This window comes from Natator depressus, chromosome 4 (assembly GCF_965152275.1).
Source record: "Natator depressus isolate rNatDep1 chromosome 4, rNatDep2.hap1, whole genome shotgun sequence".
NCBI classification, from domain to species: Eukaryota; Metazoa; Chordata; order Testudines; family Cheloniidae; genus Natator; species Natator depressus.
In genome coordinates, this window is record NC_134237.1 from 105,993,495 (window position 1) to 106,137,673 (window position 144,179).

At 44.0% G+C, this 144,179-nt stretch overlaps 2 protein-coding genes across 3 annotated transcripts; one reads left to right on the top strand and one right to left on the bottom strand.

The window, feature by feature from the left end:
• The first annotated feature begins 6,840 nt into the window (after positions 1–6,840).
• CCDC149 (coiled-coil domain containing 149) lies at positions 6,841–70,388 on the top strand. 2 transcript variants are annotated; one of them, XM_074951598.1, is made up of 13 exons: positions 6,841–7,052; positions 16,805–16,966; positions 18,189–18,227; positions 29,381–29,488; positions 38,754–38,870; positions 40,648–40,820; positions 43,399–43,471; positions 44,828–44,912; positions 46,190–46,334; positions 57,699–57,775; positions 59,731–59,763; positions 64,107–64,223; positions 66,348–70,388. In XM_074951598.1, the coding sequence occupies exons 1-13, from the start codon at positions 7,005–7,007 to the stop codon at positions 67,058–67,060; spliced, it is 1,890 nt and encodes a 629-aa protein (XP_074807699.1). In that variant the 5' UTR covers positions 6,841–7,004; the 3' UTR covers positions 67,061–70,388. The 2 variants fall into 2 exon arrangements, with proteins under 2 accessions (XP_074807699.1, XP_074807700.1); XM_074951599.1 differs by lacking the exon at positions 59,731–59,763 and having other exon boundaries at positions 6,842–7,052.
• Positions 70,389–71,577: 1,189 nt separating this feature from the next.
• SOD3 (superoxide dismutase 3) lies at positions 71,578–73,152 on the bottom strand. Its single transcript, XM_074950133.1, has 2 exons — positions 72,997–73,152; positions 71,578–72,522 (listed from the first exon to the last, which is right to left on the bottom strand). The coding sequence occupies exon 2, from the start codon at positions 72,504–72,506 to the stop codon at positions 71,769–71,771; it is 738 nt and encodes a 245-aa protein (XP_074806234.1). The 5' UTR covers positions 72,507–72,522; positions 72,997–73,152; the 3' UTR covers positions 71,578–71,768.
• Between the last annotated feature and the right edge of the window lie 71,027 nt (positions 73,153–144,179).

The following is a 144,179-nucleotide window of genomic DNA, read 5'->3' on the forward strand; positions in this document are numbered from 1 at the left end:
CCAGTAATACATGTTAACGTTTTTTAGAAGGTCTCTCTCTATAAGTCTATATATCATATAACTAAATGTAAGCAGAGTCAGGATGAGCTCCACCCTGACATCTGGTGGTGAGGTGTGGCAAGTAGTGGAAAAGAACTTCAGGGGCTGATCTCAATTTGCACAGGCACACCCACCCCGCCTAGAATGAGGCCATAACTGCCCAAATGGTCACTTTGGCTGTTGTGGGATCCCCAGTGTCTTTGTTATTGGGGCGGGAAGAGTAAATTGTTATTACCCTGATTATGGGAACTGTGCTTGGAACTGTACTTGGCCTTTTGTTATGATGGAGGGACTCACCATCAACTGAGTAGCACTCGCTAGGCAAGGGACATGGGTTCCAAAACTCTGTGAAGGGAGAGAGACTTGAGACAGGTATTAGTACCTGGTGGTGTGGGCCCCTTTGTGAGGGCCTGAAGCACCAATTGCACCTCTGTCTCTCTCCACTGTGGAATGTCAGAGCTAATTTTGGGTCTATTAAGAGTCTTGCTACAGGTACTGTGCTGCATTCACTTTGGCCTTATGGTGCACCAGCACTAAGGCCCCCACTACTATGAGCTGAAATCACTAAGAGCTGAAATCACTGAGCACTGTGTCAAGTAGTGGGGAGCCGGAAGATCTAGAGTGCAGTGGTGCTGTTCGTGAGACGGCGAGCTGTGCAGAGCGGAGCCGTTCGCGAGACGGCGAGCTGAGCAGAGCTGTTCGTGGGATGGCGAGCTGTGCAGAGTGGAGCCGGTCGTGGTGGAGCGGAGCCGTTCGTGAGACAGTGGCGTGTTCGTGAGACGGCGAGCTGAGCAGAGCTGTTCGTGGGACGGCGAGCTGTGCAGAGTGGAGCCATTCGTGGTGGAGCGGAGCCGTTCGTGAGACGGCGAGCTGTGCAGAGTGGAGCCATTCGTGGTGGAGCGGAGCCGTTCGTGAGACAGCGGTGTGTTCGTGAGACGGCGAGCTGAGCCAAGCTGTTCGTGAGACAGCGAGCTGTGCCGAGCGGAGCCGGTCGTGGTGGAGCGGAGCCGTTCGTGAGACGGCGAGCTGAGCAGAGCTGTTCGTGAGACGGCGAGCTGTGCAGAGCGGAGCCGGTCGTGGTGGAGCGGAGCCGTTCGTGAGACAGCGTAGCAGAGCAGAGCCCTGTGGGGCAGTCAGCTTCAGGACACGTAAGGTACCCCTTACCTCTTTCCCCCACACACAGGCACATTTTAGCCAGACTGGGGAGTAACACTCTGCAGATGAACTTTTGAACTCTGGGGCTGGACTTTTTGGATTTTGGGTGATTTGAGGATTGCTGGACTCAAGAGACGTTTGGGTTCTGGGACTCAAGAACCCGAGGGAAAGGATGTGGCCCAATTTTCTGGGGTGGGTCTTTGCTCATGGTTTGGTTAATGAACACTAGTTGTGGTGTTTTCCCAATTTAATGCTGATGTCGTTTACCTCATGTTATTAAAGATTCTCTACTACACCGAGACTCTGTGCTTGCGAGAGGGGAAGTATTGCCTCTTTGAGGCGCCCAGGGGGTGTGTAAGATTTTCCCAGGTCACTGGGTGGGGGCTCGAGCCAGTTTTGTATTTGCTTTGACGAGAGGGAACCCCTGTGTACTGAACCCGGCCCTTGCTGCTATCAACTTGGCCTGGCAGAAGGGTTACATAAACTATTGTCGTATGTAAAGTAAACAAGGTTTTCAAAATGTTTAAGAAGCTTCATTTAAAATTAAATTAAAATGCTGATCTTACGCCGCTGGCCCGCTCAGCCCGCTGCCAGCCCGGGGATCCATTCACCTAGGCCAGCAGCAGGTTGAGCAGGGCCTGCAGCCGGGACCCCACGCTGACAGCGGGCTGAGAGGGGCTGGCAGCCGGGGCCCCAGACCAGCAGTGGGCTGAACGGCTCAGCCCACTGCCACTCAGCCTGCTGCCAGTCTGGGGTTCCATCTGCCGACTCCTGCCAGCCAGGTTGCCAGCTGCCGGCCCCGCTCAGCCCACTGCTGGTCTAGGATCTCGGCCCTGGCGACATAGAGTAGGTACCTACCTTCTCCCTGGTTCTAGCCCATTCTCTTCCTCTCTCTCTGCACTGAGCTGAGGGTGGGAGTGCACTGAGCACAGGGCTGGGGGTGAAGGAGCAGGCTGGGGGTTGGGGTGTAGGGTCTGGCCAGGAGCTAGAATGAGGGAGGGGGCTCAGGGTTGGGGCAGGAGGTTTGGGTGTGGAACCCCAAAGATCGCTTACCTGGGCAGCTCCCATTTGGTGCGAGGGTGCAGGTGGGAATGTGTGTGGGTGGGGGGGGGGGGTGCAGGAGCTCCCGTTTGGTGCTCAGGGTGGGGGTGGGAATGTGGGGGTGCAAGAGCCAGGGCATGGGGGGCTGGGTATATGTGGGGTTGCAGGGGTCAGGGCAGGAGGCTGGGGTGTGTGGGGGGTGCAGGGGTCAGGGCAGAGGGCTGGGGGTGTGGAGGTGCTCCCAGCCCCCTGCCCAGAGCAGCTCACGGCAGGAGGCTGCAGGGGATATGCCCTGATTCCACCCCACCTTCCCCAAGGCCCCGTCCCCACCTCTTCTCTGCCTCCTCCCGGAGCAGCGAGCGCCCTGCGGCTCCACTTCTCCCCCTCCCTCGCAAGGGCCATCAGCTGATCGGCGACAGGGAGGGAGAGGGGGAGGGGCAGGAACCCAGCACGCTGGGGGGAGAGGCGGGGGAGGGAAGAGCTTGCCTGCCCTGCAGCAGCAGCCGGCAGGACCAAGCTTCTTCACCCTGCCCCCGCGGGGGGGGGGGGGGGCAGAGAAGAGCAGGCCGGGGCGGGCAGGATTTTTAATGGCATGCTGCTGCCTGCCGGGGTCCCTGACGCTGGCCCCGCTCAGCCCTCTGCCGGTGTGGGTTCAGCAGCAGGCTGAGCGGGGCCGGCGGCTGGGACCTGGCAGGCAGCAGCGTGCCATTAAAAATCAGCTCACGTGCCATCTTTGGCACACGTGCCATAAGTTGCCGACCCCTGGTCTAGCCTAAAGAAAACCCTTGAGTCATCAGTTTACCAATAAACAAATCTAGTGTTCTCCCTTGAACCATTGTATTTTCTCTACAAAAATCCTTACTCACCCTCCAGTTAATGTTCTGATGCTTAGATCCAAACTATGCATCAGTTCCACTGGGAATCCATCTTCTCCTGACTGATCCTGCTGGGGACTCTGCCTGTCTCCAGCACTCAGCACCCTGAGCTACCACCATCACCTGGGAACCCCGACCCATTCAAGCCTCATGGAGTGGGTGAGATCCCCCTCTTTCTCTCTCTGTTTTCCTTTCTACCTTAGGTATTAACCTTTAATGTATGTTATGTTGGTTTAGCCCTCTTTGTGTAGTTATCACTATTATTCAATAAATAACTTTTATGGTTAAGCTGGTTGCTTCTCTCTCTCTCTTTCTGAACTTTACTCTTTTGTGTTTTTAGCTTCCCCCATTTACTCTGCAGCAACACTTCTTTTACCTAAGCTAAAGAGCCCTGTAGTGCCCAAAAATACTGTGGGGTTTGCTCATCAAGTGAGTTACTGCCAGTACAGTTGTGACATGAAAGTGGGATAGAGATGTGTTAAACCTGGGGCACATAAGGGGAGGGGCAGCTGAAAGTGCTGCTCAGCCCAGCCTATTGAGACCAGGGGCACAAAAGGGTGACAACTTGAAGGTGCTGCTTAACCCAGCCCAATGAGTACAGGGACATATGAGGGTATCAGCTTGAGAGTGCTGACTGACCTGGTCCACTCAGACTTGCTCTGTTAGAGAGAGAGAGAGAGAGAGAGAGAGAGTGTGTGTGTGTGTGTGTTTGTGTTTGTTTGTTTGTTTTCATCTAGTTCTAGGGCTGGAGAAACCCAGTCCTGGGGAACCTAGGTACTGCAGGATAGCTCCTTGGGAGGTGACTTGCAGAAGGAAGGAGTAGAGCTCCATATGAACACAGAAGTGACACAAGCAGTATATTAATAGAATTACAGAACCCCTCCTCCCCCAGAGGAGTAACCCTAATAAATGAGCATACCCCAAGGTAACAGGCACATCTGGTAACATCATGGTAACATGCAGAGAGGTGAGAAAAAACCCCAGAAGCAGACAAGATTGTCTGGAAAGAGTATGAAAGAAGAGACTGAGCACAGAAACCTGAAGGACATCAATAGAGAGCGGAGACAAGGAGTCTAGAGACAAGAAGACCGGATTGAAGTTGGAGAGGGAGGTAGGGCTATGAATTTTTTTTTCCAGATTACGAGTTACAAGAGTAGGTTATTGGTGAAGTGATGGTGAAGGCACAGTAACTGAGGTAGGAGAACCAGGAGAGCTCACCTGTTAGAGAACAGGAAGGCTGGTTTTGTGGCTAAAGAAGTGGGCTGGGACTCAGGAGATCAGCATTTAATTCCCAGGATCCAGGGGAGAGTGGTTAAAGCTAAAGAGGAAAGGGATGAGAAAAAGTGAGAGAAGGCAAGAAGGAGGAGGAAGCAGGAGGAGATGAGGTTCAAGAGTTAGAAGAAGATTGCAGGAGGATATTAAAGAGTGAGAGGAGGTTGGAGAGGGGGTAGGAGGGATATCTTCATCTCTGTGACTGTCAAGATGACTCCTATCCCCATCATTAAAAGGCGCTACAAAAAGGAAGTGAATATACACAGTGCTGGGCTATTTGTTTATTTCATTCTCTCTCAGGGAGCTTACACGGGTTCGTATTCGAGTAACTAAATATTTCATGGTTGCAAAACAACAACAACCCCCTTGCCCCAACTATTTTTCACGATACCTTTCCGATTGCCAAGGCCACAACTTTGGGCCACAGTGTGTAACAAAGACTTAAAATGAGTGACACAAAAAAAAATCATTCAGGAAACTTAAAATACTGTGGGATTCACTACTGCCAATCGCAAGCGATCAAAAATCATGAGTCAGGCCCTAAAAATAACAAGTGACTTTAAATCTTAGGTTTTAAAAAGTAAACTTTGTGGCCTTGTTATTTGCCTTTTTGTTTCTGAGCCTTTACAGTGCACTCATGTCACATTTCAGGCTCTCTCTCTGCAACCATGAGGATTAGAAACTCACTTATTTTTTCAAATGAAAGTTGAGATTCTGACATAATCACATATCTCCAGAAGATGGGTCTTTAAAAAACATACCATAGATACAAGATTTGTGATAAAATCACAAGAGCTGGCAATATAGTCCCCAAGGCTGATTCTGCGTCACCTTGCTTACCCGTCCCTGCCAGTTGCTCTCTGTGTGATTGAACTTCATGGCTTCAGTAGCCAGGATGCAGGATGCTGATGGTTACAACTTGAAACCTGCTGCTGGAGTAAAAGGAGGCAGAGAAGCAGAGTCCAGCAGGTTCATATCCAAGATCATTATTACTATGTATTCATCTGTATAACTTTAAACAGACAAATAACACGAGTCCATGCCCTACGGAGCTTACAATTTAAGAGCCAGATTCTGAGAGATTGGAGTCTGTTCTCTAGTCTTCCTGCCCCCGTATGTTGCTCCTCCAGCATACATGGGAGGGGAAAACTCACTGCACTATGGGTTCTCTGAGTGACATAAAGCAGCCAAAATTACCTAATGGCGCTGCCTCGTATACCCTGGTGTAGGAGATCGACAGGCAGTGGCTGGACCACTCTGCACTGTGACTAGTCATAGCTGCGAGGAGTCTGTTGCTCTAATTTACAATGGCAGTTGAATTGGCCCGTCCAGTCTGAGGGGTCAGGCAAAGGTTGTACACCAGTTTAAGCTAAGGTGTGAATTTAAAATAGTATATTGTTATTACTTCCATGTGGACACATTTAAGCCAATATAAGAAAGTGCCTTTTCCCCACCTTATATGAGAAGTATGGGCTGGTGGTTATGGCTTTTGCTTAAACTGCGGGAGACACAAGTATCAAGGGGTAGCCGTGTTAGTCTTTATCCACAAAAACAACAAGGAGTCTGGTGGCACCTTAAAGACTAAAAGATTTATTTGGGTAAAACACCACTTCTTCAGATGCCTGGCATGCATCTGAGGAAGTGGGTGTTTTACCCACGAAAGCTTATGCCCAAATAAATCTGTTAAGTCTTTAAGGTGCCACCAGACTCCTTGCTGTTTTTGGGGGAGACACAGGTTCAATTCCCTGCTCTGCTACAAAATTCCTGCATAACCTTGGGCAAGTCACTTAGCCTCTGTGTGCCTCAGCTCCCTGTCTGGAAAATGGTTTCAGAGTAACAGCCCTGTTAGTCTGTATTCGCAAAAAGAAAAGGAGTACTTGTGGCACCCTCTAAGGTGGGAAATGGGACTAATACTTCCTTACAGCGGGGCACTGCGAGGCTAAATACCTTAAAGATCTTGGAGAGGTGGAGAGCTACTGCTGAGAAGAAGTTGTTTGCTGCAGTTTAGCTTATGTCGCTCTGCTCCGGGTTTCAGCTAAACGGGAACAGCCCAAGGCTCTTCTGGCGGGGCAAGAGCGTGCCGGTGCGGGGCCAGCCGCAGGGCTGCGGCGGGTAACACTCGCCCCTGCTGGGGGCGCTGCCGTTGGAGTCCGCGCCCCCTGGTGCCTGCCGGCCTGGCTGGCAAGGGCGGGGCTCCTGGGCCGGGGGCAGAGAGCAGGGGCCCGCTGGCGGGACACGTCCTTTGTTGCACTGGGCTCCAACGCCCGCTCGGGCCGGGCCGCAGCGGGGGCAGCGCCACCCACCCCGGCCTGGGCAGGAGGGGCGGGGCCGGGCGTTGGTAGGGGGCGGGGCAGGCTGGGCCGGAGGGGCGAGGCTAGTCAGGCGGCGCCCGGGGGCGGAGCGGGGCAGACCACGCCGGAGGGGGCGGGGCTGGGCAGGGCAGGCTCGTACCGGGATGCAGGGGGCGGGGCAGCCTCGGACCAGGATGCCGGAGGCGACACCGCCCCGGCAGGTGGTGGTGGGGGCTCTGCCCCCTGCGCAGGCGGCTCCGCTGAGCCCACGTAGCCCTGGCGCTGCCCGGCCCTGGAGGCGGTGCCGGGGCGCTCCACTTGCCGCGCAGCCATGAGCTTCAATCGCACGGAGAGCGACTGGCAGGGGCTGGTGGGCGAGGTGAGGCGGCCTCGGCGGGCCGGGGGAGCGGCCGAGGCTCTAGCGGGGCGGCGTGGCCTGGGGGCCCAGAGGGGGCGGCTGCCGGCGCCTGGCCTCAGCGCTGTGCTCTGCGGGTGCGGGGTCCTGACCAGCGCTGGGGCAGGCCGGGGAGCCCGCCGGGAGCGCTACAGGGGGCAGAGCCCGGAGCTCGGAGTAGGCCTGGACGTGGGCCGGCGATGCTGGCTCCCGCCCCCGGTGAGCCGAAGGGTTCCGGCTGCCCCCTTTGCTGGGCTGTTCCCGCGCCGAGCCGGTTGCTCGTGAACAGCCTGGAGCGCCGCAGGCGGAGGCAGCGCCGCAGGTGCTGCAGTAACAGCGGGTGGAGCGGAGCCTGGGTGTTCCTGCTCCTAATGGAGGGCTGTGACAGCCCGCCAGCCAGCCAGCCCGCCCCTAGACCGCTGATCCTTGGCCCTTGGTTTGCACCTTCCTTCCCAAAGCACTTCAGAGCTAGAAACACAGTCCGGTGCGGACCCAAAACACTGCAGTGACCTTGTGTGAGCTGTCGGGCTTGGAGCCCCTCCTGGAGAATAAGAAATGTGTGCCTTTCAATGATACGTCTTTTAAAAGTTTGTGACGACTTGGTCTGTGATGACTTCTCAAGGTGGGCGCTCTACAGGCACGGGAAGGAAAGCTCCATAATGCTTAAGTCCTTTGGCTGGCTTGTGGATGTTCCTTGCCCCCTCACTCTTCATGTATAATTGTTAGGCATCCTTCAGAAATTTTATACAATGTGAAACTTCATGGTGCACTGCTATCTGGTGTGTGTCACATCTGATGCTGTAGAAATTAAATATTGGCACCAGATAGCACAGTTGTAAATGACATTGTCACAAGTTGCTTTGGGCCCAAACTTTAAATTTGTTTTTGCTTGCATGAACCAACTTCCTGATTACTAGCAGAAGGCAGTTCTTACTTAGGTACTGATCCTGCAATTGCCAGTGCAAGAGTCACAGGGGGTTCACCTGTGCACAGATCGAATTGCAGCATTGCGGCCCTAGGCCTTAAATTGTTTTAAGCTTTTAGATAGTGTCAACAGAAAACAAAGGTTGAGAGCGGACTGCACTTGAACATAAGTATGCTGTGGTAGCCAGTAGTATGTATACACAGCTTTATTCATGTTTGAGACAAAATAGACTTCAGCTTTTGTTCTAATCTTATTGCAAATGCAAGGCTTTAGACATCTACTTTAGAAGAATTGGGCACTTAAGCTATGCAAAACAATATGGTAGACAAAGATTTGGGCCTGTAACCTCAATAGGTAGAAGTAACAATTCAATATTAAATTGGAAATATTATTTCTGTTTTACATGCCTTATACAAACCTCTGAACTATCTACACTTAAAAAATATATATAGTAACAGACTGTTAACAATTGGTAATACATGCACAAACCCAAAGTAGCAGGCAACCACGTAAAGAGACATCAACTTGAAATTTATTTAGTTTCCAGCAAGTGAGTTAAAATTAGTATCTGGTAGCATACAGCCACTGTACCATGCCCACAACCTTTGCTGTTTTACAAGTACATTTTCCTGTTTACAAAAACAAAAAACGCTTCTCTCTCCTGCTGTTGTTTGAAAGTTCCCAAACTTACAATATGATTCATGTGGGTGAACCCACTGATTTCACTGGGGCTGTGCATGCATAACAATTGGTAACACATTGCAAGATTGTGGCATAGGGCCCTAATCTTGCAAACAATACTCCAACACAGAGCCATGAAACTGTGACAACTTCCAGTGACATCAGTGGGAATTTGTGAGAGCATGGGGATCTCTGCTAATTCAGCTACTTCCAGGATTGGGGTCTAACTGTCAACACACACAATGCTGTATCAAATACACAATAAGCTGGAAGACTGAAATATGCATTTTCTCTATTCTTCTGGTTTTTACACAATATGAAATGTCAGGACAGAATTTTTCTCATCAGTCTTGAGGGAACATGGGGGATGGGGAAAGAAAAGGGTTTTTTAAATTATGGTGGAGGGAAATGTCCCCGGACTTCTTAAAAACACTCATGACTTTATTTTGTTCATCAGACTTCCAAAATATTTTAGCCTACAGACTCCAAGTCTGGGCTCTGATCCTGAAATTAAACCCATGTGGATGAGCCCTTGTGCCCCTGCAGAGCCTCGTTGATCATACCAAGTTTAGGTTATGGTTAGGGCCCTAACAAATTCACTGCTGTGAAAAATGCATCATGGACCATGATATCTGGTCTTTTGTATATTTTTAACCTATACTATTCAGATTTCATAGGAGAAGCCAGTGTTTCTCAAACTCAGGGTTTGAGACTCCCAAAAGGGAGTCATGCTGGGGGGAGGCAGGCACAAGGTGATTGTAGAGGGGTCATGGTACTGCCACCCTTACTTCTGCACTGCCTTCAGAGCTGGGCACCTGGAGAGTGGCAGCTGCTGGCAAGGGCCCAGCTCTGCAGGCAACAGCACAAAGTAAGGGTGGCACTGCCATGCCATGCCATCCTTACTTTTGCATTGCTGCTGGCAGTGGCGCTGCCTTCAGACTTGGAAGATCAAGATTCAGTTTGCAGTTCTATCACAGATTTCCTGTGAACTTAGGCAAGTCGCCTTGTGTTCACAAAAGTTGCTCTGGTTTAACTAAAACGAGTTTTAAAAATCAGTTTAGTTAAATCAGTGCAAAACCATGTGTGTACTGTCGTAAATTGATGTAAACTTGGCTTATATTAGGTCAAATTGCAAAGGATGAATATAAACAAATAACCAGTATGTAGGGACAAAATTAGAAAAGCCAAGGCACAAAATGAGAATAAAATAGCTAGAGACATAAAGGGTAACAAGGAAACCTACAAATACATTAGAAACAAGAGGAAGACCAAGCACAGGGTAGGGCCACTACTCAATGGGGGGGAACAATAACAGAAAATGTGAAAACGGCAGAAGTGTTAAATTGTTTTTTGTTTGTTTGTTTCAGTTTTCACCAAAAAGGTTAGTGGGTTAGTAGCAATAGGAAGGCTAACATAGTGAATGCCACTGAAAATGAGGTAGGATCAGAGGCTAAAATAGGGAAAGAACAAATTTAAAAATTACTTAGACAAGTTAGATGTCTTCAGGTCACCAGGTTCTGATGAAATATTCAAGGAGCTGACTGACGAGATATCTAAGCCATTAGCAATTATCTTTGAAAAGTAATGGAAGAGATTCCAGAGGACTGGAAAAGGGCAAATATAGTTCCAATAAAAAGGGGAATAAGGACAACCCAGGGAATTATGGACGAGTCAACTCGGAAAGATAATGGAGCAAATAATTAATCAATCAGTTTGCGAACACCTAGAAGATAATAAAGTGATAAGTAACAGTCAGCTTTCTTTGACAGGGTAGCAAGTCTGGTGGATGGTGGGAAAGCAATATACAGTGTGTAGTATATCTTGACTTTAGTAAGGCTTTTGATACTGTCTTGCATGACCACTCATAAATAAACTACAGAAATACAATCTAGATGGAACTACTATAAGGAGGGTGCATAACTGGTTCAAAAACTGTTCCCAGAGAGTAGTTATCAGTGGTTCACAGTCAAGCTGCAAGGGCATAATGAGTGGGGTCCCACAAGGATCAGTTCTGGGTCCAGTTCTGTTCAATTTCTTCATGAATTATTTAAATAATGGCATAGAGAATAGACTTATAAAGTTTGCGGATACCACCAAGCTGGGCGGGGTTTCAAGTTCTTTGCAGGATAGGATTAAAATTCAAAATGATCTGGAGAAATGCTCTGAAGTAAATAGGATGAAATTCAATGAGGACAAGTGCAAAGTACTCCACTTGGGAAGAACAATCAGTTGCATACATACAAAATGGAAAATGACTGCCTAGGAAGGAGTACTGCAGAAAGGAGTCTGGGGGTCATTGTGGATCACAAGCTAAATATGAGTGAACTATGTAGCACAAAAAAAGCAAACATCATTCTCGGATGTATTAGCAGGAGTGTTGTAAGCAAAATACGAGAAGTAATTCTTCTGCTCTACTCTGCGCTGATTAGACCTAACTGGAGTATTGTGTCCATTTCTAAGTGCCACATTTCAGGAAAGATGTGGACAAATTGGAGAAAGTCCAGAGAAGAGCAGCAAAAATTATTAAAGGTCTAGAAAACATGGCTTATAAGGGAAGATTGAAGAAATTGTGTTTCTTTAGTCTGGAGAAGAGAAGACTGAGAGGGGACATAAGTTTTCAAGTACATAAAATGTTACGAGGAGAAGGGAGAAAAATTATTTTCCTTAACCTCTGAGGATGGGACAAGAAGCAATGGGCTTAGATTGCACCAAGGGTGGTTTAGGTTGGACGTTAGGAAAAACTTCCTTACTGTCAGGTTGGTTATCGTACTGGCTCCCACGTTTCTTGGGCAGTACAGACAGATGGATACTGGGGAAGCAAGAGGGGTGAAAGAGCTGAATACTGTATCTCTGCCCACTGTGGTCAAGAACGGGAAAAAGGTATCCAATGGGTACCACAAGAAATGTTGAAGGCTGAACACGGGTAATAAGATCTGACACACAGACCGTAAATCCCTTAAGGGCTTGTCTACATTACAGAATATGCTCTTTGAACATGACTTTGAAAAATGAAATCAAATTACATGATGCTGACCTCTACTTAAGTCAGTGTAGACCAGGACAAATAGTGTTCAGCGATTCAAGTAACTGTGACTAAACTCTGATCCACGGTGAGCCTGTTGTCTATAGGATCTCTGCCTCATGTACTTTATCAGCTGGGAATTGCATAGTGAAGCAAGCAGGGACTGCAGGAAGAAGAAGTATTGTCTAATGGGTACAGCAATTGACTGAAACCCAGAAGAACTGTTTTTTATCTTTGGCTTTGTCACAGACTTCGGATGTGATGCTGGGAAAGTCATTTAAACCAGAATTGTAACAGGTGGCAACTAATTGTGTTCCTCATTTCCTCAGACCTAACTAGACACCTAAAGCCTAATTTTCAGGTGTGCTGAGCACTCAACATTGCAACTGAAGTCAGTGGGAGAAGCCAGTGCTGACCTGTGGAAAGTCAGCCCCATGGCAACTTGAAGGTTACTCCATCATTAAGACACCCAAAGTCAATGGATATTTTTGGAAATTTTGGCATTAATCTTTCAGTCCCTCAGTTCCCCATTTCTGCAATACCTCATAGGGGCGAGGGCGTTGTCAAGATAAAGGCTTTAATATTTGAGGGCGTGAAACATTAGTGATTCGGACTTCTTGTCCAAAAGATTTGAGTGTATAGTTTCAGCTCTCAAGAACGGAAATAGCAATGGAAGAAGATAAGTTTCAACATCTTTGTATAGTACCATTGAGTTCCTACCAAAATTTAGGAGTTGCACTGATTCCAGAATGTTGAGAATACATAGAATGCAGTCCACAGTGATTCATAAGCAGAGGTTAGAGATGTTTTCATTACTCTTGCTCTCAGCCAGTTGGTGATTTGATGTGGAAATAATGGCAAGAAGGGAAATACGAAGCTATAAGCCAGTCATTTATACAAGTGTAATATAGACAAATTTCTAAACTATTTTGTGATATGAACTTGTCATGCATTATTGTAAATTCTAAGACCTTGACAGTGTCCCAGCTTCATTGGATTATTAGACCATGTCTGCATAGTAGCTGATGAGATTTAACCAGATTTGTCACTAAAAATAGCTGTGGACAAATAGTAAGTGTTTGGGGTAGAGAGGGTCACCTTGGCACAATTCCACTCTCCTGTAATATCAGTCTCTTACTCGGTTTCACTAAAGAAGTTACCAGGTTGTAAAGCATTTCAGGCAATAAATAGTTTGTCATATATATATTCCTTTTAATTATTATGGTCTGCCCGGTAGCAATTATCATTTGCTTTATTGCAGATAACAGTTAATTGGTAGATAAGAGTCACTAGGCAAATAAGGAAAGCTGTACACTTCAGCTTTTTAGATTGAAGGGACACAAGCAGGTTCATGGGTAACTTCTTGTTTTGTTTTTAAGCTGACATTGAACAGGAAGCTTTCTTGGATTTTAAAATTTAATATAACCATGCAGAAGAGATTTTTATTTTTTTTATTTTTTGGTGTGGTATAAATACTTCGCTGTACCTAGAATACATTACAGAATTCATTTTGTTCATATCTCACTGATTGTGTGGCCTACTGTACGTAACCTTTTTTTCTTCCACTTGAGAAAAGGAAACCTCTGGCATTCATGTAAACAGAAGCAGCTATTGGATATTTTTTCTAAAGACCTACGCTTAAAAATCTCTTTGCTTTTTCCATTTCTTGCTTTGTTCAAACCAGAATATTCAAGTCTGTGTTGTTTTTCTGTTTTAATCGGCACCATACTGGTTCTGCTGGTCTCATTTGTTCAGATATGCAGTTTTCAACAGGGCCCCGTTATTTCCTTAAATACCTTCCTCTCTTGTTATTCAGTTGGTCTCATTCACTTTATGGCCATTATTCCTTTTTTAATTGGTAAAAAGCATATGCATTGCATAGTGTCTCGCTTGCCTACTTTGAATTGTCTTGATATAATTTATTACGTGAAAAACAAATAGATTAGAATTGGGAACATAGTTCTGGAGAATCATAGTTTTGGAGAATCATCAAGCTTAGGAGAATAGGCTATTACTGTAGATTTTTTTTTTTTCTTTTGACATAAGTCCACAGAAGCAAACTCCATATTTTTTTTTTAAATCCATTTAGAAGGTAAAAATGCCTACATAGAAATATCAAGCCACCTTCTTATGTATGGCTCTTCATCAGTATATAATTCACTAAGTCAGAGCACAATTGACTCAATGTGCGGAGGACGTTGTGATCCCTTTTCATTTGGACCCTGAACACAGTTGTCACCATCTGTTCATGGTTCAGTCACTGTCAGCCTAATTGATAAGGGAAAATTACCTTCTCCCCATAAAAGGTGACATGTTCTTTCATGCTCTGAATGTACTTCTAATGGAGGCCTGACATGGATGGCAGGATCTATTTTTGTTTAGCATTTGATCTATATTTACTGGTTGAAAGCCTGCATTTGTACTGCAGTATAGTTACAGGCTACCATGTAGCTCTTGTAACTAACAAATCTTCATTCGTAATTCCATTTTATGGTCTGAAGGCCTGAATCTTAAGACTGGCTCTACCCAGCCAGTAATAGTGGTGCTTGGAGGTAGTTGCTCATTGTGAACATCTTCTGATATGAGGTGCTCAATTGCTGCTCCCCTCTCATTATACACATTGCCTAATAAGTTCTATGATCCACATCAGGCTGACTGCATGTGCCAGTCCCCTTGTTCCTGGTCAATAAATGAGTATGGGGACTTTTTTTTACAAGGAATTTTGTGTTTACTTTCACTTTTATATGTATTAATTAACCTGTCCAATTGCCATTTCTGGTAGCGAGTAATTATTTGGGGAAGGAATTTGTGGGGCTTACGTATATGAGAACAACTGAATAAAGGAAAGGGAGCTCTTCAAAGAAGAATCCTTCATAAAGGAAAAAGTTTGAAATTCAAGTGATTTATCAGCAAAACTGTTGGAGGCAGACTTTTATAGATATCTATAAAGGGCCTGTCAAAGTTAATTCTCAGGTCTCATAGTTAGTATTGTTTTAATCCCTTCTATTTATCTTTTTCCTTTATTAGGAATATGTTAGAAATGTTTTCATACATATGGTATATTAGGATAGTTTTCTGTTCCAACAGCTTTATTCACCTGAAGTCATAACTCTTGGCTTGTGATTTTACTTCCAAGTAGCAATTCATAATCTTGTACAGAAATCCCTTACTTTTGGTTGGTCTTAAAGTGGGGAGAGAAAGAAACTAGAAATGGATGAACAGAATTGTTCATTGAAGTTTAGAATTGTTTACGCTGTCATTAGAGTAACTGACAGCATTACATTTTAGATTCTGGATGGCTTTTTTGGTTTTTACCATGGATTTGCCACTTTCAGGGTGTCAGGACACAAGTACAGAGGTATAGTTGCCTTCGTGAGGCATATGCCAAGGCATCATAATCCAGAACATTTATGGTAGTGTTTCAATTTCTTTGCTGCCAGGAATAAAATTAATCCAAGGTGGAAGTGTCCTCTCCAGGAGCTCAAATCCTTCTTGGAATTGCTTTTCATTTCCCTTTTGGTTTTGCAACTAAGCATTTGCCATTTTTGGAAGACATTAGCTGTACTAATGTATCAAACACTCCCCCAACCTTTTCCTTACTCATTTTAAATTGAAGTTAAGTAAGTCAATTCCAGGCAAGTAGTATATATGAGTAATGATTTTTGTCCTGAAGAACTACACTGACTTGAACAGTATGGAAGTGCTGATGCTGTTGCTTTATATAAGAGCCCATAATGACAAAATATTCTTGTCAGAGTATATAATGAAACTATAAATTGTTTTCATGAATGCTATGATGTTTGGTCTCTTACAGGGCAAATTCAAAATGTATTTAGTACCACATCTCATATATGTGAATAACATCAAGTTGTACAGTATGTACAGTAGAAATATAGCACTTCACAGACACTGTCTCATGTGCGGTGAGAGAGTCTGACTGCACATTGTAAAAACTGAAGCAAGTTGTATAAACACTTTTTTGAGAATTAAAATTCACATATGGCAGAAAAGCATGATATATGCATATATAATACATACATAAATTCTCCCACTTTCTCTCTCAAAATCAAGGGTTCAAGGGAAAGTGGCGGCGTGGGGTAGACTAGTAGATAACTTTAATGGCCTGTACACCAGTGCTAGGAGCTTGGGTAGTAACAAACAAGAGGAATTGGAATTGCTCATTTATGAACATAAATTTGATCTAGCTAGTGTTACAGAAACCTGGTTTGATGAGTCCCATGATAGGAATATTAAAATCAATTGCTAAAATCTATTTAGGAAGGATCGAGTGGGGGATAGGGGAGGGGGAGTGGCACTCTGCCAAAAATGGCATTACCTGTTTCTAAGTCCCTGATAACTCAAAAGAAAATGATCCTGCATGCTTACAGATGCAAACAGATAAAGCATAAGATGGGGTATTACTTGGTGTCTGCTACAGATGTCCAAATCACATTAGGGAACAGAATGACCAGCTCCTTATGCATGTATCTATTGTGTGTAGGGGGGGAAAAGGCTGTGTGATTATGGAGGACTTCAATTTAGGTGATACATGCTTGAGGTCTCATAGTGCCGGTACTAAAACATGCTTGGAATTTCTAAATATTATGGATGACAATTTCCTAACTCAAAAAGTGTTGCAACCGATGCCAGGGAATTCTATATTAGACCTCGACTTGACAGATAGAGGAACTGATTACAGAACTAAAAATTAATGGTAATTTAGGTAATTATGATTGGGAATTGTTTAGGAACATTTTACTAGATGCTCAAAAAGCCACAATCAAGGTTAAGCTGTGGAATTCTCTGGCTGCTTCTATGGATGGTGTCTAGGGGGAAAATGGCCAGGAAACTCTGTGACTTGAAACTGTTGGAATAATTTGGCCCTAAGAGTTGATTTTAGGATTCTCTTGTCCAGCAAATACTTTCCCAGTGATTCTAGTATATTAAAGTCTTCAGTTTTAACCTAGAAAGATACAAACGTACACCTCTAAACCCTTACAGATAAATTGCTTTTAAAATATTTTCTTAATGCAAACTTAGTCTTCTCAGTTCAGCACAGTCTTGTGAATTAATGCTTTGTCCAATTACTTTCCCTTTTCTCTCTTGCAGTATCTGGTATGTAAAAGAAAGCTAGAAAGTAAAAAGGAAGCATTGCTGATACTTTCCAAGGAACTGGACACATGTCAACAGGAAAGAGACCAGTACAAGCTTATGGCCAATCAGCTGCGGGAACGACACCAGTCACTGAAAAAGAAATACCGGGAGCTGATTGTATGTTACCTTATGAACATTGTAGTGATTTGGGCAAGAATGAACCTGAATTTAAAAAGTGTTTTCCTTTTATGAGTGCAGTGTGTGCTGTAAAAATTAATTGTTTGCTATACTACTTCCAGATGGTATGATCCCGATTCCACCATTATTTATTTGTTAAGCGCTGATGTAGTTGGCGCTATAAAAGTGTGCTTGGCAGGGTTCGATTTAAATCGACAGATGTTTGTAAATGTTTCAGCTGCCACCCTGAATCCGATTAAGGTAACAGTCGCTGTAAGTTCAGCCTCCCCTCTGCACCTTGTGCCTGCAGAGATTGGTGTCGCTGGCCCTGTGGCAGCACAGAGCCCTCTGCAGCCCTGCTGTCAAAGGAGTGGGTGGAGCTGTGACAATGGGCCGATAACACTGGACCTCTGCAGATGCAAGGTGCGAGGAAGACACTGGTCCTGGCCAGTGGAGCAGGGACCTCTGGCCAGACCTGTAAGGAGAAGGACAAGCCTCTGGCCCTGGGAGAAGCCACCTCACTGCTGAATGGCTCTTGCCCAGGGACAGAGCCATTCAGCGTGGGGTGCTCTCCCTCCTCCTCCACATTGAGTGGTGAGTTGACCTCCTGGCAACCCTGGCCGGGGATCTGTGCTCTGCCAAGCCAGGACTGCAGCCTCCTCCGCACCTTGCACCTGCTGTCTTGGGCCCCTCGACAGCATAGAGCGCATCCTGCAGCTTTGCAGTCAGTACATTAACCCCCCTGCAGCTTTGCTGTCAGTGCTGCCCTAACCTGCGCCCCTTAATTTTCTTCAATTAACTATTTTTATTTTTACAGTTGCAGGAAATTAATTAATGGAAAAAAATAAAAATTCAATTCTGCCAAGACTGTGTATAAGGCACAAACAAAGACCGTTCCAATCCCAAGGAGGTTAATCTAAAAGTCAGGCTACCATTTAAAAACTGACTGCAGTGTTATGCCACGGTAACGTCATGCACTATTATGGAGAACAATGCAACACAAATGTATGATATGCTGTTCTTAGCAATGTAAATAAATCTTAACTCTCCAGTTCCAAGAATCTTCTGAAGTTAACATGAAGTGTCTTTAATCAAACTGCAACTTTTTGAAAACTATTGGTTCAGATACATTCTGGTGTTTTAAAGTCTTAGAGCCGCAAAGCTTATATGGTTACCAATTTTAGAAATAAGCTGCCAATAAAATGTATCTCTTTATTTTTAGGATGGGGATCCCTGTCTTCCTCCTGAAAAAAGGAAACAGGTAGGCTTTTTCTGTTTTTAGTTGGCATCATACTAAACTATTTTGTGAGAATTCAAACTCTTAAAACTATATTGATGTCAATAAAAAAAATCTGATATTCAAGTGGACATTCCAATTCACATTGGAAGACCATGAAGTCTTCAGTGACTCGTGCTTTCTTTTAAACATGCTAACTCCTGAAATATCTGAGCTATCATTAATAGAGCAAATGGTTATGCCTATCATTTTACCTAAACTGAAATCAACAAGGGTAATGAGAGTTGAGATTGACCTCTTCACTTGTATTTCTTGTATCCTAAAGCAAGTGAACAATTAGGGGCATCATGGTGTCAAAGGGGGCTTAGAAATCTGTTGCATGTATACCAGTTACTTACACCGTGTTTAGGTGCTCTTTCCAATTGCATGGTCTCCTGGTTTGGGGGGGGTTTCAGTGTTTCAGTGGCTGTCTGTAGGCATGCAAGGATAGGTTCCTGGGTTAGTGGTTCTGTTGTGTGGTATGTGGTTGTTGGTGAGTATTCGCTTCAGGTTGGGGGGCTGTCTGTAGGCATGCAAGGTAGCCTATCTCACACTGAAACCCCCCCCCAAACCAGGGGGGGTTTCAGTGTGAGATAGGCTACCTTGCATGCCTACAGACAGCCCCCCAACCTGAAGCGAATACTCACCAACAACCACATACCACACAACAGAACCACTAACCCAGGAACCTATCCTTGCAACAAAGCCCGTTGCCAACTGTGCCCACATATCTATTCAGGGAACACCATCACAGGGCCTAACAACATCAGCCACACTATCAGAGGCTCGTTCACCTGCACATCCACCAATGTGATATATGCCATCATGTGCCAGCAATGCCCCTCTGCCATGTACATTGGTCAAACTGGACAGTCTCTATGTAAAAGAATAAATGGACACAAATCAGATGTTAAGAATTATAACATTCATAAACCAGTTGGAGAACACTTCAGTCTCTCTGGTCACGCAATCACAGACATGAGGGTCGCTATCTTACAGCAAAAAAACTTCAAATCCAGACTCCAGCGAGAAACTGCTGAATTGGCATTCATTTGCAAATTGGATACTATTAATTTGGGCTTGAATAGAGACTGGGAGTGGCTAAGTCATTATGCAAGGTAGCCTATCTCCCCTTGTTTTTTTCCTACAAACCCCCCCCCCCCCCCAAGACGTTCTGGTTAAACTTGGATTATTGCTGTGCACATTGTAAGATGAGCTATTGCCAGCAGGAGAGTGAGTTTGTGTGTGTGGTTTTTGGAGGGGGGGTGTGGGGGGGGGGTGAGAAAACCTGGATTAGTGCTGGAAATGACCCACCTTGATTATCATGCGCATTATAAAGAGAGGTTTCAAAGAGGGATGGGCTATTACCAGCAGGAGAGTGAGTTTGTATGTGTGTCTGTGTGTGTGTGTGGGGGGGGGGGGAAGAGTGAGAAAACCTTGATTTGTGCTGGAAATGGCCTTCCTTGATGATCACTTGATGATCACTTTAGATAAGCTGTTAGCAGCAGGACAGTGGGGTGGGAGGAAGTTTTGTTTCATGGTCTCTGTGTGTATATAATGTCTTCTGCGGTTTCCACGATATGCTATGCATCTGATGAAGTGAGCTGTAGCTCACGAAAGCTCATGCTCAAATAAACTGGTTAGTCTCTAAGGTGCCACAAGTACTCCTTTTCTTTTTTCTTTTTACGAATACAGACTAACACGGCTGTTACTCTGAAACCTGTCATTCCTCTTAAGTAACTCAATCTCTCATTTATCTCGTCTTTATTGAAATTCAGTCACTTTTTGCAACATTTGCATCAGAGCATTGCAAGTCAATTGATTCTAGAAGAACTTCAGCCTCAGCTACTTTGGTTTAGATGAAAAAGTCCTGAAAACGACCTGAAATATTTTTAATGCCCCTTAGACAGTAATCTCTGAACCACTGACAGAATGCATCTTGAAGCTGCTTGATCCATTCAGTATATTGATGACTCATTTGTTAGCATGCAGAAAAAAATCATTCTACTGAAGAAGACCTTGAAAAAGAGTTGTGTTGGCTGAAAGGTTGCTGTCTGAAAACTAAGATCAGAAACTAGTTAATTCTTGCCCTAAAGTTGGATAGTTATGTTGTTTAGGAAATATGTAACCTCTGAAACAGACAGATCTGAGCCATTCCCAGTTTTCAGCCATATCAGCAGCTAAAAATAGGGCTGTAGATTAATCGCAGTTAACTTACGTGATTAACTCAAAAAAATGAATTGCGATTAATCGCAGTTTTCATCACACTTAAACAATAGAATACCGATTGAAATGTATTAAATATTTTTGGATGTTTTTCTACATTTTCAAATATATTCATTTCAATTACAACACAGAATACAAAGTGTACACTCTTCACTTTATATTATTTTTTATTACAAATATTTGCACTGTAAAAATTATAAAAGAAATAGTATTTTTGAATTCACTTCATACAAGTACTGTAGTATAATCTCTTTATTGTGAAAGTGCAGTTTACAAATGTAGGGTTTTTTGTTACATAACTGCACTCAAAAACAAAACAATGTAAATAGAGCCAACAAGTCCTCTCAGTCTTACTTCTTGTTCAGCCAATTGCTAAGACAAACAAGTTTGTTTACATTTACGAGAGATAATGCTGCCCTCTCTTCTTATTTACAATGTCATCTGAAAGCGAGAACAGGTGTTCACATAGCACTTTTGTAGCCAGCATTGCAAAGTATTTATTTGCCAGATATACTAAACATTCGTATGTCCCTTCGTGCTTCTGCTACCATTCCAGAGGACCTGCTTCCATGTTGATGATACTTGTTAACAAAATAACGTGTGTGTTAAATTTATGACTGAACTCCTTGGGGGAGAATTGCATGTCTCCTGCTCTGTTTTACTTGCATTCTGCCATATATTTCATGTTTTAGCAATCTTGGATGATGACCCAGCACATGTTGTTCGTTTCAAGAACACTTTCATTGCAGATCTGACAAAACGCAAAGAATGTGGCGGTTCAATGACAAGACAGAACACAGCTTTTAGCAAGCAAGCAGGCTGGTCTCTGCTAACAGGCTTTTTCTGTCAGCTTTCCACCTTCCCCTTTATTCTCTCTCTCTCCCCGCTCATTACATTCTCCAACAGATAAAAGGAATACACTGGCTTTGTTTAACATTCTTATTTACCAATTTCTATCTACCGCATTCCTTGCTCTCGGGCCTTGAGCCCAGTCCTGAGAGGCTTCCCACGATTCATGTCATCTTGGCGAGATTCCAAGATTGATGCCCTTGGATGGAGCAGTGTGTGCACTACTCCTACACAACACTCCGGGTGTGCCCTGAATGTTGCCAAGCGCATAAACCTTTATGAATCCTATATCCCCTCCTTTTTTGTTTATTTGTGCTCGGCCATCTCATGGTAGCCATCAATTTGCATTTGCAAGCCAATTAACTCCTGGACAGACAAGGTCATAACTCGTGGAGCCTGCCAGGGCGGGTCTCGACAAAGCGTTAACAAAGAGGGAATACATTGTACACAGCAGCAGCAAAAAATAAGCTTAAGAAGGTAAAGTGTAATTGGCCGGGCCCCAATTAGCCATGCTAGAGTACTGGGAAGAGAGGGTCGAGTACGCAGCGAGCATCATCTCATTCCCAATTTCCTCAGGGTAATGACATACTGAAATAAGGCACGTACCTAACAATTCTTCAGCTGCTACAAAATCAAATAAAAGTGGGTAACATTTGCTATTGAAGCCAATCTTTCCCATAGGTTATGTGTCATTCGGGCCCATAACGGAGGAAGCGCTCCCGAGTCAACCCCTCCAGGAAATAGCAGGCACAAAAGGCATACAATCAGTACAGAATTAGCAGTAATTTGGGCGAGAATTGCCACAAAGTCTCAGGAGTCTCTGGCTGTTGGTTTGCTGCCAGTCTTCGTTGAGCCGCGGCGACCAATGCTTTTACTGCTCCCCATGTCACGGGCTGGCTTGGGACGCTACGCCTCTTCCGTTTCCGTCCCGCCGTTGTTGACCTGGGAGGCACCGCGGTCTCCTCCAAGGTCAGCTGAAAATCCGGTATGGGGTTCGACAGCCCCTGGTGCCATGCCATGCTGTTTCAGTGCCGGTCGCACACACCGGGCTGGAACCCACAACGGTCCTGCAGGAAGAAACACAGCAGCATATCCCCGACCCCAAGTAATTAAAGGCACTGGGCCCAACCATTGCGGATCGGGCAGCTGATGGTAATAGACACGCGGTCTTTCCATTTGTGAAAATGCCGATCCGCGGGGGTCTGCTGATCTGCGTTCAGCATTAAATTATTTAAAGTAAACAAAAGGATATGCAGTTGTTGCTGAATGTCTCCTAAGATTCGGAGACGCAGCTCCCCTTGTTTTAATTGTTTGTCAAGCAAGGCTTTTAGCGTGCAATTTGCACGTTCAACAATAGCTTGGCCTGTGGAATTGTAAGGGATCCCGTGTTTGAGACGGACGTCCCATTGGGCACAAAAGATGAAAAGTGCTATGGAGCAATAGGCTGGGGCATTATCCATTTTTATCTGGCTCGGGTGACCCATAACAGCAAAACAGGCTAGCAAATGGTGAATAACTTTGGGAGTGGCTTCCCCACGCTATGGGGTCGCCCAAAGAAATCCCAAATAGGTATCAGTGAAAACATGTAAAAACGAATAGGGGCAAAATTGTGGCACGTGAGTGACATCCATTTGCCACAGCTGATTCACTGCGGTACCTCTAGGGTTAACGGCATAAGAAAAGGTAGGGGCAGCAGCGGCGCAGTGGGGGCAGGAACAAACGATAGAATGTGCATGATCAGCAGGAATATGAAACTGTCGGGCCAAAATAGAGGCAGACTGATGAAAAAAGGAATGGCTTTCAGTGGGGTCAGAAGAAAGGGAATTTACCTGACCACGTAACGCGCGATCAGCGTGCGCATTGCCTTCAATGAGTAGCCCAGGCAGAGGGGTATGACTGCAAATATGAGCAACAAAATAAGGGAAATTATGAGTGGTGATGAGATACTGTAAGGACAGAAACAGGCGAAGGAGGTCCGCATCGACCTGAGGGGTAATGAGGGCAAGGGGTAAATTATCAATTACCTGATAAACATAATGCGTGTCCACAATCAAATTAAAGGGACAATCAGCAAAAAGTTGAAAGGCCAAAATAACAGCAGCTAATTCCAAGGACTAGTAAAGCTCTCCAAGCGCTGTGCATGCAAATATTGTTGTACAAGTGAATGAAGCGCTTTCAGCTTTTCTAGAGGGAGCGGCCACTGGTCAATCCATACGGGCTCTAAGGATTGCCATACCAATGGTAATGCGGATGGCAAGGTGGGTGAGGGAAGATTTTGGGCCATTATATATTAATATCGAGGGTGGTGTCCAGCTTTGTAAGTAAATCACGGCCCCAAATATTGAGGTGGACAGGGAGTACAAAAGGGCGGATTGTAGCAAGGGCACAGCCTCCTGGTTTAGAGACCGTGACCCAAGACAAACTTTGGCGCCCGGGTTTGCTACCCCCAATCCCCCACAACTCTTTAGAAGGAACTGTTGGCCAACCGACCGGCCACTCCGGATCACGAATCACCGTAACGTCAGCTCCAGTGTCCACCAGCCCTGTAAAAGGAACATTATTTAAGAGAAGTGTTAACTGAGGTTTCGAGGGGCGGACTGACATTGTCAGAGCAACAAGTGGAGAGGACGTATTGTGAGACGGCGACTGAGACAGCGTCGATCCAAAGCCGTTCCCGCCCCGGGCTCGATCCTCTGCGGCTGGCACCTGATAGGGGACTAAAATCAATTGTGCAATTGACCGTCCACGCGGGAGCAACTGTGGAAGATGGGTCCATACCTGAACCTTAATAACGCCGGTGTAATCGGCGTCAATGACTCCTGGGATGACAAAAAAAAACCTGTTTCCCAGCGTGTGAGCGAGGGAGAACCAAACCCACAAATCCAGCAGGGAGAGGTCCCGTCACCTGTGTAGGTATGGCGCAAACCTCCCCCGGCAACTGAAAATCAGCGTCCTCCTGCATAATCAAATCAAGCCCTGCACTTCCAGCAGTCGCCGCCCTCATGGAGTCTATGGTTTGTGAGGCAGAGGAACAGTTGTCTGAGTGGGAAACACCCCCATTTGGCCCTGGGTTCAGGGGGGACCCGTCGTGCGGTTTCCCGACCCGCTACAACACTGATTAGCCCAGTGATAGCCCTTCCGACACTTAGGGCACTTCTCTGAGGGGCGGGCGGGCGCCGTCGATGAGCGGCACTCCCGCTGAAAGTGACCCTCCTTACCACAGCGGTAACAACGCTTCCCCTCCTTCCCGCTTTTCCGCAGGGCAGCGGCCAGAACTCCAGCTTTATGTGCTTGGGTTCCGATGTTTTGGCACGCCCACAGCATGTCCGACAGCTCTAGAATTCCAGAGGCTTGTGCAGCCTGGAGAGCACGGCGGCAATCCTCGTTCGCATTTTCAGCTGCCATTTTTAACAGGATCTCCTGAGCTGCCACAGGGTTATCCACCTGTCGGAGGATAGCCTCCTGCAATCTGTTGGTAAAATCCATAAAGGACTCTGATGCACCCTGACGGATACTGGCAAAGCTTTTGGTAGGCTTGCCTGAATCCGGGACCTTCCGGAAAGCATGCTGGGCGCAGGTGGAAATAATGGGGAAGACGGCCTGAGGGAGTTGAGACTGCAGCTGAACAGTAGCAAACTGGCCCTCCCCTGCCAACTGCTCATAAATGACACCTTGCTCTCTATATACCTGGGCTTGGCGTTCCGCCATCTGCCGATACTCACTAAGCCAAATAACATACTGACTGGGTGTCAGCATCATGCGCAACAGCGCCTTCCAATCTTCAGGGATCAGGGAGTACCCACTACCTAGCCCTTCAATGAGACCACGCACATACGTGCTAGTCAGGCCGAACTTGCGAATCGCTTTCTTTACCTCTCTGATCACCGAGTAAGGCAAACTGACCCAGTTTGCAATCTGGTTGCCCTGGCCATCATCCTGCCAGGTCACCGGACAAACTGAGACCAGATCAGCCAGCTCCTTTGCTGTAATATCTGAGCGAGTCTTTGCTGCGTGCACCATTTGTTGCACCAGCGAAAGCCCCTGAGCAGATGCAGACGACCCCCCGGGGGGCCCCGGAGCATGGGGCCCCACGGGCGGAGGGTGATCACAACACCGGCTCCGGTGGGGAAGGCCAGGGAGGCGGTGGTAATAGAGGCACTGGGGGCGAAGCAGGGGGAGGGATGGCTGCAGGAGAGGACGGGGGTGGCGGGATCGGCAGCCCCTCTGTTGGCGCGGGAGAGGGTCTTTCTGAGGCGACACACTGTGTTGCATCGGTAGGAGGGGGGTGGCCGCAGGAGCGGACGGGCGTGGCGAGATTACCAGCCTCGCGAGGGAGGGCCTGTCCGAGGCGACATGCTGTATCACGTCGCGGCAGAGGTGCCAGGCATGTAAAGCCTGCACGGACGCCCGAGGCTCTTTGTGCAATGTCTGGCCCAACCGCTCCCAGTCCGCTAGCTTAAGGGTTCCGGCTTCAGGGTACCACGGGCATTGGGCACTCACCTCCTGTAGCAGGAGAGTGAGTTCTCGAGTGGGGCAGTCATGCTGAGCCTTACGCAGCAAATACTGTAGCTCATTGCGGTGTTGCACTTGCAAAGCAGAGAGGGAGCTTCCCATACTTACCACAATGAAAAATACTCACCGGGATCCACGAAGCGGATGAGTGACGCGTCTGAAACCCTTGCCGGGCGAGGTGAGTGCTGAGGGCCCCACGTTTGGGTGCCAGTTGTGGCGGTTCAATGACAAGACAGAACACAGCTTTTAGCAAGCAAGCAGGCTGGTCTCTGCTAACAGGCTTTTTCTGTCAGCTTTCCACCTTCCCCTTTATTCTCTCTCTCTCCCCGCGCATTACATTTTCCAACAGATAAAAGGAATACACTGGCTTTGTTTAACATTCTCATTTACCAATTTCTATCTACCGCATTCCTTGCTCTCGGGCCTTGAGCCCAGTCCTGAGAGGCTTCCCACGATTCATGTCATCTTGGCGAGATTCCAAGGTTGATGCCCTTGGATGGAGCAGTGTGTGCACTACTCCTACACAACACTCCGGGTGTGCCCTGAATGTTGCCAAGCGCATAAACCTTTATGAATCCTACACAAAGAAGGTACCAATGTGACATTTTTAAAGGTAGTTACAGCACTCGACCCAAGGTTTAAGAATCTGAAGTGCCTTCCAAAATGTGAGAGGGAGCATGCTTTCAGAAGTCTTAAAAAAGCAACACTCAAATGTGGAAACTTCAGAACCCAAACCAACAACAAAGAAAATCAACCTTCTGCTGGTGGCATCTGACTCAAATGATGAAAATGAACATGTGTAGGTTTGTACTGCTTTGGATCGTGATCGAGCAGAACCTGTCATTAGTATGGACACGTCCTCTGGAATGGTGGTTGAAGCATGAAGGGACATATGAATCTTTAGCACAGTCTGGCACGTAAATATCTTGCGATGCCAGCTACAACAGTGCCATGCGAATGCCTGTTCTCATTTTCAGGTGACATTGTAAATAAGAAGCGGGCAACATTATCTCCCATAAATGTAAACAAACTTGTTTGTCTGAGCAATTGGCTGAACAAGAAACAGGAGTGAGTAGACTTGTAGGCTCTAAAGTTTTACATTGTTTTATTTTTGAATGCAGGTTTTTTTGTACATAATTCTACATTTGTAAATTCAATTTTCACGATAAAGAGATTACCCTACAGTACTTGTATTAGGAGAATTGAAAAATACTATTCCTTTTTTTACAGTGCAAATATTTGTAATAAAAAATAAATATAAAATGAGCACTGTACACTTCGTATTTTGTGTTGTAATTGAAATATATTTGAAAATGTAGAAAACATCCAAAAGTATTTAAATAAATGGTATTCTGTTATTGCTTAACAGTGTAGTTAACCACAATTAATTTTTTTAATCGACAGCCCTAGTTAAAAATGCTTTGATCTTTTCCAAAAACGCAAGGAACTTTACTGTGATCTTCTGAGCCTCTAACCTCAAAAGTAGAAACCACATGAATTGTCATAGTGGATCTCACCAATGGTCTGTCTAGTACAGAGGACCAATGTATTTGGCTTCTTGTTTCTCCTTGAAAGTTTGAAGTTGGCCGTGATATAGGCCACCTGATCTAGCAAACTTGACTGTTGTAACAACAATCACAAATGAGTTTTTCTTATTCTATTTCTATTACATTGGGATTTTTGGACGCTAATCAGGTCAGGTCAGGTCCATTGCACTGGATACTGCATATACGTAGGTCCTGATCTTGCAATCAGATCTATGTACGCAAACCATTATGCCTATATGGACTGGGTTTGCCAGACTAAGGCCAGATAGCATGAGACTACGACTAAAATTTCAAAAGTACCTAAGTGAAAATTGGATTTAGGTTCCAAAGTCACATAGGATAAAGTTTTCAAAAGCACCTGTACCTTTCCAAATTGCTTGTAATCTAATAGCCTAATCCTGTAAACACTGAAGTAACTTTATTTAGGTGAGTAGATCTGTTGAAATAGAGAAGACAAAGGGTGTGGGAAAGGGATGCAACATACAAGCAGAGTAGTCGCAGTGATAGTTGTCAAACATTGTGTTAGTTCCGTGGTGTGTGCGTGTGCGCATGTTGAGCTTTTGCATTTTTTATTTAAAAAGAAAAAAGTATTAAGTAGCTGAGGGGAGGATTAAGGGAAAGAGAAAGGAAGGATGAGGAATGCTGAGGAGGAAGGAAAAGGGGACATCCTGGAAAGCAGTGAGAGTGAGGGAGGGGGTGGATGGAGGTCGGAGCAAATACCAATCAGCGGATAGCCTCAAATTCTAGACATTACTTTCTAAGCTCTTTCCACATGGATTCAAACAGTGCTTCATTGGGTCATACTCAAGTTGTCTTCTGAGAAATAAATAGGATTGCCAGCTTTAATTGCTGAATACCAAACATCCTTGCCCCGCCCACTCACCGAGGCCCCACCCCTCACTCACTCCTTCCCCCTCCATCTGTTCGCTTTCCACTCCCCTCACTCACTCTTCCCTCTCCTGGGACTTGCCTGCAGAGCCAGGCTGGGAGGAACTGATGTGGAGCCTGCCCAGTCAGGGCACAGCAGGGCGTGGGGTGGATTGGTCCCTGGAACGAGGGGCTGGAGCAATTGAGACATGGTAGGGGTTGGTCCCTGTAGCAAGGGGTCAGGGCTGGGCCAATCGGGGCACAGTAGAGGTCTGTCCCTGGAGCAAGGGGCTGGGGAGGGGAGGGGCCAGTCCCCGTAGCGAGGGGCAGTTGGGGCACAGCAGGGGCCGGTCCCTGGAGAGAGGGGCCGGGGCAGAACAGAGAGGCAGACAGGAATGAGGGGGGGAAAAGAGCAGCTAACTCTACAAAATATTTAGGATGTCAGTAATGATAACTTCTGAGACACACACCATTTGTTTTTTTCAGGAGTGTACATCTTTAGGATGTTAGTGGAAGAATATTATTTTTCAGTTAATCTGATATTTTTCAGTAAACGTGCAATAACAAATAATGTTAGATCATGCTCAACATCTTCTAAATGTTGCACCACTTTGACATACAAGACATTTCCAGAGTAGCTATGAATGGGAGTAGGGACTTGTTGGGGGAGATGTGGAGAAATTTTCTGAAGTTCATTTGCGTAATAGCACGTAGAATTTAAGCAGAGAGAACACCCCTCCCGCTTCATAAGCTCTCTTTCTCAGTTATTCCTTTTGCCTAATTATACCCATGTTTAAAACAGTTAGTTTAGCTATCTCATATCAGATTTTGTCTATCAAGCTTTTTTTATTTTCAGAGGTATCTGAGATAGTGTGGGTATTCCCACCTTTTTTTTTATTGTTATGTAATGTTCTGGAGCTTTGTAATACACATACTTTATTAATTATTTTGCAGTAATTTAGGTGCTAGAATCCTGATGCTGTTTCTAGTGAAACGTTGGGGCTAGATAACAACATTGACAAAACTAGACACAGTTGAAAGGTAGTGCATAAAGCCCTGGTTCCTTCTCAACCACCACCTACGCTCATTACTCACAAAAGCACACTTTTGTCTAATATAACTTTGTAACTTTCCTAGGCTAATCTTGCCCAACTATTGAGTGAGTCTCGGGATCGAAATAAGCATCTGGGAGAAGAAATTAAAGAACTGCAGCAAAGACTGGGAGAAGTACAAGGAGACAACAAGGTACTGCAAACTTTTTTCTTTACTAGGAAGACTACATGTAATGTGTAAACTGGACTAGAGACAAGCTCCTCAGAAAAACTGAATGAAGAAATATTTTGTTGTTTTATTCATAAGTTTCTAGAATATTGAGGTTACAAAAATACTCAGAACAGGGAAACAAAAACAGCCTACACAGGATGCTAGTAACCTAGGTCCCTTGGATATGATATTTTTTGTGCATGCTACATTTGTTCTGTTTTCTTTGAATATTTATTGCGGATCCTGTTTCGGGTTAATCACCATTAGCTTCTGCTCTTTTATATGCTGTTCCTGGTGTTTCCATTTGTAAATATATTTGGACAAGCTTTTAATCTTTTCTTGGTTATGTGATATTTTAAAGTATTTTGACAGGGTCAGGCCAGATGGCTACAGGAGAGTGTTAGAAGGAAGATATATTAATCCCAGATTAAGCAGGTCCATTTTCCCTGGGTAAGGTAACAGGGGCAGTTCCAGAACAAGAGGGAACTTGCTGGAACAAATTCAGGCAGGCAGGCTAATTAGGACACCTGGAGCCAATTAAGAAGCTGCTAGAATCAATTAGGGCAGGCTGGCTAATCAGGGCACCTGAGTTTAAAAAGAACCTCACTTCAGTTTGTGGCATGTGTGCAAGGAGCTGGGAGCAAGAGGTAGTAGGAGCTGAGAGTGAGAAGGCGTACTATTGGAGGATTGAGGAGTACAAGCTTTATCAGACACCAGGACAAGGAGCCTACGGTGAGGATAAAGAAGGTGTTGGGAGGAGGCCATGGGGAAGTAGCCCAGGGAGTTGTAGCTGTCGCACAGCTGTTCCAGGAGGCACTCTAGACAGCTGCAGTCCACAGTGCCCTGGGCTGGAACCCAGAGTAGAGAGGGCAGGCCTGGGTTCCCCCCCAAACCTCTCAACTCCTGATCAGACACAGGGGGAGTTTACCTGGACTGTGGGTTCCACCAGAGAGGAAGGTCTCTGAGCTGTTCCCCAACCCACATGGTGGATCAGCAGAGACTGCGGGGATTGTTCTTTCCTTTTTCTCAGGCTGGCCAGTGATGAGGTTAGCTGAGTGAACGGCAGGTTTGAGCCACTAGCAGAAGTGGCCAGACTGAGGGCTGCTGTGAATCTCTGAGGCAAGCAAATCCGCCAATAAGCGCAGGACCCACAAAGGCAGAGGAGGAACTTTGTCATGGTATCTAATGCAATAATGTAGAATTTCAGTATATGATTAAAAAAGGTGTTGTTTTATATTTTTCTCTCAAAAAAACATAGACCCAAGTGGTCTTGAAGTACATATTTTGTTATGAATTTTAAGTAATCATTCTGCTAATTATCTTTACATAACCAATTTATTTTATTACCAAGTTTAGCAATGTATATGGAACATTGCTCGAAAACTGCTGTTCAGTATTAATCAAACTCCTGTTGTCTGTTAATTGAAATATATAAGCTCAAGCTAAATGTGTGTACCACTCACAGCTGGAGCTGTATACAAAAGTGTGCACACAAATCAAACTAGTAAAAGGTAGGACTTTTAACAGGTGGTGGGGAGACTAGGTAAGGACTAAAAACTAGCAAGGCTTATAGGGAGCAGAATAAAAATTACACAAGGCCTCAATCCCGTACTGGCGTATCTCTATGATTAGTGGAGCACCACTCGAGTAGCTTGCAGGACTGGGGCCTAAGAGCTGGCTTAAACACACTTTTTATACAATTATAACTGTATCTGTTTAGAAATTGATAAAATGGTAAAACTCTTATTTGGACGCAGTTGTATTGATATAAGGTGCTTATAACAGCTGCTGTAGCTTATTCCAATAAATCTATGTAAATGTTTTTGCTTAGTTTCCTTTCACTCTTGTGCTCCATCCCTTGTCTCCATTTTCTTTGCTTCCTTTTGTGTTCTGTTTTCTTTCATGATTTCTCCCCATATATCGTAGGAAACTTACTTTTATTTTGTAAGAGCATCCTGTCTCCAGCTCTCTCCTTTGCAGAGGAAGGATGGTCCAGTGGTTAGGGCACAAGCCTAGGACATGGGAAACCCAGGTTCAATTCCTTCCTTCAACATAGATTTCCTTTGTGACTTCAGGCAAATCACTTAGCTGCTCTGTGCCTCAGTTCCTCTTCTGTAAAATGGGGATATTACTGCTGTACCTCACACTGGTGTTGGTTTATAGATAGAGCTACTCTGATACTACGGTGACAGTGTCTATATAAGTACCTTAGATTGTCAGACTTGCCTTTTATCTGTGTGTTCCTCTCTCCCCGCCTCTTTTTTAATGTTCCCCTGCACCCCATTCCCATCTTTGTCAAAGGTGCTGTTCAGAAAATGCCTACAGGGTGTACTAATGCAAATTCTGAGTCCAGTCAAGGAACAGTAAGATGTCAACTAAAAATACATATGTTGGCTCACATGGCTTTTCAAAGATCGTGCCTCAGGACAAAAAGTTTAACAAAGTCTCTCCACTTTATTCCACTCCTTCTGTTTATAGCATGAAGATACAAAAAATCAAAACCCAGAGTTCTTGCCAGAAATGGCTCATGATCTGACTGCCCCACCAAGGGCTACATTGTGGCATTCAAGGTGATTTGTAGAGGAGGAAAATAATTATGAATAATGCCTATTTCTTATATAGAGCTTTTTATCAGTAGATCTCAAAGAACATCACAATCTTTGATATACACCTCTACCCCGATATAATGTGGTCCGTGGGAGCCAAAAAATCTTACCGCATTATTTCGAACTTGCTTTGGCCCCCTGCTCTTTGGCCCCTGACCGCCCCCTCCAGAGACCCCCCCCCATCCCTAATCACCCCCAGGACCCTGTCTCCTGACTGCCCCAACCCCTATCCACACCCCCTGACAGGCAGTCACTGGCAGCGGCGGGAAGCGGAGCCATGTGGCCACAGCCCACTTCACTCCGCCAACTCCCAGCGGCGGCGCTCCGTTTCCCAACGCCGGTGAGTGCGGGGAGGTTGGGGAAGGGACGTTCCCCACATTCACCAGTGGTGGGAAGCGGAGCGCCACGGCTGGGAGCCGGCGGAGTGGAGTGGGCTAGTGCTGGGCAGCTCCGCTGCCACCAGTGAGTGGGGGGTGGGGGTCCCTTCCCCCAAGCCCCCTCCCCCAAGTAACATGGCTAGGGTTGGGGCGAGGGAAGCGAAGTGGGCTGCTCCCAGCCCCCTGCTAATCACCCGGACCATAGCTCCTGCCTCCCAGACCCGGGGGTGTGGCCGGGGGGCTGCTTTACTGCTTTGGCAGCCCCCCTGAAATGTGCTCGCAGCCTCCAAGGGGGCCTCAGACCCCTGATTGAGAACCGCTGCTTGTTGCCATATTTTACTCTCTCCTAGCTTTGGTAGCAAAAGTTCTGGGATGGTTCTTCTGAGCTGGCAGAAGAGTTAACTCAGCATTGCAGTACTGATAAAATACAGTATATACAAAAACAACGAATTACAATAATTTCTTACGTTTTTATACTGCCATTTTTCTCTCTCCATTTTTTCCGAAGCAAAGGAGGGCCCCGGGTCGACGTCAACTTTATTTCTGGCAAGAGATGAGCAAGCAGCTGCTTTTGCAGCCAGTGAAGCTGCTGCTGGATGAACAATTCTGCCTGTGCTTGAACATGCATGACTCATAAAGCCTGTCCCTCAATGACACGAGTTTTGTAGAATTAAAAAAAAACCCTCAACAGAGCCGTTGTGTGATATTTAAGGAGAAGTGTGTTGATGGCCTGATTTTTTTTCCTTCAAATTGCATTAATGTTCACCAGTAGTGAGATACAACGGTTAATTGGGTTAGCAATGGGATTTTAACTGATGACCTTTGTACTTGTTATGGGAATTGTGGATTCTAGATATTAAGTACATAATCAGTTAGACAAGAGCAAATTGCTTGTATTTGACTTTTTTAACTGGACTAATTTTCCCATTTATTCAGCTAGAACTCAAATAGCACAAATAGTAAAACATTTCCAAAAAGTCTCTTGAAAGATTTGTTGCTGCAACTAAAGAAATACAGCTACAGTTACACTGTAGCACTCAAGCAACTGAGTTCTAAGAGTATTTACTCTTATGGTTGATCACAATCTCTTATCAACTCTGACACATGAAAACTACTGTGTTTACCGGGTACTTGATTTTTAAACCCCTTTTCTGCCCAGCGTTGGGACAGTGATACTTGGAGAATAAACCCTTAAATTTAGAGGGCCTGAAGAGATCACGCTCGTGCCTTAAATGGAGACATAGAAGTTGATTGGGGGGGAGGCTAGACGCTTCTAGGAGATGAGGTGACTCTCATCTCCACTTTAATTCCCACTCACACAAGTCACTGACAGAGAAATGATTTGCCGAGCTGCTAAGGGTATAGTTCAGTGATAGGACAACATGATGTGTCCAAAATAATGGCTACAGTATTACTGCCCATACACGAGACACAGTCATTGTCAAACTAAGTCTGTCATGTGAAAACACACTGTGTCAGAGGTCCCATCCCTGGGCCAAGCAGCCTGCTGTGGCTTGGAAGTCCTATACATGAGCTTACCAATTACCAGAATTCCCTTACCGAAACTACTTGCTCAGTATGAGACCTTTACCACAATTCAAGCCTGTGCAGAATTGGTCCTCATTTCCAGCCTAGGTCACAGGCTATCTGGCAGTAGCAGTGTTATGAACTCTGGTGTAGAGTGCTGGTGGCTGCCTGCAGTGTTATCTAGAGTTGTTTTCATCAGGGTTAGGTGGTGGTACTGGAGAAAAATGCCAGCAGCAGCTTATCTGCATCAGCTGGTGCAGCTGCCCTAGTGCTGGCAATGGTGTGAAGTTTGAATTAAAAAAAGGAGAGACACATCTCGGACAATTAGGGGATTGAAGGGTCTGTTCATAAAGCAGCATAGATATTGTTTTGATGCCCTTTTCAGGGATGAGTTCTTCAACTTGCAATCAGTCATTGACTGTTTAGACTTGGTGGTGACTTGATATATCTCCGACCGTGACTGTGAGCCACAAGCTATTCAGTTACTGCTGTGGAGTATAGTGGTAAGCCAGTCGGTCTGGCAACTTTGCCTAACCAGCTGAACCAGAAGCATGACAGCTAAAGCCTGCTAGGTGGGGATGGACACCTGTAGCATGTATCAAATGTGTGAATCGAATTGCTGTAGAAACTAGCTATGTGATAAGTGTAATTATTACACTAAGAAATCGTGTTATTATTTGGCACTAACAGTGCACTTGGTCCTCTATAAGCAACATAGGCACTCAAGGTTCCTGTCTCAAGTTGTTTTATGATTATGCAAAGTACACAAAAGTGCACTGGGATACCCAGAAGCGCCAGTGTAACATTTCATTAACATAATGGGCTGGAGACAGCATTTCACTGCTATGGCTTAAGGTTGGTGCTCTTCATGGAGAAAGTGAGTTGAAAAGAATTACTGTACCTTCATATTGTATATATGTGTGTGGCCATGAGTAATCTAGTTATATATTTAACCTTCTGGTTAGTATTTTGAGATAAATTCTGTATGATCAGATAAAACGATAGTGCAGTACAGTATCCCTGTATTCAGTTTACAACTTCAGCCTACCTTTGGAACCTAAAAGAGTGTTTAAGTTAACAAAATTTAATAAGTCACTAGTGTCTCCCATCCCTAATGAACCAAAAGAGGATCCAAAATAATGCTCCCAAAATACATATGTACATGCTGTGAAAGCAGTATCACTGTACTCTTCATTTTCCATGGCAATTGCTCCCTGTGCACATTGTGCTCCTAGCAGGAACTATGAATCTGGGCGGGGAAGGGAGAGGGCGAAGGGAATAGTTTTAGCCAGGGTGCAGTACATTTAGTAAATAAAATACCACAGAGGTAACAGATTCAAAGTTGAAACTTATTTAGGGGTGACAATGGCATTGCTGTGGCTCCGACCCTGCAAATATTTACATAAAATGCTTAATATTACACTTTTTTATTTTGTCCCATTGGTGGCTAATGAGTCTACTCCATGTGTCAGCCAGATTGATGGGATTACTCACAGTGCATAAAGTTAAGCACATGCATATGTCTCTTGCAGTAGGTCCAGATCCCCTCTAAAGACTCACTTATGCCATGATTAAGGCTATGATTTAGTCACAGGTATTTTTAGTAAAAGGTACGGAGAGGTCACAGGCAATAACCAAAAAGTCGTGGGCAGTGACCTCTCCGTGACTTTTACAAAATATACCCCTAACTAAATCTTAGGTACTGCAGGGATAGGGGGTGCTCCAGCAGCCGCTGCTGCTCCTGGAGTGGCGGGGTGGGCCGGCCCGGGGTCCTGCCACTCCTCCGCCCCAGGGGGCTGCTCTTGGCCCCACTGCTGCTCCTGGGGTGGGGGGGGCCTGGCCTGGGGCCCCGCCACCACTGCTCCGGGGCAGTTTCCAAGACCAGTGCCTGTGGCCTCTGGAGCAGGCCGGCCCCAGGGCCACCCCAGCTGCTTGGGCAGCCCTGGGGTCAGCTGCTGCAGCTGAAGAAGTCACGGAGGTCCTAGAAAGTCACGGAATCTGTGACCTCCGTGAAAGACTCACAGCCTTAGTCACGATGCCTAGAAGGCTCTGCCAGATTAACATGCTTGTGTTAAATGCGACTACTGCCTGCTGTGCAGAACTGGCTTTTCCCCTCGTGTCTGTTCAGCACCTCGAACAGCGAGGTCCGATGGAGGTATCTCGCTCTGTTTATTTTAACCAAAATTGTTGGGTTAAAATAAATTTTGATTTTATCATTTTTGCTGGCGCCTAGCACAGTAGAGAGTGATGCTAAATAATGGCATGCTGCACCCTGCTTTGTTTGGTGAAAGCCTGTTTGTTTAGTGTATGCTGAGCCTCTCAGGAACCACTGCCTCTGTTTGAAGTGCACTTCACTTCAAAATCTACTGTGCTGGAAATATTTTTGGAGTCCTTGAGGGGTCCTCTATTTGTATTAACCTATTCTGAGGAATAGAGCAACAAAATGAATGAGTGGTTCTATCCTGGATGAATTCTGAATGATAGTTCAATAAAAATACAGTGCCCAGAGGGACGGAGTACAAACTTTATAATAAAAGGCTAAAATATAGAATAAATCCTTCTTTCTCCCCCCCGCTCCTTTGCTTTCCCCCTAGCATAACATGAAAATGCTGACATTCCAAGAGTTACAAAGAGAAAAATCTTTACAGCAGGTGGTGCCACATCAGCAGATGTGCAGGGTGCAGACCTGGAGGGCTAGACCTGCTCAGCCGCACCTGCTGTCTGAGTCGCTGAATGTCTGAAGTGATCTGTCATTTAGGAATAAGATGTTGGATTTGTGTTTAGGATTCTCCCCACCCCCACACACTTCATCAGTAAATAAAGAACTGTGATTTGACTGGAACAAACTTTGGGCCTTGCAACCCTTATTCCTGCAAGTAGTATTTACTCAAGGCTGTAATCAAGGGTGCTGGAACTAGGGGTGCTGGGGATGTGACAGTACCCCCTGGTTTGAAGTGGTTGCCATCATATACAGCGTTTACAGTTTGCTTCAATGGCTCTCAGAACCCCCACTGTACAAATTGTCCCAGCACCACAGGCTGTTACATATTATACCCCAGCCCCTTCTTGGGGTGTGGAATGAGCATGGTTGAATGGCATTAACCAAGGTCTCCCTATCTAGTGCTGTGTGTGCTTTGGAGAGATCCTAAGCTGTTACTTGCATTGAGGGGGGAGAAGTTCCCTGCTCCCATTTTCTGAGCCTTCTGATCCTTATTTCAATTTACTTTTCTAACCAGTCGCAAAGTGAGATGCTATAATACAGTTTGGCTATTAGCACTATGTGTTTCTCCCCTTTCACGTCTGCATGATCAGACGAAAGCTCTGGCCCCATTCCTAAACCTGCTTGGTTTAAAAATATATTTTTTTTTAAATTAGCCACTGGTATATTTTCCAGGAACAATTCAGTGTGTGCTCCTTACAATATAATCCACACTCTTTCTGTGGGAAGGGGGAAATGCAGTTTGTCAAAAATAAGGCAGCCTGTGGACCATTACTTCACTCAGGAGCTGTAAGTCACCCTTTAGAGCTTATCAGGAGAAGCTATAGTAGCAGCACTTGTGTGGACTAAACGGGCTGAAGTGGAGAAGAAGAACCTGTTTTTGATGGTCTGCTTTGCATCAGTAGGATTTTAACTAGCACATAGGAACTGTGGTGACTGGCATCCTCTAAATACCTAAAATAAATGGAATATACAGTCTTCTGTTTCAGAAGATTGATTTGCTAACTCTGAAATATAATGGTGCACATTAATTCCTTTGTGCCACTGAAAAATGGGAGGGAAGTCATGGGAATTCTCACTGCAGATTTCTCAAGCCTCTATGGAAATCCCACAAATTGGGCTACTGGGATGTAGGACTTTTTCCGAACTGTGCAAAGTATAAACAATTCTAAATGATGCATGTTCTTTAGCCTATGCACTCTGTAGGCTGTTTATTTTACCCCTTTTAATCCTTGAAATCTAATCCTCAGAGTAGCCTCTGTTTAACAGTAGTATTGAAAATGGTTGGATGTTAATTCAGGTCAGGCTTTGTTTAAAAAATGTTTACTAGCAATGAAAGATGCTGAAGATTTTGTTTTGCATTTTAACTAAACATTTTTAACATCTTCCACTATCATTATATGTTAATAGATATTTCAGAAACGTTTGTTTTCATGTTCATGTAAAAATAGCCCCGTTCTTTTAATCTTCGTGCTAATTCTGCACAAAGGTTGCAACTGGATTTAGTTTAGGAGGTGCATGTGTGGTGCTGGGCAAGTCACTTGACTTCTCTGTGCCATGTTTCCTAATCTGTAAAATTAGGATAATAGTTATTGTCCTTTGCAAACAGCTTTCAGATATAGGGGTGAAAAGCCTGATATAAAAGCAAGATATTATTTCTGGTAGTAAATAATTTTTAAAATTCAAAACCTTGTCTTTTCTGGAGAATGAGGATGGATCATATGTCCATGCTCACTTTAAACATATGCCCATATGTAAAATTCTTAAGTTACTGCTAGAGGGCCTAATCTGGCTCTTTGAAGTCACTGGCCAAACACCCATCAATTTGAATGAGAATGGGATAGGGCTCATAGGCACAAAAGTGATCTCTCATAAAATATGTCTGGTTCAGATTTGTGAGAGTCTGGAAAGGCTCTCTGATAACATTCCATATCTAGTGATACAATATACTCTGATAATATTCTTTCAAGTGTTCAATCTGTGTTCTGTGGTTTATGAAGTCTTGGCATTTCTTGCAGCTCCTTAGAATGACAATAGCAAAACAAAGACTTGGAGATGAAGAAGTTGGGGCACGCCACTTTGCAGCACACGAGCGTGAAGACCTTGTTCAGCAGCTGGAGAAAGCACGAGAACAAGTAATAACTAATGGGCATTCAGTGAGAGATTGTTTTCACTGCTGGCAAAAGAATAAGTAAATTACAATGCCTCTGCTGTGCTGTAATTGTTGTTACCTGGTTTGCAATGCAGATAGTGGTGTTGGTGGCAAGGAAGTTTATACTCTGGTAGTATTTATTGAACGTGTGTGTAAAGGGCATGCAGAGCACTTTATGCATCTACAAGGTATGCACCAGTGGAGATGAAGTTGCTTCATCTCAGAAATTCATCCACCTCAAGAGGTGGAATGTGACAGCTGTTGAGTAGCACATAGAAGCAGTTTAGGATTGTCAGTGAAGAATCCCATATTTAACCAGAAATGTCAGAGGCACATACGTTGACATGATACGAGATGCGCAAACTGAAATTTAGCCAGGGGACAGATTAACATGTTAAAGTGCGTTCTTTAATTTCCACAATTGGGTAAGACTTCTGATTGATGTCTTTTCCAAAATCCCTTGTGCCTTTCATCAGGAAAGTGCTCTTTAACACTGCACTTAGTACTCACTGTGTACTGAATCACCAAGACTTCATGGTGTCTTCACCTAGATGTCCACTGGCAGTTGGTATCTCTCATCCCAGTACTCATCTGGTTTACTCCTGCTTCGTGTACTGAAGACAGAACTTCAAAGCCCTGAACACATTTCAGTTGAAACAACTGAATTTTAAGGACAGGTGTTTGAACAGTTTTTCTACCCTATGTAGACAGGTTGTTTTCTTATAATTAGAAATGGGTCAAAACTTGAACCTTGAATATGAAACCCTTTTAATTGTGAAGGCTGCTGGGTTTTAAATTCTAATCCCAGGAGCTAAACCTGTCATTACAATCTTGGATCCAGTCCAATCCAAAACCGCCAAGCCCCGACACCCCCCCTTCAGACGGAGCTGTAATTTCTAAGAACAACTGATCTCACAAGAGAGCCTTATCTAGATTTTTGCCTCACACCCTACGCTAGCCCAGACCTACTCTATACCCAAATGCTAGCTCTTTAGTCCCTTGATACCAAGTTATAACCGTGCTAGGAACCACTTGTTGCTAACCTAATTCTGACCTTAGTGTGAATAATGTCTTCCTTTGCTTTTGTATTCCAAATGGTTTCTAAATATTTTGCAAGCTAGTTCAGTTTTAATTGCTGAACTTTGTTTTAACATTAGTTTTAATGAAATAGAGAAAAATAGAGTAAACGATACTTTTAAAACAAAATTATGTATGCATGGTCAAAAGAGAACAACAAATGCAATCTTTATTTCCTTTTTTTGGCTTTCATTTTAAAAGGGAGGAAATAGCAGTGCAGAAAAAACTGTAGCTATATGAATTTTAGAGTCAGAAGCTAAAGAAATTTTGCAGAAAGGTTATGCATCTCAACTTTTCTTACAGTGGTGTCTTCAGTGATATTACTGACAACAATTATAGGGAGCATCATAAATTAAAATATTTCTTGGTCAGGGTTTAATCTAATTTCTTTCCCAATATATTCAGGTAGCTTGAGTAGAGATGTAGTGATCAACAAAGATTGAAACTAAACTTCTCCAAAGTTTTAAGGATGTTTGAATCTGGGGGTTTGATTCAGTCTTCGTATGCTGCCTTTTAGTATGCTTATGGCTACTTTTTGTTTTATGGATTATCAAAAATCTACTAATTGGCCTTCTAAATCTGACCCTCTTCAGAAGCGAAGTACTTGCTATTGTTCTGTGTCTGGATATGATGTACTCTTCAGTAAATTCTGCAGAATAACAATAGCTTTGATTTCTTCTCAGATTGAGACTCTGGAACATGATCTTCAAGCCACATTGGATGAGCTACAGGATGTAAAGGAAGAACGCTGCTCTTATCAAGATAAAGCAGACCGACTCAACCAAGAGCTTAATCACATTCTGGGAGGACATGAAAATCGCATCATTGATGTAGATGCCCTGTGTATGGAAAACAGGTGAGTGTATAGGAAGTCTGCAGTGCTTCTTCAGTATGTACAGTGTGATGGTTCACGTGGTTCAAGGACTGAGTCACCTTGTTACCCCCTGCCTCTAGCGTGAGGTAGCTTTGTCTGAGGTAGTTGGGTGTTAGTGCCTTAGCACCCCCAGCCTGTCAGCCACTCAAGCACTCTCCTTGAGCTGTGCCAGTCGTGGCTTTGCCTTGCAGGTTAACAAGAGGGGCACCCCAGACCCCTTGAAGCATTCCCTTGTGATATCCAGTCCCGACACTGGCTACTCACAGAAATCCGAGATCATCCATTCCCCAGCGAGTAGTGTACTCAGTTTCAGTTTTTTCTTAAGTTGCTGCTCATGTGTAACACACAGCACTTGTGAGCACTTATAGTAAAACAAAAGGTTTATTTAAGAAAGAACAGAGATTTCACTAGAAACAAGAGTGATGGAAGCAAATGGTCTCAATACAAAACAAAATCATAAAACGTGAGCTTGGGAGCCTATGCTTATTAATAGTTACCTTTCCTATCTAATAAAGTAGGTTTCCCCCCTCCCCCCAGAGTTCTGTTGTAAAGCTGGCTGGTTTCCTAGGAACCAGGATCCAATCTTACATGAAATACCCCCGCTCCACAGGCTGTCGGCTCAGTGAATGGATGCAGAGTGTCTTTCTCCACCATGTGATATATGGAATCACTGTATCACATGCTACACTTCATGAATAAATACCATGCAAGTGGTGTGTTAGGTGTAGTGAGTTTCTCAGGTTGGAGAAAGGAGTTGCTTGTAAAGAAAAATGAACCCTTTGCCCATTAGCACCAATTAGCCTCTGTGTCACAGGCAGCAAATTACTGAAATTGGTGCTTGCATTAGGAGCTCAGCCACGTTACATTCTTTGAAATATTTTCTTTAAAGCTGTGAACTGAAGGATTTGGACTCTTAAGTGTTGTGCTTTGTACTTGTTCAGTTTCACATTTGTTTTCATTCCATCTAAATCATGAACGAGCAGTCAGAATTCACAATGGCAGGCAGCTTATTTGGATTTTGCTCAGCTGAAATGGAGGGAGTGATGCTTTGCAGTGTGTGGGGATGAGGAAGGAGGGAATGGTTCATATTCTTTCAATCGGTTTATGGCACAGAATCAAAGACAACTTCAGAAATAGCCATATTTTTACACTTCAGACATCCTGCACTGAATACTGAGACCAAACAGAGTCTTGAGCTTGTAAATGAGGCGCCTGAGCACATGGATACATGGTTCTGAATCCAGCTTTGACCACAGAAAGGGCTTGTCTTTTTATGGGAAAATTTGCCAATATAGTTATGCTGGTAAATTTGCCCTTGTAGGCAAGTCCATTAATTCTCTGTCACTGCTTTGGAAAGGGGAAGTGCAGTTACAATATGATTTGGGCTCTCTGCTAGGACACTAGAAGAGAGGGCTCTGAGGAGGCTTTGCAGTATGTCCATAACATTTAATTACCTAGAATTCAGAGTTACAAACACTGTTGTTTGAGTTGTTCTGAAATGTTCATAATTCTGAACAAAATGTTAGGTTGTTCTTTCAAAAGTTTACAACTGAACATTGACTTAATACGGCTTTGACACTTTACTATGCAGAACAAAAATGCTGCTTTCTCTTTATTTTTTAGTAGGTTACGTTTAACACAGTACTGCACTATATTTGATTTTTTTTCCTTTTTCTCTGCTGCTGCCTGATTGCATACTTCCGGTTCAAATGAGGTGTGTGGTTGACTTGTCAGTTCATAACTCTGGTGTCCGTAACTCTGAGGTTTTACAGTATACACATCCAGACTTAAGGGGCCAAAGGTGGGGAAATGACTTCTGAAGTCAAATATGTCTTCCCTGAAGAATTAACTCAGGCTTTAGCCCAGATGTTGCCCCAATCTCTAATCTGTGATTGAGGGTGCTTTAAACCCAGGCTAGTAGACACAGTTGAGGGTATAATCTTGAACTTTGGTGTTGCTTCAGCCTGGGCAGGCAACCTGTCTACTTTGCAGTGAGAATGCAGGGTAATCCAGTCTGGCTGCTGTTAGTCTTCTGATGCTGTTCCACGATTGCGCCTAGGCTGTACTTTGTTTGATCTTTCCTTCTGCATTGGAAGTCACCTACACTGTCTCAGCATTTTAACTCCATATTTGCCTGCTCCATGTCTGCTTCACTTGCACAGCATTTCAACAAATGTCTCCACTTGGAAGTTCAGAACATAAAAGTATTGTTCTCATGGCACTGCCACAGATGACAACTTCATGCCAAGTGAGAGAGTGTGAGCATCCTGTGAATGAATTTGTAGAGCAGACCAGTATAATGTACCACAAAGAACCAGCACATGGGCTAATACAGCATCATATGTGAATGCCTGGGTAGGGCTTTACATTGGGGATGCTTCACCAGTGCTAGGTGAATTCTCCAGTGAAGACATAACTGTAGAAGCCCCCTCTTGTGAAACATCCTGCCAGTGGCTCCGTTTGTGCCTTGTGCTATGCAATGACTAATACATTGCCAGTGTTTAATACAAAACAAACACAATATACAGGAGTCTAATGATATATATTATGTATTTTCCAGATACCTTCAAGAGAGATTAAAGCAACTTCAAGAGGAGGTCAACCTTCTTAAATCTAATATTGCTAAGTACAAGGTAGAGTTCTCCCAGCATATCGTTATGCTGCGCTCCTCTATTTATAGAGTTTACTTTTTTTCATTTGTTTATACACATTTTAAAAAGCGTAAAATTGTTTGGGTCTGTAGCACCTTAGGAGTTAAAATTCCAGGTGCAATTACCACTTCCTCTTACTTGTAGTTTAAGACAACTAGATAATTTTAGTACCTTTATGTATTTTGTTTACATCCCCAGTCTTCCCTATAGACTTCTCAGCTGTTTGATAGCATAAAGAAATACCTGCTAGAAATATCTAGAAAGTGAATGTGTTCTCTCAAGATCTAGGAAAAATTGCTCCTAGTTGGGGTTAGAATGTGACGTTGTTCCAGCTTGTCACTAAATGGAAGATTGGTGGTCGTAGAAAATTAATGCTCTTGTGTTTCTACAAAGTGTTAGGACATTTATTATCATGCAGCTGTTCTTTTATCTCCATGTTTCCCAACACCAGTACTGTTGATTGGCAAATTTTAATGATTGATATATCTTCCTTATACCTCCACTTTTGGGATAGGCTGTATGTGTTCTTTTGCAGAATATATTTTCTGGACTAAATCTAGTTATCTGAGTATTCTTCCTCTAACCCTCTGCTCCAACTTCAATCAAAAAACACATCCTCCATTTTTCTGCATGAGACTTTAAGCCTATAGGTGATGCTTCTTAATTCCTTAATCACTGTTAAGCAGTCACAGCATTCCCTGCCATTCTAGTGAAGAGCAAAATTTCTCCAAAGCACTGCCATCCCCATCCCAGGCACAGGTATGAGAAACTGAGGTCACAAAGCAGGTGTGTGTGTGTCTGATTTCTGAAGGACAGTTCTTTGGGAATAACTAGGGCTCAGCTTTAGTGAGAATCATGATTTTGCTTTGAACTCTTCCTAAAAGCCAGCATTTTCTGCTGAAAGGACCTTAAAGAGAGTTTTAGTGCTCTTTTCTTTTCCCTCTTTAAGCATGTCCAAGAGAAACTTTCTGGAAGGTCAGAATTTTATCCCAGGCTGCTATTCCCCATGGAGTGTTTCTGCATTTACAAATGTATTCAACTTTTTCCAGAAATAGGAAAGTTTTAAAAACCCAAGTGGTGGTGTGGGGGGGATAGAAAGAAGAGTAAAGGGGGATGGTGATGAGGTGCATAGATTCTTTAGGGTCCCAAAGGCTCTCTTGGCTAGTATATCCAATACTTTAGAAGGAGCCCCACTCATCCAACCAACAGTGTAGGTATAGACTCATGCCCTAGAAGAGAAAATCCAGGATTAATATCCCCACTCTCAGATCCCTTACTCTAATGAAAATGCTTACTTAGGCTAATGTGTCTGAAAAATAAATGTTTTTGTTTCCTTAGAATGCTCTAGAGAGACGGAAAAATTCAAAGATTCACAGTAGATCGGGCAGCAGTGCACTGACTGGAGTCCTTTCTGCAAAGCAAGGTACTGCATAGATGGAACGTGGTAGTACAGTACCTCATTCTTTCTTCAGTATGAACTGACGTTTTTCTCACATCACTTTCTTCCTAATATCTCTCAACCTGCCAGCCAATCTAGAATAAAGCTGCTAAACCTATCTTCCTTTTCCTGTCAGTCTGACCGCATAAATTCCCCTCCTTTGCTTCCACCTGTTCACTATGTCAAGCTTGAACTTCTTTGCCTTGCCTTCAAGGCCAAGTATAACTCTGACCCAGATGAGTCTCTTCTTGTGTCACCTCTTTTCTCTGCTAACAATGCCAACCTTGATGCTCTGTTTTAGCAGTAGTACGGAGAAGGCGTGTTAAGGAAGGTGGGGGCAGGTTAAGTCCAAGTTCCACTCCTGCACTTGGGAGCTACTGTGGCTTGCTCCTCCCTTGTGGGAGGAGTTCTGAGGTTTCCTTCAGGAAGAGACCAACAGAGCAATCGCCTCATCCCACATGTTTTCCCCCACACAAACCCTGAACAAAGGCTAAGGATCAGAAAAGATGAGAATAGGGTAAGAAAAAGTAACTTTTTTTTTTTCCCCTGGCAAATCTTGTCTCCTACACCATGATCCTCACCCTCTCTCCATGCACACAGGCACATACCAAACCAGCAGTACTTGTCATGACGGGTTGAAACTCAAGAAGTTCGCCAGCACTGACTGCTCCGTTTATGTCCTCTTCTCCATACATTTGTATAGTTTCTAGCCACAGCAGATGACCAAATGTGATGATGCAAGTGGACTTGCTGAGCAAGGTTAATGAGTTCGCAGGCTTCCTTACTGCAGAAGAAGGTTCTTCTAGGCTGATGTGTGACAGCTCCGTCACATCAATCTCGAACAACCTTAGGGAATCAATAGTTCTAAACATGAAGCCTTCTTTGTGGGCATGGTTTTTCAGTTGGACTGAAGAAAAATATTCCTGTCCTGCCAGTGGCAGGAGATCATAGGTTAGAAAAATGAGGCTCTTTCCAACTGAATGGAAATCTGTTCTTTCCAAAAGAAATATTAGCTAAGCAGAAAATGGGTCTACCTATGTTTGTGCTGGCAATTGCTGCAGAACAATGATCAGCTTAAACAGCCCCCATTTTTTATGACTGAGTATTATATGTCTGGGTTTGTTTTGCTGGTTGGTTGGAATGAATCTACATTCAGCTAAGTAATTAAACAAAGGTGGATTTGCTTTGTAAGTCTGACTACCTACTTGTGTCACATTTCTGTCCACATAAAGGTAAGATTCATTTTTGTTTTAACATTTTAGTCCAAGAGTTGTTATCGGAGGACCATGGTTGTAGCCTACCAGCCACGCCGCAGTCCATTTCAGATCTCAAATCTTTGGCTACTGCCTTGCTGGAGACTATCCATGAGAAAAACATGGTCATACAACACCAAAGGCAAACCAACAAGTAAGTAGTATGACTTGGAATTTGGGGGAAACCAACACAGGTGTTCAAAACACTTTTTAAACTAGCATTTGATGTTTGAGCGCTTGTATAGAAAATGGGAACTTAAAAACAGGAAAGGGAAGGAAGGTCAGGTATCTTGTACTCCTCTTCTGTGAAATGGCATTGTCATAGCTTTGGAATAGCAGTTGCTTAGCCACAGCCATGACAATTCCTAATATAGCAACTTGAACATTGGTTTTTTTGAGGCATAAACTGTTGGATTGTAACACTACTGTATGATTCCTATTCTGTTTTGTGATTTATTAAATTATTTATGTTGGACAGTAATCTTAACTATCCTACCTCGTCTAATCTAATCTTGCTATCTCACATACTTCAGGATTTTCTATAGCAGCCAGCTTGAGAATATATAACTGTCTTTTGACACAGTTTAAGACATTGGACTGTGTCCTTATGCAACACGAGAAAGTGGGAACTAGAAAGGAAGCATTTCTTGATTGTGTTTAGCCTTTTAGCAGCACTGACTCACTAGTGGTAATCAGAGGTAATTCAGGCTTCTCAAAGGCACATCAGGACCAGATGTCACAAACAGGCAGATATCTTTCATGAAAGGAAGACGAAATACTAAAGGAAACTGGATTGCACTAGGATAGATGATTCATTTTGAAAATTGATAACTCTAATACTTAAGCAGAATCCATAGTATAATTCTTGGAAGTGGCAACAAAAACGGAGGAACAGTCTGTAGGCATACTTAAAAGCTTTGGATGAAGTAAGGGTCTGCTGAGCTGAAGAGAGGCTAACATCACATCAGCACCAGGGAATCTGAGGAGAAATCCAGACACCTTCCAACCTAGCTGTCTCAATGACTTCCATCGTTCCACCATGCTTCAGTCTAGACCTATTATGTCATGGTTCTTTGTTATTGTCCTGCATTATAGTTGACCTGTTCTTGTCTGTAAACTTTGCATTCTATCTAGGCATTAAGAGTGTGTCTCCCTAGAGCTCAGAGCATGCCTCCCAGTCTGGGTAGACAGACTCGTGCTAGGTCTGCTCAAACTAATGCACTAAAAATAGCAGCATGGACATTGCAGCACCAGGTGTAGTTTTTCACTACCAGATAGTTGCCTTTGTTTAACTCTTAGACGTGATTGTCCCTCACTATTCGTCTGTTTTCCCCAGATCCTAATTTAAATAACCCTCCCAAAGTTTGGTAAGTGGAAAGAGGTTACAGATATTAATGAGGGCTAGAGAAGGGATCAATAGAAATTAGAAGTGTAGCCTGAAAAGTAACATGTGGAAACATAAGAATATTTTCGGTGGAAAATAATCTGGATGCACAGATACTGAATGAGGCACAAACCTGAAAAGCAGTAAAGTTGCAAGATATTTAGTGATGGCATTGGATGGTGGATTGCATGTGATTTTTGCGCTGCAGTGTGACACAAAAAAGGCCATTGCAACTTTGGGCTACATATATGCACACAGGCATATCCCTCTCTCTCTCCAGCTCTGTTGTGACCACACCTGTACTTAAAATATTGCATTCAGTTCTGGGTGCCTCCATGAAAGACCAACTGATAAACTGGAGTGAGTTCATAGCAGAGCAGCAAGGACAGTTGGCCAGGCAAAGAAACTTTTACAACCAAACAAGATCTAAATATCTAGCATAGCTACGGTAAGCACAGTTAGTCAGAGCAACCTATGGATATTTGGAAGCCACAAACAGCAAGGAGGGATAGGAATTTATTTTGGATACTGCATGAAGCAACAGGATGAAACTGAAAGAGGAAAGCTTACCAGAAAAACATCCTGACAGTGAGACGTATTAAGCTATGGACTAGACTCCCAGGGGAAGTGAAGGAAGCCTTCAGACATCTAAGACAAAACTTTAAAAACCCATATAAAGTGTTGAGGGTGTGAACTACTAGCGGTAAAGGCAGAAGATATCCGAAAATAGGGAGGCAAACCAAACTAGCGATGAGATGTGGACTCACCATGCGGTTTTGATAGGGTGGGAAAGGATGCACAGGGAAGGGGAGGTTCTTTTTTTTTTTTTTTTAAATTTGAGACGGGCACTGCAGAGGTGAAATTGACAGGGGTCTTGTGCAAACTTCCTCCCTACTCAAGGTTGGCGATGCAAGGAGGGTGACTTAGAGAGCAGGCTGGGAGGTGAAGCTGGAGAGAGAAGGGACTGTAATGGGAGGAAAGATGACCTGGCTCAAAAAGGTAGAAGGATCTCCTTTCTTCATGCTTCTGTTCCTTTCTTCTTCCCCTTGGCCTCCCTTATGCAGAGACCTTGCTGCACAGAAGAATTTGTGAAATCACATTAGGTGTTTTTAACTGCCTGTTGTTTGCAGAACCCTCTTAGAAGTTCAGAGATGCAATTTATTTTCCTATCAGTTTCCTCCTTTCTTCTTAACCAAACAGTGATGACTCTTTAACATATGGTGCTTGTTAACCCCTGAATTTATTTACTACTTTGTGTTCCATCTACTTAGACTACGTCCCTCGAGAATGGTTCCCAGAATGTTTCATTAACTTTCAGCAGACCAGCAGAGGGAGCACAGTGCAGGGAGAACAATTTGAACCTACAGAAATGGTGGATCTTATTATTACCACCAAATGGGAAATAAATGAAAATAGACTATTTAATATTGCGTTCACTAATCAGTCTTTGCAACTATACTGAGTGCTCATGAATAAGAATTGTAGACATCAGTTGCTAACCTGTCTCACTAGAAAGAGCCATTTTAATCCATAATATTTTAAAAGAACTCCATGTTTGTTAGGAAGGACAAGCGGAGATGGATTAGTGATTATTAGTACAGAGATGGGGATGTGGTAACAGACCCACTTCCCCACACTCCAGCCAGGTGGAGTCAGTGTGTTTTAAGTGACTGGCCAAACACATGTTGGTACAATAGGGATTTAAAGTGTTTGCAGTGGGATATACACACAACAGTTGGAAGCAGCAGACAAAAGCATCATGTGGAACACAGAGTTGTCTTTTACTGCACTCTGAACAGGGCTGTGAGCTTTGCTGCTGTTTCTGCTTGTCATAAATATAAAGGGAAGGGTAAACACATTTAAATCTCTCCTGGCCAGAGGAAAAACCCTTTCACCTGTAAAGGGTTAAGAAGTTAAGATAACCTCACTGGCACCTGACCAAAATGACCAGTGAGGAGACAAGATACTTTCAAAGCTGGAGGGGGGGAAACAAAGGCTCTCTCTGTCTGTGTGATGCTTTTGCTGGGAACAGAGCAGGAATGCAGGTCAGAACTTCTGTAAAGAGTTAGTAAGCAATCTAGTCAGATATGCGTTAGATTCTGTTTTGTTTAAATGGCTGATAAAATAAGTTGTGCTGAATGGAATGTATATTCCTGTTTTTGTGCCTTTTTGTAACTTAAGGTTTTGCCTAGAGGGATTCTCTATGTTTTGAATCTGATTACCCTGTAAGGTTTTTACCATCCTGATTTTACAGAGGTGATTCTTACACTTTTTCTTTAATTAAAATTCTCTTTTAAGAACCTGATTGTTTTTTCATTGTTTTTAAGATCCAAGGGTTTGGGTCTGTGTTCACCTATGCAAATTGGTGAGGATTTTTATCAAGCCTTCCCCAGGAAAGGGAGTGTAGAGCTTGGGGGGATATTTTGGAGGGGAGACATTTCCAAGTGGGCACTTCCCCTGTGCTTTGTGAAACACTTTGGTGGCGGTGGCATTTAACCTAAGTTGGTAAGAATAAGCTTAGGGGGTCTTTCATGCAGGTCCCCCCCCCCACATCTGTACCCTAGAGTTCAGAGTGAGGAAGGAACCTTGACACTGCGGTTAATCCATTTTTTGTCAAAGGCAACAAGATCAACTCCTATGCGCATATTATAAATAAAAATAGAGTAGGAAAGACTATCCTGAATGGGTGTCAACTCATTTGTCTCCCATCAATGAATTAACCCATTCCCAAAGTCCAAACCCATCTTCACTGTTTGACGGCTAGGACACAATTATTTTTCAATTTACCAATGATGGTGTACTTTTGTTTAACAGCAACAGCAACACGGGGGGTTAATAGCTTTCAATTAGATAAGGTACCAATGACATAGGGAAAAGTAGGAGAGAGATTCTGGAGGCCAAATTTAAGATGCTAGGTAAGAGGTTAAAGTCCAAGACCTCCATGGTAGCATTCTTTGAAATGCACAAGACCAGTAAAGCAGAACTGCAGGATCTCAATGTGTGGATGAGACAGTGGTGTAGAGAGAAGGGATTTAGGTTTATTAGGAACTAGGGAACCTTTTGGGAAAGGAGGAGCCTATGCAGGAAGGATGGGCTCCACCTAAACCAAATGGAACCAGATTGCTGGCATGTAAAATTAAAAAGGTGGTAGAGGAGTTTTTAAACTAAGGGCTGGGGAAAGCCAGTAGGTGTGGAGGAACACACAGTTCAGACAGAGACATCCCTTAGCAGAGGCTCTATTAACAGGGATTCACTGTAGCTTAGTAAGGAGGAGAGGATAGAAGTTGATAAAGTACAGAGAGGAACTGAAGAGAAACAGTCAAATGAAAGAGTCCCATTCATGAAGGCAGACAACTAAATATTGACAAATGTTATAAGTGCTTGTGTACAAATGCCAGAAGTCTAAATACTAAGATGAGTGAACTTGAGTACCTGGTGTTAGTTGAGGTTATTGAGCTAAGAGGCATCAGAGAAACTTGGTGGAACGATAATCAGTGGGACACTATAATACCAGGGTACAAAATATATAGGAATGTCAGAGTAGGTTGTACTAGTGGCAAAACAGAGTCAAAAATAACAAAAATCTTAATTGAATCAAACTCTACCATAGAATCTCTGGGGATTGAAACTCCAGGTTTGAATAATAAGAATATAGCAGTAGGGATATACTACTGACGAGCTGACCAGGGATGGTGATAGTGATTGTGAAATGCTCAAGGAGGTTAGAAAGTCTATAGAAATAGAAAAATTAATAATAATGGGGGATTTCAACTATCCTCCTATTGACTGGGTACATGTCACCTCAGCACAGGATGCAGACAGACACTTTTAGTGACTGCTTCTTGGAGTAGCTGATCCTGGAACTGACAAAGGGAGCACAAGATGTGGTCCAAGAGATGGATGTAGCTGAGCCGCTCAGTAATAGCAACCATAATGTAATTAAGTTTAACATCCTTTTTAGGGGGGAAAACCAAGCCCACCACAAAAGCGTTTAACTTCTAAAAGGGGAACGGCACAAAAAATGAGGAAGCTAGTTAAAAACTAAAAGGAATAGTCACCAGAGTGAAATGCCTGCAAGCTGTCGGGAAACGTTTTAAAAACACCATAATAGAGGGTCAAATCAAATGTATACCCCAAATTAAAAAGAATTGAGACCCCAAAAAATGCCACGATGGCTAAACAGAATAAAAGTGGTTAGCGACAAAAAGACATCCTTTTAAAAATTGGAAGTCCAGTTCAACTGAGGAAAATGGAAAGGAGCATAAAATCTGGCAAGTCAAGTGTAAAAATATTATGAGGTAGGCCAAGAAAGAATACGAAGAGTAGCTAGCAAAAGAATAAAAAAAAGCAAAAAAAAAGTAAGTATATCAAATAGGAAGCCTGCTAAACTGTCAGTGGGTCCACTGGACAATCAAAGGAGCACTCAAGGAAGACAAGGCCATTGCGAAGAAACTAAATGAATTCTTTGCATCAGTCTTCATTGCACAGGATGTGAGGGAGATTCCCACACCTGAGCCATTCTTTAAGTGACAAACCTGAGGAACTGTCCTAGACTGAGGTGTCAGTACAGCATGTTTTGGAGCAAATTGATAAATTAAACAGTAATAAGTCACCAGGGCCAGATGATATGCACCCAAAAGTTCTAATGGAATTCAAATATAAAATTAGAGAGCTATTTACTATGGCATGTAACCTATCACTTAAATCCTCTTCTGTGATAGATGACTGGAGGATAGCTAATGTGACACCAGTTTTTTAAAAAGTCTCCAGAGGCAATCCTGGCAATTACAGGCCAGTAAGCCTAACTTCAGTACCAGGCAAACTGGTTGAAAATATAGTAAACAGAATTATCAGACACACAGATGAACACAATTTGTTGGGGAAGAGTCAGCATGGCTTTATGTAAAGGGAAATCATGCCTCACCAATCTGTTAGAATTATTTGAGAGAGTCAACAAGCATGTGGACAAGGGTGATCCAATGGATATACTTGGACTTTCAGAAAGCCTTTGAGAGGTCCCTCACCAGAGGCTCTTAAGCAAAGTAAGCAGCCATGGGATAAGAGGGAAGGTCCTCTCCGGGATCGGTAATTGATTAAAAGGAAGGAAACTAAGGTTAGGAATAAATGGTCAGTTTTCAGAGTAGAGAGAAGTAAATAGCAGTGTCCCCAGGGATCTGTATGGGACCTGTTAAACATGTGCATAAATGATCTGGAAAAAGGAGTAAACAGTGAGATGGCAAAATTTGCAGCATGTACAAAATTAAGTCCAAGGCATACAGTGAAGAGTTACAAAGGAGCCTCATGAAACTGGGCAACAAAATGGCAGATGAAATTAAATGTTGATAAATGCAAAGTAGCGCACACTGGAAAACAATCCCAAGTATACATACAAAATGATGGGGTCTAAATTAGATGTTCCCACTCAAGAAAAAGATCTTGGAATCACCGTGGACTGTTCTGTGAAAACATCTGCTCAGTGTGCATTGGCATTCAAAAAACCTAACAATATTAGCAACTGTTAGGAAAGGGATAGATACTAAGATGGTAAATATCATAATGCCACTATATAAATCCATGGTACACCCACATCTTGTATACAGCAGTTTTGGTAGCCCCATCTCAAAAAAGATATATTAGGAAATTAAAAGGTACAGAGAAGAGCAACAAAAATTATGAGGCGAAATTAAAAAGGTTGGTAGTGTTGATCTTAGAAAAGAGACAATTGGGGGGGATATGTTAGAAATCGTGAATGGTGTGGAGAAAGTGAATAAGGAAGTGTTACGTATATCTTCACTTAACACAAGGAATAGGGGTCTCCAATGAAATTAATTGGCAGCTGGTTTAAAACAAAAGCGAGTACTTCACACAATGCACAATCAACCTGTGAAACTCATTGCCATGGGATGCTGTGAAGGCCAAAACTATAACTGGGCTCAAAAAAGAATTAAGAGAAATTAATGGAGGATAGGTCCATCATAATGGTCAGGGATGCAACCCCATGCTTTGGGTGTCCTTAAGCCTCTGACTGCCAGATGCTGGGACTGGACAACAGAATGGATCACTCGATAATTGCCCTGTTCTTTTCATTCTCTCTGAAGCATTTGACACTGGCTACTGTCAGAAGGCAGGATACTGGGCTGGATGGACCATTGATCTGACCTTGTAGGCCCATTCTTCTGTTCAAACATTTTTTTTATTCTTGTTTCTTTAAAAAAATGTATGTAAGCAGAATCACATGCTAAACAGAATCAAGGAAGTAGCCTAAGGCATGATTGAGCTAAATCCAGCCTCTGATTTTCTTTGGCCCAGTAGTTAAGAAATATAAGGGTTGGTTCCTGTACATGATACGTACTTCTCACCCTTGGGTTGTAGGCAGTTCATCTACATTTCTTCTCACAAGCATATCAACTTAAAATTTATAAAGCTGACTGTGTGTGATTTTGAAATGCACCACAGAATGGAATTATGTAAATTAGAGAAACTAAGGCCCTGTCTAGAGATGGTCTAAAATCGTCTTGGCTTGAAACAGTTAGTTTATATCTTGTTCATGGTATCTTGTTTACTCATGAATTAGGTGGCCATTCTGGATAGGGGTCAAGTGAGATTAGGAACTGCTGTAGACTATGTCATTAGCTTGTGCTGGGTTTAAAAACGCTTAGAAGCCTGGACCTTTGCTGGTTTAACTCCAATATAAGATGGACTGAGAGAAAATGTGTCAGTCTGAGGATAAATAAAGGATTCTAGGTAATACACAGTGGATGTGACAGTGGACTTATTTATAGACAGCAGAGAGATCTTATAAGGGTAGGACAGATCCTCAGCTACTGTAAATTGGTGTAGCTCTGTTGAGGTTATGTCTATGCATCACTGGGGAGCGTGGGCAAGCCAGCATGTGAGCTGCTAAACACAGGACGGGGCTGAGGAGCGAGCTGGCATTGCCACAGCAGTTTGAACAAGGGCAGTGGAAGTGCAGGAAAACCTGATCCTAAACAAAGAGGGTTGGGTTAACTCTCATGAGGTGCCAGGCACATTACTAGCAGGGAGTGGAGATTGTGCTTCTCTCTACTACCAGGCGCACTTTTGTCAATGAGGCCATGGTAGTTTAAATCATCTGAGCACCTGGCCTGGTATGTCTAGATCTAGGCAAGAGATTGCAGCTGTGCACGCAAAGGGGAGTCTCCACAGACTCTTCAAAAATACTCATCATTCTGGGGGCAAGGACAGTGGATTGATACAAGTGTAGGATTACATTTTCTATAGCACTGCAGAGACAATGCATTTTATTTAAAAAACAAAAATCAAACTAAGTAGTAGTCAAAATTGACTCAGTGACTGTTCAAGTAAAGTATTCTGACAATTGTTCACTGGCTCAATATATTATTCAGCGAACTTAACTTACGTTTGAAAAGGGGTATGGAAAAATGACCATGGTTGAGGACAAAGTAAAATAGCAACATGCTTTGTCTCCTGGGAGCAGCCACATAACAGTCCTTTGAGAGCTTGGGAACCTGTCATAGAGGAGAGAGAATTCCCCAGCCCCTGATTACAGGATCTATCAATGGGGTTGGGGGTAGACACCATGTCCCAATAGCTTGGGAGAGTGCAGCATGTGAATGACAAAGTTCAAGAGGGGTTAAAGGAAGATGGCCTTGCTACTCCTGCACTAACGGGCAGTGGCGCAAACCTGGGTCACAGTGGCTCTTTTGATATGTTGGTGATATCTCTAGCAGCGCCCATCCCTGCTATGAGGAGCACCTCCCTCGCCTTCCCTGCCCAAACTGCCAGGAAAGGAGGGGAGACAATCATGCCAAGGAGTCTCTTCTGCTGTTAACAATGGCACAGAGATCAAACTGTGACTCCTTGCCTTTATCAGTACACCCCACTTTGCATACCACCTCTGCAGCACTTGCTCCTGTGCTGAACTTGCACATACTGTATATGAAGGCTCTTCCCTCCCTCCTGAGCAGTCCTCCTCATTTGGGTCCTTGAATCCTGGTATACCAGTCTCCTTGTGTGGAAACTGAGAGCTTGTTGGAAGCTGCTGTCTGCCTTGCAGATGTCATCACTGGGCACCCAGGGAGAAGTAAAGCCAAGGACATTAAGAGTGAGTCTCAAAGTTAACTAGAAAGGAAATGTACAAAATAAAAATGCAGATTGGCTCAGATTTCATTGAAGTTAGAGATGAGAAAACAGCTGTTTGGTCACTGAGTGTGTGCCTATGCCAGAGCATGATTGCTCCCACTGGCACATGACCTAATGTTTTGTCACTCTTGCACTACACTGCAATAAAATACATGTGGCTGGCCCCTGTCAGCTGACTCAGGCTGCAGGCATATAAAATTGCAGTATAGACAGCCCAAGCCCAGATGTTTACACTGCAATTCTATAGCATTTCAGCCAGAGCCCAGTGAGCCCAAGTCAGCTGACCAAGGCCAGCTGTGAATGTTTTATTCTAGTATAGACACCCTTTGGGGCTAAGTATTCCAGCTGATGGGCTTGTATTGCTACCCATAGGCTATTCCCCGTCCCCATTCACTTTATTCCTTGATATTTATCATAAATTTTCCTTTTTTTTCCTCTTCATTTCATCCCCTTTCTCTTGTATTACCCTCCTCTTCCACCTTAGTATTTACACTACTGAAATACTGGTAGACTTTTATCCTGTGCCTTGTACACACCTCATGGTAGATGCTTTGCTAGGCTACAGATATTTAGCCCCTTTTAATCTTTCTTTCATCAGTCTCTCTTGCACCTTAATTTGTGTTGCTGTGTTTCATATTCTTTCTAGTTTCTTTCTGGTAACCAGGTGCGCTCAAATGGGAGAGGCATAAAAACCTGGTGAGGTGGACTGAGCACAGTATTCCATCCCCACCAGAGCTGTGTACAGAGACTGTCGCTTCACTGGTTTGTAATGTGCTGTCTGAATATTCAGACTTCATTGTCTTTTCCTGTTGCTATATCTTTATGTAAAGTCGTATATAATTTGCTGTCCATTATCACTGCTAGGTCACTTTTAGCATTGCTGTGTCTTCTGGGGTGTATTTACACTTGGAGCTGGGGTGTGATTTCCAGCTTGAGGAAACATACATGTGCTAGGTCTAATTAACTAATGTGCTAAAAGTAGTGTGTGGCATGAGCAGTGGGAGGGGCTAGCTGCTCTGACAACCTGCCTAGGGTATCTGACTGGCATGTATGCAGGGCGGCTAGCCCCTCCCGCCGCTTGCACCGCCATAGTTGCGCTCTATATTTAGCTTGCTAGCTCAATTAGAGCTAGTGTAAGAGTGTCTCCTTGAGCTGGGAATTACTCCCCCCCACCTCCAATTGTAGACTTACCTTAGGTATCTCCCTTCCATTGAATATTGTTTGGGATTTAGTTAAGGCCTTCTGTTTTTTACAGACTTGTTCTAGAAGTGAAACACATTCAAAACTTACAACAAAATGGAACCTTTCTTGTTAGATACATATCTGATTTTTTTGGGAAAAAAATTATGGCTAAAAGGTAAATCTTGCTGGAGAGCTGAGGATTGTATTTACATAGGGATCAGAAACAAAAGCTTTGGTGACCCAGGAAATGCAGTCAAAACTGAGAGCAGTTGATAAGGTCTATAAAGAACTTGAGACTGCTCAGTACTGAAGTGAGACCCTGTTCAGTGGAATCAAACAGCATTAGATGTGCTACGAAGGAATAATAAAGCTTGATGGGCAAACCAGATTGGATAAAGTAACTGGCCCAAAGCTAAGGCTAATACCTTGCAAAATTCAAATCTTATTTTGAGGCTCAAAGATGTTGTTTGCCTACCGCTTTGCCTCCTGGTTTCAGCCAAGGAAGGGAATAGAAATACCATAGGGGCTATTCTCACGGTATTTCTTTGATAGTAAATCTAAGATATACTGGAAATTTATTTGGGACTTCTGTTTTGGGAGAGGCTCAGGTAAGCATCCAAATATTATTTAATCTGAACTTTTGGGGGTTTGCCCATCACTGTCATTGAAACAAAAGATAAACAAGTTAATATGTATGTGCTGTGACTGTGGAGAACGTATCCACAACCATGCAAACATCTGTGGGTGGAATAAATCCCTGCGACAGTGAGTCTTCTCTTTCTCAGCTGATATATCATGTTCTTTTTTCAGAATTCTAGGTAATCGGGTGGCAGAATTGGAGAAGAAGTTGAGAACTTTGGAAATTTCTGGTTTGTGGAGTCTTCCAGGTTAGTAGAAATTTAGAAAAACATAACATAAGAATGGCCATTCTGGGTCAGACCAATGGTCGGTCTAGCCCAGTATCCTGTCTTCCTTCAGCGGTCAATGCCAGATTCTTCAGAGGGAATGAACGGAAATCGGCAATTGAGTGATCCATCCCCGGTTGTCCAGTCCCAGCTTCTGGCAGTCAGAGGACTAGGGATACCCAGAGCATGGGGTTGCATCTCTGACAATCTTGGCTGATAGCCATTGATGGACCTAACCTCCATGAACTTATCTAGTTCTTTTTTTGAACCATCCCCTGTCAATGAGTTCTGCAAGTTGACTATATGTTGTGTGAAGAAGTACTTCCTTTTGTTGGTTTTAAACCTGCCACCTATTGATTTCATTGAGTTACCCTTGCTTCTTGTGTTATGTGAAGGGGTAAATAACTTTCTTTCTTACTTTCTCTTTGCCTTTTGTGATTTTTATAAACGTCATTGTAGTTTCTTTTCTAAGCTGAACAATCCCAGTCTTTTTAATCTTTCATACGGAAAGCTGTTCCATCCCCCTAGTCATATTTATTGCCTTTCTCTGTAGTTTTTTCAGTTCTAATCTCTCTGTTTAGAGCTGGGTCAACCAGAACTATATGCAGTATTCAAGGTGTGTGTGTACCATGGATTTATATAGATGCATCAATATTTTCTGTCTTATGTATCCCTTTTCTAATGGTTCCAAACATTTGGTGACCCTTTTCTTTTTTTGACTGCCACTGAACATTGAACAGGTGTTTTCAGAGAACTGTGCACGATGACTCCAAGATTTTTTTTTTTTTTTTTTTGGAGTGATATCAGCCAATTTAGACCCCATCATTTTGTATGTATAGCTGGGATTGTTTTCCAATGTGCATTACTTTGCATTTATCAGCGTTGAATTTTATCTGCCATTTTATTGGTCCGTCTCCCAGTTTTGTGAGATCCCTTGCATTATTAAGTGTTTGGGTGTCTGTTTCCATATGAGGATTTGAATGTACACTTTGTGAGAAACTTGTTAAAAATACAGCCAAGTTTCAGTGGCTAGTGGTTTTGAAAAGATGAATGTTTACCAGTTTTTGGGAAAATCCAGCTTAAGGTGTGTCAAGTTGGAAACCCAAAATCACTAGTCACTTGTGAAAATGCTGGCTTTACACACGTTTTAAATCAGAATACAGTAGATAGCAGAAAAAATACCCTTTGGAGAATGCAAGAAACAATCGAACTATCACCATGGATTGTAGCTGAAAAATATTAACGATCTGATTTAAATGTTAGTATAAAATCATGCAACTTAAGATATTAGAGCCAGGTTTTTTTTTCAATGTTTTATTTTTTAATTTTAGTTAAATGTGCATTGTTCAGGTTACATTCATTTTTGGTTATTTTTCTCTCATTACACCTAATTGTTTCTCCTTTAAACATCTTTCTCCTTGATGTTCACACCACTAGGTTATGTTTGTGGTAACGGTTTCGCATTGCTGCCACCATTAGAGGTACCTACACTAGTGTAGACAAGGTTCCAGGTGTTCTAACCTATATCATTAAGGTCTAACCTCACCTAAAAAAGCTAATATTCAGCAATGTATCTGAAGAGTCTTTGTGACAAACCTCTCCAGTTCCACTCCTGATGTTAGTTTTAACTCAAATCCTCTTGATGCAAGATGCAGATAAAATAATTATCTTGAGTCACACTAATATAAGTTTACATTCTAATTGAAATTTAATGTTGCCTGGGTATTTAACAGATTGGCATTCTACTTTGTTTAAAAAATGTTGTTCCGTGAAATTCATAGTTAATAAATGCAATGTTTGGTCTTTGCAGAAATGTATAAAAATACATAAAAAATAGAATAAATGGAATGCTCCATTGTTAGTCTATTTAGGTAAGACATCCAATTAATATTAATACAATAACTGTCTCTTTTCTTCCTTTCTTTTGCTGCCTGAAGGCCTGAGCTACAATGTCTCAGTGGGATTTGGGAGTAGGTTCTACTTGACATGTATATTTTTAGTAACTAATTTTAGCAGTATGTTAAATATTGTCACAGCATGTAAATAAATGAAAATGTTATCTGAACATTTTTATATTTGTCAGATTAAGATGTTCAAGTGAGTGAGTTAGATGTCCGCAAGGGAAATAGAGACTGCTGCACAAGACTATTCTTTTAAATTGGGGGAAAATGATGATAAAGGCTGATACTCAATAGTTGTAACTGAATTTTGCAGTAGATTACGACTTGCATCAAACAGTGAGGTTTATTTCTTTGTTTAACCAGAGAAGCAGTAAATTAAGAATGCACTTTTGTTTCCAAGTGTGATTGAGCTCAGAGATACTCAGTATGAGTCTTGAGACACCCAGTGGGGTCACAGACACTTTTTCGGATGGTTACCAACTGGCTTCTGCTCTGTAAAATACCATCTCATGTCAATACTGTGAGAACTATCATAAGAATGTTGGCTTGAGTGAAGGGTGAGAGCACCTGCTCTGATTGATGCTAGAAGAAAGATTTTCAGACGAAAACATCACTTGATTTACAGTGAGTTGAACTTTTTGTCATTGGAAAGACTTGCCAGTGAGAGCTTACTTTCAATCATACTTGTGAAACAGACACGTCAGTCTAGTTTAATAAATTTCAGGTTCCTAAAAGCAGAATAAGTATTGCTACCTAAACATTGCCATCAATAGACTATCTATTTACTTAGCCCAGCACCATGCCACCTATTTACAAATAGAAATAGCCTTAACATTCACTCTCTTTGCCAGCCTGTAGAAGAAATGGTTTGATAGTTTATAGGTTCTTTAGTTAGTTGGTTTTTGTTTGTTGGCATGCATGTAGGGGGGAAACAACTGGGTAAGCGAAATCAAATAAATGAATTTTGTGTTTGAAAGCGGTGAAAGGTCCGCAGTTGTCATCTTTTGTCAGGGGTGAGTTCCATAGAGCAGGTCTCTATCCTGCAAAATTTCTTTCACATTTAGGATTCTCCCTTATTGGCTGATGGTTTCATTGTTCAGTGAAACTCAACCTGTCATGAGAGAGCATGGTTGTGTTGGGAGAGGTCTTGGGCATGGATTTGCTCTGATCTCGTTTACATAAGCTTGTCGCTGCTGAGGGTGGAGCAACAGTGGGGTTTCAGTATCCTGATAACATTTCAGTCTTTTATTGGTTGCCTAGATACCAGCAGAACATCGATGCATCATCAATATCATCAATAGGTGATTGATGCATTAGAAATGTGTATGTACAGTGAGTGTCACCCCGCTTCTTAGACTTTGGTGTAATTGGTCACTTTACATCAGCAATTGGTTTATAAGCTATTCTGCTCTCAAAAACCAATTCCCAGCGCAAAAGGATTAGGTTGAGTCCAAGAACAGTTCTCTTGCTTTTCTTTGTATGATCACAGGAAATGCTGCAGATGGCTTTTGTTACTCAGCAACCACCCACTTAAAACATGCAGCTCCTCAACTGGCCTATCTCCAGAGGGAGTGATGTATTTAGCTCTGAGGCAGTTATGTTTTACCTTCTATGAGCGGATATTTAAAGAGAGGTGAAAACTTGACGGAATTTACAAGACTCCGCATATTCCTCTAAAGAAAGGAGAAAACAAACTTACCTTTCCATGAATAGCTCTCTCGTTTACCTGCTTATTTTCAGCCCTGTACATTTTTAACCAGAAATCCCCCCTGAAAGCTCCCTAAATTGAGGATGTGCCTTCCAGCAGCTATAGGTGGAGAAGAATAATGTACAGAAGTGAGCTAGCTCCAAGCACTCAATCAAAATTACATTTGATAGCCCCACTCGTACCATGCTTCACAGAATATGGTGCAGCAGTAGTCAAACCTCCCACTTACAAGGACGTGAATCACTGTTCTGATGTATGAATAAGGCTTGAGAGTCTGTCACGGATTCCTTGACTTCTGTGACCTCCGTGACTCCCGCAGCAGCTGGGCAGCCCTGGGCCAGCAGCAGCAGTTAGGATAGGAGGGAGGGGGCTCATGGCTAGGGGCAGGGGTTTGGAGGGTGCGGGGGGGGGATTACCTGTTGTGGGGGGGCCCCCCCTGCAGGTCCTAGTTGGTAGAGGGGTGAGGGGTCTGCATGCTGCACACTGCTGGTGCCTGCAGGCCATGCCCCTGCAGCTCCCATTGGCTGTGGTTTCCGGCCAATGGGAGCTGCAGCAGCCGGTGCTTGTGGCGGGAGCAGCAGAGGAGCTCCTGCCCTGGCCCCTGTCTCCGCTGCCTAGGAGCTGCAGGGGGACAGAGCTGGGTAGGAAGCCACCAACCCCACCTTCCCAAGTACAAGTGGGGGATCCAGGTCACCTCCCCCAGCATCCGTGGCACCCCCTAAGCATCCCTCCCCTTCCCCCCACCCCCCCAGCAACCCCACCCAAGTTTTACTTAGGGCAGGTATTTTTAGTAAAAGTCATGGATAGATCACGGGCCTGTGAATTTTTGTTTACGGCCCATGACCCGTCCGTGACTTTTACTAAAAATACCCGTGACTAAAAGGTAGCCTTATGTATGAATAAGTCTCTTTAGGCAGGTGAAACAGTATTGCTTAGATGGCTAGATGATGATGATCTGATTATTTTGTGGAACCAGTTGGCTTCAAAGGGGATGGTGAAAGTTATAGAAGTGAATGTGTTTACTGGGTAACAGCTGGTTGGAAGTCAGACTAGTTTGGTGTTTGTACTGGAAGCCACAAGTGTCCCAGCTCAAGCTTTACTTTCCTGAATCTGACAGGCTGTGCAAGGTGCTCAGAATAAACAACTCCGCTGGCTCCCATTCTGTCTGGGAAGAGCCAGTTCTGTTTTTTTTTAAATATCTCCACAGACTTGCTCCGTCCTGTGTCATAAACCTTTCATGTCACTACCCCCCTTCCAACCACCTCTGTTCATCTAGCCCTACCCATCTCTCCATGCAGTCTTACCACTGTCATAGAGAAAAGCCTTTCCCACTTCAGCTTGTGCCATTTGGAACAGCCCTCAGGTTTGTTCTGCCTCATCAGCTGCCCACCTTCAATTTTCAGCTGAAAACTTGTCCCTTTTCCCTTATATCATAGTTTCTCTCACTCGGCTGTCTAACTCCATAATTTTATTATTTGCTGTAGAGGATGCAGAGTTCAAATGCAAATTATGTTTAAGTTGGAATTCTGATCTTGATCCAGTCAAAACTTTTCCAGCGTTATTTTATTTGTATTACTGTAACATGTAGATCCCAGCAAGGTCAGCTCTCTGTTGTGTTAGACACTGAACAGACATGTGGAAGCACGGTTACAGCCAGGTTTTTCAAAAATGACTAGAGATTTTGGGAGCCCAACTTGACATCTGAAGTAAGGGACCTGAGGTAAAGGGAGGGTTTTCAGAACTTCCGGAACAGCAGGCTCCTTAAGGTGTTTACAGACTGGACACCCAAAAATTGAGGACCCCAAAATCACTGGTCCCTCTTTAAAATCATAGCTTTTGACACTTATGTAAGATAACATGCAGAGTATGCCCAAACAAATTTGGAGGAACAGAGTAATGGTAATACAAATGTGTCATCTTATTTGTTTAATGAAGATAAGCAGAGCAATAGTCTGAGCAGAACATCTGTCCAGACCTTCTCTATTAGCTGGCAGTGTTCTATAGGCCTCACAGAAACTTGCAAAATTATATCCACAGTGGAATCCCCCTTCCGGTCTGACATGGAAGCAGACCCCTTAAAAATGGATTTGGGTCTATGGATTAAAATCCCCAAGCCCTCCTTTTTCTTGCAATATTAGTTTGTGTTTACTGCTTATCTCATAATTCATACTAATACTATAAGCCTTTGGGGGATGCAATTTATATTAAAAATGGGGTACAAAATTGCATTTGTAATATTGAGGGTACAGCAATGAAAGCAGGATGTAGAGGGTGAAAGGACAGAGTGAAATGTTTGGCGTGGTGTGCTCCTAGAGTCTAGATGTAAATGATCTCCGCATTAGTGTAACGCTTTAATCTAAAAATAATACTTTCTGCATCACTTCTAATATGATCTGATTACAGCAGAATACAGCAGCAGCTGGTCGTCTTTCAGCAAATTCGAGAACTGCCCTTTAACCAGTAGTGTTGGTAGAAATTAGTGTGTGCTTTTTGTATTTGGCTAGTGCACTTCAGCTGCGGTACATTGGTACTTTGTTCTGCAGAAAAAATCATTTTAAGCTACTTTACATATCACTCTACTTTTTTTTTGTAATGGCAGAAAAAACTAATTAAACTGCAAGATGTTTTTAAACAAAACCAAACTCTTTGGTGATCATTCATTATAATCTGTTACTGAATCTTTCCAATGCTTTCTTCATTTCAGGTGGAAAAGATACCATAACATTCAGTGACCCAACCCTGCCTGTTCTACAGAGGTCAAGATCGCCATTGCTAACATTTGCTGACAAGCCACAACAGAATCAAGCACAAAGGCATGAAGGTGAGCATCTAGGACAGAGATGGGTCGACACTACACATCTTATCAAATACAGTAACAGTAAAAGCCAAGGTTTCATGCCAGTATAGCAGAAGGTAAAGATTCAGTGATCACAGAGATTAACTAAATCAATCACAACCAAAGTGAGGGATCATCCCAGTTTGAACAGGCCTGGAGGAACTGATAAATGACTGTATAGTGACTTGGACCATGCTAGAGGTCAGGTTTTAGCAGCTCAAAGGAATTTTGCAACATAGCTGTATGCCATAGGAAAGCAACACATTGTACCTGTGTAAAGCTGGTTCCCTCCTGTTCTCCTCTCCTCCCCCCCTTTACAGTGCATGATAGGAAAGCAGAGTATGGAACTAGCTTAGCACTTTCCTGCATTAGACCTGATCTGCAGATGAAAGGCTTCCTGATTGTGCCTGGCAAATTGAAATAAACCCCTGCTGTTGAGCAATTGATTCTTCTTTTATAGTCATGCATGCATTTTGTTAAAATCCTTTCCCAAACACAAGCGCTAAGGTCTTCCCTTAAAAGTCCAGCTCAGCTCTATTTGATACTAAACAGCAGGTTAATATTTTAATAAAAACACTACTTTTCTTTAGTTTTTCTTGGTGGACAGGGAATAGATTTTGAGACTTGCCTATCAACATTTGGATAAGCTATTTAATGGCTATAAAATTTTTGACATGCCCAGATCTTATTCAGTCAACCATGAAGCATTGTAAATGCTTTGATATTAATTCCTCAAATTAAATAGATCATGGCTTCATTTTGACTTTATTATCCATGTTATCAGATGATTGACAGGTTTCAGAGTAGCAGCCGTGTTAGTCTGTATCCGCAAAAAGAACAGGAGTACTTGTGGCACCTTAGAGACTAACAGATTTATTTGAGCATAAGCTTTCATGAGCTACAGCCCACTTCATCGGATGCATGCAGTGGATTGATCACTTTTAGTCTTGATCAGCTAATTTTTTCTGTGCTAAAAATAGAAAACCTATTTAACCACTCCTTCATTGAATAACTTACAAATATTAATTTTCATTTTAAATAATCATTGGGTTCTAATTAAATCTTCACTCACTGAAAGTGTTTAGTTGATATCGTTAGATTGATTTTGCCTTATTTGTCATTGTGTACCGGGCTGGTAGCACTACCTACTATTAAGGTTGCGCAACACTTCCCATTATAAGACCCTGCATTCACTTGCATGTAATTTTGCTGAACTCCAGCCATTTGAGTTGAAATTTTCCATGCTGGGTGACTGTCTCAGCCTGAATTGTTTTTTTGTTTTGTGGTTTTTTTTTTTGGTTTTGTTTTTTAAATTTAAGCCAAAACAGTTGAGCTGTTTCTGAGAACAAAGATTACCACTCCTCTGCTGTGGGCAAACACTTGCAAAACACATCCCGCTCTAGTAGTCCACAGTGAGGATGGCAATCTACTACTGCTGTCAGTTACTCTGCTAGCTCAAGTAACAGAGGCCTATGTGGTACAACCTAGTTTGGCCCCCTTGTGCAGATGCACTATGATGCTGTCTTTAATTGCATAATCCCTTCTTTCTGAATTGTTTTTTGTATAGTTATATCCAGTGCTTGGATTTTGTTGTAATGATACACTTAAAATGTTTAATATATGGAGAGAGAAAAGGAAAAAAGCTGGGTTTTTTTCTGTCCCTGCCTTATCTTATGCTGCTATCAAAGCATGTTATTCAGATGAAATGTTGAAGGGTTAATTATATAACTTCATTATTGGATGGGTTTCAGAGTAACAGCCGTGTTAGTCTGTATTCGCAAAAAGAAAAGGAGTACTTGTGGCACCTTAGAGACTAACCAATTTATTTGAGCATAAGCTTTCGTGAGCTACAGCTCACTTCATCGGATGAACTTCCCAATGTTCTGATTGGTTCTGTCCTTTGAAGTGAGTCCAGAATGGGGTAAAGAGCCAGGGTAGAATTCAACATACTATAGTTAAGTTGTGCTCTGATCAATCTTTTACCAAAATGGTGGGCCACTGGTATTTCACTAGCTAGATCATCTTCTGCATGGCTTTCTTGGTCAATGCCCCATGCATATAAATTCATATAACGTACACTAGTGTGACACTGTCCCGTTTCTCTCTTAGCAAAACAGAAGGGAAAACCAGATGAAATTTATGCCGTTTCAACAGAGTTGACAGTTCCAGAGGAAGCTGCTAAGGTCTACAACAATTCCCAAGCAAACATAAATAACAGTAACCAAAATAAGCCTTTTCATCCCTCATTAGCCCAGTTTCCTTCTGAGGAGGAAGAAATAAACAGTCTTGGAAGTGAAATAATTAAATTGACAGAAGAACAGGCAGCTGCAGAACTGGAAGGGAGCGGAAGAGAGAGTCTACTGGAGGGCCAGAGTACAATGGACCAATCAGACCTTAGCAGCTCATCCAAGGAAGAGTGCCTCTTGTCCAGCCCTGACCTATTTGACCCTGCGGAGACATCAAACTCCAAGAATGAGCATGCAGCTGAAAATTGGGTCCTGAAAGACCATGAGGAAACCTCAGAGAATGACTATGAAAATGTAAATAAGAGAGAGGGTGGAAATGGCAACACACTGGACACTAAAGACACAGAAGGATGTGGAGAACTAACTGTTTCAACATCTGACTTAAACAACATCTCCAGTAATCCCCCTGAATCTGAGTGTGACAAATCATCTGATCCTGCTGAATGCTCTGAATATTTGGATAACAGCATGGCTTGTGGTATGAAATCCAAGATCTCAAGCTTCTCCCTGTCATCCTCTTGCAGTGGAAGCTGTGCTGCTGTGAATACGGATAGTCACCGAATTAATCTGCCATAGAATTGGTTTTTTTACATTGGTCTGTCAGCATTTGTCCATTAAAAAGATGTTTTTCTATTAACATTGACTGCTTAACCAAAATAATGTAAATATATAAAATGGATAGAACTTGAAAATGATGAGGGGCAGGGTTAATGATGGCTCTGGTGTTTACAGTGATTGAAGTTTCGAGAGAGACTGACATAATTGAGAAAAATGGGGCCAGGAGACTCACCATTATCCTTTATCATGTCAAGTCCTAGCTGGGTGTTCATAGCATATATGTTCTTGTCCAATGCACAATGCCTACTGGTATGTATTTTAAGGGTTTCAAATGGCTATTTTCAGCAGATGGAAAAACTTGAAATGATAAACTAAAAAGGATCTAAAGGTAACAGGCTTTTGTTTATTTTTCTAAACTTGCATTCTCTCTGTGTATATTTGCTGAGAATGCATATTTAGAATAGCTGCATTTGGTCCCTACTGAAAAGCAAAATGGTTTTGAAAAGTAGCCCCTGCGCATGAAGTTTCCATCTCTTAAACCTCCATATCTCCTCTACATTCCTCTGAAGTTTTCCTTCCTTGCCCCAAGAAAACGGGGGGGGACTTATGTCTCAAAGTATTAAGGCCCCATTCCAACTGAAGCTCTTAAAGCTGCTCTAGTAGAGGGAAAGTTCCCCAGGGAAGTAAAAAATCATCCTAGGGGACATAGCAGAGCTGCCTAGGGGAAGAGAACGTGTGTGTGTCTGTGTCTGTGTCTGTGTGTAGGCCAGCTTCCTATTGTGTGCTGCTAGTGCCAATTCATGGGACTATGTTCCTCCACCTTGGCCTGGAGTCACCTGTGTGGCCCCTGGTGGGAGATTGAGTGGATCTAAGCCTATCTCCACTTTTATTAGGTATAAAACAAAAACGTGCATGTGGAAACTCTTCCTTTCCTCCCCCAGCTCACCAGTCTTTTGGATAGTGGTGGGGTTATTCTTTGGGCCCCAGTTGCCCCTTTAAAATTCTTCCTAACCTGACACGTAGTCTGCAAGAAAAATCTTCTCGGGGGCGTGCAGAGAAAGTCCCCATCTCTCGAGTGATGGAGTTGTGCCACGCTGCTCCCAGGAAGGCAGCAGCAAGGGAATACTTAATGTTGGAGTTCACAGCTGTTAGAGCTGGGGAGGCACTTCTGCTCCTCTTTCTAGAATAGGGAACAGTCTCTGCAGCTGTGGAGCTCCTATGGGCCAGCAGCCGTGGAGGCAATTTTTCTGCTGGCTTGGGACCTAATTGTCTGTAAACGTTCATTTCTCACTCCTAGAACTTGAAACCAATCAGAGAGAATTAAACCAAATTTAATAAACTACTACTAATAAAAAGGAGAATCCCTACCAGATTGAGCCTTTGTTTGACAAATATGTGCCAGCTGCAGATTTTTACAGCCCACTTGTCAGCTACTGAAAAACAAGGTTTGTATTAGCAGCACTGACAAACTCGTCTCTATATGGATACTGAACTAGCAGGTGCTGCCATAATCAAAGGTGTTTTGATTCCATGAACAGTTTGGGCTTGGCAGAAGAAAGAATATATGTAATGGTTACATCTGAATATAATGAATGATGGGAGGCTGAAAAAGGGGAAGGCACAAAAACAAGAGCCAGGTCACATAAGAGGGGCATGCATGTAACCCTTTCTCTGATGTCTGTCTGCTCTTTTCTTGCTGTGTGCAGGCAATAAAGGAATACTTGTATAACTCCTCTAAAATGCTTCCTTTCTACTTAAAGGACTGTGGCATTGCATCACACTGGTATCAGCAGCCCCCTTTGAACCAGTTTGTTCCAAATTCAGATGCCTTGGGAGCATGCTACACTGAAAAGTTTAAGCTTTCTTCCCTGGCCCCAGTTATATTTATGTTCCTCAAAACCCATAGACCAAGAGGGGCTGTTGCTATTAAAGGTAAAATAACTGATTACATTATTGACTCAGTTATTTATATGACACCACTGGCAAGCATGAAGAAAAATAGACATGCACTGAAATAATTGAAGAGATTTTTACAGGGTTTTGTAATGTTTAAAATATAACCCTCCCTGTAATGTTTGTTCCAAGGAGTGTATTCCTCTCTACCTTTCATCACAGCCTGAGGCGTTCTGAAGCTAAATGCTAGAGAAGTTTTGAATAAAAATTCAGCCAGAATTGAGGCTGGCTTTGATTTTTCTTTTTTTAATCCCTAAATGTCAGTGTTTGTTTATACAGCTTAACTCTGAAATGTTGAAGGTATGTGCATGCTTGATTCTCCTCTCCCGTAGGTTGGCGTAGAGGCCTGAGGCAAAGCTCATTGAAGTCAATGGGAGTCTTTCCCTTGACTACTGTAGGCTTTGGATCAGTCATTAAAATGGGAGTAATCCCACTGAAATCATTATGGTAATGGTGTAAACGTGGCGCAAGTCAGAGCAGACTCAGGCTGACAGGTATCTTTAACACACAAAACTGTTGTTTCTGTTCTGATATGGCTGGCAGGCTGCTCTTTGAAAAACCTCCAGTAAATTAGATCCTTCTATGGATTAATCTCTCCCCATTCCTCCCCACCTAAATTCCTCTTCTGTACCCTTGCAACCACTTGCTGGCACATACTCTGGCTAGGAGGCTCCCTGCAGACCTCACTTCAGTACCACATCATTTCCCTGTCTACAGGGAGTCCGGTGCAATGCATTTTGTGCCCTTTTCCACACAGGGGACTGTGCATCCTCCCGGCTGTGCTTTCAGCCTTCATCCTTGGGACTTGAGCCTTTACAGACTGAGACATGAAGCTTCAATACAGCACCAAATCACTCTTAAAGTAAGATTTGTTTGCTGCAATAAAATTACAGTTGACGCCGAATGTTGCGGGGGAGAGGGGGTTATTTTCCTTTTACTGGTGCTGTTGTTACACTGGCATAACTGTTGTCTTTACTGGAATTACTTCTGATTTACACCAGCCAGGAGAAGAATCAGGCCTTCTCTGTTGAGACCTACATGCTGTCTCTGTAGGACTTTAAACCATGCTCTGACAGGCACACCCAACCATAAACCACCCTCCCTCACTGATGGGGGAGGGCGGGAGACAGAGTGGCAGCTTCAAATCCAACATTTCAAAAACTGATTTTTTAAGAATGCTGTTTCATAATCAGACCAGATGACTTCCCTTATTCTATACCCTTTTGAAAGACAGTGAACTTGTGCTGGAGCCCAGCAGCAAACACATGTTTTAACTGGGAGAAAAGAGGGGGAAAAAAAGACCCAGACCCTTTAAATTAAACCTATTACAGAAAAGGTGTTCACTGAATCTTTAAAATGTAAATTTGTGAAAATGACAGATTAAGAATCATCTTTTAAAGCACTGCTTCCTTTCTAAGTGAGACTATTTTTATGCATAGGGCAACTTGTATAATAAAGAAATTAGAATTTCTTTAATCCACGTGAGCCCAAGAATGTATTTTAGAATCTTAACTGAGATTAATTTTTAAAAGAATGGGATTTTTTTTACCAGTTGCTGTTTTATTTAAAGAAAGATATAGCTTTTATTTATTTGCAAGCCTTTCCTTTGTTACAATCTACAGTCACCATGTAACATGACAACTATATATAAGTATATATATTTTGGCTCCTGGAATAAAGACAAATTTCCAGATTTGTTTTGTCTTTTATCTTCTCCCTTATTAATATGGGAGGGACGTTAATTATGCCTTAGTGTTTTATCAGTGGGTCATGTATTAAATTGTGGTCATACTTTCTTTTTATAAAACAAGGAATGTAAAGATTTTATTCAATAACTTTCTTCAGTTTGTATAAAAAAAATCTAAATTGAAAGTCTCTTCTACTGTCACTTATTCCTTGCAATCTGAACAGACTAATTTGCTATATTTGTGTGGGTATGGAAGATCACACTATGTACCCTTGCCTTCAAAATATTATATATATTTTTTAAATTAATGTATCTACATTGTGTTAACAGCATTACACAATTTTACCAGCTGTGTTATCTAGTAGTAAGCTCTCCAAACATTTCCAAGCTACTTATTTAAAAAAAAAAAGCCAGAACAGTTCTTTTAAGTCTACTTTCAAATGTAAACAACGTGACTCGGGTACAGGCGAATGGATAACTCAAACCAGTTAATATTACACATGTTGGAGAATAAAACCAGCAAATATAAGTAGAATAGTATAATGGATCAGAAGTTAAAAATAGAAATAATGTCTATACTCTTCCTGAATCTGAGGAGAAGGCTATTATCTAGCTCTACTAGGCTACCACACAAAGCTGTTGAAGTTATAGAAATCTTTATACTTTTCAGATATGTAGAAAAACACTGCAGAGCATCTTAGCCAAAAGCAGTTTTTCATTAATTTGTCTTTTTCTTTGTACCTCAGCTTGTGATCGCTCAAGAGATCCGTTAGAATGGACAAGCTCTTTCCAGATTTCATAAACTAAATATTTTGCTAGTCTTACCATGTTGCACTAAACTTTTGAGCTGAATAAATGGGAGTTTAAAGTTTAAAAAAAAAATTACATTGCAAAGTTGAGTTGATGCTGTTTTTTATTAATCTGCTTACAGAAGGGAAAAACCTCTAAAGAGTAATATGCATTTCTCAGAGAGCAGTAGGACAGAGATCCAGTGGAAACAGGAAACCTTTCGCATGTCTCTCATTGATCAACTACATGGACTATATCTATTCTGTGCTGCCTAGGCAATGGATGGTATGTTGATCTTTAGTTAGGCCTGGTTGTTTTGTGCTCATTTGTGATCCTCTTCTTCCTCCTGTCTGTAATGTCAGGAAGCTTTTTCTCCCATAAGTTCTTGTTGCATATCCCAATGACACAGCAAGCTAGACGTCTGCCAGCATTCCCATTCTCCAAACTGGCTTTATTGTTACCCTTGCCCATGTCATCTTCCTGTTCATGGATCACAATGGATCTCCCCATGATGGAGTAGGGGCCAAACAGAGTGGCGAGCAGATTTGGCTTGTATTTTCTAATTTTGCCTTCTTTAGAGTAGAAGTTGCCAAAATCCCCTGGATGGCGAGGGTGGTTCACGTTGAAAGGGTTATAGTGCCCCCCAGTAGAGTCACAGCTGTTGCTGAGGTCTCCGAGCTTATGGATGTGAATAGCTCTGCCAGACAGATTGCTGCCTGACGGAAACCCATTCAAGTCAAAGAGAGCCTCTAGTTTTCCATTTGGGTAGGACTGTCTGAACAAGACTTGGCCTGTCACCTGTGGCTTGTCAGCATCTAGGTTGGAGCTGGGCTTCACTTCACAGGTGGCATAACCTGCCCAGTCAGTCTCCTCATTGATGAACTGTGGGTAGAGTAAATTCTGCCACAGGTCATTCACTTTTTTCTGTATGTCTTGAAGTGGGCTGTCTCCATTGGAATCAACCTCACCTTCTCCCCTCACAACACCAGATGCAGAGAGGCCCAGGCTGATGGCCAGGTAAAGGAACAGAAACATGTTTGCAATTCCCAACCTGCAAAATACAAAAGGCTACAAAGAGGCAAGGGAAAAAGTGCCATGATTTTTTATTCTATGTGGAAGGAAGAGTAACCCATTATGGCGAAAGGGACAGGCACATCGTTAGCTTTTAATATTACCAAGCAAAACAGCTGAACTGTGTGGTCACGACACACTCTGCTTATTTCTAAATCTCTCTACAATGATTAATCACCTGACTAACCTAGAACTCTCTCTTCACATACAGTTTTTAAACATACATAAACTACCAACTATGACTGTAAAAATATCAGCAATCTAGAGCGCAGAGCAGGTCTGCAATATCTTCCTTCTTGAGAAATCAAATCTAAAACTTTATTCAATTTTTGAATTAGTATTAAGAATTTTTTCCCTAAATCAAACCCCACTAGGAAAATCTGCCAGGAGACTTTATTGTGGGCTACACGTTTGCAGCCAACTGATTATGAAAAACAATCCTGATGTTGCCTACCTTTTCAAAGATTTTTCCAAAAGCTCTTCACAGTGGGTTGCAGTCTCTGCTTTTGTGAACTTGGAGCAGTGATCAGCCCAAATTTCAGACCTCTCTGCAGCTGAGGCTTATGAGAGCTGCCTGTTTATGTAAAAGTTGGGTAACACTAGCTCATGGGAGTGGCCAATAGAACTCTGGGAAGAGAGGAGGAAAAAGTTTAACTAGGAACTTTTTAGAAAGGATAAACAGTTTGTCTCCTTTTCCTGAGTCCATACAGCAAACTGGCTCTGAGACCTCCCTGACTCCCCCTCTTCCCCCCCCCCCCCCAAAATGGTTACCAAGCTTTTAAATTCATCTTCCCTTTCTTGATTTCATGTGTGTGTTTAAGGCATATGGGTGGCGGGGGGAAGGAGAATTTTATCAGGGTACAGTCATCTTTGTTTAGACAGTTCTTCCACTTAAATCTATCGTTTCACAGATTTTGCTAGGTGCTGCAGTTAATTTCATTAGAAATAATGATAGCAGCTGCTTTAATATCAGGACCTGATTTACATGGACACATACGGAGCTGCTGGGATTACAGAATCTGAAAGGCACAATAAGAGCTCTAAAGCAGCGGTTCTCAACCAGGGGTCCGGTGGGCTGGGGGTGGGAGGGCGAGAGCAGGTTGCCGGGGGGTCTGCCAAAACAAACCAGAGAGCAGGGCCAGTGTTAGACTTGCTGGGGCCCAGGGCAGAAAGCTGAAGCCCGAGCCCCACTGCCTGGGGCTGAAAGCTGAAGCCTGAGCAACTTAGCTTCATGGGGACCTCCTGTCGTGTGCGGCCCTGAGCAATTTCCCTGCTTGCTACCCCCTGATGCCGGCCCTGGCTTTTAATCTACTGAGTATGCATAAAAACAGTTATTGTGGCACAGTTGGGCCATGGAATTATTATAGCATGGGGGGGAGGGGGGGGCTCAGAAAGAAAAGTTGAGAACCCCTGCTCTAAAGCTTTATGAAGACCTTTTAAGAACAACTTTGCGTCTCTATAAAAATTATCAAAGAGGATCCCCTCCCTGCAAACCCATTCTTGCCAGGCTGTTTGTTCTGTTGCAGTGGGTTATTGTGGAAGTGGTTAATTCTTTCCACTGTGTGTGTTTTGGGTAAGTATTTCTGCAGCAGTGGGGTGTCAGATGTGGGCACGGAGTGCGATTGTTGCCCAGAAGCTGACTGAAGAGCCTAGATCAATCTGTAATGCACACACATTTAGCTGGCTTTTGAATTAAGAAATGTGCCGCTGTTGGCAGGTCTGCTGCGTTACTGGTAGCGTTTTGAAGTGCTGTACAGGAGAGCTGGTTTGGATTAGGAATCCCAGTCTCTGAGCCTAACTAACTGGAATTGCTGCAGAGATAGAGTGGCTCCTGATACACAAGGAAAACTCTTCAGCCTTCTCTACGCTAGAAAATTGTTGAGGAAAAAGCTCCTACCAGTTCAGTAGTGGTGGTAATGGGGGTGCGCATGGCACTGCCAGCTTCTGGAATTGTAAGCACTGTTAGGTAATTCTCATGGAGCATACTCTAGATGCAGTTTACAGTCAGACCTGCTTACGGGAGAGCTGATTTTTGTCTGGGGAAGGAGATCAGAGAGGAGGGATGGTCCATCAGTCAGGGGTAGGAGGCCTGGGTTCAATTCTTTGCTCTGCCACAGTCTCCCTGCACGACTGTGGGCAAGTCATTTCATTTCCCTGTGCCTTCGTTTCCCATCTGTGAACTGGGGGAAAATAAAACTTGTCTGCCTCACAGGAGTGATGAGAGGATAAATACATTAAAGGTTGTGAGGTATGTGGGTAATATAGGGATGGGAGCTACACAGTGGCCTTAGGTAGAAGTTATGATTGGTTCATAATCTTAGGTAGGCACAGTCCAAGCTCAGGACTGAGACAGGAATACCTGAGTTGTGATCCTAGTTCTGACACGTCGTCCTTCAGTAGCCTTGTCCAAGTCACTTAATCCAACAGTTTCCTATCTGTAACAAGGAATTAATATATAATTACAGCACAGTGATGGAGTGAAACTAACTGAAGATAGTTTCTAAGATGTTTTGAAGAGATGAAATGCTCCACTGAAAAGTCAAGTTGTTTAAGACAAAAAATCCAAAAGATTGAGGGAGGTCAGTTGTAATGTTGTAAAATGGGCAATTTCAACTTCTTAGATATATATAAAAGCGGCAGAGAGTTTTGTGGCACCTTATAGACTAACAGATATATTGGAGGATAAGCTTTCGTGGGTGAATACCCACTTCATCGGATGCATGTACATGCAGAAAACTTATGCTCCAATATGTCTGTTAGTCTATAAGATGCCACAGGACTCTTAGTCTGGATCTGTAAAAGCAGCAAACACGGCTACCCCTCTGATACTTGGATATCTAAAGTTACTGAGCATCCCATTGTGATGGGGTGCGCCACTCACTGCTTGTCTGGCACCTCCTCCTGGTCACTCTGGGGTGTCGACCTCAAGAGCTAATCCCCATTCTGTGGTCGCATGCCATCACACTGTCTCTCTCAGGTCTGCAGCTCCTCTCTTGTCCCAGAGGCCAGTGTCCTCTTCATGACTCAGCCCTCTGGCTAGGTCGCTCAGCATTTCTCTTCTTCCGGGGTATAGTCCTCCAAATTCTCTCACTCCAGCAGTGACACAGGCAGTCTTCCCGTTCACTGCCCCTCTGGTGTAGGTCATGCCCTTGGTGGCTGGTGGTAGGGAACCTGGGCCCGCCCTCAACTTCAGGGACCCTACACTCAGCAGTTCTGGGCTTTCCTCTCCCAGCCCTCATTGCTCCTTCCCTGGATGCTTCTTACATCTCCTGGTTCCCCTCCTCTAGCTGGGTGTACCAGCTCCAAACCTTCCTCCTCCTTCCCAGGGAGGGTTTGTCTACACTAGAAACATAAGTCGACCTGTATTAGGTCAACTTACAGCCACTACACTAATTACTGCAGTAGTGCATGTCCACACTACCCTCTTTCCAGTGGTGCGCATCCTCACCAGGAGTGCTTCCACTGATCTCAAAGAGGCAGTGTGGGGAGCAAACATCTGTGTCTCAGCTTTGCTGGCAGCTCCCTGCCGGGAGCCTGGGTGCCCCAGAGGCTCCAGGGCTCCCAGCACACTGTCCCCCGTTCTCTCCCTGGCTCCCAGCTGGGAGTGGGGTCCGGCAACCTGGGTTTCCACTTTGGGTATGGGGGGCAGCTGGGCTCTAGTTGCCCGACTTTCATGAAATTGATAAGTCAGCCAACAGCCATGTAAGAAACAGTGTCTACACAGACATAAGTCTTTCTTACACCTCTCGTGGAGGTGGGGTTATTATGTTGGTGTAGAAGGGCACTTAATCACCAGGAGGAAGGCTGTAGTATAGACACTGACATAACTGGGTCGACTTTTAAGCTGCCTTACTAACGGTGTAGTGTAGACCAGCCCAGAGTGACTGCCCTTTCCCAGCAGCAGCCACTGCCTCTGTCTGTTGCCAGCTTTCTGACTTTATAGGCCCTGCCTGTCCCTGCACTATTAAACCTGCTTGCAATTAATTCCCTGTTTCCCTGGCCCTTCCTCCAGGTGCAGCCTGTGGCATTAATAGACCTAACTAGCCATCCAGTCCTGTGTGCAGTGGACGTCTCATCACACTCATCAAGATAGGGTTTGAAGAAAGTATTTCTCCACATCAGAAATAATTTGCTTTTGGGGGAAGCTTGCTTTAGAACATACAGGAGGCCGAGGCTGTTTTTTGGCATGCGTACTCAGGAATGCACATGAGTTGATTGAGCTGCTAAGTAACCGTGGTGATAATTAAGTTTGATGTCCTTGCAGAGGGAGTCCTAGTCCAAGACTTCGTGTTCTGACACTTTACTTGAGATGGGTAAGTTATAAACCATTTTAAGGTGAATGTTAAGAAATTAGGGTCAGATCCTCAGCCGCTGTAAATCAGGATGGCTCCTTTGACTTCACTGTTGCTACATGGATTTCTACCTACTACCTACCAGCTAAGGGTCTGGCCATAAAAGGAAACTCAAAGAGCTAATAGTAAGAGGAAGAAGTTTTCTTGATGTACCTTACAAATGGGAAGCATGCAGGAGGCCAGCAGGGCCTAAGGGGGGAAATCAAAGAGACTGTTTCACTGCACTCTAAATGATGTATTTCCAGTGTTCTTCACTTCGGAGAATATAGTAGAAATACCTACCCCGGGCTACCATCAGATATATTTTTAAAGAGAGACACTGAAGAACACAATAATTAAATTGTCATAAGTTACTCAGATGAGCTGGCTCACCTGGTGACTGATATATTCTTCATTAAATAGAGGGGCTGAGGTAATATAACTTGTTAATGACCTTTAGTTAAGTTAGTCAACAAGGCACAGGAGGGGATACCAGAAGGACCTAACCTTGCACTGCTCTGCCATGATCTTTGCCATTTAAAAAAACAAACAAACAAAAACCAGGACCTAACTCTTACTTGGGCAAAGCCTGATTCAGTGAAGAGACCCTTGAAGTCAGTGTAGGATTTAGCCTGAGTAAGAAATACTGAGTGGTGCCCTGAGACTAAACGCCACTGGTTGTGATGCAGTGTGTAAATGGCATTGGATGATTTATTTATTTTGCTTTTTATAATATGTCTCTAGATGTGGCCACGGTGCTACTCAGCTCGCATTAGCAGATAGCACCAGGTCTACTTCTGTCTTCTCTGCCCCGGATACAGCAGCTGACTGCTTTACTCTGTTACTGGCTGAGAATGGAGCAGTTATGAGAGCAAGTGGTTCAGCTTCGATCCAGCTACAATAGAGACAATAGTAGTTGTGTGAGGAAAGCAAACTGAAGATCTTTTGAAGCTTAATCTGGTCCTTTGGTGTGAGGGCATGTATCTGCCTTTTGTTACTTATGTTCCCACTTTGGGAATCTGGTTAGATCCAAAGTTACTATTGGATAGTAGCATTGAATCAACTAGTTGTATACAGTGTTATATGTAAATATGTCAAGTCAGGTCTTTTATGAAAGCGTGGAATGTTCTAAACCTGATGATTCTTAGGCGATCTGTATACAGCTATGGGTATGAATGGATGCATGTAGAACATTGTCATTGTAACCAAGGGTGCAACTACAGCATCACCTCTCAGCAGTGCAGGAAGCAATCAGGAAGGACACCTCCAGTAGTGGATCATTACAGTTAATGGAAAGACATTGAAACTGAAACAAAAAACCCCAGTCTTGGAAAACTAAGGAAGGAGGGAGTTTCCCCTGCTCTGTCTGGTAATTAAGAACTTGCGGGGGGAGGGGGGTGGAGGATGGATTTAGGGAGACGTGAGACCAGAAGGGCTGTTGGAGTCACCCTGCAGAGGGTAACTAGGCAGGTGGAAGCCAGGATGAGACCTTTATGCTTGTGGGCTAGCTCCTGGTGTCCGAGCTCAGAGCCATAGCAGCATAGTATTGTTGCCGGCACCCAGGGCCAGAGGCGAACAACAGCAAGGTTCGTTGCCCGGTGTGCGTCACCCAATAATCACAACGGGGTGGAGAAGCAGAAAAGTTTATTTGCAGCTGCAAACAAGGTACAGGGAGAATAGAATCTCAACTCCTGCACACAGAGCAGGAAGTTACACAGGCTTTTATACATCCTTTCTTCAGCATACTTATCCAATAGCAAGCTGCCCTAAGTATCCATATAGCCAGCCAATCCAGTCACCAGCTAGTTCCCTTGTTCTCTGCACATCTGTTAAACCATACATAAAGCTGCTTTATTCAGCATTGTTCTTCCATATCTGCCCTGTTTGGCCTTGTTTAGTTTCAGGCAGTCTGACTCTGCAACATATTGAGGCAGATCCTCAGCATAACTGCTGCTAGTGCCTCCAGGCGGTGGAGGGGCCAAGGACACTTGGGCCTAGTACGCATAACTGCTGCAAGTGCGTCTAGGCGGGGGGGGGGGGGGAGGGGAAGAAGGACACTTGGGCCTACTGCAAGGGGGCTTCATCGACACTCGTGGGCTTCTATCCCCTCGAGTTACCTAGTGGCCATGGCCCAGTGTCCCCAACAGCATTAAGGCACCCAAAGTTACAAGAAGGCAGTGACAGATCTGAGGTCTGAGGCATCCTCAAAAGGTCACAGTGGGGTATTCTGCAATCTTTTTGCAACAAGGAGGTTAGTTGGCCGTTGCTGATGTATAGTGGAGTTTGCTGTTGATTTTGTCTTTGTTACAATTTGTGCTTATACAAGAAATATTAAGGGGCACTGAGAGCCTGGAATAGCCTTCTTTTAAAACTTTTAAATAAATACATACAACTGGAAGGAAGCTGTGCACATTTCCAGCTTCCCAGGGAATGCAGCACAGTGAGAGCTGAAGTTAAATAAAAATACTGCTCTGAAAGGAAACTAATTTCTGCTAAAACAGGGGAGAGGCTCACATGCCTTCCAAGCTGGTCTTACTGATCAGCATCTGACTTGGCTGGCAGGCCAGCCAGCCAGTTCAAAAAAAATTCTTGAAATTCCTGCACTTTAAGAGCTTGGGATAAAATCACTTTGTGAGTGGGAAGAGGGGGAGAGAGGCCTTCAATAAGCTAGTCTGGAAACAATCCATCTAAAAATTAGAACCAAATCTGTCAGTAGAATTTAATTTTGTGTGTGTGTACAAGATAGGGAATTAACCCAATTACGAGGACAGTTATTGTATACAATTACATAGTGTTTGGGTCCGTTCACTATTAGATAATATATTGATGGCCTCTTGTAAATCATGCATGCATCAAATTAAACTGGAGGGTGTAGACACTGATTATTGTTTTTTTTTTCTAATGGAAAGCAAAGAAATATATCAGCCTTGAAGGTCACCTCGTAGTCGACCGCTGTAGTGGAAGGACCTCAGCACTATTGTCAATGGGTCCAAACCCAAGAGCCACTGGAGATTTGGGCCAGTAGTTCAGTAATATGAGGCATAACCAGGCAACAAATATTTAAAAGATAAATCAGTCAGAATTGATTCAGTATCCCAACAAACATTGAGTGCATTGCAAAACCCAAATGCCTTTTCCCATGAGTTATGTCACACGGCTAAGAGAATAGGACTTTTGACCTCTGTTACAGGCATTTACCATTCAAACGGGCACAGTTAGACAAAGAAGATACTTGGAATTTAATATCGATTTCACCTCACCAACCCGGTATTCACTTCATGTTTGATCTAGAGTTATTTCTCTCCCCTCTGTAACAGCGTACAGAGTAGATGGGATCTTAGTTTCAGCCTCTCTCAGTGAATTGCATTACCCTTCTTTGTTCTTAGCTGGCATTAAGTTCATTTGCCCATCGCTTTACCCTGCTTAAATGAGGTGAGTGTGTGTTCCAATATGTACTGTCTCAAAAGCTGGTCACTTGGTAGTTGTGGTCACCAGACACTGAGGGATCCAGCTGAGCTGTGGGATCATTCTCTCTTTCTTCTCGGCTGTGGTCTTGGCTTCAAGTCTGGTTACTGGTGTTGTCAGAACCCAGGTGTATTCCTAAGGAATTCAGGGGGAGCGCTCACCATACTACTTAACAGCCAGGTCTCTGGCATAGCTATCCTCTGCTAGGAGTCGCCCCTGCACTTGTGTATAGGTCTAACCATACACATAGTCACTGCACAAGCATGTTGATTCATTGTGGCTGTGAACAGATTGTGATGCTCCTGAGCGCTTCTCTAACTAATTCACTCTGTTATCTTACTCTCATCACATACCTAGTCATTCTGCTTCTTTTGAAGTTTGCTACACTTCTTCAATACTTAGTGTGCTTATTAGAGGCTCTCTGAGTCCGTGCACAAAAATTAATATGGAAACCAGCTCCCTGAGGCATGCAGTACATGCACGCACTGCAAAAGCAAGATTTTATTGCTGTTTGCCTCATCTTCCCTTTTTTCTCTCCCCAGGTGGATGGTTGGTTGTTATACTCATATAAATGGTACATCAGTTGTGCCCAAACGTCCCAATCAGATTTGACATAACATAACAATCCCAATCCGACCCCAAAGAGCTCATCTTAAAAGTGCTTATGATCATTTAAGCCTTGATCATTTCTCTCCCTTGGTCTAGAAGGCATTATGCAAATTGACAGACAGTGTATATGTTGTCATCTTGATTTAAGCTTTATCTCCATACATTTCAAAAAAAAAAACAAAAAAAAAAACCAGAAGGGACCATTGTGATTATTTTGTCTGATCTGCTGTGTAACTCAGGCCATAGAAACTTCCCTGTATTCATTTCTTCTTCAAGTCCAATAGGTGTGGTTAAACAAGAGCATCTCTCTTAGAAAAGCATCCAATTCTGATTTTAAAATGTCTAGTGATGGAGAATCCACCATAACCCTTGGTAAACTGTTCAAATCGTTAATTACCCTAAAAAAAAAGATTGCCTTATTTCTCAAAGTAATGTGTCTAGCTTCAGCTTCCAGCCTTTGGAGCATGTTATAGCTTTGTTTGCTAGATTAAAAATCCCTCTATTGCAAATTTCTGTTCCCCAGGTAGATACTTATAGACTGATGATCAAAGAGAAGGTTAAAGTGTGACAAACTAAACAGATTGAGCTCCTTGAGTCCACCATTACTAGATGTGTTTTCTAATCCTTTACTCATTTGCGTGGCTCTTCTCTGAACCCTTTCTACAAAGTTTAAGATCATACAAACTTTTGTATACAGAAGTATCCTTTGGTTTTCTTTTTCTCTTTTTCGGTTTTCCTTCTTCCCTCCTCCCGCCACAAATCAGCTCAGATTTATCATTTTGTTTTTTAAATATTTGGTAACGCAAAGTGGGTTGTTACATTTTACTGCCTTCGGATTGAGATTTATGATCACTCTATAGTCTAGTGCAGGGATTCCCAAATTGTGGTACGTGTACCCTTGGGGGTACGTGAGACATCTCTGAGGGGTATGTGGGAGAAATTGTGTAATGGTGGATTTTATTTATTTATTTATTTATAGCATTTTCATAATAGGCTACTCAGATGAAGCTTTAAAACTCTGTGGGAATCTGTTATATAAAATACTGTAGTTAGTTTACTTCAAGATGTACCAGTGAGAACACAGATACGCAGAGACGCTAACATACGGAGCCCTCACTTCCAATCGCTGTACAGTGTGGGTTCAGTTGCCCAGCAACTGTCCAGTCTGAGCTCAGAACTTAGGGAAAAAAATTTCGGTTGTCTACGTCGCATTATATCTGTACATAACAGTGAAAGGTGGAGAGATGGCTAAAGACAGGTAGTGTTAAGAACATACAAAGTCTCAGTGATGAGATGGGTAGAAACGCATGGGCAGCTGGTAGAACTGGAAGGGGGCATGCAATAAGAAAAGCTTGGGAACCTCTGGTCTAGTGGTATTCATGGTAATCCCAATGATAACCGATGGAACATTATAATATGAAAGAGTAGCCAGTTTCATTTGGGGACTGAATAAAATGTCCACAGTAAACAGTACTCATAGTGAAGATGCTGGAATTCTTTCTGTTTTAGTTTGTGTTTTATATAGATAGAGACATTTGTTTTTAACAAAACATTCTAACCTGACCATCTTTTTTTTAAAGCTTATTTATAAATGTTAAGAACTGTCACTGCTCTTTCATTCAGTACAAGACTCCCCGAGAAGTACACATTGTCTCAAGGAAAGGCACAAATTGAATTGTCCTGCCCACCTGTGGCAGTTTGTTCTGTGCTTGTGATAGGTCTCGGAAACGAAAGTGTGGAGCACAGGTGGCCTGTTGGATCTTCCCTATTCTTGTAAGAGAGGGTGTTTTTTGTTGGTTGGTTTTTTTTTTGTTTTGTTTTGTTTTACACTTAATGCCGATGTCCTTCAGAGAAGAGCTGACTGTTTCGGACAGAACTGAAGTTCAGTTAATCCTTTTCTCTCATGTGCATTGTTCTCTCATGGGTGAAGATTAAGTTTAGTTAATTCACTTTGGATTTTCAAATCCCAAAGCTGTAGACTAGAGGCCTGCTCAGCCCTACTTTTAAAGCCCAGTCTAAGAGCATTGAATTGTCCACAGACCAGACTGTGATGGAGCATCCGCCCCACAGTGGCAGAGAAGGGGTTAAAAGCAGCCTAGGGTGGCTGAGCAGGGAGCAGCCTATCAGGACCCTGCAGGCCCATATAAAAAGAGCTGCAGGGCCAGAGGCAGTCAGTTGCTGCAGGGAGCCCAAGGGAGAGGACTGGACTCCTAGAAGGCTGCAGGAGGGCAGCACCCCAGACAGGGAAGCTGCTAGCAGGGTCTGTGGGAACTAGAGAGAGCTTTTGGGTTACTGCTCAGACTTGCAAGCTGGAGGCTCTGGGAAGAGGGCGATGAAGGTGCTGGTGCTGCGGAGAAGTGGCCCAGGGAATTTGAAGCAGCACTGGTGAGAAGTTAAGGAGAGGCAGCAGGAGACTGCTAGCTACAGGGTCCCTGGGCTGGACCCTGAGTAGTGGGTGAGCCGGGCCCCACACCACCACCACTGAGGAAGAGGCTGGACACTAGAACTGAGATATCCCTGTCACCAGAAAGGGGAAAACACAAACAGTGACACAGCCAGAGGGCCAAGTCAGGAGGCGGACGCTGCAGTACTTGGACTGAGGCAGGGCTGCAGGTGGTGACGACAATGGGTGAGGCACCACCAGGAGAGAGCACATCGGCTAGCAGAGCTAATCCCTGTGACTGCCAGCAGCAGGGGCTGCAGTGGTGAGTGAATCCTGTTACACAGAAACAACCTGAACCCGACACTTCCTCATGAACCTGCATCGCACTGCTACCACCATTGCCTTGTGCTTAGGGCTCAGTTTGGGAGGGGTGGGGGGGCTTCCCATTCCCCATGTGCCACCTCCTGCCTGTCAGTTGGCGCCACAGTGGCTGTGTCTCCCACTCCTGCCAGCCAGCACTGCCTTGCTCTGGAGTGAGAGGCACTGCAACTCGTCAGCACGCTCACTCCTCAGCGCACACGTTGCAGCAAGGCGGACATGGCCAGTGGGGAGCAAGGCATGCAGCCATCCCCAGGCTGACCCCACAGGCAGGAGGAGGAGATCAGAGATAACCTGAGCCCGAGGGGGTCAGGTTGTTTTCAGACCTGACCTGATGCTAACTCAGCACTTGTCGTTGGATGCCATTGGGTTGCAAGACTCTACTGCAAACTTCTGTTCAGTAGATTCAGGTCAGCAGGATTCCCTCTGCTCACAAAGGGTGTGGCATAGGTACCATTGCTGCAGGGTAATTCAGCTGGGTTTGGAGCCAATGGAGGATGCTCCCTTGATTAGTATCAATCATGTAGGAACTCTCAGGGCACAGGTACATCTCTATTACTTGTATAGCTTTGTCACTGGTATTACCTAGCACCTAGGAGCCTTGGTGTTGGACGAGGACTCCATTGCGCTAGGTGCTGTACAAACAGAACAAAAAGATTGTCCCTGCCTCCAAAGAGCTTACAAGTCAAGTATAAGGCAAGAGATAACAGATGGATGCAGACAGGTTGATGGGGTAGTATAAGGGAACAATGAGACTATTGATCAGCATGATGGGCTAGATCCTGGGCTGTATTACAATAGCTTTGTACTATTACTAGTCAAAACCAGCTTACCCAGCCACTGAAAGATTCTCCCCATGTTAAGGGAGCCTCAAGTATAGAGAGCCCCCATAGCTGTGCCTACACCACCACTCTTGTAGTGGGTGTGGCTGGGGCATTCATGCACCCTGGTGATCCACAGTTGCTGTAATGGCCCCTGATACCATAGGCATCTAGAGCTCAATAAAAGGCTATTCTAATTTGAACTGGAGAGCCAGACCCTGTGCACAGAACAGGGGAATGTAAAAAGCCTTTAAGACAGCGTTACACACTCCCACAGATATGCTGAGCACTCCTCTGCTACAGCTGATAATCTGGCCCACTGTTTTTTTATTCTTTTGGGCAGTTACTGAAACAAAGGCCGGAATTATTAATGCCAAGTAAAGTAAGCCTATTTCCCAAGGATCAGATTCTGATCCCTTTACTTGCACTGAGCAGTAAATAGCCTCATTGACTTCAGTGGGATCACACAGACAGAGACAGACTCAGTAAGAGTAAAGATGTGTCTGGCCCTACATTTGTCTGTAGAAGCTTTGGAGAGCTTAAATAATGGTGTGTTACTTTCTGGGTATATTCTGGAGAAAGATGTAAAGAAACAGACCTATTTCTCAGCAGAAGAAAAATAGTTTTCATTACAAAATGGGTCCCCACCTCTTAACAGTATTCAGTCTAACGTGTTGATTTTGTAAGCATAATTTAAACCCTGGGAGACTGACGTTTAACAATGTGTTAATGATCATTGTTGTTTTCTCAGTTAAAATACAATATCCTAGATCCTAGTTATGATCTGAAATTCCAGAGGTTCCAAGCCTCTTACTTGACCGTAACATCATCTCCTGGTTACATGCAGCTTTCGTAAGCATATACACTTATTTAAATTCCCCTATGGAGAATGTTTTTTTAAAGATCAGATGAACAGGGGTTATAAAGAAAAGAATTTTCTTACTCCAATTTAACTAGTTTTTGACATTGAAGTGTAAATAGTTAAGGCCTTTTTTTCTTGTACCATCAAAGGGGCCAAGACTTCGATGGGGAAATTGATAGAAATCAGTAAATAAAAATATTTTCATTTCTAAGCGAATCCTTAAAGGATTTTAACTTTTTAAATGTTGTATGCCAACTCTTAAGCCCCTGTGAACAACAGTAATCTCCTAGAGGCGTGTATTTTCCTGTGAAATCACATCATGGATAACGTTTCCATCTAAGGAAATTATACTATATGACCAAAAATGGAATAGGAAAACTCCAATCTGAAGAATTTTTCTGCATTGCATATATTCTGATTTTTTTTCTGAAAAAAGATTCATTTTGGATTTATGAAGGTGCATAACAAAATGTCAAGTTTTAGGACACTGCATAGAGATGCAGAGTTCTTTTACTGACTCACTCTGATGTCAGATCAGGTGAGTCCCACTAGCTCCAACTTTGGAGTAAGAAGAGTTTGAGTATCTCTGAGGAAGGGGGAATTAGGGACAGAAAAAGAGGGGTCCTGCTGGGAAAGATAGACCATTAAGAACAGTCAAGCTGAGGAGAAAACTTCCTCTGAGGTTTGTTTTGTTTATGTTAACAATAAGGGCAACTCCAAGAAGGGGTTAAATTGGATCTGATCAGTCTATACTTTTAACAGCGGGAGTGGGAATGCCACCTGCTTACAGAAAAGCCTTAAACCCTCACTACATGGAGACTTGATTAGTATCCCATTAAATATAGTAACGTTTCTAGGAGCAACATTTCTCGGAGGGTGGTACACATTTATACAAAATTGGGCTCCTACTGGGGTGTTCTATGAGGCGAGGCTTTGCATTCTAGTTAAATAAGATAAAACAACTGTTCTTACAGGTATGTGGGGAAAGCCTTGCACCACCTGTGGCTCAAAGCTTGGTATTTGGATGCCAGCAATGAGAATGTCAGGGGGAATAGAGGAGTAGAAATACAAGAATATACAATAGTGGTTTTTCAGAAGGGAAGGCCTCACATTAGAATGTATCAAAAATAATAAAACAGTTTTGGAAAAACTAATGAAAAATCTGTCATCTTTGAAATTGTTACAAAATGAGGGAAGGACAAATTGACATTCCATCTTCAAGTTCCAGAATTCCCTCCCATGAGTTGTCATCTATTTGTCACTTGCAAGACTTATTCCCAAAGCCTGCAGATTTTATTAAAACTGAGGATTATAAGGTTATAAAGTGCTTTGAAAAAGCCAGATACAGATTGAATGTTTTTATTAGAGGATTACCAAATTTTTGTCAACAGAAGCGAGTCTGAATTAATTCCACTGGAAGCTTTACTGTAGAAGTTATGAAATGTTTGATCTTGAGGATATAAAACTGCACCTTAGGAAGGTACAATTCTCTCACTGTGCTATTGAAAGGACATGTTTGATGTGTAAAGTTGGATCTCTGCCAACCCCTATAGTCTCTTACGGTTTAAATGGGAAAAGTTTGTTGGTTATGCCAGGAAGAAATTGTCACCTAGTACAAAAAGACTGAGGATCCTTCTTAGTCTTCCTGTTCACTTCAGAATCCCTACCCTGTTTCACACAAGAAACCAAATTAGTAGACTGGGAGCACTGACTGTGTGATTCAATGTTCAGTGCCAGAATCATGATTTTCTACTTTTTACGCTGTGTCCACCATTTGTATTGACAGGAACAGGAAAGTAGTAGGACCTATATTCACACTCACAAGCAATGAACACATTCATTTAGCCCACATGTTAATACTCATGTTGGCCAGAGCCAATTCCAATAAACTAGAACAACTTGCAGGGTTAACAATCTTATTCAGGCTTAGGAACAGGCAGGGCCTTTAAAGCAGGAAGGTGCCAACAGACAGGAGCAGTTGCTGGGAAAGGGCAGTCACTCCTTGGGAAAGGGGGTGAGGGTTGGAGCCGGTACACCCAGAAAGAGTAGGGGAACCAGGAGTCGTAGGAAGCAGTCCAGGGAAGGAGCAATGAGGGCAGAGAGAGGAAAGCCCGGAGAACTGCTGGGTTGAGAGTCCTTGAATGGGAAACTGGAGTAGAGGGCAGGCCCAGGTTCCCCTACCAGCCGTTGAAGGAGTGGCACCTGAGGCAGTGAATGGGAAGACTGTCTGGGACTGGTGAAGGAAAGACTTTGATATACCCCAGAAGGGAGGAATGCTGAGTGACTGGGCCAGAGGGATGAATCACTAAGAGGACGCTGTGGTTCCTGGGACAAGAGAGAAGCTGCAGACCAGAGAGAAAGTCGGAGCAACTGCATGCCAACCGCCGAAGTGGGAGTCAACCTTGAGAGCTAAATCCCCTGAGTGACCAGGAGGAGGCACCAGACAAGCGGTGAGTGGAGCACCCCATGACACAGACTGACCCATACTTCACGTAGAATGACACAGCCCACTTTAAATATACACAACAGAAATATCCCTGTCACGTAACGCAAGAACCAGGGGTCACCCAATGAAATTAATAGGCAGCACATTTAAAACAAACATAAGGAAATGCACTGTCATCGTTTGGAACTCATTGCCACTGGATGATGTGATGGAACATCCAGCAGTTCCGGGTTTTACTCTCCCAGCTCCTTCCCTTGACTGCTTCCTACAACTCCTGGTTCCCCCTTTTTCTCTGGCTGTACCAGCTCCAAACTTTCTTTCTTCCTAGGGACTGACTGCAGCCTGCATGCCTCTGCAGCTTCCAAACACTTCTCCCACTTCCCAGGGAGTGACTGCCCCTTCCCGGCAGCAGCTCCTGTCTGTTGCCAGCTTCCTGACTTTATAGGCACTGCCTACTCTTGGACAGCTGAACCTCCTTGCAATCAATTCTCTGCTCCCTGGCTTTTCCTCCAGGTGCAGCTTGTGGAGTTAATAGGCCCACCTGAGCATCTTAACCCCTTCCAGTCCTGTTCTATTGGGTTCCGGGAAGTGGGCAGATGCAAGCCCACCCATTGCTAAAGGACTCTCCCCCAACCTTAGGGGAGGATCCACAAGGTCCAGGAACTCAAATAATTACAACCAAAAATGGAACAGGGGCAGGTGGGAAGGTCAAAGGGTCAAACAAAGAGAACCTGAAGAGGACACCGAGCAGAGACCCCTGGACACTGCTCCTCGAAGGTGTCAAGGGAGCCAGGGGTCGCTGCCCAGACGAACTCTGCCCGGATGCATGAGCAAAGGCAGGATCAGAAATAGGCCCCACAGTCGCAGGAAACCCCCTCATCCAACCTCCTCTCCCTGGTCTTATAGATGGCTACTTTGGCCAGCACTAGGAGGTCCCGCGACTTTGTGAGGCCATGGATAGGGTGTGAGTACATGAAAAGGTGAGGGGAAAAGTGCAGCCAGAAATGTAAAAGGATGGTCAGGAGGAGCCGGAACAGGGGCTGCAACCTGGCTCACTCCAGGTATATGTGCACCAGGGTCTCCCTCGCTCTGCAAAAGGGGCAGGCGTCAAGGACTGGAGTCAGGGACAGGGGTGACCCGTGCCAAGTACACACCCATGCTCACAGCTCCATGGAGGAGCTGCCAACTAATATTCCCAGCAGACCTTGGGACTAGGGTAGACTATAGGCTGGCCCACTGGGGTTTCTCTCAGTCAACAGGTGGCAATAGGTCCCACCACTTCGTATCGGGGCGGGACATGAGGGTGAGGAAATGAAGGATGTGAAGCATGAGCATGTACAGATGTTTCCTTGGTGTGGTCCAGAAGTGAACTGGCTGCAAATCGTACAGCCGGCTCACAGTGTACGGGTGGGATGGTTGCGGCGCTCATGGTGCAGGGGCCTGATGAAAAGGTCTAAAGAGTCCAGGGTGCAGGGTGGGCGAGGATTGCCCTCCCGCAGGACCCGTTTGAGGTAAACCCAAACAGTGGGCAGTAAGGCTGCCCTCATCTTCTGAAGTTCGCGCCAGGGAGTACGAAGGGTGGAGAGCCCATTGCACTGAGCCAGCGTCAGGGAATCCACCCAGTCTCTCCAGTCGTAGTCCAGGAGGTCTCCGACTCCAGTGACGTCTGCAGGATCAATCTTTGATGTACCTACGGGGACTCTGCCACCTGCACACGAAGTTGGGGATTGTGTAGCAGGGGCTCCGCGAGGAGATCTACCCCCTCAGTAGCCACCATAGACCTGGTCACCGAAACCAGCTTCCAGGTCCGGAGGAGGTTCTGGTAGAAGACCAGCAGCCCAGAGAGGTCTCACGGAAAACCTCTTGGATGAAGATAAAGGAGCTGCCGGTTGTATCAGAGCCCTCGGAAGTGGCGCAGGAAGGCATGTGCCAGTGCACTCCACGCCGGACTACCTGCACCATAGAGGAGTCTTTGCAGGGCCTGGAGATGGAAGACCTGATCCTGAGTGCGCAAGCATGTCAGGCCCTGTCCTCCCTCCTCCAGGGGGAGATGGAGAACCCCTGCAGAGACCCAGGGCAGTCCTGGCCAGAAGAATTCCAGAACCAGGTTCTGGATATCAGCCAGGAAACCCGGGGCTGGGACCAGGGTGCTGAGCCAGTGCCAGAGCATGGACAGGACTAGTTGGTTGAGCACCAGTGCCCTCCCCAGCAGGGAGAGGCACCGGAGTAGTCCTGTCCACCTCCCCTCAGACACCCTGCCTTCCAACCCCAGCCAGTTCTGCAGCACAGAGGGATGCATGGCAGAAAGGTAAATGCCAATATAGAGCAGCAGACCCGCGCTCCACTGGATGGCTTGAAGCGCAGGTGGGAGGGAGCTCGCCTGTCCCTGGCCACCAGGCCAGAGCTCTTGACCCAGTTGACCCGAGCAGAGGAGGCCGCTGACTAGATGGCCTGGCAAGCCTCCAACCATACCAGGTCGCCCAGGTTCTGGACCACGAGGAGCACGTCGTCAGCGTACGCCAACAGGACCAGCCACAACTCTGGCTCACGGAGCGCCAACCCTGTCAACCTCTGACGGAGGAGACAGAGGAAGGGCTTGATCACCAGAGCATACAGCTGGCCTGACACCGGGCACCCCGACACACCCCATGCCTAAAGCTGACCGGTTCGGTCAGGGTCCAGTTGAGCATGACCAGACGGATGGATACCCCATCAAAGTCTGGTTTGGTTGTGGCTGGTTATTCATGCTTCCAGCTGGATAGCAACTGAGGCAGTATGCTTCTTAGCTTTGTTTTGACTCAGCAGATAATTTTTGGATTGAAGGGTTGCTCTATCTTAAGCAATTTTTGAAGTACTTTGGGGGACATTTGACAGGGGCTTTCTAGTCTGTTATATGTCCCACAATTTTCTATTAGATAGCTATTCTATACTTCAGACAAGTTATTACACTTTTTACAGGAGTATATTATCTTTCAGACAAACAAAACATGTCTGTTTTGAATGTTCATTGTTTGGTATGTTGCTGTAGCTTAATAGCTGCCTTTTGTGGTTTCAGTAAAGAATATTAGCATGAAATGGGATGAAGGATGGTCTTGTGATTAAACACAAGACTGAAGATCTGGGTTCTGGTCACAGCTTAGTCAATCTCCTTGTGACCTTGAGCAAGTCACACAAAGTACATGTACTTCCAGTTTCTCCCTTCTGTAGAACGGTGTTTTATGGGGATGTTATGATGCTTCCTTAATGTTTGTGAAGTTCTTTGTGACTTGGAAACGGGAGTTGTTGAATGCAGAGAATCTTTGTGAGATCTCAGGACTGAGCTTTCCTGGCTTGGAATTAAAAAAAAAAAAAAAAAAATCCACACACTAAATGTTGTTCTCTTCTTGTCCCCTTGATAACAGTCCTTGAAATATCAGAGCCCAACATTAATACAGAAAACAGAGGACACAGTGGACTGGATAGCCCTGACTTGTGGCTTTCTTAAACAAACAAGGTAAAGCATAAGTTATTAGTAAATACCAAGGCTTCATTTAGGTTGAATAAAGCTGCAATCCCACAAATAAATGAGCCATCAAGTTTGAATTTATGTAGTATACAAAACACATTAAAGGCATCTGACCATGACAAAGGCCTTCTCTGCTGTGAATAATGAGGCCTGCGCATTCTAATATCCTTTGGATGAGACATTAAAGCCAAGGTCCTTTCTGTTTGTCTCTGGTGGTGGTCCAGGTAGAAGTTAATGACTTCAGGGTATTTTACAGAGTATGGAAAATCTCCAGTGTCCTGGCAATGTTTCCTTTCTTGATAAAACAGACAGGAACAGCCAAAGCTGTGCATGGACTAAATACCATTTGGTAAGTGCCAAATAGCTGCTACTTGGCCTATACAAAAGAATGATGGGCCTAGTCCTGCTACCATAGAAATCAATAGCAAAACTCCTGTTGACTTCAGTGGGAACATGATAGGGCCCTATACTACCAGTTTCTGTCTTGGAAAGTGCTTTGGGATCCCAGGAATGTAATAGGTACAGTGTACAATGTACAGTATGCAATGTAGTTCCATTCAGTTTCTCTGTTTCCCATCAAACTACTAAACTGCATGTAGAAGTTGCTTTATGTTATGAGGGCTCTTCATTGAATGAAAAATGGAATGTATATGTGTGTACATGAATGTAAATGGGAATATTATGGAATACTCCTGGTTTACATACAGATCTTCTGTATTTTTTCAAAGAGAGAAAAATCACTTTCTCAGTAAGTGAAGTGTTGTGTAAATTAGAATTTCTTATATTAATTTACATTCAGATGATTACATTTTATGCACTGGAAGCTGACTCTTGGTTTTGAGTGAAAGCCCAGTTGTGCAACCCTCATGCCTGCAGGTAGACTCATTGACTACTTCAGTAAGAGAGGATTGCACAAGCAGGCCCTATCCAATGAGGCACTCAGTACTGATCTGCACACGATTTGCATGCTGTGCACACCAGTTATGTACACTGGTTGACCTGTATCAACTCAGTGTAGCCTAATTTTCAGAGAAGCCCCAGCTGTTCCCATTGATTTCATTTGGAGTTGAGTGCTCAGCAGATCGAAAATCAAGCTTGTAAACTTAATTTTTCATGCAGTGCTTGGTCACGGTTTCATGTGTGCGCATGCATGCATAAAAAGAGTTTTACAGCAGAAGCTGTTTTATCCGGCACTTCACCAACCAGAAAGCTCTATCTATAAACTGACATTTCTGATCTTAATTGAAATTCTGGTTTCTAGTCCAGTTGGCACGAGGCTGGCAGGGGGTTGGGGGGGGAGGTACAGGAGGGGGTGTGGAGCATGGGATCTGGGAGAGAATTTGGGTGTGGGAGGGGGCGCGGGATGGGTGTGGGGTGCTGGATCCAGGGGCAAGTGATGTCCCGGCTGCTCTCATTGGCTGGGAACTGCAGCCAATGGGAGCTGTGGGAGCAGCGCCTGCAGGTGGAGGCAGCGCACAGAGCCTCCTGCCATGCTTCTGCTTAGGAGCAGCCGGGACAGGTCACCATTTGTGGGAAGCTGCTCGAGGTGAGCAGCCCCCAGATCCGGCACCCCACACTCCAAGTTGCTGCCCTGAGTTCCCTTTGGCACCCAAACTCTCTCCCAGAGGGCTCCCCCTCTCCCCCACCACACCCAAACTCCCTCCCTCTTAAATGTTAAACAGCATTTTTCATTTACCAGCACCCCCCATTCCCCCAACAGGCTGGATAAAACAGCTTTTACTGTATTTAGTTCTTTTCAGAAATAACAAAGTAAGTATTAGAATACAACATGGGAGAGAAGAGCAAATCTATATATATTTGCAACAGGTACTGAAAGCAGCAGAAGAGTTCAGAGTTAAATGGAAAACATATTTTTAATATGAAGCGAAGGATGTACAGTCATGGTATAAAGAGGTTTGATTTGTTTAACAAAAAGGACTAAAGACATACCTACCCAAGTTTAATTTATCTAGTGTAACCCTGACAATAAATTCAGTATCATGTAAGAGATTTCAACAACGAGAGAGATTCCAGTTAGTCTTCATTTTGAGTCAAACCCATATGCATTTACTTAGCATGAGACACTGATGCAAGACCCTTGCAATACTGCGGCACAATGGGTTGTGTGAAACGTAAACTTTTGACTCCTCTTGCAGTTGTAAGTCTATTATCTTGTGGCTATTCGACTGAAGTTGCTTGTTTCTTAAGTTTAAAATAACAAAAAGAGAGAAAACAAATCCGTTAACATGTATGAGGGTGAGCAGTGGAAGAATCATGCCAGAATTGAGCCACCTTGGGACAAGAAGCAACATAGGGCCTTTCATGATGATTTTGAACTAATTGAACCTGGGCATCATTCAGTTTTTGAATAGGGGATCAATTGCTCCCTCCTGCAGAGAAACACACAGGATGAGAAGAAGTCAGCTGGAAACTCTGCAGTGTCTGTTTTCTTCTGCATCTTCTCCACTAGAGTGGTGTTTTGTATCTTAAAGAAGGGGCCGGGGTGAGCCTTGTGAGATAGCCACGGGAGAATACCCGTTGTGCTGGTTGCTACACAGACTTCAGCGCAAGCTAGCAACCAGCGTACATACCCAGTGTTCCCACGGGTATGAGGTGGCTACTTCACTACTGTGGTTACCTGTGCTTGTTAGATTAAAGCTAGCACCAGTATGTTTACCTGAGCTACAATCACACCTTCATTAGCTATGTGGATGTACCCTTGGACAGAATGGAGAATCTAGGCCACGATTTTTAGCCTGCTACTGTCCTTTTAAAAGCTTTGTCTATGTAGGATTAGTGACCTGCAGCTCATGTACATCTTTCATATGATGTGGTTTATTGTCATAATATAGCCTTTCACTGATCATTTTAGTGTCTTTGGCGGAAGATGAGAATATTTTTAATATGTTAAAGGCTTTTTGATTCCACTGAAAATATTTGACAAATCTGTGGTCACCTAAATATTCACAGTCGTTTCTGACATCACAGAGGACAAAAGGGGGGGGGGGAAAAAGGATGCAGAACTTGGCTATTCCTTCTCCAAAATGTAGGGCCCTGCTACTTCAGGGCGCTATGATATACTATTAGTATATTACTAATTAATTTGTGTGGTTAGTAGTATAGGGTCTATGATACAGAACTGAACTGTTCTGATTCCATCCAGAAGAGGGCAGAGCAATTTGTTACAGGAATTTACAAAAGCAAAGTAATCTAAAGGGTTGGCTGTTATGCCACGATAGTATTCTCCTGAACTCTGACCTGCAGCAAGTTCTTATCTCCCAGAGTCCAGGGATGTTTATTTTTTCAGCTGAGTACCGCAAGGCAGTCTGTAAGGCTTAACAAAGAAAAGGAAAAAAAATCAATAAAGTTGCAAAGATACTTCACAATGTAACACAGATGACAACATATAGAAGAAATTAATAGGGACATTTGAAGGGAAGACAGGGTTGCGCCATTGGCCCCTACTGAAATATACTGGATTTGATGGATTATTTTAATGGGCCAGAATGACAAAAAAGGGACTGTTCCACCTAAACAGGGACAGCTGGCACCTATGACAAGGATGCATTGCTGTCTGGTTGAGTCTGTCAGCCAGCATGACTGAAATAATAGCATTGAGAGGTATGAACATTCCCTATTCACCTTAATTGGAAGTTAATATGAAGCCTCATTATGAACACTTATATGTTAACCACTTCATGGCTGACTAGAGACATCCAGCCAACATACTTGCAGCATGTCCAGGGCAAGAACCATTTTAATTTTCTGCATGACATTTCATGTTCCAGCTGACCCGTGGACTGTGCCTAACTGCATGTAATAAATGACTTTTGCAAGTGATGGCATTTCGTTCTATGTCTGACACCAGAGAAGTCCTCTTTGGACAGAATTTAAATCTAGGAAACAAACTGCATTTTTCTCAAAGGCTCGCACAACTTCTGTGTAGAAGTTGGGGGTGGGAAAGAACCTTACCAGTATTTGCAAAGCCAGCTGGCAGCTTTCCAGTATATTCCGTGCCTCTATGGAAACCTGCCTTGCGGTGAACTGTACTGTAGCAGCGGCCAAGGAATTGGATTCAGCCTGGTTCCTGAAGGTCTGAAGGCCTGTTTCAGAATTCTGCTATCCAGAACCAGCATCAATTGGAAGGACATGAGATGATAGAGATATGTGCCCATACTGTATGTCTTGAGCCATCTGCCAGGATTCAAAGCACGACAGGTGGGATTAGAGGATTTAGGCAACTAATTACAGTATTTACTTTCATACAAAGTGTTTCTGTGTGAGAGAGAGAGAGGAGGATTAAGTTAATTGAAGAAATCTCTGGCAGTTATTTGAAAGGTGGTTGTACAATGATTATTTAATCTTGCATTTCACCTGCTTCTGAGATCAGAATTGATTAAATTTAAAAACACCAACTAGAAGGGGACTGGTGGTGGGGTTACTACACCTTTCCCTTTAGGTCACCAGTTCAAATCTTGCCTAGGTTGCTAATGATGCAAAGTTTTTACCATCATACAGGTTTGTGGGCTATATAATATAAGATTGAGAGTGATAGTGCAGCTCCAAAAAAAACAAGGGTCTGAGTCTGCTCCCATTGCAGTGAATAACTAAGGATCAGGGCTAAAGTAGCGACATCGCAAAGTACATCACTGGAATTAAGAACTTCATTGGTTATATCAGCAAAAAGACGGAATAGACTTTGAAAACGCAACTCCTGGTGGTTTTTTCCAGTTTTGGGGAAGTATTTGGAGGATTGTTCAGTCCATATTTGGTGGATAATGAGAGGATGTCAAGGCTCTGCAGGATTATCAATCTGGGACCTTTCATCAGCCCTAAAGAAAAGGGGGGGGGGGAAGGGGAAGCAAGCAAAACACAAACCAAACCAAAAAACCCTCAGCCTCAGAATCAAAACAGCTTTGATCAATGGATCTGTTCTCAGAAGCACTTTATTTTGTTAACTGCTTTCTAACAAATGAAGAATTGCTCTGTGATTTCTTTCCAAAGCTGGAATTCAGCTTCCCAGAGCAAGATGAAAAGCTAATTTTCCTGTAGTTTAACATATTTGTGTACGCATGTCAGGTGAAATAAATGACATTGATATTCAGTCTGTAGATAGAGTTTGGGAGCTGGTGCAACCTATATCTTTCTCATCTGACTAGAACATTAACTTATGCTCCTGAGGGCTGTGCAGCGTGCGGAGAGAGAGCACAGACCTAAGGATAATTTATCATCGCTCTCTCCTGCGTATCACTCTCTTGCCCCAAACTTTCCCATATCAGACAAGGAATAGAAATAATTTACTTTTGCCTTAACTGCTTCAAACTGAACTAATTTAAGGTCTTATTCCAAACAGTTGTTGGCATCCTGAAAACTGAATATACAGTGTGGTCTTTTTGTAACTAACTTTTTGTTTCTTTGCTAAATGTCTGATTGGGCATCTTTACCATGCATTTGCTCCAGGCCTAGCATAATGGAGACCCATTTTTTTGTTGGTCCCCAGGTACCACCATAATAAATTATGAATAATAATTAAATCTGAGTATAAGAATAATATAGGCTATGGCACATTATCAGCTGACCTTTTCAAATAATTATATTGACAAGAATACTTTGTTCCTGTGACCTTTCATCTAAGCATTGCAAAAATCAGTCTGCAAGAATTATTTACAGCTATGTCTACACTACACCAGCCCAGCTGCAGCTAATGCCACCATAATGCAGTAGTGTAGACACTTCCTGTGTTGACAGAAGGAGTTTTTCCATAGCTGTAGTTCATCCACCTCTCTGCTCAGTCAGGGCTAACTTTTAAGTGTTGATCAGGCCTAAATCTCATAATGTTCCTTTGAAGTAGGAGTGATTGTTGTCCAGGCTGTACCATGAGGCACCAAAAGGTTATAGGACTTCTGCAAAGTCACAGAGCAAAGCTGCGGTACAGGTTTATAGATTCTAAGGCCAGAAGAGACCACTATGATCATCTGGACTGACCACCAGGATAGCACAGCCCATAGGACTTCCCCCACAAGTAATTCCAGTTTGACCTAGAGCATATCTTTTAGGACAGAGGTGGGAAAACTACAGCCCGCGGGACCATCATAGAATCATAGAATAACAGGGTTGGAAGGGAACTCAGGAGGTCATCTAGTCCAACCCCCTGCTCAAAGCAGGACCAATCCCCAATTAAATCATCCCAGCCAGGGCTTTGTCAAGCCTGACCTTAAAAACTTCTAAGGAAGGAGATTCTACCACCTCCCTAGGTAACGCATTCCAGTGTTTCATCACCCTCCTAGTGAAAAAGTTTTTCCTAATATCCAACCTAAACCTCCCCCACTGCAACTTGAGACCATTACTCCTTGTCCTGTCCTCTTCTACCACTGAGAATAGTCTAGAACCATCCTCTCTGGAACCACCTCTCAGATAGTTGAAAGCAGCTATCAAATCCCCCCTCATTCTTCTCTTCTGCAGACTAAACAATCCCAGTTCCCTCAGCCTCTCCTCATAAGTCATGTGTTCCAGACCCCTAATCATTTTTGTTGCCCTTCGCTGGACTCTCTCCAATTTATCCACATCCTTCTTGTAGTGTGGGGCCCAAAACTGGACACAGTACTCCAGATGAGGCCTCACCAATGTCGAATAGAGGGGAACGATCATGTCCCTCGATCTGCTCGCTATGCCCCTACTTATACATCCCAAAATGCCATTGGCCTTCTTGGCAACAAGGGCACACTGCTGACTCATATCCAGCTTCTCGTCCACTGTAACCCCTAGGTCCTTTTCCGCAGAACTTCTGCCTAGCCATTCGGTCCCTAGTCTGTAGCTGTGCATTGGGTTCTTCCGTCCTAAGTGCAGGACCCTGCACTTATCCTTATTGAACCTCATCAGGTTTCTTTTGGCCCAATCCTCCAATTTGTCTAGGTCCCTCTGTATCCTATCTCTGCCCTCCAACGTATCTACCACTCCTCCCAGTTTAGTATCATCCGCAAATTTGCTGAGAGTGCAATCCACACCATCCTCCAGATCATTTATGAAGATATTGAACAAAACCGGCCCCAGGACCGACCCCTGGGGCACTCCACTTGACACCGGCTGCCAACTAGACATGGAGCCATTGATCACTACCCGTTGAGCCCGACAATGTAGCCAGCTTTCTACCCACCTTATAGTGCATTCATCCAGCCCATACTTCCTTAACTTGCTGACAAGAATACTGTGGGAGACCGTGTCAAAAGCTTTGCTAAAGTCAAGAAACAATACATCCACTGCTTTCCCTTCATCCACAGAATCAGTAATCTCATCATAGAAGGCGATTAGATTAGTCAGGCGTGACCTTCCCTTGGTGAATCCATGCTGACTGTTCCTGATCACTTTCCTCTCCTTTGAGTGCTTCAGGATTGATTCCTTGAGGACCTGCTCCATGATTTTTCCGGGGACTGAGGTGAGGCTGACTGGCCTGTAGTTCCCAGGATCCTCCTTCTTCCCTTTTTTAAAGATTGGCACTACATTAGCCTTTTTCCAGTCATCTGGGACTTCCCCCGTTCGCCACGAGTTTTCAAAGAAAATGGCCAATGGCTCTGCAATCACATCCGCCAATTCCTTTAGCACTCTCGGATGCAACTCATACGGCCCCATGGACTTGTGCACGTCCAGCTTTTCTAAATAGTCCCTAACCACCTCTTTCTCCACAGAGGGCTGGCCATCTACTCCCCATGTGGCGATGCCTAGTGCAACAGTCTGGGAGCTGTCCTTGTTAGTGAAGACAGAGGCAAAAAAAGCATTGAGCACATTAGCTTTTTCCACATCCTCTGTCACTAGGTTGCCTCCCTCATTCAGTAAGGGGCCCACACTTTCCTTGGCTTTCTTCTTGTTGCCAACATACCTGAAGAAACCCTTCTTGTTACTCTTGACATCTCTTGCTAGCTGCAGCTCCAGGTGCGATTTGGCCCTCCTGATTTCATTCCTACATGCCCGAGCAATATTTTTATACTCTTCCCTGGTCATATGTCCAACCTTCCACTTCTTGTGAGCTTCTTTTTTATGTTTAAGATCTGCTAGGATTTCACCATTAAGCCAAGCTGGTCGCCTGCCATATTTACTATTCTTTCGACTCATCGGGATGGTTTGTCCCTGGCAACCTCCTTGAAATACAGCCAGCTCTCCTGGACTCCTTTCCCCTTCATGTTAGTCCCCCAGGGGATCCTACCCATCCGCTCCCTGAGGGAGTCGAAGTCTGCTTTCCTGAAGTCCAGGGTCCATATCCTGCTGCTTACCTTTCTTCCCTGTGTCAGGATCCTGAACTCGACCATCTCATGGTCACTGCCTCCCAGATTCCCATCCACTTTTGCTTCCCCCACTAAATCTTCCCTGTTTGTGAGCAGCAGGTCAAGAAAAGCTCCCCCCCTAGTTGGCTCGTCTAGCACTTGCACCAGGAAATTGTCCCCTACGCTTTCCAAAAACTTCCTGGATTGTCTATGCACCGCTGTATTGCTCTCCCAGCAAATATCAGGAAAATTAAAGTCACCCATGAGAACCAGGGCGTGCGATCTAGTAGCTTCTGCGAGTTGCCGGAAGAAAGCCTCATCCACCTCATCCCCCTGGTCCGGTGGTCTATAGCAGACTCCCACCACTACATCACTCTTATTACTCACACTTCTAAACTTAATCCAGAGACACTCAGGTTTTTCTGCAGTTTCGTACCGGAGCTCTGAGCAGTCATACTGCTCCCTTACATACAGTGCTACTCCCCCACCTTTTCTGCCCTGCCTGTCCTTCCTGAACAGTTTATAACCATCCATGACAGTACTCCAGTCATGTGAGTTATCCCACCAAGTCTCTGTTATTCCAATCACGTCATAATTCCCTGACATCACCAGGACCTCCAGTTCTCCCTGCTTGTTTCCAAGGCTTTGTGCATTCATATATAAGCACTTGAGAGAACCTGCTGATCGCCCCTCATTCTCAGTATGAGGCAGGAGCCCTCCCATCACAGATGTTCCTGCCTGTGCTTCCTCCCGGTATCCCGTTTTCCCACTTACCTCAGGGCTTTGGTCTCCTTCCCCCGGTGAACCTAGTTTAAAGCCCTCCTTACTAGGTTAGCTAGCCTGCTCACAAAGATGCTCTTCCCTCTCTTCGTAAGATGGAGCCCGTCTCTGCCCAGCACTCCTCCTTCATGGAACACCATCCCATGGTCAAAGAATCCAAAGCCTTCTCTCCGACACCACCTGCGTAGCCATTCGTTGACTTCCACGATTCGACGGTCCCTGCCCTGGCCTTTTCCTTCCACGGGGAGGATGGACGAGAACACCACTTGCGCCTCAAACTCCTTTATCCTTCTTCCCAGAGCCACGTAGTCCGCAGTGATCCGCTCAAGGTCATTCTTGGCAGTATCATTGGTGCCCACATGGAGAAGCAGGAAGGGGTAGCGATCCGAGGGCTTGATGAGTCTCGGCAGTCTCTCTGTCACATCGCGAATCTTAGCCCCTGGCAAGCAGCAGACTTCTCGGTTTTCCCGGTCAGGGCAGCAGATAGATGACTCAGTCCCCCGGAGGAGAGAGTCCCCGACCACCACCACCCACCTCCTTCTCTTGGGAGCGGTGGTCGTGGAACTCCCAACCCAGGACAGTGCATCTCATGCCTTCCAATCTGTGTGGCTACAGCTGCACCAATGTATACCCTCTAGTAAAGGTGTACTGCACTGCTGTAAAAAGTGAATTGCACTGTTGCACTTAGACCTGGTGCAGCATATCCTACATTAGGAATATGTCTTCACTATGGAGACTATATGAGTGTAGCAAGGTCGCTGTAGCTATGCCAGCATAACCCTCCAGAGTATATGGAACATACACTGACAGAAAAAGTTTTTCTGTTGCTATAGGAACACTACCTCACCGAGTGAAGGTGGATATATTGATGGAAGCATTCTTCCATTGACAGCTGCAGTTACGCTGGGGGTTAGGTCAGCATAGCTGTGGTGCTCAGGAGTGTATTTTTTTCACACCCTGACTATTGTAGCTATGTCAGCCTAACTTTTGTAGACCAGGCCTAGGCCTTTGCATTCATATGGCTACATTGATGTAGCTACATCAGGTGACTATTAACCCAAGTGGACAAGGCTTTGATCTGCATTTCCAAGAGTCCTCATAGTCTAGGCTCTGGGTACTGAAGGAACCACCTCAACCTCCTTTGCCCACCTTTCTCTTGTCAGGAGCAGTGGCACTGTCCATACCAAGGGTAAAACTTAAGTGGGCAAGAGACAGGAACTTGGAACAACAACAAACCTTCCAACTGTCTGGGCCAAATGTCAAACCCTCTTCTTCAGCCTCTCTTCCCTCCCTAAGTAGTTGATACTGTTCGCTTACATAATAAAAGAAACACACCAGGAAAAAACACGCTTGTAGCATTTCCTGGTGTGGGAGGAACAGAGAGGGACCTTCACACAACAGACATTAGTCTCCTTATTGATTCTTAACAGTGGAAGGTACAGTATTAGAATTTAAATTAATACAATAGAGTTCCTCGCTCAGGGCTTATTAGGTCATTCAGCTCTGCTCATGCCCTGTAATTCTGATATAGGCACAATCATCTATGCAGATTCTGGTCTCTCTGCTGGGTAATCAGAGCTTTGGGAACTTCCTACAGTATTAATAGTTTCTTTTAATGAGATATTGGGTGTGGCACTTTGCATAGGGTAATATGTGAGGCCTTTAAAGACTACTCTCAGAAGACAGTAATATCCTAATGCCTCCACAATTTGCCCACACAAATAACTGAAAACCTAAAGCAAAACTGGTCAGTATGTTATCAGCATGTAGCATATGGGGGGTGTGTGTATATGTATCTTTAAAGCTTTCTGGAAATAGACTCTTCTTTCTTATTAAGGCTGAACACAGAGGGACTGCTGACCTTAGTATCTTATGGTACTGTCTTTATCCAAGTGCACGCTGCATTTTAGAATTCCATGAAGATCACTTAGATTAAGATGGGAGCATTAGATACTCAGACCTGTAGTCTCTTGAGGCCGCCCTCTTGTCCGAAGGATGAGGTCAGGCGCTATCTTTTCCATTGAATGAAAATTAGGTTTGGCGCACAGCTCCTGACACCCGTGACAATCAACATAAAATTTAGAGCGTTTTACTCAGTTTGAAATCTAACAGATGCCAACAAAGTCATTAGCTGTCTGGATATGTTTAAATGTGACACTCCTCAGGGGTACACATGATTGTGAGGCACCCCACCACTGAAACGGATCTTTAATGGCCCACAGCTGGGCCGGTTGTTACCTGCATGAATGAAAATTCAGAAACAATATGCTTAATACATAGTAATTTATTTGAGACAGATTCACACAAGCAGTAAAGATTATATATTACACATCTCCCTAATAAGCCTCAATTCCCCAAGCATAAACCCTCAGTAACTATGTTGGTCTTACACAGTATCCTGTTTGGCCAACAAAGCAGGTATATCTACCAGTTCAGATGGAGACTTCTTTTCTTGTACTTGGTCTGTCAAATGTCCCCAAAAGCAGGGTCTTGGTTAGCCCGAGACCTTCTGTCTTACAGCGTCATAGTCTTCTGCAGATGTTAATTGGGGAACTAACTAACTAATTTACTTTGCTTAGCATTTATACCTTTTGTTCTCAAAGGAGTCACATGTCCCAGAAATATGCCCTGTGGACATTGCATTACTGGTTTTCTCTAATTAATATTTTGGAAGGGGCTGCAAAACAGGCACAGACCAAAGCTCAATCAACTTTTACCCTCTAATCAATCATTCACTTGAGCTCTTAGCATGATGCCATCCAGAGGGGTCATTTTGACCCGGGTCAGCTTGCACCAAGCCCACTGATCGCATGTTTTTATGTTTTCTTTATTTTGTGAGCTGGTATAGTCCAAAGTTCGATGTTGAAACATACATGCAAATTGAGCCATTATTAACCATTCAAGTGCAATTTCAGCACTTCCAGTATATTTCCACACTGTTTATTTAATGCTAAAAGAATCCTGCTCCCAGAATCCTCTAGCAAATTCAGACGTACCATGCCATACCAAACTCATGCTTGCCACATTAATTTATATCAGCCACAGTAATTCACAATAATTTGGCACCATCCCAACAACCACTGCCTGCCCTGAGCATGAAGGAGCCTTGTCTGTGGATCAGCTCCCTGAAACCATCAGCTTTTGGCAGCAATGCCCTGCCTTCCAGGCCTCCATAGGCCATGCACTCCCTCTGTATGGGTAGCAACAGGCACACACCAGCCCCCAAATACTTGGAGCTTTCCCTGCAGTCTCCTGCCCCTTATCCGCTGAACACTCAGAATTACCAGGCCTGCTAGCCCCAATGGGACAGTACACACCAGCTTGTAAAATTTAACTCAGGACCAGCACGTTGATATAATTATAGTGAAAACCAGAGTAAATGTATTATCAAAGACTAGAGAATCAGGAGAAGACAGTGAGGATATTGGAAACAAATGGTTACATAGAAAACAAACTCATAACATGTTCTAGAGCCTAGACTTAACTATCAGGTTAGCCTCCTGTCTAAAAAAGTTTATCGCATCCCATCCACAGTCTTCTTCAGCATTTTCAGCCAAGGATGGCTGATACCCCAATTTCACGAATGCAAACGTGCCATCCTTTTACTTCCTATGTGCAGGATAAAAGGGTGTCGTCTTTGCCTTTTAGAAAAAACCCGAAAGTTCATTGTCTTTACTCATAGACAGATAACCCCCTATGGCTTGTTTTTTTCCATTGTGCTCCTTTCACATAGATGTCACTTTTGTTAACATTTAACATCTCTTTGTTAACATTTAACTTCATATTTAAAGAGGCATCCATTGTGTCACCTTACAATGCTTAATTTCCACCCCCACAGAGAGAGAAGTTCCTTGCCTCCTGGCTAGAGGAAGCAGCCTAAGCCATGTCTCCTTTTGGTGACCTGCTTTTAACGTACATGCCCAGGAATGTAATTTTCTGTTCCAGACGTAGCTCCTTATATTCATTTCACAATGATACTGATGGCCAGTGTGACACTGGCTTTCCTCTGAGACATCATGTGACATTTGTCAGTGAACAAGAATGTTCATACCAGAATCAGGAGATACCTGTACCTCTCTGCACTCCCTTGTCAGTTGGCATTAATTGGTTCGGGTCACAGTAAACTACATGAAAGTGAATTTGGAGACAGAAAAAAATTAAAGGGTGAGCTAACTAAAACGGAGATTACTGATTCATGGCTGAACCTAGGCTGGATGTGCTTCTGGCTGATGGTATATACATCACATTCTGTCTGTGTAGAAAGTATCCACCATCATCTTGGCATCTGAGCACAACCAAAATTACAAAAGCAATCAATCTGCTTCAAAATATGCTGAGGAAGCGTGCACAGTCGGGGATGGGAGGGAGAGAGATGCCATCTTTAAGAAAGACATTGGGCTTGATTCATCCTGCACTGGGAGTTACAATTTGCATTCTTCTGCACTTCTGGTATCATCCATCCCTAGGAGAGGGCAGGATTGCAGCACGACTGCCATCTTCCACTAGCGGAGGCAACATTAATTTCCATAGGAGCCCCACCAATGGAAGAGAGATTTGGCATTCTTCACACAGTAATGGTTTCTGAATGATTCACAAAGCTAGCTCTACCCCACCCCCTCTAGACCTATCCACTTTTCGAGGCTGTACCAGCCGGCCCCCAGCCATGTGCAGCTTGGGTCCCTGCAGCTTCACACTGTGCGGACTTCCTGCTGCTGACCCCCACTCTAGGTTACACCAGTAGAACAACAGGAATGTGACTGTCAGGTCTATGCTCACCACAGAGGCACAGATTCCTAGCCAGCCAGGACAATACAGGGTATTTCTGGTTACTGAAGTTATTTGGGTATACAGACACCAGTGAAGACAACTGAGACTGCACCACCTTGATAGACGGAGGGCAGATGTCCCATAACTGACAGTCAGATTATGGTTTTGGTTAGTTCTTCAAAACATCCAGGGGCTAATTTCCTTTGGATAATGGGAAAACTGGATGATGCCACTGATTTTCTTTGATGAGAAGGAAGTGTGGAGTTGGATGTCTTTTATGTAGTGCTGACATTAAGGTCTGTTGTGTCTCAATCTCTGTAGGAGCATACCATGTAAATTGAATAGGACGGGGGATCGGATTGAAGCAAAGCGTTATGGAGAAGCAATATTTAGAAATGCAACTAAACTGTGTGAAATAAAACATTGCTGCAAAAGTGAGCAATGAGGGCCTGACCTTGCTGTAAGGCCCAAATCTGTCTTGGCCCTTATTCGATAGGTATCATCAAAATAGCCAATGTCTCTGGATGGAATTACTTATTACTGAATGCCCCAACAGATGATCAATAGTCTTTATCAAAATCTTGGCTGCTGTGATGTCCATCTTAATTTGGGTTACCTTGCTGGGTTTGGGGAGGAGCAATTGGTCAATGGCAATGGCCATTGAACAGAAGGCAGCTGGCAATATTCAAATCAGAGAGAGATGATATCAAAAAGATGCCAAGAAATGGGTCTGAAGAGCAAATTTGGCTGTTTCCATCTGGCAAAGCTATTGGGATCTTTTGGGTGGGGCTGCTGTTGCTTCATAGCCAACTAATCAACACCCCCAGGTCAATGGAGCTCTTGTGGGCTGGGTCCATGTGAAATGTGCACAGAGGATGTGATGGAACTGATTTTAATTAAAGGATGTATACAGCTATGGAATCCTCAGAGCTTTTGAATAATGTGGAGTGTATGTGCAAAGTTAAAAGCTTACTGCTGCTCCAAAGGACGGGGCAAGCTGGGAGAAAAACTTGATCTCGGCCACTTAGAAGCCTCAGGTTTTAGGCTCCACAAGTTATAAATAAGGCCTTCCTAAAATTATACATTGGGGTGGTCAATGGTTTGTATTTGGCTTCAGCCCAGAAGCGTTTTTTGTATGTTAATACATTTTTCCACACACAGAGCTAGAAGAGGTTGAAGTTTCCTCTGGAAGGCTAGCCCTTACCTTTGGAGAAACCAATTTCCCCTCAATAATTCAAATACATTTTAAATTCAGCACCCCCTTCTAAACAAAATTTTTTCTATCTTAATGAAAATGGGTATTTGGCTCTGGTATAACTAAGAATAGAAGTTGGCCCAATGTCTTCGAGCTAGTCATCTTAAATGTTTTTTGACTTGTGTAACAACTTAAATATGATCAAACAGATTTTGCTTTTAACCTGTGAAAGAAAATATTTGTGCTTGACCTGTAAAGCATGCTGTGCCAAATTTGATCATGGAACAAATGTCGATGGTCAAGTTTTAATCCCCTGAAAATAGGAGTTTGAAATGGGAAATGCTGACACAATAGCCTAACTATGGCTGTGGAAATGGCACTGATATAATATCTAAAATAAATGGATACAGCAAAAAAAAGTACTGAGGTTTGTATTTCCTTTAACCATGTGTTTCTGAGCCTACTGCGTATGGGGAGAAAAAGAAAGACGTCGTAGGAATCTACAGCATGTGGTGGAAAAGTCTTTGCTGACATTTGCAGAGTATTATGTTGTGCCAGCATTGTTGTAAGTGTCTGAGAGAGAGAACATTGCAAAGTAATGAATTCTGGAGCACTGTGAAAAAAGGATTACATATGTGTGTGCACATAAAAATATGTGTGCATGCCTAAATATAGCTATACTAAATATAACTATATAACAGAAGATGAGATTTATATAATAATGCTGTTCGGGGGACTTGTCCTCTTCCCCCCCCCCCAATTAAATATACTTTTCAGAAGCAGATTGAAGTGATGTTTATGACAGACGATGACTGTGATGGAATGCTGACTGTGAATATCTTCCACAGTGGGAGTAATTGTACAGTGAAGTAACAGCTGATAAATGTAAAAAGAAGTGACTTCTAATGTGTGTGTTGTTTTTTAAAAATCCACTTTACTAAAATATAAAATCTTTTTATATTGCTAATGGATCTTTAAAACAATGAATAGATTTAAGGAGACGTCTTTAAAATACTGTTCAAATTATGTCTACAAAACATATGAATCATTGCTGTTCTGTAGCACAATTAATTTTCATTGCTATATTTGTGACCTACTTAGGCAACCCACAAACGCTAATCTTGCTAGATAATTAAAGGAGTGTAAGTATCATTTGTCCGGTCCCTGATAATTTATTTTAGATATCCAGCAAGCTCTCTTCAGTGAACTTGCAGATAAAAAATCCTCATTTATGTACAGACTTCAATTATCATATACCACTAATGATTCTTAATATTTTATTCAATTTTTTCCTTTGGAAAAGAACAAGTTGCATTTAATATGGCAATGAGATATTTCCACCCATAAATTATTTTATTTTCATAAATGTGGCATTCAGATTTCGACAAGACTTGGATGCATTGTACAAAAGTAACACATTTATTACAAGGAGTATTTATGGCACCTTAGAGACTAACAAATTTATTTGGGCATAAGCTTTCATGGGCTAAAACTCACTTCATCGGGTGCATGCAGTGGAAAATACAGTAGGAAGATATATATACACAGAGAACATGAAAAAATGGGTGTTGCCATACCAACTGTAACGAGACCAATTAATTAAGGTGGGCTATTATCAGTAGGAGAAAAAAAACCTTTTGTAGTGTTAATCAGGATGGCCCATTTCAAACAGTTGACAAGAAGGTGTGAGTAACAGTAGGGGTTTGGCCAATATACATGGCAGAGGGGCATTGCTGGCAATCTCTGCGCAATCAAACCGGACAATCTCTACGCAAAAGAATAAATGGACACAAATCAGACATCAAGAATTATAACGTTCAAAAACCAGTCGGAGAACACTTCAACCTCCCTGGACACTCAATTTCAGACCTAAAAGTCGCAATTCTACAACAAAAAAACTTCGAAAACGGACTCCAACGAGAAACTGCAGAATTGGAATTAATTTGCAAACTGGACACCATTAAATTAGGCTTGAATAAAGACTGGGAGTGGATAGGTCATTACACAAAGTAAAACTATTTCCCCATGCTAATTTTTTTCCCTACTGTTACTCACACCTTCTTGTCAACTGTTTGAAATGGGCCATCCTGATCATCACTACAAAAGGTTTTTTTTCTCCTGCTGATAATAGCCCACCTTAATTGATTGGTCTCGTTACAGTTGGTATGGCAATACCCATTTTTTCATGTTCTCTGTGTATATGTATCTTCCTATTATATTCTCCACTGCATGCATCCGATGAAGTGGGTTTTAGCCCACGAAAGCTTATACCCAAATAAATGTGTTAGTCTCTAAGGTGCCACATGTACTCCTCGGGTTTTTTTTGCTGATACAGACTAACACGGCTACCCCTCTGAAACATTTATGACAGTCTTATTGATAAATAACCTGGGATAAAATAAACCACGTTTCCTCTGAATGGCACTGCCTCTTAGCCTCTAGGCAACACCTGTGTGTTTCAGAAAGCATAGACTTCTAGGGATCTTCCCTTGCATGATCTGCCACTTTTTGGTAGAGGAACCCTGACAGGAAATGGTAGGACTGTAGGGGGATGAGGTCATTATCTAGTGTCCATCTAGGAGACAAGAGAAGGAATTCTTTAGGCTTGGGGGAGACAGAGAGGTGGCTGGAATGAGAAACTCCACCATCTCCAGGGCCACAGGCCTCATTCAATCCTGACTTGACTGCTGACACAGCAGCCCAGAAAGAGTAGCCCTTAGTAAGATCTTCCATGGGCTGCAGCCAAACCAGTGGCAAGAAAAGGCAAATTCCCTTGCTGCTAGGCCTCAGTGGGTGTGCTGTGGGCTCAGAAGTTGTATGGTGTGGAGGGTGTTGCTGAAGTTTGTTTATCTCACTTGCTGTATCTAGAGTTTAGCCTCAAATTCTGAATGTGCCACCTTGTGGGTTACCATTTGGTAATCTGAGAATCCCAGTCTATCCAGAGTAGGGTAGACAGATGTCCGGTTTTTGACCAGAACGCCTGGTGGCTCCGGTCAGCACTGCTGACCAGGCCATTAAAAGTCCGATCGGCAGCGCAGCAGGGCTAAGGCAGACTCCCTACCTGCTGTGGCTCCGCACAGCTCCCAGAAGCAGCAGCATGTCCCTCCTCCAGCTCCTATGCACTGGGGCAGCCAGAGGGCTCCATGCGCTGCCCCTGGCCGCGTCTCCATGTAGGAGTAACATGCTGCTGCTTCCGAGAGCTGATTGAGGTAAACGCCACCTGGAGCCTGCACCCCTGACCTCCTCCTGCACCCCAACGCCCTGATCCCCCTCCTGCCCTCTGAACGCCTAGTTCCCAGTCTGGTTCACCCTCCTGTACCCCAAACCCCTCATCCCCTGCCCCACCCCAGAGTCTGCACCCCAAGCGAGAGCCTACCCCCCAAACACACCCCAACCCCTCAGCCCCAGTCCAGAGCCCCCTCCTGCACCCCAAATCCCTCATCCCTGGCCCCATGCTGGAGCCCACACCCCAGACAGAGCCCTCCCCCCTCCCGCACCCCAACCCACTGAGTCAGCCCGGTGAAAATGTGTGAGTGAGTGAGGGTGGGGAGAGCAAGCAACGGGGGGGGGGATGGAGTGAGGAGGTGGGCCTCAGAGAAGAGGCAGGGACTCAGAGGAGGGGTGGAAAAAGGGTATTTGGTTTTGTGCAAGTAGAAAGTTGGCAACCCTAACCCAGAAAGGTACTACAATTGCCTTTGTTTTGGGTAGGTATCAACTTATTTCCAGGTAGTGATGGCCCGAGGTGCTAATTTAAAAGAGAACCCTGAGCCCATTGATATCCAGGCTGCAGCTTATCCTCTAGAACTCAATATCTCAGGGATAATGGTCACTGCAATGGTATTCAGTTGAAACAACAGGGAATTTTAGGTGATCAGTAAAATCTCTGGCACAAACTCATCTACTAACCTTCCTCAATAACTATTCATTCTACTCACACCACTCACTTCCAGCTGACTGCAGTTTTCTGGACCAAGAAAACATAAACATTGTTAAAAATGGCACAAAGTTTAATAGTGGGATTGGTTTATTGCCTTTCTTAACTTCTGCTGTACTCTTCTTCATTCCTTAATTGTTATATGTGAGTGACAGCAAGGAAAATAATCTTCCCCATGGTGTATGTCAGTGAATGACACAAGAGTGGTTCTACCTGTGTGAAGCATATTGCATCTTGCTAAATGCTACCAAATTCACGGCCTTGAAAAACGCATCACAGACCATGAAATCTGGTCTCCCTCAGTAAAATCTGGTCTTTTGTGTGTTTTTACCTTATACTATACAGATTTCATGGGGGAGACCAGCATTTCTCAAATTGGGGGTCCTGACCCAAAAGGCAGTTGCAGGGGCATTGCAAGATTATTTTAGGGAGTTCTGGTATTGCCACACTTACTTCTGCGCTGCCTTCAGAGCTGGGTGGCCAGAGAGTGGCAGTTGCTGGCCAGGCGCCCAACTCTGAAGGTGGCACCCCACCAGGAAAAGTGCATAAGTAAGGGTGGCAATACCATACCATGCCACCCTGACTTCTGCGCTGCTGCCTTCAGAGCTGGACAGCTGGAGAGTGGTGGCTGCTGATTGAGGGCCCAGCTCTGAAGGCTGCAGCACAGAAGTAAGGGTGGCAATACCATACCATGCCATCCTTACTTCTGCGCTGGCTGCTGGCGGCAGCTGTCTTCAGAGCTGGGCTCCCGGCCAGCAGCTGCTGCTCTCCAGCTGCCCAGCTCTGAAGACAGCAGCGCAGAAATAAGAGTAGCAGTACCACAGCCCCCAGCACAATAACCTTGTGACCTTCCCCCCAACACACACACACACATGCACAACTCTTTTTTTGGGTCAGGACCCCTACAATTACAACACTGTGAAATTTCAGGTTTAAATAGCTGAAATCATGAAATCTACTATTTTAAAAATCCTGTGACTGTGAAATTGACCAAATGGACTGTGAATTTGGTAGGGCCCTAACTGTGGATCTATGGTAACTTTTTTCAGCACAAAAAAGATTGCCCTTAACTTTCACGATAAATGTTAGGTGATAGCTGCTGTAGGTCAGAGTGGGGTTGGGACAGCAAGATCTGAGGATTTTTTTATGATCTAGGTTACTCTGGAGTGAGCCTGTTCTTGAATAATTCTGCCTAGCTTTCCAGGCAGTTATTATTTTTGATCTGGTTTTATTTTGCAATGTGGTTCTCACTGGCATGGAAGTTAAGTTGTGCATGGTTTGTTCAGTTTGCAGACTGATCGACACTTTCCCCTCTGGCTTCCGTGTTCAGGCTAGAGCGTCACTGCTGTTGTTGCCTGCAAGGATCTCAGGGAAGTTCTAATTTCATGAGATTTCCTACAACATACCATAGTCTGTTCACTCTCTTCCTCCTTACCTTTAGCCCTGTCTGTGATCTTGGAACTCCACTGTGATGCTGAGCCTACGTATGAAATCAGAGACCACAGCTCGGGAAACTCATATTCCTGTTTGTTTTTTAGGCATTATAAGGTCTCACAGTCCCCATCAGACACGAGCACAAGGTATTTTTTCTGAAACGACTTCTTAAGCTGATGATGTGGCTAAATCAATCCACCTTGCTCTGCACTAGCTTTTGCTGAGTAACCACATAAGCCTATTGCTGTTCTCCCTGCCCTTCCTTCCCCAGATCCATCCTACTGTTTTGTTACCCCCTTTGTTTTGTTAGGTGAAATTAGACTGTGAACTCTTCAGGGCAAGGACCTACCATCTTATTTGTACTGCAAGGTGCCTAGTAATTTTGGAGAGCTGTAATATAATAACTAATGATAAACAGAGCATGGAACTGACCACATGATTCATTGTTAATTAATTTAAGTGGCCAGGACCTCAGCTTTATATCTTATCTGAAAGATTGCATTTGCAGTATCATGGTGCCCCATGACACCAGCCTGGAGATACGTAAACACAGACCCAGAGGACAGCATGAATCATATCAGTGCTGCAGAGAGTGGGTTGTCTGGGGGGCCCACTTAAGTATTTACTGTTTTATATGACTAGAGGGTTGCACGCTTTGTAGCCTCTGTAGGCTGAGTTCATTATCATTTGTGCCATCCTCCCATGCCCCTCTATTTCAGGGATTCCTTGCCTCACCTTACCACCACCTTCCTCATGCCAGGGGATCTGTGTCTCCCCCCGCCCCATTGGCCAATGCCAGAAGCTCCATGTCCCCAATGTCTCCTGTCCTCATACATTGTCCCCCATTCTCACCCCTGGCCAAAGGTTCTGAGCCTCCCATTTTTCCCCACCAGGGATTCTGTGTGCCTGCCTTTCCCCCACACCAGGTTCCCCCATTCTCTCCTCCATGCAAAGGGCTTGGTGTACCCTCCCCCATTCTTCCCTTCCCCCATTCCAAGATCTTTGTGTGCCCCCCATCCTTCCATGTCATGGTCTCTGTGTCTCCCCCAATTCCACCTTCCCACTAATGCTAGGGTCTCTATGTCCCCCTTTCTCTCCTTTGCCACATGCCAGGAGCTCTGTGTGTTCCCCATGTCCCTCTCACCCATACCATTGTCCCTCATTCTCCTTTCTCCATGGCGGGAGCTCTGTATGCGTTTCCGTACTCCCTATTCTCTCCACCATTGTTATTTCTTTTCTTTCCATCTGGGAGATAAGTCATTCAGAATGTCTTCAGTTTTAGACTGTTCTGGGGGCATGGGCAGAGCTGAGATTGGGGTAGTGTTATGCTAGCAGGTGTTGATGGCTGCCATGAACTGGTTCTTTGATCTATAGATGGAAATACAGAGTTGAGCGAAGCTGCTGGCTCTGTTAACAAGATTTTAGGGGATTCCTGTGTTTCCCATGCCTCTTCCAGTTTCTGATTTTCAAAATCAATAGAGTTCTGTCCATCGATGTCTAGAACATTTCTTGAATTTTTGGTCTTGATCAGATGCAGTGTTCAAAAGTTGTCACGCTACAGACAGACAGACACCGAGAAACGCCTTCCAGTTGGGCGCAAGACCTCGCTTCACTTGTCAATTAGTTTGCTATAGATCCTTTGCCACTTCTTGTTCTTCTGGAAAAACTATGCTTGCAAAAATAGAGGCTTGCTTTGAAAACCAGGTCCATAATATAAATTTATTTTAAAGAGTAGGTTCAACGAAATAGTTGAATAAACTATCTACCTGGTGGCTTAAGTCTAAATTCATTCCCAGACCTATGAGTTCTTGGTACTGTGACAAATACTGCAACCACATGCAGTATCTTTGAGGACTATTGTCGTTAACTTTCTGAATAGATGTATCTTTGTGGGCCTGTATTCTACCCCATGGGGGACAGTAACGCATCCCCTCCAGAAACTAAAAATGTGGGGAGAGGGAGTAATATTCTGTTTTGTAATTGCTGTTTGGTGAGTGTAACTACTAGCTTACACTATTCATAGTCACTGGAAAGAAAGCAAAGCACAGGTGCTGGACTTTAGTGAATTGCATGGGGGCTGCAGCCCTTGGTCAGATGGGAGAAGGATACAGCTCCCTGCCTTTAAGGGGCATCTGCAATCCAGACCAGTGAGGGGTTGTGTCACCACCTGCCCTGTAACCATGGGTACCTCACAATGCTTTGCTGCTCTAGCTCCCAACCTGGGCTGCTTAATACCAGCCTACAAGCATGCAGGTCATACCCTGATTATCTGTGCGCTAGACAGTCCTGGTTCAGCAATCCTGACCCCAGCAGCATGTCTACAGCCCCCCTCTGGCTTCTACTAGCCATAGTTACTACTTGCATGGTGACTCCAACATGCTTCCAGTCCTGGATTTTCCCCAAACCAGCCTTCTCTTGGACAGCTCAGAGAAATAATACGGTTTGTTTACACCTTTAAGGAGATAAAACACACCAGTTTGCCACATTAACTAAAGCTGACATTCGCTTTAGTACAAATGCAGCACTGTGACCAGCCCTCTCCTGGATCAGGGTGACCAACCCCCTCCTGGATCAGGATCTCTTCCAGAGGCCCAAAGGTGCTGGCACCTTTGTCGTCTTAGGTGAAAGAGAGAACATGGGGTTTTCTGCCCTGTTCTTGTATAGTCCAGCGAACCTTTGACATGGATTCTTCTGAAGGTTACACCTCAAAGTAAAGTTTATTCAATCAGTGGAATCTGGTGGTGAAGGAGGCTCCATGCTCTTTCTCCCCATGCTTGTGTTTACTGAAATGCAAAATTATTCTGTTTCCTGCCATCTCCTCCCCCAGCTGTGTTGAGGACCCTGTTTACTACTTATAAGTAAATTAAGATAAACACACATGTATAAGTAAATTAAGATAAACACACATTCCTTTGTTTAGGATAGACCGGTTTAACAACTTTTGCCTAGGCAGAGCTGTCTGTTTTTGAACATGTGCTAATAACATCATGCAGGAGGAATTCATAGTTTTACATGTAATATCACCATGATATTATTGACTACTGAGTTATTCGTTTTCAAGTGATACCTCAGAAAAAATATTTTGAACAAAAATAATTACAATAGTGTATAAGGTGTGAATACAGGAGTGTTTTGGGTTACAGTATTCAGGAGTGGGCTACGAGGTTGGAGGAAGTCAGAGATGCAGCTATCCCCAAATTGAGGTATGATTAGGGCTTTCTTTACTTTTTTTACTTTACAACCATGTGCATATATATTTTTATTTGTCTTTCAGCTCTTCGTTGCTGTTTAACAGGTACGTAGAACCTCAGAGTTATGAACACCTCAGGAACGGAGATTGTTTGTAACGTTGAAATGTTCATAACTCTGAACAAAACATTATGGTTCTTTCAAAAGTTTACAGCTGAACATTGACTTAATACAGCTTTGAAACTTTACTATGCAGAAGAAAAATGCTGCTTTTAACCATCTTAATTTAAATGAAACAAGCACAGAAACAGTTTCCTTAACTTATCAAATCTTTTTTTAAACTTTCCCTTTATTTATTTTTTGTAGTTTATGTTTAACACAGTACTGCACTGTATTTGCTTTGTATGTGTCTCTCTGCTACTGCCTGATTGCATACTTCCAGTTCCAAATGGGTGCGTGGTTGACCAGTTAGTTCATACCTCTGGTGTTCGTAACTGAGATTCTACTGTACTTAGTACTCGTCTATCCTTTGGACATTGTTAAAAGTAAAAATGTAGCCACACAAATGGCAAGGAGAGATGTTTCACATATGGCCATGGAAAGTAGTTTCCTTTCTTTTACAGCAATGTGTAAAAAAGCCATGTAGCTTTAGAGTGTGGAATCATACATGGACACTCACTGTGGCCATATCTCTCAAATATCCTTCATTTCAAGGGATGTCCCTTATTTTACTACAAAAGTTGCCTATATGCCACACAAATTTGGTGCCCTCTCACTTTTATTGTTGAATTTATTTACATTAGAAACAAAGAAGCATGAAAGTGAGATTGTAGCAAGCATCTAATGGAATGAATCCCACAACATTTTAAGTTATCGGCATGAATAAATGTTTGTGTCCCTCACTTCGGGTCTTTGTCACGCAGTGTGCTCCACACTTGGATCTCTGCAGCTTGAGAGATGTGGCAATAGCTGTGACTGTGGCCTTCCACAATTGTGAAGTTCCACCAGAAAAATGAAATTGTGAACTAAGGGCTTGTCTACATGGGGAGCTATTCCAGAATAGCTATTCCTGACTAATGATTCTTAATTAACATCATGAGTGGAGGCTCTTATTCTGGAATAAGAATGCCTTGTATCAGATTAGCTGAATCCCCTTTTATTCCCTGGAAATTAATTAAACTAATTCAGAATAAAGCACTCTTATTCTGGAATCAGAGCCCACACATATGAAGTTAATCGGGAATATTTAATCTGCTTTAAATTCTCACCTTACTTTATTGTGGATTAACTATCATGCACAGGCAAGCCCTAAGAGGAGGAGGCTTGTAAGCACGAGAGGCAGAACTGTCATAGCAGTTGGATCTATCTAGATTATGGAACTCACTCCCACAAGAAACAGGAATGATCAAATGCAAAACTCGTTTCTTTGACTCCGCTTTCCCTCAATTTCTTCACACCCACAAAGCAAACTTAGAAGCTAATAAAGCCATTTCTCCTATTTGTTTAAGAAGACAGCTATTAAATCTATTTTTAAATACTGAATGCCTTTTTTTCACCATGCCAGCTGTAATTTGAGAAGTGCGAAGAAGTTGCGTGTGGAGCTGACTGTACCTACGCAGAAATTAGAAGACTTATTATAACTGAGTCGCAGTCTCTTGCTATATCTTGCCCATTAAATTGCGCAAATACAAAATGATGTGCACATCCTTTATTTCATCTGCAAATATATTCACACATTAAAGCTGCATGGAAATAGTGCTGAAATTGTGTGTGTGGGGAACAATACAAACCAGGGAAAACAAGGTTAAGGGTGAAGCATGCCATGGCCTTCAATATCCAAACACAACAGGGGGCATTAGGACAGTTGTTAATGTAGTGCCTTGCTGTGCTTCGTTATAGAAAGACATATGGTGCATTTCACCTTTGATCTTGATTATTTCTTGATTATAATTAGAGAGTCTGGACACCGGTGAAGGAGCAATGGAATATTGAGTGTATTGTGTGCTTTGCTATGTGCATTTCTTTTCTGTTGGATACCTGGAATCCAGGTGTGCTTTCAGTGTGTAAACAACTAACACCTGGCCCATGCCATTCTGAAGAAGACAATATTGTTGTGTTCTTTAGGGTTCTGAATCTGATGAAGGCATCTGAAACCAGTGTACGAGAAAGATGATTCCTTATTAAAGTTAACACCCAGCCTGTTCCAGCATGTCTAAGTAGGAGGGGGAGCTGCTAAAAAGCAAAAATTAAACCAGAGAGAGAGAGAGAGCCGAGTAGCAGACGAGCATTGAGAGACATGATCCTCGCAAATATGGGCTTCAGAGGCTGCCCAAAGTCGAGGCTTTCAGTGCAATTGAATAATATCAAGCCATTTGGATAAAGGGGACTGGAGCTTGGTGCGTGCTGTGTGTAGAGAGGATGAGGAGGTTGGATGAGTTAATTTAAACACTGTTCCTTTGGATAAATGTGTCTGTCTCCTCTTGCCCCACACAACATCTTCTCCCCAAAATCACACTGATTCCAATTTTGCTTTGCTTTCACTTTCTGTCCCACTCACCTCTATGCATGCTACCCATGATCACTCTTGGGGAAATGATTTTGTAAGTGACAATCCCAGGACCAAAAATGTGATCTTTCACCCACTTCAAAGAGGTAGCAAGTAGTAGCCATGAGGGCACCTGGTCTGAGAAACACATATATGGCATGAGTGCAGCTTAACTGCCCCCAGGCAATTTTCCTCCTGCAGAAAAAGATAGTCTTGAGGCTTCTTGTATTTCCTCCTCCCTTGGGGAGAGGAGTGAAGTGCCTGTCTGATTTCCCCTTCACTGGAGTTGAGCTCCCTGGAGTTAATATCTTCCCCTTTGCTCCATTAGGTGGGATGGGAATCACAGGATGCGTTTGTAGTCTCTGGGCGCCTGGCCAGGAATGAGTGCCGAGGGGTGTCAAGTGGTTGGGGTAACAGGCGCCCTTTTAGGTGGATCTCACATACTCTAAAAAAAGGTCTGATTATGACGCTATTCATTCTCCTCTCCTCCTGCAAGCGGTCTGCTCTGCTCTCCTGGCAAAAATCTATGGGATCCCAAACCCCTTCCCCATTCAGACATGCCAAATATCACATATCTTGCATGACAGTCATGCATTTGGCAGCTCTGTGACACCTTCCTGCATCTCAAATAAAATTTCTCCTATTTTTGAGAGACAGAGGGCCCATTCCCCGTAAACACCTGGTACTCAGAGGAAAGTGTAATGGGTTGTGAGCCATAACATCCTGAATTCAGGGTTTATTTCTTCCACAAACTATTGTTGTTATTGTGTTTCATAACCTTTATTACTAAATTAGGCCTTAAATCTCAGGTCTTTAATGACATACTGAATTCTCATTTCCCTTAGCCTTTCACAATAATAGCACCACTGGAATTTTGACACATAGTGTTCTACTGCCGTCTCACAACTACTTGTATAACCCACTGGCAAATGGTGTGTTGCGTAATAGCCCTGCTGACACCAATTATGCCTTTAGTTCAGCTGGTAGGCTTGTTTGTTGTGAATCTGAAGGTCCTGCTGACAACCCATGTAGTAATGGTCTCAAGTTGCAGTGGGGGAGATTTAGGTTGGATATTAGGAAAAACTTTTTCACTAGGAGGGTGGTGAAACACTGGAATGCGTTACCTAGGGAGGTGGTGGAATCTCCTTCCCTAGAAGTTTTTAAGGTCAGGCTTGATAAAGCCCTGGCTGGGATGATTTAGTCGGGGATCGGTCCTGCTTTGAGCAGGGGGTTGGATTAGATGAACTCCTGAGGTTCCTTCCAACCCTGATATTCTATGATTCTATGATTCTATGGGGGGGGCGGAGATATGTGATTGTGCAGTTAGAAACTGTTTCATGATTCATATGCACAAGGGTCCAGAATTTGCATAGGCAAACTTAATTCTGTCATTTCCTAACTTCTGAATGCTTGACTTTTAAACCTTAGAGTTCTATTAATATAGCTCTTGCATGTTTTATATATATTTATGGGACTGTCTCTTAAGTTAGTGCTTACTAGAGACCTGGGCATGGCTGGTAGGTTTTATGGACCATTTCTCCTGTAGGTCACCAGTTTGAATCCTGCCCTAGTCAGTAGTGACTGACCATTGTTTCCATCCAATATAAGAGCTTGTCCACACATGGAATTATTCCAGAACAGCTCTTCTGGCATAGCTCCACATATGGACACTTATTCCGGAATAAAAGCGCCTTTTTCCTAATTAGTTGACTCCGCTTTGGAAGTAGATCAGACTAAACCAGAAAAAGGCGCTCTTATTTTTTGATTAAGTGTGTCCATACCAATGTTCCTGCTAATTTTTCCCATCCATGTGTGGAATACATTTTGTTATGTGCACCAAGGTATGGGCGGATGTGTGCCACCAGTAGAAACAAAAAACCTAGATATAATATATATTTTTAAAAAGTTACCATAGGGATAATTACTCCGGCCAGGACAGGTTAGGCATTTTAGAACTCACTACTAAAAGAATTAAATTTAAGTGTAAGAGAAATAAAAATTATGAAATGTACAGACCAGTCAAAACACTAAAATAACACACTTAGAAAGAATAAAATTACAGAGAATATATGTGCATTGCAGGAAGTACCAAGAAGTAACAGCAACAATAATACAAGTGTGCGTTGGGAGGTGAGTGTGAAAGTGTGTGTGTGTATGTATGAGTGTGACCTAGAGACAGAGTGAGTGTGTGTGTGACACAGAGGCAGTGTGTGTGCCGGCTGCTGAGGAGGTTTCTGAGAGATGCCGTGCACTCTCTCTTTAAGGCACTCACGGAAAGCTCTCCTGCTCTGTCCTGAGCCCTGCGGAGATGGGATACATGGACGGGGGCGGGGGGGGGGAGGGCGAGAGTGTGTGTGTGTGAGAGAGACAGACAGACACGCATGAGCTGGCTGCTGTGGAAGTCTCAGAGACCATGCGCTGTCTCTTTAATAAAGGCAGGCACTCACTCACTCACTGCCCGGAGGCTGGAGTTGTTCAAACCGCAGCAGCTCCAAGTCCTGAGTGAGAGTGTCCCCTCTCCCCTGCTCTGTGGAGATGGGGTACAGTGGTGAGTGGAGGTGGAAACCCTGACATCAGCACTCCTTTCTCCCACACCTCCCCACTCTGCACAGCCAGCAGGAGGGTCCCAGGAGCAGCTGCAGGAGCAACATGGCTGCAAAGCAGCAGGGGGAGAAGGGGCACCTGAACACACACTTCCAGATGTGAGCACTCTGCTAATCAACTGGGTGGCACTTGAATCTCTCCTGGGCAGCCGCCCAACCGCACAGCTTAGAGGGAACACAGGTCCATACATGGAATTATATCCAGTATAGCTATTCCACTTGAAATTGAAATGCTATGTTATTCTGGAATAACTTTCATGTGTGGACAAACCTTAGCAGGTATTTGCTGGATCCTGTATTTGTATTTGGGGCGTCTCAGTTCCAGCTCCCGTAAAACAATATCACCACTATGCTTTGTGCTAATTGGCAGACCCTGCAGAGAGATCAAGAACTTATGAGCCTTGAAAACTGAACCTGTTTTCCCTAGCTGTCCTCTCACCAGAACAGGGTGGAGGCATGCTAGCAGGGCAGTGTGGTGTGGGAAGCTTCCTCTGTACATAAGACAATTTCATTCAAAGGGTAGGTTAATCTGACTTTTTTTTCAGTGATATTAATGTGACGTTTTGGGGTTCAATCCCAACCAGGTGTGTCATTGCCTGCCCTGAAATTCTGGGTGCTTTAAATGCTTTGCTGCTGTGGCTCACAGCCCTGATGTCAATAGCCAGCCTACAAGCATGCAGGTCATGCCCAGGCTTCTACTGCCCAGGTACTCTTTGCAGAGTTACCCCAAAAACCTTCTGGTCCCGAATTTCTCCGAAACCATTTGAAGTTCCCAGAATTATGAATCCCTGTGTTACCCCTCTCAGCCTCAGCCAGTGAGGGTTTTGCTACTGCTAAGCTGCGTGACAACTTCCTGACACACCAGCTTGTCTGCCTTGCCAGCAAACTCTTTGGGCCTCTGACAGTCCAAACCTTGCCTTCCAGCTAACAAACAATGAACCCCATCTCCTGAATGGCACACTCCCAGAAGTTATTAAGTTCTTTGCTCCTTTAAAGAAATGATACACTGTAGTTCATTAATTTAACTGGAGTTTGACAAACACTCTTATTTCAATCACAGCACTGAATTCATTTATAATAAAACAAGTTTATTAATCAAAAAGTCATGGGTTTAAGTGATACTGAGTATAAGAAGTAAAGATAGAAAGTGATACAAGCAAACATAAGTAAAATATGTTTTTAACACTAAAACTTACTTTCAGCAAGTTACAATCTTTGCCTAACTAGATTTCTCACCTAAACTCAGTTCCCAGAGACTTCAAACCCGCAACCTTCTGTGATTTCAAGAGCTCTGGCCCTTTGAGCCCCCAAGTGATGAACCACTCAAATAGCTCCCCCGCCCCAGCCTTTATATAACTGCAAACTTCATTGTCTCTGTTACAAGAGGCAGGAAGGCTTCCTGCTGTTCTTCCCTTCCTGGAAATTTTGCACTCCCCTGCTGATACATACGTAAATGGGGCTTCCATTGTTTTGATTCCATAGTGCTTAATTTACATTGGAGACAGGTAGATATCTGCCTTCCCCTCTGTCTGGGAGAGAACCTGTTTTCCCCTGTGCTCGGTCACATACTTTACAGCGTAATATCAGTGAATATCCATAATTCCTCAGATAGTGTTAATACATACATTTCACAATGATATTAATTACCAGTGTGTCACAGGCTTTCATAAAAGACCTCACTCGATACACATTTATAATACAGTAATATTGTATACAATCAACTGATTCAATTGCTTATCATTTGAGGTTCAGACCCCCTTGTCTTTATAGACCAGGAACCTTTGAAATGCATTCTCAGATCAAGTTTTTCTCTCCTACTGGGGTGTAGAAGCCATGCTGTCTTCTCCCCTGCTTGATAGCTTTGTTTACTTTGCATGTAAATGTGCTTTTCTTTGTCTTTGGTAACACCATGCCTTATTTAAATCCGAGACACATTCAAGCAGGTGGAACCCTCTTGCTTTGTCTGGAACAGGTGTGGTGTAGGCACTGCTTGCCAAATACATTTTAAGAACATAATTCTAAAACACAGTTATAACTCTTTGTATACACCCTGTACAGACATCACTCAAGAATATTAATGATCAGTGAGTTATTTTTCCAGCCATATTGTGGTTAGATTTTGATAGATGTTTGGCTGTGTGCTACCCCAGCCCTGCGCAGACAACTGGCATGGCAGACCTTGAGCGAACTGTCCAATGACCACAAGATCTATTAAGAAATGAAAGCACCAGCCAGGTTTATTGTCGATGAAGCACAGTACTAGTATCCCAGAGACTCTACCGGGCCACTAATACATGTATGCCCATAACAATGGATAAGCTCAGTGAACGGCGGGACTTTCCATTCCTCCCTAGGCCAGACAAGGACCCCTAGGACCCCAATGTCATGATCTATGGGTCTTGAACCTGTTGCTGCAGGGTTTATAGGAGCAGCCACACTTCAACCCTCTATCTGGCAGTCTGCTGAGCCTTGCCTACCTGGGATTCATGAAGTTCCTGGCCCCAGTTTGAGGCTCTGCCCCTACAGTCCTATTGTTGGAGTCCTGGAGCAGCTGATTGACATGCTGGCCCTACTTAAGCCAGCAGCAGACACAGGAAGCTGGCTGAATTGGGCTGAGTGTCTTGTGCTTCCTGCTACAACTAAACTAACTTGATTTCCTGGCATCTGATTTGTGCTTCTGATCTCCAGTTTGTCTCGTACCTCTGACCCTGTGATATCTGACTTGGCCTGATTATGATTCCTGACCCGTGGCTCTGATCTCTAGTTTGTTTCCTGCTTCTGACCTTCCAGTATCCTGATTCCTGTTTTGTGACTGCAGAATCTGGCTCTAACTACTAGGTCTGTGACAGCTTGTGCCCATGACCCGGCCGTGACAGCTTGTTCAGACCACAGTTACTCCTAAAGGGCCAAGCCTGATGATAGAAGGTTGGATCCACCAGCACCACTGCAGCCACTAGAAGTATCAGACTCGCCTGAATTGGCCCTCCACCTCCAGGGAGGTAATCAACCACTGCAGGCCTAAGTTGCTCAGCTGACCTTGAATAACCAGTGGCTTCAGGAACAAGTGGCACAATTCAGCACTGAGAATACTACGCTGTGAACACAACGTGCAGTGTCATGCCCCAAACAGGGGCCTGCAATATCCTTGTTCCAGGTTTGATGGGAACCGTCAGTGGTGCCGGGGCTTCATGAACCAATGCCGCCTTCTTTTTCTGATGAGTTCCCAAATCTATGCTTCTGACCAGGCTAAAGTTAATCAGCCTCCTGACAGAAGAGATGTTAGACTGGGCCTCCCCACTTGCTAGAAGGCCATAGCCTGGTGCTGTCAGCCTGGGATACTTTTCTCCAATTGATGTCAACCATCTTTGATGACCAGAACCGAATGCAAACAGCTGAGGCTGACTTGAGGGGACTTCAGCAGAGTCAAGGCACGGTGGTCTCCTATGCAATGCACTTCCGCTGCCTCACTGTGGATTCATAATGGAACCAAGCAACACAGCTGTACCAGTTCCGCTGGGGCTTACAGGAAGAAATCAAAGATGCATTGGCCCATGTGGAGACGCCAACAGACCTAGACGTCTTTGAGGACCTCACCCTCTGCATAGATAATTGCTGTGAGAAAGAAGAGAGGAGGAAAGAGGTTACCTTCAGCCTCCCTTACCACATACTGTGACCCCAGCTTCTGTATTGCCTGCCAAATCCATGCAAGCCTATCTGGCTCATCAGTGACTCATACCTAAAGAAAAGGAATGGCACCCTCAGTGCCACCTGTGCTTCTACTGTGGTGAACCTGGCCATGCCGTTTTGGCCTTTCCAGTATGAACGCTGAAGAGCTCAGGGAAACAAGCTGACCCTGGCCTGATGGGCCTGGACCTTGTGGGAAGAGAACTTCCCTGTACCCTGTTCCTCACTGAGACACACCCTGAGCCCCTGCCACAGGCTTCTCATTTGCAAATGCCTATCCATCAGCACATCCCAGGCAACTCCCAACAGATTCGCCTCCAATGGGCCCTCATTGATTTAGGAGCACTGGACAATTTCATAGATGCAGCTACAGCTTGGGCCCTAAGGATTCCCCTGTTACACAAGGCCATACCTGACACAATCAAAACTACTGATGGCTCCCCACGGTCTTCAGGTCCAGCTGTGGAGGACACCATCCCCCTGAAGGCCATTATTCAGTGACATAGAAAAACAATACAATTCAATGTGATCCATTTTCCCCTGATCCTTGGCATCTCCAGTCTGATCCTTTGTCAAGGTTCCTTCCCCACTTTGCACTCTAGGGTACAGATGTGGGGACCTGCATGAAAAACCACCTAAGCTTATTCCTACCAGCTTAGGTTAAAAACTTCCCCAAGGTACAAACTTTGCCTTGTCCTTGAACTGTAGGCTGCCACCAGCAAGCGTTTAAACAAAGAATAGGGAAAGAGCCCACTTGGAGACATCTTCCCCCAAAATATCCCCCCAAGCACTACACCCCCTTTCCTGGGGGAGGGCTTGATAAGAATCCTCATCAATTTGTACAGGTGAACACAGACCCAAACCCTTGGATCTTAAGAACAATGAAAAAGCAATCAGGTTCTTAAAAGAAGAATTTTAATTAAAGTAAAAGAATCACCTCAGGAAAATCAGGATGGTAAATACCTTACAGGGTAATCCGATTCAAAACATAGAGAATCCCTCTAGGCAAAACCTTAAGTCACAAAAAGACACAAAAACAGGAATATACATTCCATCCAGCACAACTTATTTTACCAGCCATTAAACAAAAGGAAATCTAATGCATTTCTAGCTAGATTACTTACTAACTTAACAGGAGTTGTGAGGCTGCATTCCTCATCTTTTCCCGGCAAAAGCATCACACAGACAGACCAAACCCTTTGTTCCCCCCCTCCCCCACTCCAGATTTGAAAGAATCCTGTCCCCTCATTGGCCATTTTGGGTCAGGTGCCAGTGGGGTTACCTTAGTTTCTTAACCCTTTACAGGTGAAAGGATTTTGCCTCTGGCCAGGAGGGATTTTATAGCACTGTATACAGAAAGGTAGTTATCCTTCCCTTTATATTTATGACACCCTTCATGCCTCCCCCTTTACTGGCGAGAACAGAAAGTCATCACCTTCCCATCAGAATTCTGAAAACAGCATGGCCAGGGACCAGCAAACATTGTACCCGGACCTAAGAAGGCTTAAGTAGATATAGTTGCCAGCACTGAAGCACCTACTGGGGAAACTATGGAACTTTTCCCCAAGTACCGAGACCACACTGACATCTTTGAGAAGAAGAATGCAGCAAACCTCCCCCAACACCAGGACTATGACTTTCTCATGGAACTTCAGCCGGGGCAAAAATATTGTTTGGACAGAAATACAATGTGGGAGCCTGAACTGATGGCACTGCGAGAATATCTCCAAGAAAATCTGACCCAGGGGTTCATCTGCAAATCAACTGTGCCAGCCAGCTCCCCAGTCCTTTTTATAAAAAAGGATGGCAGCCTCTGCCCCGAGTCAATTACTGAACCCTAAATTGGATAATCTGGAACTGTTCCCACTACCCTGATCCCCGAGCTGTTAAATGATGTGGGGGCTGACTGCATATTCATACAGCTGGATCTCTGGAGAGCTTACAATCTCATCTGTATCCAAGAGGAGAATGAATGGAAGACTGCCTTTCAGACCTGCTACAGTCACTTTGAATACTTATGCCATTCGGAGTGACTAATAACCCAGCAGCATTCCAACACTTTGTTAATAATATGTTATGAGACCTATTGGACGAATTCATGGTAATGTACTTAGACGATATATTGATCTTCTCAGATGACCTGGACCAATACACCACTCACATCTGCACAGTCCTGGAGAGACTATGACAACATGGTTTCTATGCTAAATTAGAGAAGTGCACATTTGATCAGACCTCAGCTGAGTTCCTGGGGTTCATCCTGTCCCCAGAAGGAATCAAGATGGAGCTGCACAAGGTCCAGGCTGTCCCCAACTGGGCAGCCCCTGCAATGTGTGTGACCTTCAACACTTTTTAGGCTTCGTGAACTTCTTCTGGAGGTTTTTTGAATTTTTTTTAAAAAAGCCACTCACTGCTCTACTCCAAAAAACTGCCAAGTTCCATTAGTCTCCTGAGGCCCAATATGCATTTGAGCAATTGAAGCTCGCTTTCACCACTGCTCCAGTATTAGCCCACACCCACATGGCATAAGCTTTCATTGCCATACCGGAGGTGTTAACTTTCACAATCAGGCCAGTCCTCTCCCAAAGGCATGGACCTGAGAAAATACTGCATCCCATCACCTACTATTCAAGGAAGCTTACACCTGCTGAGTGAAAGTGATATCTTGGACAAAGAGCTCCTGCCAATTAAGACTCCCTTTGAAGAATGGTGAGGCTTTTTGGAAGGAGCCTGTCATCTGGTCCAAGTGTTTACAGACCACAAGAACCTGGAGTACCTCTGTAGGGCTAAGGCCCTGAATAAACTTCTGCTCCAATGGCCCCTATTCTTCTCCTGGTTCAACTTCACCTTGACCCACCACCCTCTGGAACCAGGAATGGCAAGGCCAATGCCTTGTCCTGAAGATTTGGCTTTGACCCACGAGGTCCCAATCTGGAACCAGCCCATGTTCTCAAGTCCCTTAACTTTCTTAATGCTACTCGCTGCTATGACCTGCTTGTGTTCATCTGTTCTGCCTCTGTCTCCAGAATTCCACCTGATGGGTTGGTCATTGTCATCTGAGAACCACATGACACCCAGGAGGGGATCATGTTTGGGAGGGACTGCATTTATGTTCTCCCAGGACCTGTGAGGGTGGCAGCTCTTCAACTGTGCCATGACTCCACCTTGGCAGGACACTTAGGGTCATATAAAATCCAATTATTAATGTCCCATTTCTTCTGGTGGCTCTGAATGTGCCCCATGATAATGACCTTTGTAGGTTCCTGTCAGGTGCATGCATGCACCAAGATCCCGCAGAAAACCCTCTGGTCTCCTCCAACCTCTGGAAACTTCATCTGGGCCCTGGGAGGCTATTTCCTTGGACTTTGCAGTGGAACTACCAGAATCCAGTGGTTTCACAAACATCCTAAGAGTGGTAGATCGCTTTCCTAAGATGGTTCATTTTATTCCCTACACAGGTTTTCCCTTTGCAGAGAAAACCGCCCAGCTCTGGATAAACAATGAAGTCTTCCTGGCCTCCCAGACCAAATCACCTCCGACCACAGACCACAGTTTGCTGCTCGCTTCTGGCACGAGGCCCTACATTTATTAGGAGTTCATGTGCACCTGTCCTCTGCCTACTAACCTCAGTCAAACGGCCAAATGGAAAGCACCAACCGGGATCCCTGAATAATACTTATTATGATACATCAACCATCACCAAGATGACTGGTCTTTACTATTATCATACTCAGAGTTCTCATACAATAATGTGGACCATGAAACCACAGGCCCCGGGACCCTATCTTTATCAACTATGTGTACTGCCCACAATTACCCACATCCCATCCACCTCAGACCTAGTACAACATGTCCATCACATCCAAGAGAAGGTGAAAAAAGGTAAAGGAAGACTACAAAAGGCATGCAGACAAACACAGACAACATGATCCCACCTACTTTGTAGGAGAAAAGGTATGGCTTTCAACAGAACAACTCCACATGGACAGACCCTCCTGGAAACTAGACTATCAGTTACTTGGCCCATACTGCATTCAGCGACCAATCAACCTGATCACCTTCAAGGTCTAGATCCCTCAATCCCTTAGCATCCACCCTGTAGTCCATGTCTCTCTTCTAAAACCATACACAGAGAATACAGTTCTGCTCAATAGAGCCCAAGCATTGCCCCTTCCAGTACAAGCACAGGGTCAGGACAAAAACATTGTTCATTAAGTCCTAGACTGTAAGATCAAATGGGAAATTATGGTCCCTGATTGACTGGGAAGGTTGTGGCCCAGCGGAACACAAGTGGGAGCCACCAGAAAATGTTAATGCTCCTACCCTGGTTCAAGTCTTCCATAGGAGCGATGCTGAGAAAGCTGGACCCACATCACCAGGAGGGTGTCCCTAGGAGAGGAAGTGATGTCATGATGCTTGGGTCTTAAACCTGGGTCCACAAGGTTTATAGGAGCAGCCATGCTCCAACCTTCGACTGAGCAGCATGCTGATGCTTGCTTGTTTAGTTGGGACCCCCTGAGCCCAGTCCCAATTTGAGGATCCACCCCAGCAGTCCTATTGGCAGAGTCCAAGATTGCCTGTTTGCCCTGTTGTCCCTACAGCAGCAGGAACAGGAAACTGTTTGAACAACTGAGCTTCATCCTGTATTAGACTATGTGTCTTGTGCTTCCTGCTCCCCTGGCATGAGTTCCTGGCATCTGATTTGCAGTTCTGATGTCCGGTTTGTCTCCTGCTTCTGACCCTCCAGTATTCTGATCCAGCCTGACTCCTGTCTTATGACTGAAGACTTTGGCTCCTACTACTAGTCCTGGCTGCCCACGACCTGGCTGTGACACCCACCTGCTGCTCCTGTTCCCCTGCAGCCTCTGACTCACTCCAGAGCCTGGTCCAGTCTGCCTTCAGGTTGTTTTTTCTCTTTTCTGTCCTTCAAAGATTTACATCTGATCCAAGAGGTGAATATAGCTGAACCTCTTGGTAATAGTGATCATAACATAATAAAATTTAACATCGCTGTGGGGAGGAAACCACCAAAGCAGCCCACCATTTAATTGCAGAAAGGGGAAGTACACAAAACTGAGGAAGTTAGTTAAACAGAAATTAAAAGGTATAGTGCCGAAAGTGAAATCCCTGCAAGCTGCATGGAAACTTTTTAAAAACACCATAACTTTCAATTTAAAGGTATACCCCAAATTAAAAAACATAGTAAGAGGACCAAAAAAGTGCCACCATGGCTAAACAACAAAGTAAAAGAAGTAGTTAGAGGCAAAAAAAATCCTTTAATAAGTGGAAGTTAAATCCTGTTGTAGAAAATAGAAAGGAGAATAAACTCTGGCAAGGGAAAAGTAAAAATATAATTAGGAAGGCCAAAACAGAATTTGAAGAACAGCTAGCCAAAGACTCAAAAAGTAACAGGAAAAAAATGTTCGTACATCAGAAACAGGAATATCATGTTGCCTCTCTATAAATCCATGGTATATACACATCTTGAATACTGCATGCAGATCTGGTCACCCCATCTCAAAAATAGATATATTGGAATTGGAAAATGTACAGAAAAGGGCAACAAAAATGATTAGGGTACGGAATAGCTTCCATATGAGGACAGATTTATAAGACCTGGACTTTTCAGCTTGGAAAAGAAATGACTAAGGCAGGATGTGGTAGAGATCTATAAAATCATGACTAGTGTGGAGAAAGTAATACGGAAAACTATGGGTCACCAAATGAAATTAATAGGCAGCACATTTAAAACAAACAAAAGGAAGTATTTCTTCACACAATACACAGTCAACCCATGGAACTCCTTGCCAGAGGATGTTATGAAGGCCAGGACTCTAACAGGGTACAAAAAAGAACTAGAAAAGTTCACGGAGGATAAAGCCATCAATGGCTATTAGCCAGGATGGGCAGAGATGCAAAACCATGTTCTGAAGTGTCCCTAGCCTCTGTGTGCCAGAAACTGGGAATGGGCAACATGGGATGGATCACTTGATGATTAACTGTTCTGTTCATTCCCTCTGAAGCACTTGGCATTGGCCACTGTCTGCTTAGCGAGTGAGGCTCAGTTTAGGGTAACCCTCTCAATCAGGACATGCGATGCACATTTCTGCTGCTCTTTACTCATGCAATTTCATTGCCCCTGCATTTGAATACTAGAGTGTCTTGTAACCCAAAACCAGACAAAATTAATCATTTTGGCAAAGCAGCTCCATCGTGCTGCGCACATAGGCAGAGTAAGCATGTCTATGCAAACACCTCTGTTCCTGAAGTCTTTTCCCCCACTGTGTCACTAGATGTCAGGGGAGAGTTCAGTTCAGACCCTGCGTACACTATGAACATTACCTCACTGACTAGATCACACACAAAGTTATTGTTTTACTGTGGTAGCATCACAGGGTGGCTGCCCCTGTGAAGTAAATTGTGCATCCCTGTGCCAGAGCAGGTCCCGCCATTTGACCAATTAAGAGAGCAGGGCAGCACCTGGGGGCTATAAAAGATCAGAGAGTGAGCTGGTGAGTCAGGGCTGAAGAGACCCAATGACAGCGACAGCTAGCTGCTAAGGAGTCATCCCAGTGAGTCTGCACAAACTATTTCAGTCAGGTAGGGCAGGTGAGAACTGCCAGAGACCTGGGGATTGGGGGAGTCTTGGAAGGAAACAGAAGGCAGAGGAGCAGCAAGAGGGGATTGCTGGCTGGAGTCCACAAGCCAGAGAGTCAGGGCCAGAAAACTGAAGGAAGAAAGGAGGAGCCTGCTTGCTCTGTGCTGGAGAGTTGGAGCTAAGGGTCAGAGAGGGTTGAAAGGCAAGCAATGGAGGACTTTACCTGCTGGCATCTCCAGGGCTGAAGAGCTCTACCCAGAGGAACTGTGGGATGGTCAGGGGGAGAGACGGCTGTTCCCCTGCAAGGATGTTTCCAACAGAAAGGCTGTGGGGGTTCCTGCTGGGAAGAGCAGGGTTACACTCCAGTTGGAAAGGCTATGGTTGGGATGGTTGTCCTACTATAAAGACAGGAGAGGATTAACAGAGTCTGTGTATGGCCAAAGGTGCTGGTGTATGGTTTGTGGGGCATCAAAGCACCAGCTGCCTGGAGCTTTAATGACTGCTTCCATTGGCATGAGAAATGGACTACATGTTTACGACTTCAGTTATGGACTATTTGAACTATGCTTGTTCAATGGACGAGAGCATAAGCTTGCATGGAGTTACTGGGGACTCTGAAAGGGGAAACTGAGGCAGATGTGCCTGTTGTACCATGGTCTGCTGCAAAGAGGTGCTCCAGGTGGGGTGGGCTATTAGAATTTCCTGTATGACAGTCTTAATCTAATTTATATTCTGTGTTGTCAGGCTCAACAAAATCATGAGATTAAAAAGAAAAAATCATGATTTTTAGGCCAAAGATTGCGCTTTGATTTTTGTGCTCCTGCTGCCTATCCCTGGTGTGTGTGATTGTAACAATTAATGTTGCCATTGCTCTCAAATTTATTAAGGTGATTTTGGCCCACACTGCAGAAGCTCTCACAACCACATCTTCCCATCCCCCTGCCCAGCAATTAATTCATCTCCCCAGCACCCCTGAATGGCTATGGGGGAGGGCAAGGCTCTGCCTGCTTTCTACAGCAGTCCTGATTGGCTGCTCTTTCCCATGAGGCAGGGCAAGGGAGAAAGAGGTCAGTCATTGGAGTCTCCCCCACTCTAGCCACAGGCAGAGCTAACATTTAGGAGAGGGCTAGAGCTGGTTGAAGCGCTAGTCAAACTCCTATGACTTGCAAAGAAATCACAAGAGTTGGCAACACATAATTCTGGAGGTAATGGAATGATTATTATATGCCTATAATGCTTGAAATCAATGGAATCTGGGCAGGAAGGTGACACAATGGCTTCCCAGAGAAAGACACCCAAGCACACACTTGAAAACCAGTGGAATCATTCCAGACTCTAGCCTGAAGAGCGACAGCTCTCTTTATACTGGGCTGGGAGGCTAGTGATCAAAAAGGCTGTAAACAGTTAAGGTGTCTTGATTCTGGCAAGAGGGCTAAGGGCTGACCACAGAGTGTCAGTGAACTCTAACAGGGAGACAAGCTGACAGAGAGAGGCTCTGTAGAAGAGTCTATAGGAAACTAATTGTACTAGCCTTCCTGTGTGAAAGATGTATAAATGTTTAGCAGTGAGGGTCATTAACCACTGGAACAAATTTACCAAGGGTTGTGGTAGATTCTCCATCACTGGCAATTTTTAAATCAAGATTGGATGTTTTTCCTAAAAGATATGCTCTCAGTAGAACAGAAATTAATCTGAGGAAGTGCTATGAGCTGTGTTTGTAGGAGGTCAGACTAGATGATCACAATGGTCCCTTCTGGCCTTAAAAAAAAAAAATCTATGAATCAGATGCTTAAACACCTGGTAAAATAGACATATGTGTAGCGTGTCTTATTGTTTTTAAGGTAAGTTTCCCTTAAAGTTTTTGTTCTAAATAAATACTTTGCTTTAAGGAGGCTGTCACTGATGATGTCTGTGCTTGCCTTGGATCTGCAGGGCCTCAGTCTGTGCCATATCCGAGGAGGCAATCCTAGTTAGTACCAAGGAGCTGCAACCCAGCTCCTGGTCTGAGAGTAGGAGTTTGTGATTCCACCCTGGCTTAGCTAGAGGCCTGAGACTTGGGATGGAGTGCACTCACCAGAGAGCACATTAGTCTGGTTCAAAGCCATAGAGTCCTTGTGATGTTGTACTCAATATGTTTTGTGGAAATATGCTAATGAGTGTGAATATAATATAACTGGAATATCCTTCATGCAAAAGGTCTCTTGTAAGGTATCATTACAAAGCATATGATCTACCGAGTGCGTTCGTCCTATTTGTTTGCATGTGCTATTTCTATGTCTGGAGTTAGGAGAATAAGATATAAACTTGTGTTACTGATGTAAACATGTTAAGTGGAAGCCATTCAGGGTGCTTCAGGATCAATGAACTGTGAATGGGTTGGTTTCCCTGCAAGCCTTCCTATGTACCTGTCTTCCATATACTAGGTAATGAAGGAGGAGGTCTTACAGTAACACGTGACCATGTCACTCGCCCCTGGAATCCATCTTAAACCTGGTGCTTTTCCATTTAGAAGGAGGGGTGGGGACCCAGAGAGACAAAGGATTCCTGCCTTGTGCCAAAGCTATAAAAGGGGATGGAGCAGGACAAAGGGGGTCCCAGTCATGAGAGAGCCCTTGCTTTTCACCTAAGGTGCCTGCTGGAACTAACAAGGGCTGTACCAGGGGAAAGGATTGGGCCCAGATTAAGAAGGAGTCTAGTCTGTGAAAGAAGCTTCTTGGAACATCTGAGGGTGAGATTTACGTGTATTCAGTTTCTTAAATGTATTAGCTTTAGACTTGCATGTTTTCTTTTACTTTGCTTGTTAACTTACTTTGTTCTGTCTGTTATTACTTGGAACCACTTAAATCCTACTTAATAAAAATCACTTATTAATTAACCCAGAGTAAGTGATTAATACCTGTGTGGGGCAAACAGCTGTGCATATCTCTATCAGTATTATAGAGGGTGGACAATTTGAGTTTACCCTGTATAAGCTTTATACAGAGTAAAACAGATTTATTTGGGGTTTGGATCCCATTGGGAACTGGGTGTGTGGGTGCTGGAGACAGGAGTACTTGCTGAGCTGTTTTCAGTTAAGTCTGCAGCTTTCGGGATGTAGTTCAGGCCCTGGGTCTGTGCTGCAGCAGGCTAGCATGTCTGGCTCAACAAGGCAGGGTTCTGGAGTCCCAAGCCCTCAGAGAAAATGGGCTCAAAGGTAGTTTCAGCACATCAGGTGACAGTCCCAAGGGGGTCTCTGTGTCTGAACCCATCAGAGTCCTCATTTTGTGGAGCACTGTCCCTTTCCGACAAGGACTTAGCAACAGATGTGGCTTTGTCTGGTGAAAATGAGAGGAAACCGAAGACAGCTGGACACCAACAGGGATGGGACCATGCAGGTGGGGATGGGGACATCCTGTATTCTGGGGATGTGTCCGTGGCCACCCTAGCACTTAATGAGACCGGGAGATGGTCAGAGGTGCAGTTTGCGTAGAAATTGTGGTATATGGAACATCTGAGCTGTAAAAACACAAAACAGTGTATTTGAACAAACAATATAAAACAAAGTATTTTAAAAGTTGAAAAACATTTAACACCTGCACAACTCGAAACCAACTAAATGGATTTTCTTCAGCCCTCCCAATTAAATTCATTTATGAGCAGAACACACGCATGATTAAAAAAAATTCAGCCCTAAGGGTCATGTTTTGGGAACATTATAAGCCACTTCCAACCGAGGCTTAGAAGGAAAGTGTCTTAACTATTACAAGAGCATTTCTGCACTACAGTAGCATTATGGCAGCATTAGTACTGTAATTAACATTCTTTTTGCAGCAGCCTGAGAAAGTGGAAACACTCGTAGCCTTAAGAAGGGTAGTCATGGAGCACCACCCTGTGGATCAATACCTCACAAAAGGGTTAACTGGGTCTCAGGCACTGCTAGGTGACAACATCACACCTCATCTTCATTGCTCAGCCAATAAGAGTTTTATTGATATAATGCTTCTATCATGCATTTGATTGAATGTGTTGTCAGGCAACAGCCTTTTGGGGTGTGGAGTTCTTAAAGGGAACCTCTCCTCCCACCCCATGCACATTTGAAACAATAAAACCATTTATTTTGCCTACTAAGCAGTTATGTTTCTCTTACACCCAAAGACTCTTAACTATTGTTGCTCCAAACACAATACACATCTGTAAAACCAGTTATCCTTATGCTTCCATGTACTGCACGTTATGCTCTCTAGGGGCTTCAATATGGCAGCTGGTTGGACAGGTTTCAGAAACTGGTCATCTGAGGTGGCAAGTGAAATCTGTCTCTTGGAGGAAGAAACTTTTATGGGACAGCAAGATCTCAGTAATTAGTTGCTGTATCGGATTCACAAGTCTATTGAGAGCAAATGGCAAATGCAGGGCTGACTTTTGTCCTTCAAGTGCACCTGAGTCTCATAGATGAGACCAGACTTCATGCATGTCCCAGGGTAGAATTTCTAAATGTATAGTATGTTTGTGTGGCAACTGCCACCTTGACTGATGCTGAGGATTGAAAAATCAGTCTGTACAGTTTGAGGTAAAGAGCTGGGTTCCCAAGTGGAGAGCTGTAAACAGTACCACATCCCTGTGTGGAGCAGACCTATAACCCAACAGTGGGTTACGTGCTCTCTCTGCACAGAGGAACCTCATTCCAAGCATCTGAGGCACAGACTGGTTTGAATCTCATACAAGTTTCCACTTAATGTGACAGCTACCATCTTGGCCAATACTGGGGATTAAATCTGGGCCTCCATTGCTGAAAGCAGAAGTCTTTACATCTTGAGCTGATTCTGGGCTGAGTGTTAAAATAGACTCACAGGACCATCCTCTTTTGCTTGTGCATAGAGTGGGACACAACATAGAATCATAGAATCATAGAATATCAGGGTTGGAAGGGACCCCAGAAGGTCATCTAGTCCAACCCCCTGCTCAAAGCAGGACCAATTCCCAGTTAAATCATCCCAGCCAGGGCTTTGTCAAGCCTGACCTTAAAAACCTCTAAGGAAGGAGATTCTACCACCTCCCTAGGTAACGCATTCCAGTGTTTCACCACCCTCTTAGTGAAAAAGTTTTTCCTAATATCCAATCTAAACCTCCCCCATTGCAACTTGAGACCATTACTCCTCGTTCTGTCATCTGCTACCATTGAGAACAGTCTAGAGCCATCCTCTTTGGAACCCCCTTTCAGGTAGTTGAAAGCAGCTATCAAATCCCCCCTCATTCTTTTCTTCTGCAGACTAAACAATCCCAGCTCCCTCAGCCTCTCTTCATAAGTCATGTGCTCTAGACCCCTAATCATTTTTGTTGCCCTTCGCTGGACTCTCTCCAATTTATCCACATCCTTCTTGTAGTGGGGGGCCCAAAACTGGACACAGTACTCCAGATGAGGCCTCACCAGTGTCGAATAGAGGGGAACGATCACATCCCTCGATCTGCTCGCTATGCCCCTACTTATACATCCCAAAATGCCATTGGCCTTCTTGGCAACAAGGGCACACTGTTGACTCATATCCAGCTTCTTGTCCACTGTCACCCCTAGGTCCTTTTCCGCAGAACTGCTGCCTAGCCATTCGGTCCCTAGTCTGTAGCGGTGCATTGGATTCTTCCATCCTAAGTGCAGGACCCTACATACACTAACCAGTGAGTTACACTTGCAGTCAATGTATCTTGCTGAATGGTATCTTATGGGCTTTAGTATACTACAGATCTACATATAAAGTACAAATGCATTACACTTTAAGTTTGCTTTTAAGTAGTCCAAAAGTTAGTGTTTGGATTGTTTACAGTTTATAGTAATTCATATAATATAGTGGACTATTACACAGAATTTAAGCTGTAAATTCCAGTACAGTATTTCTACATGCTGCTGGGGTTCCCCCTCCCCCACTTATAGCTGCCAGATGGTGCAGAGCAAATTATTCCAGCACTCCGACCAGCTGAATTTTAAGCAGATGAATATAACATTCTGCACAGCATTTTGCCTCCTTTTATCATTGGCTGTAGTGCTCGCCTGTTTGATCACTCCCCCGGAACAATCAAGTCCTATTAATTAATATTTTCCTCCTGCTTCGCCCCGCCCCCCACTTGGATCCCTTTACTTTTGAGGCAATGTAATATAAATTTTATAGTATGAAAAAGTGTGGGGTTTTTTTGTAAAGTGTATTTAGCACTAATTAAAAGTGCTAATAGGTTGACAACATGGGGAGGTGGAGTCTGCTGTTTACCTATAAATCAAGTACAGTCTGGGCGGTTGCATAGCCTACCAACCAGTGATCTGCCACCCTAATTTGAACCCGTACCATGGAAAAGGTAAAGGAATGTAATATCTGTGCCCTCTTACTTAGGGGATTATGCTATGACTGCCATGAAGGAAGAAAATTGTGATTTCACTTATGTCCACTTAAAATGGAATAGATTCCCCTAAATAGTCAGTGGATGGTGCCAGTTTGTCAACTCTTCCATGACTGGAGTGGATTTGGATAATTGGCTGGCTCCCTATCACAATCACTTGAGCCAATCACCAGATTCAGCACTCTTTAAAAAACAAATGGGAGTCTTTCTTTTAACACAGCTGGCTGAACAGTTGTGTGGTTGTACTTTTACCTGTACTAGGAACTCAAGCCATAGAGGAATAGCCTCCCTTGGTTGAATACACAACTCTCCTTGGCACTAAGGAGCATGTTGGCCCTTATCCTTGGCTGCATTGGGCCTAATTTATGTCAAAGAACTAGCCTAGCATGCAGCTGGCCCAGATCTCTATGTTGCACCTTTTCCTTGCTTGCAGCTCAAGATCAGGGGTGTCATTTGTAACACCCAGAGTTTGTACAACATCCAGCACAGTGGAGTCTTGGTCCATGACTAAGGCTCCTGGATACTATGGTAATAGTACTACTAATAAATTAATAATAAGCTTGAAAATGTTTTTCCTATTGTATTTTTCTCTTTTGCAAAAATAGATTTTTCTCTTTTGAAAGGAACAAACAAATACAGCTATGCTCTGTAACTTCCTTATTTATGTTCTCTAAGAACATCAGTTATGTTAGCACAGCTTAGCACAAAACGATCTGTTAATTAAGCTCAAGTTAACTTTGCCTGATTCTATAGCTGCCAAGCACAAACTAGTCTAGGTCCTACATACACAGAGGCTTGGCCTAAACTACATACTTACTTCAGTATAACAGAGTCGCTCAGAGGTGTGAAAAATCCACACCCCTGAGCGACATAATTATGCTAACCTTAAACACACACCCCCCACCCTGTAGACCGTGTTATGTCAGCAGGGGAACTTCTCCAGCCAATGCAGCTACCGCCTCTTGTCAGCTTACCTCCACCTGCACAGGAGAGCTCTTTCCTGTCTGCTTACAGCATCTTCACCAGACTCACTGTAATGATGCAGCTGTGCCAAGGTAAGTTTTTAGTGTAGACCTGCCCAGAGAAACTGCTGTAAATGTTTGGCAACCGCTTCCTGGAAATATGGGCCCCCATTCAGCAAAACACTTTAATGGGACTGCTCTTGTGCTTAAAGTTGAGCACATGCTTAAGTGCTTTGTTGGATCAGGGCCATAGCTATTTAAAGTGCCTAATCAGCTCTGTCACAGGATTCATTCACCAGAGCAGCATCTCCTGCTAGGTATCTTTGGGATTAGCTCTCTGACAGTACACCCTCTCCTGGTGGTGCCTCTCCCACCCCCTTCTCCACCTGAAGACCCATCTAGCACAGAGATCACAGCATCCTTTTCATAACTTGGCCCTCTGGCTGTGCCACCATCCAGGTCTTTCCCCCTTCCAGGGTTCAGTATCTCAGTCAATAGTCCAGCCACTTCCACAGTTGCAAGTGGTGGGGACCCAGTCCACCCACTACTCTGGGACCCATCCAAGGAACCCTGTAGATAGCAGACTCCTGCTGCCTTTTCTTAATTTCTCCACCAATATTGCTTCAATTCCCTGGGCCACTACCCCAGCGTCCCAGCACTTCTTTGCCCCCTTCTCAGGGCCTCCAGCCAACCAGGAGCTCCCTCATGCTCCCCCAGTCCCAGACAGCAATGGCTCTGTCCAAGGTGCTAACTTCCTGCAGCCCACTAGGAATACTGTCCTCTCTCCTTGGGCTTGCTGCAGCAACTGCCTCTGCTTTGCCCTGCAGCTCCGTTTTATGTGAGTCCACTGGGCCCTGACTGGCTGCTCAGTGCAGCCTCCATAAGCTGCCTTTAACCCCTTCCTTTCTGGTGTGGGATGAACAGCCCATCACTAGCTCTAAGATGGAATGACTTGAATCATAGAATTGTAGGACTGGAAGGAAGCTCAAGAAGTCATCTAGTCCAGTCCCCTGCACTCATGGCAGGACTAAGTATTATCTAGACCATCCCTGACAGGTGTTTGTCTAACCTGCTCTTAAAAATCTCCAATGATGGCGCTTCCACACCTTCCCTGGACAATTTATTCCAGTGCTTAATTACCTTGACAGTTGGGAATTTTTTCCTAATGTCCAACCTAAGACACCCTTGCTGCAATTTAAGACCCTTGCTTCTTCTATCCTCAGAGATTAAGAAGAACAATTTTCCCCCTCCTCCTTGTAACAATCTTTTATATACTTGAAAACTGTTATGTCTCCCTTCAGTCTTCTCTTCTCTAGACTAAACAAACCCATTTTTTCCCATCTTTCCTCATATGTCATGTTTTCAATACCTTTAATCATTTTTGTTGCTCTTGTCTGGACTGTCTCCAATTTGTCCACATCTTTCCTGAAAGATGGTGGTGCCCAGAACTGAACATAATACTCCAGTTAAGACCTAATCAATGCGGAGTAGAGTGGAAGAATTACTCCTTGTGTCTTGCTTATAACACTCCTGCTAATACATCCCAGAATTATGTTTGCTTTTTTTTTTTTGCAATAGTATTACACTATTGGCTCATATTTAGCTTGTAATTCATTATGATCCCCGATTCCCTTTCTGCAGTACTCCTTCCTAGGCAGTCATTTCCCATTTTATATGTGTGCAACTTATTGTTTCTTCCTAAATAGAGTATTTTCCGTTTGTCCTTATTGAATTTCAACCTATTTGCTCCAGTTTGTCCAGATAATTTTGAATTTTAGTCCTATCCTCTTGCAACTAAGCACTTGCAACGCCTCCCAGCTTGGTATCATCTGCAAACTTTATAAGTGTACTCTCTATGTCATTATCTAAATCATTGATGAAGATATTGAACAGAACTGGACCCAGAACTGATCCCTGCGGGACCCCACTCAATATGCCCTTCCAACTTGACTGTGAACCACTGATAACTACTCTCTGGGCATGGTTTTCCAGCCAGTCATGCACCCACCTTTATACTAGCTCCATTTAGGTTAGGTTGTATTTTCCTAGTTTGTTTATGAGAAGGTCATTCAAAACCATATCAAAAGACTTATAAAGTCAAGATATACCACATTTACAGCTTCCCCCCATCCACAAGTCTTGTTACCCTGTCAAAGAAAGCTACTAGGTTGATTTGACACGATTTGTTCTTGAAAAATCCATGCTGACTGTTACTTATCTCCCTATTATCTTCTAGGTGTTTGCAAATTGATTGCTTAATTATTTGCCGCATTATTTTTCTGGGTACTGAAGTTAAGTTGACTGGACTGTAATTCCCTGGGTTGTCCTTATTTCCCATTTTATAGATTGGCACTATATTTGCTGTTTTTCAGTGGTCTGAAATCTCTCCTGTCTTCCATGACTTTTCGAAGATAATCAGCAATAGCTCAGATGTCTCCTCAGTCAGCTCCTTGAGTAATCTAGCATGTATTTGATCAGGCCCTGGTGACCTGAAGACATCTAACTTGTCTAAGTAATTTTTAACTTGCTCTTTCCCTATTTTAGCCTCTGATCCGACCTCATTTTCAGTGGCATTCGCTATGTTAGACATCCAGTTGCTACTAACCTTTTTGGTAAAAACTGAAACAAAACAGTCACTTAGCACGTCTGTCATTTCCACATTTTCTGTTATTGTTTCTCCCCCGCCCCGCCACCCCATTGAGTAATGGACCTGCCCTGTCCTTGGTCTTCCTCCTGCTTCTAATGTATTTGTAGAATGTTTTCTTGTTACTATGACACGTTTCAGAGTAGCAGCCATGTTAGTCTGTATTCGCAAAAAGAAAAGGAGTTCTTGTGGCACCTTAGAGACTAACCAATTTATTTGAGCATAAGCTTTCTGATGAAGTTTGAGCTTATGCTCAAATAAATTGGTTAGTCTCTAAGGTGCCACTAGTACTCTTTTTCTTGTTACTAGTCTCTAGCTAGTTTAATCTCATTTTGTGCCTTAGCCTTTCTGATTCTGTCCCTACATACATATGTTAATTGTTTTTATTCATCCTTTGTAATTTGACCTCATTTCCACTTTTTGTAGGACTCTTTTTTGAGTTTCACATCATTGAAGATCTCCTGGTTAAGCCAGGGTGGTCTCTTGCCATATTTCCTATCTTTCCTACACCGTGGGAAAGTTTGCTTATGTCCCTTAATAATGTCTCTTTGAAAAACACTCTCTTGAACTGTTTTCTCCCTTAGACTTGCTTCCCATGGGATCTTACCTACCAACTCCCTGAGTTTGCTAAAGTCTGCCTTCTTGAAATCCGTTATCTTTATTGTGCTGTTTTCCCTCCCACCAGTCCTTAGAATCATGAACTTTACTATTTCATGATCACTTTCACCTAAGCCACCTTCCACTTTCAAATTCTCAACCAGTTCCTTCCCATCTGTCAAAATCAAAGCTAGAATATCCTCTCCCCTACTAGCTTTCTCCACCTTTTTAAAATAAAATAATTGTCTCCAATACATTCCAAGAACTTGTTGGATAATCTGTGCTCTGCTGTATCATTTTCCCAACAGATGTCTGGTAGTTGACGTCCCCCATCGCCACCAAGTCCTGTGCTTTGGATGATTTTGTTAGTTGTTTAAAGCATAAAATAATGCATTGTTAAAGAATAGGAAGAGAGAAATAAAAAGCAATGGGAGTAAAGTGTATGGTGACCACATTTTCCTTCTCTAAGTAAAACAGCACTTTATATATACTGTTTTGCCTGTAGTCTGGAGAAGGCCTTTGAGCCTGATCCAACACCAGTTGAATTCAGTGGGAGCTGGTTCAGACCTCTTGTGAACATGTCTGAACAACTTTTCCCCCAGTTCAGTGGTTGGGAATCCTCCAGGATATCTTTTCTTCTTCTTTTTTCCCCCAATGTGCTCACATAGAAGATCACATTTACTTTACTGAGTGGCAGCTGCTGTACTGAGACAGGCCGCTTTCTTGGGCAAATATCCCCACTCACATGCCTTACAGGAAATGGAAGAGCTGGGGAATAAACAGAAGAAAGGAGCTTAGATTAAAGTTGAATTTTCACATGTTTAATAGAGAGAAAAATAATTAGAATAGTTACTGCGCATCCCTGTGCACATTTCATTAAAGAAATTCTGTTTTTTAAAAAGTACTTGGGAATATGACACATTTTAATGGTCTGGCTTGTAGATGGCATCACCGTTAATAATGTTCTTTAGCAATACGTAGGGCATATTGGTGTTCTATCACTATTTGAAGTGGGGGCTCCCATAGACATGTTTTCCCTTAGCCTATGATAACTTCCATAAACCTGGTCTGAATATGCTCAGAGAGTGAGGGACTGGGGAATCTCTTCATTGATTTTTCTATTAAACAAAATATTTCCTCATGACCACAGCCAAGGAGGGAGGCACCAGCTTGTATTAAGAGCATTTACTGGAAATGTTTATAGTTAATTCTGGAAAGTTATACTCAGTATGATGGTATAGCACAATGTTGTGCTGGTATCATTAAAAAGAGAGTGCAATGGTGAATAGCTTCAGGGTGATATAAGCTAACGGAGTTCCTATCTGCCCCTAACACACAACACTCCAAGCACTGGATCTAGGCCAAGTTTTCAGCCTTTCTTGGGTTTGCCTGTATTGTTAGTAACAAAACAACAGAAACCCAGCCTAAGCTTCCTCAATAGCATGGCTGTTCCTGGGGTTTTTCCTTGCAGAACCCCCTTTCCTCTCTCTTAGAGAGAGAGAGAGAGAGAGAGACTAAACCCCCTTTGTACTCCTAGGTTGGAAATAACAGGACTGGCAGAAGAGCACTATGTTCTAGTATCTGACTCCCTGTTACAGAGATCCAGAGGTACCCCTCTCCCACATATTTTGTTTTAAATACCTGATACTTGGTGCAGTCTGGTGTTTTAAAGGCAAAGTATTTTCTCTTCAGACATAGGAGACCCAGTCATAAGTCATTACTGGCAGACATAGTTTATCCAGGGAGAAGGAGAACTCCATCATCCTAAGAAGAGAAGTGACCTTCATCTCCTATTCAGAATAATTGGGGGCGCTTAGGGGCCCCTTGTTAAAATTCCACCAGAAGCCCCCTCCAGCACACCACTGATTTATGGAGCTACTTGACTCAACAAGAGAGCACGTCTCCAGCTGACAGAAAGAAACAAAACTACAGTGCAGCAGCTCAGAGCTGACATCCATGTGTCATTCCCAGCATGTTGAAAAATGAACAGCCATGAAGAGGCATTGAGCATGGCATCTGTGTAGCATGTGATATATTGTCACACTGGTACCGAGAAACAAAATAAAATAAAATTAAATACAGAAAGCTATATTCAGTGACATGAACAATTATTTTAACCCAAGAACATTCAGAGTTTAGGCTGATGCTCTGTTTGTATATTGATCCACTATATAGTGCAGTAGTCCCCAAACTTTTTACCTTGCACCCCTCCTTACCCCTGTTTGCGCCCATCCCCACCCCCCACGGTTGGGTACCAGGAGCAGGTGAGGGGGGGCTGCAGCTGGGAGAAGGGCCATGGTCAGGGCTGGGGTAGGTTGCCAACTTTCTAACTGCACAAAACCGAACACCCTTGCCCTGCCCCTTTCCTGAGGCCCACCCCCTGCCCAGCCCCTTCTCCGAGGCTCTACCCCCTCACTCCATCGTCCCTCCCTCTGTCACTCGCTCTCCCCCCACCCTCACTCACTCATTCATTTTCACTGGGCTGGGGCACAGGAAGGGGTGAGGGGGTTAGCTGGGGGTGCTGGCTCTGGGGTGGGGCTGAGGATGAGGGGTTTGGAGTGTGGGAGGAGGCTCCGGGCTGAGGCAGGGGATTGGGTTGCAGGAATGGGTGAGGACTGCGGGCTCTGGGACAGAGTTTGGGTGTGTGAAGGGGCTCAGAACTGGGGCAGGGGGTTGGGCCTCAGGAGGGGGTGAGGGGTGCAGGCTCTGGGAGAGAGTTTGGGTGCAGGAGGGGGCTCAGGGCAGAGTATTGGGGCATGGGAAGGGGTCCAGGAGGGGCCTCAGGGTGGGGGAGGGGGTGTGGGCTCTGGGAGGAAGTTTGGGTGTGGGAGGGGGCTCAGGGATGGGGCAATGGATTGGGGTGCAGGAGGGGTTTTGGGGTGCAGGTTCCAGGCAGTGCTCACCTCAGGCGTCTGCCCACAAGTAGCGACATGTCGCTTGGCTGCTAGGTGGAGGTGCGGCCAAGCGGCTCTGCGCACTGCTTCAGCCCTCAGGCACTGCCCCCGCAGCTCCCATTGACCACAGTTCCTGGACAATGGGACCTGCAGAGCTGGCAGTTAGGGGCGGGTAGCGGGCAGCACACAGAGCGACCATGGCCATCCCTCTGCCTAGGAGCCGAGGGACTTGTCGCCGCTTCTGGGGAGCCATGTGGAGCCAGGTAGGGAGCCTGCTGGCCCTGCACTAACTGGACTTTTAGCGGCTCGGTCAGCGGTACCTACTGGAGCCGCCAGGGTCTCTGTTCAACTAGAAGTTCCTGGCAACCCTAGCTGGGGGCTGAGGCTGGGGCTGGA

Bases quoted from the DNA above. Each gene is read 5' to 3' on its own strand.
- SOD3 (XM_074950133.1), bottom strand. From the start codon at position 72,506: ATGTTTCTGTTCCTTTACCTGGCCATCAGCCTGGGCCTCTCTGCATCT.
- CCDC149 (XM_074951598.1), top strand. From the start codon at position 7,005: ATGAGCTTCAATCGCACGGAGAGCGACTGGCAGGGGCTGGTGGGCGAG. The intron at 18,228-29,380 runs GTAGGCTTTTTC...TAACTTTCCTAG, and splicing joins CTCCTGAAAAAAGGAAACAG to GCTAATCTTGCCCAACTATT. The intron at 64,224-66,347 runs GTGAGCATCTAG...TTTCTCTCTTAG, and splicing joins TCAAGCACAAAGGCATGAAG to CAAAACAGAAGGGAAAACCA.